Source organism: Oncorhynchus mykiss, chromosome 2 (assembly GCF_013265735.2).
Source record: "Oncorhynchus mykiss isolate Arlee chromosome 2, USDA_OmykA_1.1, whole genome shotgun sequence".
In the NCBI taxonomy this organism is placed as follows: domain Eukaryota; kingdom Metazoa; phylum Chordata; class Actinopteri; order Salmoniformes; family Salmonidae; genus Oncorhynchus; species Oncorhynchus mykiss.
Genome location: NC_048566.1, coordinates 63,131,012 through 63,275,190, shown reverse-complemented (window position 1 = coordinate 63,275,190; position 144,179 = coordinate 63,131,012). Strand labels below are relative to the sequence as shown.

Sequence of the window (144,179 nt, the reverse complement as noted above, 5' to 3'; positions counted from 1 at the left end):
TGTAAATACAACCCAGGTATATGCTTATTTATTTTCCCTTTTGTACTTTAAGCATTTGCACATTGTTACAACACTGTATATATACATAATATGACATTTGTAATGTCTTCATTCTTTTGGAACTTCTGTGAGTGTAATGTTTACTGTTCATTTTTATTGTTTATTTCACTTTTGTATAGTATCTACTTCACTTGCTTTGGCAATGTTAACATATGTTTCCCATGCCAATAAAGCCAATTGAATTGAATTGAGAGAGAACGAGGGTGTCATGTTCAAAGGCGTCCACATTGTGTCAATAATCTTCCCCTATTAAATGCAATGTATTCACTTAGGCATCAACCCTGTGACGCTCATCTTTTCCCATTGACTGCAATGTATTGACATAAACATCATACGTTTTGATGCTTATCGTTTTGTAAAAACGTCACAAGATGCCGTTTTCCTATGATATCTTGTTGCATCGAGCAGCAGCGTCAGAGTCATAGAACACAATAGGATACTCACTCACAATTTCAGACTACTTTGAGATTACTTGGATCTTCAAAGGGGAATGTGGTCGGGGATTGGTTTCCCATGCTATTCAAACTATGGCACATACAGTACAATTTTATTGACACAAAGTACACAAAGCTTTACATAGAATCGATATATGATTTTTCTGTAATTTCACAGAAGGAATCAGCCTATGATTCTGGACTTGCCAGGGGAAAAACACCTCAGGCAAAGGACTTCTGGCGTCTTCACCTCCTAATGTCCTCGTCCGTGTTCTTCCCACTCTCATCTGCTTTTGTGCTTCTTGAACAGGGCATATAGGACCTTCAAGGTAGCTGTCACATCCTGAGAGACTATATCTAGGAGAGATGCAGTCAGAGACACATTAAGTGATCAGAGTCATCTATTTGTGCATCATCACCTCTCACCATCACTGGAGCTTTGTTAATGGAGGTCAATAGTGTGCATTTACTGACGCTGCCACAAAACTGAACCAAAAACAACCTTAGCGTTTAGATATTGATTAGATTGTATCTAAGATTAGATCAAACAATATCACTCTTCCCTGTATGATGCATAATTAAAGGGATACTTCCTGATTTTGGCAATGAGGACCTTTATCTACCTCCCTGCCAACACAGCAGCTACTCCTCCTGGGTTCTGGCAAAATGAAGGCAGTTTATACAATTCTGACCATTATACAGTTCTGACCATGACAGTTTACAATCTAGGGTTACTCCAAGCAGTTTATTATTCTCAACTTGCTCAATTTCCACATTATTTATTGGAATATTTAGTTGAGGCTTGGGGTTTAGTGAGTGTTTTGTTCCAAATACAATGCTTTTAGTTTTAGAAATATTTAGGGCTAACTTATTCCTTGCCACCCACTCTAAACTAACTTTGTTGAGTGTTGCAGTCATTTCAGTCACTGTAGTAGCTGATGTGTATAGTGTTGAGTCATCCGCATACATAGACACAATGGCTTTACTCAAAATCAGTCAAGTAAAATGTCAGTAAAAATGGAAAAAAGCAAGAGGCCTAAACAGCTACCCTCCGGAATTTCTGATTCTAACTGGATTATATTTGAGAGGCTTCCATTAAATAACACCTTCTGTATTCTGTTAGACTCTTTATCCACATTATACCAGGAGGTGTAAAGCCATAACACATACGGTTTCCAGCAGCAGACTATGATCGAAAATGTCAAAAGCTGCACTGAAGTCTAACAGGACAGCCTCCCCAAAATTGTGGGTACTATTTGTATGTCACTGTGTCCAGTATGAAAGAAGTTAGAGGTAGTTTTGCGAGCCCATGCTAACTAGCGTTAGCACAATAACTGGAAGTCTATGGGTATATGCTAGCATGTTAGTAGATACCCATAGACTTCTAGTCATTGTGCTGACGCTACTTAGCATTGACTCACAAAACTACCTCTAACTTCCTTTTTACTGGACACAGACATACAAATTGTATCCACAAGTTCATCCGACTCTGGGAGGTAGATAAAATAATTCACTGCCAAATCTCTAAGTATCCCTTTAAATGAACTATTTAGATCGGCTAGAGCTCCTGCTAGCCTAATTAATGCACACAGTGGTGTGTGCTGTAGACCTGGAGCAGTGGGATTCCTTATTCCATCACAGAAATGTGCCCGTAATTAAAAGTACGCAAAAAAAATAATTAAATCTGTCTCTTGCATCTGGGTTAAATGAGTTGTACCGGCCCAAACATTCCCATTTATCAACTCAAAGCTTTACTTTTAAATTGCAGGTTATGCTGCCAGGCAATTAACCAGCTTCTTTTATAATAATTTACAAAGTAAATGCTCAGCGCTTCTTTATTAACAGTTAATTCAGAGACAAAATCAAGAAAACACACATGCACATACAGTATGTACACACACACACACACCTAGCCTCTTGTCAGTTTGGCATTGCATGATAGAAAGAAGTGTTGTCTGTGTGTCTATCAACAACTAACAAAAAGAGGTTTCCTCCCTGAGAGAGCCTCTAAATAAATTATTATGACCTCAGAGTGGGCCTGAGTCCCAATAGAACTCAAAACTAGTGCTCTACAGATGTAGGATCTTAATTTGAGCCAGTTTTCTACAACAGGAAAATAATCCTGCAGCAACCGGAAATGTGAATTATTATGTGGATTTTAATCTATGGACATTTGTGTAGCGGTTGGTGCATTTTCCGTAAGGGAAAATCAAGTCTGAAAATGTGTGGAAATTACAAAACTTCAGAAGCCTTATTAAACCGCAAATACACTTAAGGTTTTACATTTCCTGCAACAGAGATCTCAAGATCCTACATCTGTATATAGGGAATAGGTTGCCATTTGGGACAAAGCCCTCGGCCAATCATCCAGGGCGATAATCGTCATATTCATCATATTCATGAATATTCCAACGGAATCCCAGCTATCCCTTTATATCCCCATGCGTAATGATGCGGCTTAACTCAAACTATCAACACAAATCCTGGCTTCCACTCGACATATGAACAGTGGCATACCGCTATTGCCCAGATAAATGGCTATGATACAGGAAATCTTCTGAATTAGTTGAACAATTCTGTCTCACAGCTCCATTACTGTGATGTGAAAATTACAGCCCAGAGCAATTTTGGTCAAACTTCCTATTACAAAGATATATTCACTTACAGTAGGATACGTGTGGATGTGATATTTTTAGATAGTCTCCTCAAGCTCCTCTATCTCCTACTCTAAGTGCACTATTACAAGACCCATTTGGCTCCAAGTTGGTGAGACAATATACGTAGGTCAACTATGGGTGCCACAGAAAATGAACACACTTACCTTGGGGCTCAATGTTGGTCGTGGGTAGCCCTATGTCATTCAGGAGGTCCAGGGCCACGGTCACATTCTGAAGCTAGACCAGAGAGAGTGAGGTGAGAGACACAGCAGGCCATGACACATGCAGATGGCTGACCCACCGGGGCAACGTTATCTCAATCTCATACAGAAGTACAGTGAATAACGTAATACACTAGTCACTTTAAACAATTCCACTTCATATAATATTTACATACCCTACATTACTCATCTTATAATGTGGGGAGAACAAGTATTTGATAACCTGCAAAATTGGCAGTGTTTCCTACTTAAAAAGCATGTAGAGGTTTGTCATTTTTATCATAGGTACACTTCAACTGTGAGAGACGGAATCTAAAACAAAAATCCAGAAAATCACATTGTATGATTTTTAAGTAATTAATTTGCATTTATTGCATGACATAAGTATTTGATACATCAGAAAAGCAGAACTTAATATTTGGTACAGAAACCTTTGTTTGCAATTACAGAGATCATACATTTCCTGTAGTTCTTGACCAGGTTTGCACACACTGCAGCAGGGATTTTGGCCCACTCCTCCATACAGACCTTCTCCAGATCCTTCAGGTTTCGGGGCTGTCGCTGGGCAATACGGAATTTCAGCTCCCTCCAAAGATTTTCTTTTGGGTTCAGGTCTGGAGACTGCCTACGCCACTCCAGGACCTTGAGATGCTTCTTACGGAGCCACTCCTTAGTTGCCCTGGCTGTGTGTTTTGGGTCGTTGTCATGCTGGAAGACCCAGCCAAGACCCATCTTCAATGCTCTTACTGAGGGAAGGAGGTTGTTGGCCAAGATCTCGCAATACATGGCCCCATCCATCCTCCCCTCAATACGGTGCAGTCGTCCTGTCCCCTTTGCAGAAAAGCATCCACAAAGAAGGATGTTTCCACCTCCATGCTTCACGGTTGGGATGGTGTTCTTGGGGTTGTACTCATCCTTCTTCTTCCTCCAAACACGGCGAGTGGAGTTTAGACCAAAAAGCTCTATTTTTGTCTCATCAGACCACATGACCTTCTCCCATTCCTCCTCTGGATCATGCAAGTGGTCATTGGCAAACTTCAGGCAGGCCTGGACATGCACTGGCTTGAGCAGGGGGACCTTGCGTGCACTGCAGGATTTTAATCCATGACGGCGTAGTGTGTTACTAATGGTTTTCTTTGAGACTGTGGTCCCAGCTCTCTTCAGGTCATTGACCAGGTCCTGCCGTGTAGTTCTGGGTTGATCCCTCACCTTCCTCATGATCATTGATGCCCCACGTGGTGAGATCTTGCATGGAGCCCCAGACCGAGGGTGATTGACTGTCATCTTGAACTTCTTCCATTTTCTAATAATTGCGCCAACAGTCGTTGCCTTCTCTCCAAGCTGCTTGCCTATTGTCCTGTAGCCATTCCCAGCCTTGTGCAGGTCTACAATTTTATCCCTGATGTCCTTACACAGCTCTCTGGTCTTGGCCATTGTGGAGAGGTTGGAGTCTGTTTCATTGAGTGTGTGGACAGGTGTCTTTTATACAGGTAACGAGTTCAAACAGGTGCAGTTAATACAGGTAATGAGTGGAGAATAGGATGGCTTCTTAAAGAAAAACTAACAGGTCTGTGAGAGCTGGAATTCTTACTGGTTGGTAGGTGATCAAATACTTATGTCATGCAATATAATGGAAATGAATTACTTAAAAATCATACAATGTGATTTTCTGGATTTTTGTTTTAGATTCCATCTCTCACAGTTGAAGTGTACCTATGATTAAAAAAATTACAGACCTCTTGCAATTACAGAGAAGTAGGAAAACCTGCAAAATCGGCAGTGTATCAAATACTTCTTCTCCCCACTGTATGTATATACTGTACCCTATACCATCTACTGCATCTTGCCTATGCCGTTCGAACATCGCTCATCCATGTATTCATATGTACATTTTCTTATTCATTCCTTTACACTTGTGTGTATGAGGTAGTTGTTGTGGTATTGTTAGATTACTTGTTAGATATTACTGGAACTAGAAACACAAGCATTTCGCTACACTCGCATTAACATCTGCTAACCATGTGTATGTGACCAATAACATTTTATTTGATTTGATGTGATTATACTATATACCCTTATTCTTATGGATTTCAAATTATTAACACATTGAATCTAATTGTTCCGCTGCTGTCAGAATATTATTGTAGGCCAAAATGTTATATTTGTTCCATTCACTGTATCATACGTAAGCTCCGCCCATACTATTGAGCCAAACAATCGCATACATTTTTCCTTTGAGGCAGAGCTGCCTTCAGAACATGATTCCTCCCAAAGAAGGAGTCCTGGGACACAGGAGATCCTTACCATCTCAGTAGCGTTGACTGGGGTGATGTTGAAGTCATAGAGTGGAACAAAGAAGCCCTCCAACTGTCCAATCAGCAGAAGGAGAATAACACCATCTGAAAACTACATGGATAAAGAACACTGTCAGTTGGTTCTTACCCAAATGGGTGTGGTGTGACGTAACTGAAAGGAAACAGATCAATCACCTTTCAATTCACAACACTGGTAGTGCTCAATTAATACCCATTCCAAACAGGATGGCCAAACCCTTTTCTACAGTAAAACAAACCTGTTTCTCCATGTCTGTCACCTGTAGTCCCAAGGTTGACATCTTCTTGTTGACAAAGTGCATGATGGCCTATAATGGTAAGATATAGGATTACAGACCTACCACTTTAGAAAAGGTGTTGACATTTTAACCTCTGTAGCCATGTCACTTTGAATAAAAGGGTCTGCTAAATGGTATATACAGTGGGTATCATAAGTATTCACCCCACTTGGATTTTTTCCCATTTTGTTGTGCTACAAAAGTGGGATTGAAAATATAGTCGTTGCATAAGTATTCACCCCCTTTGTTTAGGCAAGCCAAACTTAGTTCAGAAGTCAAATGTGGCTTAACCAATCACATAAAAAGTTACATGGACTCACTCTGTGTGAAATAACAGGGGTTGACATGATTTGTTTATGACTATCCCTTCCTCTATCCCCCATATATACAATATCTGTAAGGTCCCTCAGTCAAGAATTGATTCCATATGTTTATTTCATAATTTTGATGTCTTCACTATTATTCTTCAAATAAGAAAAAAACAACAACGGCTCAGCCACACAAGCTCACAAAACGGGTACGCCAAGGTCTGAGCGCTTAAAAATCATCTGTCCTCGGTTGCAACACTCACTCCCGAGTTCAAACTCCCTCTGGAAGCAATGAAGAACTGTTTGTCCGGGGGTTTCCATGGCAGAGCAGCCACACACACGACTAAGATCACCATGCACGATGCAAAGCATCGCCTGGACTGGTGTAAAGTTCACTGCCATTGCACTCTGGAGCAGTGGAAACGTGTTCTCTGGAGTGATGAATCACGCTTCACCATCTGGCAATCCGAATCTGGGTTTGGTGGATGCCAGGAGAATGCTACCTGCCCGAATGCATAGTGCCAACTGTAAAATTTGGTGGAGGAGGAATAATGTTCTGAGCTGTTTTTCATGGTTTGGGCAAGGTACTTTAGTTCCCGTGAAGGCAAGTCTTAACGCTACAGCATAAAATGGCATTCGGACGATTCTGTGCTTCCAACTTTGTGGCAACAGTTTGGGGAAGGCCCATTCCTGTTTCAGCATAACAATGCCCCCATGCACAAAGCGAGATCCATACAGATATGGTTTGTCGATATCGGTGTGGAAGAACTTGACTGGCCTGCACAGAGCCCTGACCTCAACCCCATCGAACAACTCTGAGATAAATTGGAACGCTGACCGCGAGCCAGGCCTAATAGCCCAACATCAGTGTCCAACCTCACTAATGCTCTTGTGGCTGAATGGAAGCAAGTCCCCACAGCAATGTTCCAACATCTAGTGGAAAGCTTTCCCAGACAAGAAGGGTGGAGGCTGTCATAGCAACAAAGTGGGGACCAACTCAATATTAATGCCCATGATTTTGGAATGAGACAAACAGGTGTCCACATACTTTTGATCATGTAGTATATACAGCGCATTCAGAAAGTATTCAGACCTCTTCCCTTTTTTGTTACTTTACAGCCTTAATCTAAAATGAATGAAATTGCTTTTTTCCCCTCATCAATCTACACACAATAACCCATAATGACATCACAATACCCCATAATGACATCACAATACCCCATAATGACAAAGTGAAAACAGGTTTTTAGAAAGTTCTGCAGCATTGAAGGTCCCCGAGAACACAGTGGCATTCATCGTTCTTAAATGGAAGAAGTTTGGAATTACCAAGACTCTTCTTAGAGCTGGCCGCCCGGCCAAACTGAGCAAATGGGGGAGAAGGGCCTTGGTCAGGGAGGTGATCAAGAACCTGATGGTCACTCTGACAGAGCTCCAGAGTTCCTCTGTGGAGATGGGAGAACCTTCCAGAAGGACAACTATCTCTGCAGCACTGCACCAATCAGGCCTTTATGGTAGAGTGGCCAGATGGAAGCCACTCCTCAGGAGAAGACACATGAGAAGACGCCCTCTTGGAGTTTGCCAAAGGACACCTAAGGACTCTCAGACCGTGAGAAACAAGATTCTCTGGTCTGATGAAACCAATATTGAACTCTTTGGCCTGAATGCCAAGGGTCACGTCTGGAGGAAACCTGGCACCATCCCTACGGTGAAGCATGGTGGTGGCAGCATCATGCTGTGGGGAAATGTTTCGGTGGAAGGGACTGTGAGACTAGTCAGGATCGAGGGAAAGATGAACGGAGCAAAGTACAGAGAGATTATTGATGAAAACCTGCTCCAGAGCACCCAGGACCTCAGACTGGGGTGAAGGTTTACCTTTCAACAGGACAACGACCCTAAGCACACAACCAAGACAACGCAGGAGTGACTTCGGGACAAGTCTCTGACTGTCCTTGAGTGGCCCAGCCAGAGTCCGGACTTGAACCCAATCGAACATCTCTGGAGAGACCGGAAAATAGCTGTGCAACGACGCTCCCCATCCAACCTGACAGAGGATCTGCAGAGAAGAATGGGAGAAACTCCCCAAATACAGGTGTGCCAAGCTTGTAGCGTCATGCCCAAGAAGACTCAAGGCTATAATCTCTGTCAAAGGGGCTTTAGGGGAGTAAAGGTTCTGAATACTTATATAAATGTGATATTTCAGTTGTTGTGTTTAGTACATTAGCAAACATTTCTAAAAACCTGTTTTTGCTTTGTCATTATAGGGTATTGTGTGCAGATTGATTTTTTTTAGAATAAGGCTGTAACACAATAAAATGTTAAGGGGTCAGAATACTTTCCGAATACACTGCATATATACCGTATAAAACAACAACATTCAATGTCACTGTGTTGACATATTCTAATGAGACCATATTACAGTTGTATAGGGTCGGTGCGGTGCTCATTCAATCATACACAGTATGAGCAATCAGAGGCATTATTCACACAAATCAGCCTCTCCCTGAATCAGGACCAGTATAGCTAGACAATACATACGCTAGTCCTATAATCAATCCTCTGTCCAATAATGCAATGGTTAAGACTGCAGAACAGGTCAGCAGGGATGGAAGACCCATATTTTTTCTATTACCCGCTTTACTGTGTTGATCTTGTGGGGTTCCAGCTTCAGCAGCTGCTCAATGGGATCCTCGCCTGGACGAGGAGACAGGAAGGAGAGGGTTTATCTCTGCAATGTCCTGGATAAACGGCAGCACAGTACTGCAAAGGTGACCCTGAATATCTTACTCACTGTCTGAGCTGCTCAGGGCGTCGGTAGCTGAATCGCTGTTGAGGTAGACAGCAAATTAAGTGAATATTCGATCTCCTGAAACAGAATCCATTCTCTGAAGAACATGCAACTGTAATCGGACACAACAACATAATCGGAAATAATTTAGCAACCTTTCATCTGTAAGAATCTCTATTTCCTTTTCTGATTTGATTCCACTTCTGTTGACCTGAAGTGAGAGCACAACTTTATTGAACAGGGGAGTCTCTCTTTTTTTTAGGTTGATTTAGGGTAAAGTACCATTCATTTGACATCAAACTCACCTCCAACAAGACAACTTCCACTCTGACATTTGGGGGAAGCTCCAGATTAGGCTGGAAGCACCTCACCATGGCAACCAGAAGATGGAGTGTGGCCAGCAAGTCTTTGCTGTGGATGACTGACAGAGAAGGAAGGGAATGAAGGGAGAGTCAACCTGCTTGAACACCATACCAAAGCCCTATGCAGTCAATCTTGTTGGCAACACAACACAAACTAATCTCCAGCCCCACTGATGATTAACACTGCACCCCGTGGGTCTGCCTTTTCCCCTACAGTAATCCCTCTCAGTAGGTGTCAGCAGACTGGGGTTATACTGTAGCTTCACCATCAAATCCTACTGAAGAGTCCCTTAGCCAAACATGGCTCTGAGGGGAACAGCAGTGTTGTGTAGCTTTCCCAGCCGACAGTGGACGTCCTAAGGACGTGGTTTTGTTTGCGGGGTTGTATTGTGAATGTGACTCACGTTTGACACTCCACCTGCTGAGAGAGCTGTCCTGTAGCCCCAGTTTCTCATTCAGGGCCTCCAGGATGACCTCCAGCTTGCGTGTCTGAGCAGCGCTGGTCACCGCTATCTCCTCCACAGACAGAAGCACTCCAGCTAACCTCCCTGTGAACAGCACAGGTAAAGGTAAAGGCCAAGCACATACGGGGGGAGGGGGGGGGGGGGGGGAGAGAGAGAGAGAGAGAGTGTGTGTGTGTGTGTGTGTGTGTGTGCGTGTCTCACCAAGGAGGTGATGCAAGATTAGGCCATCAAAGATATCCTCTTCCAGACTCTGCACTACGATGTGTTCCTCTTTTAAAGTACTGTTGATCCAGTTAACCAAAACCTATAAAGACCAAGGTTCATGATAACAGTAAGTTATACTCGGTGATATTAATTGCCTGCTATAGTACTGTATTAGTCGATTTTGACGTAGCTACTGTTGCAGAAATGTACCAAATGTACCAACGAAGATATTTGGTTCTGGGTGCAGAGATCAGTAACGTACTATCTACTGCAGTGGATGCTGCTGAGGGGAGGGCGGCTCATAATAATGACTGGAATGGAGTGTAATAGAGTGAATGGAATGGTATCAGACACATGAAAACCATGTTTTTGATACCATATACCACTCCATTTACTCCGTTCCAGCCATTATTATGAGCCGTTCTCCCCTCAGCAGCCTCCACTGATCTACTGTGGTAAATCTTTGTATACATGACCTTTACTGGTATATTCAGAGCAGACTCTGATGTTATGATATCAAAGGATCCCTATTGCAATTTCCACCTATGTCTCTATTCAATTATTCATGAGTAAGAGACTGGTTGGTGTGTTATTGAGGTGTTAAAGAGAGCAGATGTGGGATTACAAGGGCCAGATAGACTCCGTGGTTTTCTCTTTCCAACACTTTTATGCCTACACTGTTGTACGCTCATCTAATTGATGAAGACAATTGTTTCATTTTTACTTGAATTTATTCCATAAGCATCTTTTCTATTTCAAATCCTCTCTGAGGGCTTAGGGAGAAGGTGGCCTGGCAACATTTATCTGGGCCTAGCAACGACTCCGTGATCTGTCTACCATCATCTCTAATAAAGATGTACTGGTCGACCCACCTCTCACACAAGAGGGCTTAGTGGTTCAGCATACCCTAATGAATATGCAATCAGAGGCTTTCTTTGTAATGACTTTTCTGCCCGTACGACCCTGGGGTAACATGGCACTAGAGTATAGTAGTATAATGTATCAATGGTGTTATTATGGGCTTTGATGATAGATAACACATTTAGGATAATGTTGTGGCTGGTGTTGGAACATGAATTCTAAAATAGAGATCAATCGTACCGATTTCAGCTTTTCAAGTTTGGGATCTTTCAAAGATGTCGGCTGAATGATCTTCCTCCTCTCACCTGTTTCAACGTGCAAAATGTTCAGTTGAGGCTGCTGCTTGACAACCATTTTGGAAAGAAAATATGAAATCAAACAGTTTGCCTGAGCTTGAGTACAGTTGAATGTAGACTTACCCTGGAAAGATTCAATGTCCTCAGGGTCTTTCCCCTGGTACATATCAGGAAAATCCTCCATATCCCCTATAGGGAGCAAAATATGAACACAGTGCTTCTGGTATCAGTGAAGCCGTGTCAATGATAGTTCAAATTCAATTCATGTAAGGGATCATTTCAAACCTCCGATGTGAAGACTGAAACAGTTCTGGTATTTAATTTGGTTACTTCCTTCTCAGTGAGTTCACTTCTGCCTAAGCTGAGCCCGCACAAGTGAACAAATGGGCAAATGGATATATACCCCATAACTTCCTGTGAAGTCCCACTACCATGCTGCATGCAATCGTCTCTCTGGATATTTTATTTGGATTCTGGGCCCCAAAACAACACAGAATAGAAACAAGTTCAGAGGAAGGCCTTCTGACGGTAGACTAACCTGACTGGGATGCACTGTGACCAACAATATGTAAAGGTGTCTCCCTGAGACGAGAGTGTAGCTTCACTGTGCCATCTGTGTGTGTAGTTCACTCCTCTCCTAGAGATTCTCTGCCTGAAGTTGACACAAACTTTCCCCCCGGAGGCACACCAAAAATGTTTTATCCAGTAAACCTTACCTTCAGAGCAGTAGCAGCAAGCAGACTGAATAGGGGAACTCCTGTGTACAGCTTCCTGACTGACGTCAACACTGAATCAATCCAAATAGCCGTGCTACAAAAAGAAGTGCACCCAATCTGACAAGCAGTTCTCCAGAAACATGCCACGGGATGACAGCACAAACAATCTTCACCCAATTCAGGACCAATTAAACATTTCTATGAGAAACAAAAAGGACGAATGAAGGAGTTAAACGGGTAAAAAGAAAAATGAGAGGATGCGGAAGGAAATAAGTAAGTAGTGGGCACTTCCTCTTTTGTAACTGTGGTTTTGCTACACAGAGTTCAGAGTGCGTTCTGAGGAAAGGTCTCATATATGATGCTTAGTGGCCAAGACTTATAGTTTAGAGCATTAGGGTAGAGTGCAAGACCGGTAAACGTGAGGTCACTTCACCTCATAGAAGTGAAAGCGTTCTCTTAGCAAACACACAGGAGGCCCAAACGAACAGGACAGCTCTACTGTATGGCTCACTGACAACCCTATCACACATTCCCTTCCCTTTCCCTTCAGTTGGTTGTTGTCTGTCCTCCAGCACTCCACAATCATCGGCAGAGAGAGACAGAGACAACACACTGCATGTGCTCCCTCTCCACGTCAGAGGAGCAGAGAAAAACACAGACGCCATCACCTAGAGAGGAAAGGGAGATTTAGGAAAGGGGAGGTCGCCATGGTAACCAAGGAAATAGACAAGAAAATAAAGACAGGGTCCTAAAATAACCCCATAATTCCTTTGCTAAACCGAACCCAGAGGGCTTGTGATGCGGAGTTCTAATCTACAGCCCACTTCTGACTCACTTTGAAGGCAAACTAAGAAAGCTAACGTTCATGTATGAAGTGTATAATTACAGCAGCACACGTTGTCTGAGTTGAAACATTTATTTTGGGATGGACAGACATCGAAGCAGATACATACAAGCAGTGTGACAAGCTGCTATCCTGGCGATCCAGACTTGACTCATCCCTCTTAATAATTTACCCTCGGTCTAAAATGCATGAGTGGACTCCTGTAGGCCACATGCAGCTCTCTGGTCTCTCGCTCTCTACTAGATCGCGGTGGAGAGCCTCGCTAGCTGTTCTCCGGAAGGTCTAGTGGGAATCGTCTGAAGGGCAGGTTAATACCACAATGCTTTGTGGCTCTCTCGGGTACAGTAGGAAGAGAATAACATGGCACTTAAGGCGAAAGGCAACAGGGTCAGCATCGGATAAGAAATATGGCTTGAACCTGTCCATATAAACAATCGGAGAAATCTAAAAGTACTGTTAGAATTCATTCATATCATATTTTGGAATGGCAACATAAAATAGAACAATAGATGTAGTAACAATACCATAATAATGATATGGGAATAATGTACTAAGCTTTCTGAGATATGATATACAGCAAGTCTTACAGCATATGCAACAGTGGATCATGAATATTTTCTTATGGAGCAGTAGTGGCTTTTTTGCATAAAATACAAACCCATGTTTTCCAATTGCATGAATCATTCTACAGTGTTGACTGAGTACTAAAACATGAAACATACGTGTGCTTGGGTAGGGTTAGCATAAAGGAGGATTTAAATACTGACATTGGGGAGATTAAATACAAACATTCGGAGTCTCTTCAGACCATCCCACTGATACAAGGGGTGGGCCTTTGGTTTAGTCCCAGTGGGTTCCTCAGGGGTTCAGACATCAGCCAGTGTGAAGGTAGCACAAACACAGTGCCTTCATTCTCCTCACACTGTACTGTGGCTGTGTCTGTGCGTGTGGCAGGTAGACATCACTCGGAGTTCTTATAGTTGGTGAACAGGTTGTACAACACCCTCAAGGTAGACTTCAGGTTCAAGTTCACAACGTCTAGAACCGAACAAGACACACAAATTAAGTCAAAAGTTATTCAAAACAAACAAACAAACTGCTTCCAGAGGAAAGATCACAAACACACACACAAAAAAAATAGGCAAGTCAAGGTAGTTTATGCTGCTTGACTGATTCTGGGTAATATTGGTATGCAAAAATAAAAATGAAAACACCCACACATCTTGTGAGGCTTTATATTCAGAATGATAAGAGTTGGCGGGGTTGGGTTGAGTGTGTGGGTCAAAGGCTGGCTTAGACATACACCATGTTCAAGTATCTAAAGTGAGGCAACAGCTACACCTATTGGACATCTATGGCATTACAGCTGCTCATGTGTCATAAACTCTCCGATGCATAGCCTACCTAAACCAAGCTTCCCTTTCCAACTGAATTCACGCTACCTGCATTCCCCCACCATGTGTTACTGGCTTTCTACTATACCTTCCGGCCTGGCTTTGGGTTTCTTCAGGCCTCCGTCCTGCATTAGTTCAAAGGCAAACGCCACGTTGTGAACCTGAGGGGAACCGGGAGAGAGGATCAACCGGAGGAAACTGCTAAGAGTCGACTAAAGAACCACCACGTCTACAAGTCCACCACTTACAGAGAAACACCACTTCTAATAATCCTACCTACCTTCTGCTCAAAGTTCTCTGGTGTGAGGAAGAAGTTGTAGAGGGGGACAAAGTAGTTCTCCAGCAGTCCCATCAGCAGCACCAGGTACACACCATCAGCAAACTGGACACAAGAATATAAAAACCACATTACGATATGGAGGAAAACTCACTGTATCTTATGCTCAGTAGCGACAGTATGTGATATTGATTGAACTGTTTTGTATTTAAATAAAGCACCATCAGATTTCTAACCTGGGACTCCAACTCTGTGACCTCCAGGTTCAGCTTGTTCAGGTGTTTGTTCACAAAGGTGACGAGGGACTGATGGAGAGAGGTATAAAAAATGTTTGAAAAAAAAAAGAGTAAAGTATGAAGGAACCAAACACAATGCCTTCTGCAGGTTTGAATCTCTCTTCAAATAGTTTACCTTCTTCACAACGTTGAGCTTGTCCGGTGCATGATCCAGGAGGGTGTCAAATGCATCCCTTTCTGAGAAACAGGAGATAATCCTCTTTTTTTAAAAACATTTTTAACTCCACATTAATCCAATTTTACAACCGACCTCAATGTTCAACCAACAAGTACTCACCAAATCTACCCATCATCATCCTAGAAAGAAGAAAAAGAAAAGCGGAGTTGTTACACCTGTATCCCGTAAGGACTTCCACGGAAACTGAAAACACACAACCGACATAACGGTAGTACATACTCTGTAGTGCTCGTCAGCTCCTTAGTCACATGAGACGTCTGCAGTATGCCTTCTCTTTTCTAAAACAATCAAACCCACCAAAACACACAGGTCAACGAGTCATACACATGACGTGTAATAGATAACAGATGTCAAAGTGTGCTGTGTCTCCGTACCTTGACCACCACCACCTGTACAGAGACGTGCTCTGGCAGTCTGATGGGGGCCAGGTAGTGCATGGCCAGAGCCACCAGCAGGTACACTATGGCCACCAGGTTCTTAGCATGGATAGCTGTGGACGGCAGAGGAGACCAGAAGAGGGCGTTGTGAGCCGTGACATCACTTTGAATTACCATGGCTAGAATGACTTGACCATGGTTGAATAGTGTGCTATATTCACTTCAGTACTACTGTAATTCAGGTGAAATAAGGTGAAATACAGTTCAGTACTACTGTAAATCCGGTGAAATAGAGTTCAGTACTACTGTAAATCAGGTTAAATACAGTTCAGTACTACTATAAATCAAGTGAAATACAGTTCAGTACTACTGTAAATCAGGTTAAATACAGTTCAGTACTACTGTAAATCAGGTTCAATACAGTTCAGTACTACTATAAATCAGGTTAAATACAGTTCAGTACTACTGTAAATCAGCTTAAATACAGTTCAGTACTACTGTAAATCAGGTTAAATACAGTTCAGTACTACTGTTAATCAGCTTAAATACAGTTCAGTACTACTATAAATCAAGTGAAATACAGTTCAGTACTACTGTAAATCAGGTTAAATACAGTTCAGTACTACTGTAAATCAGCTTAAATACAGTTCAGTACTACTATAAATCAAGTGAAATACAGTTCAGTACTACTGTAAATCAGGTTAAATACAGTGCCTATGGTAATATTCAACAAGAAGATAATGTATCTCTTTAAAGACTTAGGATGCCATACCAGAACTGATCTGTAGCAGCGATTGTGTAAAGGTATGTGTCTGATGGTCTGTGAACCCTTACGTTAGTCCTGTGTGTCAAGCTGGATATTGAATTACTGTATTTTCAGGGCTTAGTGAACAACTCACAGTCGACGCTCCACTCGATGGACCAGCCGTGAGGCCGGAGCAGCTCGTTGACGGCCTCCAGTACCGTCTGGAGCTTCTGTTTCTGTCCTATCTCTGACTGGGTCACCTCAGCCACGTTCAGTTTACGCCCAGACAGCTTCTCTGTCACCGGGAGAGAGGACTTACACGGTTATGCAGATCTGTATACTATAACATTCATCCGAATACTGTGTACTGCAAAGTTACCTTTTCAACCCTATCATTTGATGTACAAACGATCAAACACAAGTTCAGCCACAGACACTACACAAAGTCCAAGCTAATTCTGCCTTACCAAATAATTTCTGAAGCACCTGTCCATCATAGCAATCCTCCTCCAAGCCTTTGACGATGATCCTGTCCTCTTCCAGCTCATTGTTGATCCAGTCTATCAATACCTAGGAACAAGAACATACAGTTGAAGTTTCAGGTGTGGATCTGTTACCGGTGTTTGATCTACAGCATACAGAGGGAAATACTAAGCAACGCGTAAGACTCCTACCCTCTGAAGATCTTTGAATTTTGGATTCTCCCTTGAGGTCGGATCCAGCATATTCCTCTCAGCATTCTCTTCTAAGAAAGGCATGATGGGAGAAAGACACTCAGCTGTGAAGCCAGAGGGTTCCAACTAATACATGGTGGAAGTGAACAGATATTCTGACACATTCGAAGACTTCAACATGCCCACCCACCCCCACACACACACTCAGTCCTCTTCTCCTGTAGAGAGCACAGTTATCTTAAATCATAGAGTGAATCGGTTTGGTGACGAGGGGAATTATTAAGACACAGGGTGTTGTCCTAACTCCACCCCTCTGCACATTGCTCTTTCATTTCCTCTTCCACCAAAGGTCACTCACAGTCACAATTAGTTTCCGGAGTGCCCAGAAGTCACCCCCAAATCAGCTTCTGTAAGGTCTCCAGACATAACCTCGTAACCCTCAGGCATCAACGAGTACAGTTGTCACCAAAGGCCAAAAGTGTCGTCAACAGTCCACCAAAGGCATCAGAAGTAAGTGACCAATACACCTACAAGACTGAAGTGGAATGACAACAAATGGCACAACAGTTTTGGATACATAAGATTCTGTAGATGATAGAGGCTCTGGTTTGTCCAGGAGGCCTACAGAGACATTCCAAGTAGAATCCTTTCCCCCAGAGGGTTCTACATGGAACACAAAAGGGTTCTACCAGGAACCAAAAAGGGTTCTCCTATGTACTGTATGTATGGAGGTTAGCATTAGGAGTTTGAGTTGGTGTTACCGAGTAACACAGAAACATGTTGTACGTATGAAAGTTAGTTTTAGGGTAAGGGTTTGAGTTTTAGGAGTTGTTGTTACCCAGCATGGTGTCCTCAGGGTGGATTTCAGTCCCAGAGGGCAGCATGGGAGTGTTGATGGCATTCTTCCCCTCCTCATGAAGGTCACTCACTGGGGACAGGGACAACAGAGAGGACCCAGCATTAGATAAACACTTTTAGTCAGTAGCATTAACCTCAGAATGACCCCCACCACACACATACACACAGTTTCAGTTTCAAATTGTATAAGTCGTGTGTACGGGATACGCATGGTGTACATCGTCCAATCGTCACGACAATGCAACAACAATACAAAAATAAGGAAAGACAAGAATACGAACATAAAGTAAATGCACACACACACACACACACACACTCACACACACACACACACACGAAGATATTTATATTTCCCATTCTATTAAAGCTCAGTGAGAGGACACACACACAGCACACCCCACAGCTGTCTAAGGGTGGCGGCGGTGGGCTCCTCTGTGTGTGTGTGTGTGTGTGTGTCTACCCAACTGTCTGGTGTGAGGGGGGGATTAACACACTGCCTGGAGCCTAAGACTGACGCCACACCTTCTCCATGGGTAGTTCTACACTAATACTAATCCAGAAATCTAATGGCTCTATTAGTGAATGGATGATAACAAGCACTCAATAGGACGCATCGACATGAATTCGCTGATCACTGAGGACGTAAATAGTCTCTTGTGACTGTTAAGCACATGTAATACTTCATCCTGGGTTCCAGAGATTAGGCTGTAAACAAACCACAAGATGAAGCCAAACCACTCTGTTGCTGAGCTGAGCTTTGATTCACCTTCACTGACACAGGCTGACGTTACCTCTGGGATTTGGCTAGTGTCTACATTTAGGCCTCTAACCCTAATGGATAAATTCCTTTCATCTTCCTCTGCGGCAGAAAACAGCAGGTATACAGAAAACAGCAGACAGCACATTTAAGGTATGCAGAAAACAGCAGCCAGCGCATTTAAGGTATGCAGATAACAGCAGCCAGCGCATTAAAAGTATGCAGAAAACAGCAGACAGCGCATTTAAGGTATGCAGAAAACAGCAGACAGCGCATTTATTAAGGTATGCAGAAAAGGGATGTTGTTGATGTTGGGGAGAGGAGTAGTCCTCTGTAGTTTCTAACGATGTCCTATCTGATTTGCCCTGCTGCAGAGCTCAACCACAAGCCAGCGGGCCTGCCTGCATCACACACCAGATCAGCATTTCCTTTCCAATTACAGTCCTGCGTTTCATCATAATTGTGCTATTTCCTCCCACTGTGACTCTGTCCAGTACATCTGTGATACAATCAAATGAGTTAAAATTACTGCTAAGGATTTGACCAAAGCCCTACCAAACAATAATATAGCCAAATAATACTGCCGTAGAAATGTAATGTGTCAATACATCACAACCGAAGCTGAATCTGGATTACAAACACAAACGGGTCCCTAAACAGCAACATACCAGCAGCACTCACAAAATGTAAATACGGGTATGCTTCCCCATTCATAAATCAGAGTTCCATAAGCAGCCAGCCCTTCTAGCCAATCCCACTAAGTCAAACATAACTACCTTGTTTCTTCCTCTTGGTCCCACATAGTAGGCCCGCCATGTCTCCAGAAATTAGCCCAGGGATCCCAGAGGTGCTCAGAGAGTAGCAGCGAAGTGAAGGTATAGTGATAGAGAGAGTGTGTGTGTGAGAGTGTGTGTGAGGTCCTGCCCGGTGGGACTAGGCAGTGGCCGAGGCATCATCACGTGTTTATTTCTGTCACAACCCCCCCACCCTTGCGGTCCAGTTACAGGAGCAGAGGAGGGGTGGGTGTACGAGTGTGTGTGTGTGTGTGTGTGTGTGTGTGTGTGTGTGTGTGTGTTGGTTCTTCTATCCCTGTGGGGACCTAACATCCCCAAAAGTCCCCACAAGGATAGTAAAACAATAACAACTAGGTTACAACTAGGGCTAGGGTTAGAATTAGGGTTAGGGTTAGGGTTAAGGGTTAGGAGTTTGGTTTAGGGTTACGGGTTAGATAAAATAGGATTTTGAATGGAAATGAATTTTAGGTCCCTACAATGATAGAAGAACAACAAATGTGTGTGTGTGTGTGTGGGGTGGGGGGGGGGGGGGGGGGGGGGGGGTAGGGTGTGGGGGGGCAGGAAAGGAACTGGAACTGCAACCACAATAGCAGAACACTACCTAACTAACCCCGGGGACGCTAGAGACAGGACAGGACAGGACAGAAGGCATGGATGCTACTACACTACACTACTGCACTTACATGGACCATGTTGTGTTTGTGTACCCAATCTAGCAGCAGCAGTACTGCGTAGGAGGGTGCACGGTAACACAATATGATTAAACTATCATACTGCATAGGAGAACAGTCTAATGCTGGATAAACTCAGACAGCAGTGTGATGTTCCTGTTTTTTGTTTATATGATAAAACCCAACAGGCTATCTTTCTTGGTTAGAGATGTTCTTTAGTGTACAACTTTATCCTTATGCTGTAAGTGTTGCTTTCAGATCTTAAAGGTCCAATTTTTATCTCAATATCAAATAATTTCCTGGTAACAATTAAGTATCTTACTGTGATTGCTTTCAATTAAAATGGTCAAAAAGAAACAAAAATAGCATCTTAGCAATTTCTCAAGAAACAATTTTGCTAGGGACTGCATGGGAGTTGTCTGGAAAACTAGCTGTAGTTGGCAGAGAGGTTTGGAACTCTCTTTCTTATTGGTCTATTAAAGAATTTACCACCTGGTGATGTCACAAGGCAGGCCAAAACTAAATCCCACCACAACAGGCTGACATTTCTTACACTAAAAGATATGGAGTCATTATCATCCTTTTCAAAATGTCACAGTATTATTCCAACATCATAGTGTGTAAATACACACTATATACAAAAGTATGTGGACAGCCCTTCAAATTAGTGGATTTGGCTATTTCAGCCACACCCGTTGCTGACAGGTGTATAAAATCGAGCATACAGCCATGCAATCTCCATAGACAAACATTGGCAGTAGAATCTTACTGTTATAATCTCAACCCGGCACAGCCAAAAGAGGACTGGCCACCCCTCAGAGACTGGTTTTTCCTAGCCACCGTGCTTCTACATCTGCATTGCTTGCTGTTTGCGGTTTTAGGCTGGGTTCATGTATATCACTTTGTGACATCGGCTGATGTAAAAAGGGCTTTATAAATAAATGTGATTGATTGAATGGCCTTACTGAAGAGCTCAGTGTCTTTCAAGGTGGCACCGTTGAGCAGCCCCGGTCCACTGTAAGTGCTTTTATTGTGAAGTGGAAATGTCTAGGAGCAACAACGGCTCAGCCGCGAAGTGGTAGGCCACACAAGCTCACAGAATGGGACCGCCAAGTGCTGAAGCGTGTAAAAATGGATTGTCCTCGGTTGCAACACGATTCCAAACTACCTCTGGAAGCAACATCAGCACATTAACTGTTCATCGGGAGCTTCGTGAAATGGGTTTTCATGGCCAAGCAGCCTATTCCTCTTAATATAATTACACTAATTTAGTTCTACCCCCGGCCTTGCAGTGAAATAAATCACCAGCCAGCTTCTTTGCAGGCATTATATGAAACACCTGTCATGGTTAAGACCATTAGCAGAGTGGAGTAGGCAGAAGACTGCAGTCAATCAACAAAAACAACAACATACCACCAGCAATTTAGCTGCAAGCTGGAGGTAAAGTGTGTCAAATTCATGGTGTAAATATCATCTAAATATACCCATTCAATGAAGATGAAAAGCTTACATCTCCTTATATCTCAGTAGATTTTCAAATGTAAAACAAGGTTCCCGTGCCCCCTGGGGGAACTTGATTTACTGTGACCCGGGGAAAGTTATTTATGCCTCAGTGAGACAGGCAAGGCCTTAAATTTAGCTCAGTTTATTTATGTCGGACAGGCAGCATAGGCATGAGTGACTAAACGGACACAAAATCCACACACACCCACTGTCCAGAGCTGAGATGACCATGTCACAACCCTGGACCTGGGCTATTCAGAGCTTTCAGTTGACCAGTCATTAGCTATGATGACAGTCATGCTGACTCTACTACTGGTAAAGCTTCACTGATTTATAACACTTATCAGGCTTCAGAAAGAACATTACATAAAGGAACATCATTTCAACGGAGAAAACCGTCGCAATCAAATATTTCTCTACATCTCTATATTTCTCTATTTCTCTATAACTGCTAAGAGACAGTTCTAACATATATACTGTATATACACAGTGCCAGAAACTATTCATACCCCTTGGCTTATTCCACCATCCTGTTGTGTTACAGCCTGCATTCAAAATGTATTAAATAAAAAAAATGTCTCGCCCATCTACACACAAATACCCATTATGACAATGTGAAAACATGTTTTTAGAAATGTTTGCAAATTTGTTGAAAATGAAATACAGAAATATCTAATTTACATACAGTAAACGTTCAAAAGTTTGGGGTCACTTAGAAATGTCCTTGTTCCTGAAAGAAAGGCTATTTTTATGTCCATGAAAATAACATCAAATTGATCAGAAATATAGTGTAGACATTGTTAATGTTGTAAATGACTTTTGTAGCTGGAAACGGCAGATTTTTAATGGAATATCTACGTAGGCGTACAGAGGCCCATTATCAGCAACCATCACTCCTGTGTTCCAATGGCACGTTGTGTTAGCTAATCCAAGTGTATCATTTTAAAAGGCTAATTGATCGTTAGAAAACCCTTTTGCAATTATTTTAGCACAGCTGAAAACTGTTGTGCACATTAAAGAAGCAATACAACTGGCCTTCTTTAAACTAGTTGAGTATCTGGAGCATCAGCATTTGTGGGTCATCCTTTCACCTACTCTGCGTCTCACAAAGACACGGTGGTTGGAACCAAAAATCTCACATTTGTACTCATCAGACCAAAGGACAGATTTCCACCGCTCTAATGTCCATTGCTGGTGTTTCTTGGCCCAAGCAAGTCTCTTCTTCTTATCGGTGTCCTTAAGTAGTGGTTTCTTTGCAGAAATTCGACCGTGAAGGCCTGATTCATGCAGTCTTCTCTGGTGAGTTGGTGTTGAGATGTGTCTGTTACTTGAACTCTGTGACGCATTTATTTGGGCTGCAATTTCTGAGGCTGGTAACTCTAACTTCTACAGCAGAGGTAACTGGGTCTTCCTTTACTGTGGCGGTCCTCATGAGAGCCAGTTTCATCATAGCGCTTGATGCTTTTTGCGACTGCACTTGAAGAAACTTGAAACATTCAAAGTTCTGTCATTTCTCTTTGCTTATTTGAGCTGTTCTTGCCTTAATAGGGACTTGGTCTTGTACCAAATAGGGCTATATCCTGTATACCACCCTTATCTTGTCACAACACAACTGATTGGCTCAAACACATTAAGAAGGAAAGAAATTCCTCAAATGTACATTTAACAAGGCACACCTGTTAATTGAAATGAATTCCAGGTGACTACCTCATGAAGCTGGTTGAGAGAATGCCAAGGGTGTGCAAAGCTATCATCAAAGCAAAGGGTGGCTATTTGAAGAATCTCAAATGTAAAATAAATTTTGATTTGTTTAACACTTCTTTGGTTACTTCATGATTTCATATGTGTTATTTCAGTTTTGATGTCTTCACTATTATTCTACAATGTAGAAAATAGTAAAAATAAAGAAAAAACATGGAATGAGTAGGTGTGTCCAAACATTTGACTGGTACTGTATATCATTCAAATGTTTTAATTTGTTAATGTAAAAATTGTCCTCTGTATTATACAAATACTTTCCCTGTGAAAATGAGTGCTGGGGACATATCAAAAGCCCATTTATTCAGTGTAATTTGAGAAGTTAGTTAGGTGACTGACTGTACAAACATTCATTTATTTTTTACATTTGTAGGGGAAATGCAGTCGGACACCAAACTAACTTCTCAAATTACACTGTATAAATGGGCTTTTGATATGTCCCCAGCACTCATCTTCACAGGGAAAGTATTTCTCTATAGATACTCAAGCAAATCATTTCTAGATTATACATTTACTACATAGACTAGAACAAAAATATGTGAAACAAAAAAGAAAACTTACTTGTGGGAGCACTTTCTGAGGTAGACATTGCTGTAACACTAAAATAATATTTCCCTCAGTCACACCCATTAAGACATAATGGAGACAGTAAGGATACTCTCGTCATTATAATACATTTAAGGCCATGACTAGCACTTTTTACTGACTATTATCCCTTAAAAGAACACATCAGGGAGAGAGATACTTCCTTTCCGTTTTATCTGCAGAAACAGTCACAAACACATGATATCTAGGTCCGGCACACACAGCAGGAATCTGAGTTCAACACATAGCAGTAATACAGCTACTATAACAGACATTTATTTTCTTCAGAAGACCTTATACTGTGTCTTTGGCCTTGATCACAAGCTGCTGTTCATAGTCTCAAACTGAGAGTTGCAACCTGTACACTTATTGGGCAAATCATAGAGTACTGAATGTGTGGTTTCCTTCCATTTAGATTTTTTTTTGTAGGCAACAAGCTCTCTCAGGCACCCCTTCAGGATACACAGAGACGAAAGGAAATTTCCCAAAGAGCGAAATTGAATATAGAAAATGCCTAAAGTAATTACCCAGTGAATGTACAATTAGGCCTATACCACTCAGCTAATTCGTTTTGTCTGGTTGTGATCTTTCTTAGTTAAAAAAAGACTACATCCAACCTGACCTGGCTACACCTTTCAATCATTCACTGAATACGTCTATTTGTATTTATTTATTCTGCATTTATCACAGAAAGTGCTGTCTTGAGACTGTTCTTCCATCCCCCCAGGCCAGGGCTGTCATCACTTTCACCAGTCGCCACAAAGGGGCACTCTTTAGCTGTGGTATATGTAACAAACACGGAACATGAGCTTTACCTTCAGGAAATCTATTCCCCCTTAATAGAGCACGTGCCCAGAACACATATAGGAGGTACTGAGTCTTGATGACTGGAATTTACTGGGGTTCCACAGCAATTGCAACCTAGCCTCCATTCTTCTGCCTTTAGAGTTCCTTATATAGAAAATGACAAACACATGGCCAGGCAGGGAGGGACTGACACACACACACACACACACACACAGGGGCCGAATCTTGCAGCTGTTCATACTAGACAGAGAGTTGGGAAGTGTGCTTCAAAATGGCTTGGTAAATAAATGAAAAAGTGAAACTGCACAACTAGGACAGTCCAAAGGTTATTCAAAAGAGAAGAGAAAGTAAACATCATGGGACAGTAATCCTCTTACTCCTTATCTTAATAACCTTGCATTCTTGGCATAGGTGATGACCATCTGATCTATTTATGTTTATTACATCATGAGGAATGCCACTTGCCAGTCTACTTTCTTTGTGATTTTTTTTTCTTCTATTCACTTTGAAACTTCCCATGGTTGAGAGAGTATTTCGTTGATGTTAATTTTTTATTTTTACAAAAATAATAACTTGCCATGGCATGTATGATTTGTATTGAAGTCCAATGTTTTATAATAGTAGGCTACTTCTGATCATAGCCATTTCAATGGCTTGAAATAAAGATGAGAAATATTTGACATGGATGTGGCTCATGCAACCCGGTTGTTGTTCTTTATTCCAACTAAAAAAGGTTTTATGAAATCATATCCTACATTTAGACCCATGTCAATATAACGTATTGATGGGAAACGTAAATTGCAGCACCATGGACAGCGGGGAATAAAACGGATACACAAATGAGTGTTATGACAATGTATAACGTCACGCTTTAGGGAATTAAGCTTATACGTTACCTTCTTTGGACTTCTTCTTTCTAACCAGCGTTCCTCCTAATTTTCCAAGGAAAGATTCGTCCTTTTTCATCTTGCCTGACTGCGAAGTCGCTGACCTAACAGGAGCTCCAGCCATCTTTGAGCGACGGTCAACTAACTGTTCGCTGCAGCTCAATTCTGTGAAACTTCAATCTCCGTGATTCATTGAACACCTGGAATTAAGTCCGCTGGCAGGAAAAAGGACGTGGACAACACTTCGGGCCGGTAGCGGTAACAATAGGAGGAGAGGAGCGCCCGTTTGACTTCAATGGACCGGATGACTCAGTTAGCAGACAAGGCATCGCCTTTATTATTGGCTGCCCGACAGCGCCGGTCAATGGCTGGATGTCGGTTGTCCCATGAGAGGAGAGGATGTGTCACACAATAGCCCATAGAGGGACTGCTTGATGCATAACAATTTGTCATAGGCTACTCAACATCTATACCAGTAGTCCTTATTCAGAAGCAGAACCACATCTAATACTCTGAGGAACTAATACATAATTTGCCATTTCCATGTATTTTGGCAGTAGTGTTTTACAGCAGTATTTCTGTGGTATGCTCTAGTTTTCCATAGAAAATAGGTTTTTGCTTTTGACACAGATCACAGCATTGTCTACATCTTGTCTGCCCAACAGCTCGCTGCATCCGCTGTATGAATAATGATACTAATACTATTAATATTAATACTGAATGACCCTATGACTTGACTTCATTTGCGCAAACAATTGTTTCTCAATTTCCATCACACATGGACTGATGAAAACAGAGAGTAACCATGATATTCATATTTTGTTGTGTTGCAATATGGAGATTACGCAGTGGTGCAAGTTTCAGACATTTTCAATTACTAGATAGCAGAATGACCAACAGATAGTTTAATTGTTTTTAATTACCAAAATTACAAACAGTATAAAAATGGATGCCTGGGAGATGGATTTTCTCCCTAGGTCACAAACCCAATTGGTGTGGACATGACTTCAGTCCTGGTTCTGTCCTTTTTCCTCGACTTCTTTCCCCTTTGCAGCTTTAAAAGGACAAAAACATTTTTATTAACAAGCTGAGTGGTCAGTATTTTCTTGAGGTGTCTATACTATTAACTATTTTGGTTTTCTAAAATGTTATTATCCATTTGAGTAACTGAATAGGTTTCCTTAGATGCTGTGATCATTTGTTCACCTGCATTCTGCAGAAGTCCCCAGTGTGTCTGCAGCCTCTGTCTCAGTCTCTCCATGGCCTCCATGTCCTCAGGGAGAGGGGCCCCCAGGGGCCCCAGAGAGGGAGCAGGGTCCCCCAGCAGAGAGGCTGCCGTGGTCCCTACAGCCTCCTCCTCCCCCTCCTGGGATGTGACAACAATATGTTAGAGGATCATCCCTGCAACACTCATTCGACCGTGAAAAAAACACAGGACAAAAAATATCATAATTCAAAATACTTTAAAACTGCATAGCTAGGACCAAGTCAAAGTGGGGCCCTCACTCCCTCGGTGTCCCTCTCACCTGTAAAAGGGCAAGTGTGTGGCCCTGTGCCAGGCCCTGGAGTAGGCTGGTGATCTGTGCCCAGGCTGCCTTCCCCACCCCACTGCCTGGCCCCCGCACCAGCAGCACCAGCCCAGGGTCATACTCATAGGCCAGAGGCAGGAGCAGGCACAGCACAGCCTGCATCAACCCTGCCACATCACTGCAGCCCTGTGGTGGGACACAAACACACACACACACTGACTGTAATAATACACTGTACACAACAGATGCTGTGCATTAAAAGTAAGGTAGAACATAACATACATCTCCTCCATAAAATCTTGGCAAGCGCAACAAGAGAATCATGTCGCAGGAGTACGTTTCCTCTTCCAAATAATTTGCTGTACCTTTAACAGAGTCACAGAAACCTGATATCTGGACTTCTGCTCCTCTGGCTCCTTACTGCTGATCTGCACCACTAGTGCTTTCCTAAAAGAGAAAGGTGAAGGAGATGGTTTAGAAGGGTATTTATGACTGTGCGGTTACTCAACGTACTGTGCAAACATTCTCACCCGTCCTCAGTGACGTACGTCGGGATCTCCCCATCCCCCAGGTACACCAGCAATAACCTGTGAGGAGAAAAACACTCACCAACTGAGTGTTCGCCACCAGTTCATCTGCTGGCTTATGCATGTCCAGTATTGAGAATGTACTCAAGGTCAAAGGTCATAAACGGTGTATACCGGTTGGTGAGAGACATCCGAGCATGCTGCGCGGCACACAGCATCGCCACGGAGACATCAGGCACCAGCGCCAGACCGTTACGAATCTGACAGACAGTTAGCATCAAAGTGCCAGGTTAGCCAAAGATCAGAGGTCAAACCACACCATCTCTCTACAACTTGTGGTGCTGGGAATAATAACCCCATAGCTCAGTTCATAATACATAAACACACAATACCCTCTGTGTATTCACCATGTTCCAGCCCCAGGAATAGCAATGTGTTGCATTGCTTCGTCACAAGCAAACAAAGGCAACATAAAATGTAATGGAACTAAAGAAACACACGGGCAAAAGTTGTGTGCAACTGATGCAGTGCAACAATGGAGGGCATTTGATGAATGTAATGACTCACAACGCAAAATGACTTTTGATGAGTAAGATGAAATGACGCTTAACTTCTAAACACAGCTCACCTCTTGTTTCTTCATCTTTTCAAAGAGCGCGATGACGCTGCAGAGAGACATGAGAGCATCCTCCTCTGCCGACCCTTCAAAAAAGTTATCCCTAGTTATAAAATAAGACAGTGTTATTGAAGCTTCACCAAAAACATTGGAGTACAATAAATACCATGTGTATTCATATTGATCAAAGTAAAAGTACAAATTGATTAAACAGGAACTATGATCATACTTTTAAAAGTTGCACTATGTGGAAAACGCTCCGCCATTTCCTGGTTGCTCAAATTCGAATAGTTGGCTTAATTTCAGTTTATGTGACAAAACAAGCAAGCAATAGTGTAGAGAATCATTGTACCATCTAAACCGTTGTCAAATATATTTTATATAACCAAAAATATTGTATTTTCAGCTGTTTGAAGCTGGTATACAATACCGAAAGTAAAAGACGGCAAAAACCAGAAGCATAGAACAGATCTACCACTTCTTATACTTGATATTAATGAGGACAGATCTATAACACACAATTCTATGTGAATTTGATCAAGTTGGCTAAAAAGTTACATATTGCAGCTTTAACATTATTGTGGGTGAAGAATGTATCTGGGGACATTTGTTGGGGACATACTTAAATCTCTGAGGTATCTCAGGAGTATAGGTTAGGGACAGACCTTAGTCTTTGCAGTATCTCAAGAGTTGGGGCCAGTGATGACCTCACACGGTCACATCTGTCAGGGACCTCCAGGTCAGCAGGGAGTGCCACTTCAGTGTGGACCGGAGGAGCCAACCGGGACGGAGGCTTCATCCACACCACCTCCTCTTCCTCCGCTTTCTGACCATCCCCCTCTCCTTTCTGACCCCCCTCAGCCTGGACACCCTCCTCCTTCTCTGCCAGCTTACAGCGTTTAGTGCTGGGCTCAGACACGGGTGGGGCAACTGGAAGGGAAGTGAATGGAAGGACGGAGGAAAGATAAGATTAATAGCTATATTAGGGTAATGCAGGTTGATATGTTGTAAATGAAGTGATGAGATCTGAGCGTGATGTTATATAGTACCTGTGTGTTTGAGGCAGGCCCAGTAGGGCTTGTGAGCTGATCTCACACACTGAATGGACTCCAGAGCACTGCAGGGACGGAGAGAGCGAGGCAGACACAATGCAGTGCGTTAACTGACTGTACAAGCTATTTAGGTTATAGCCTTTTTAAAGCTGTGACTGACACATCAGCCCACCTCTCACATGGGCCGTTCAGTTCTGACGTTTGGGGGGCGGGATCTCCGAGTAAGGTCTGGACGGTCTGGCACACTGATTGGGCCAGTGAGGTCAAGTTGTACCCTCCCTAAAATAGTTTTTTTTTATAGAGTGAATCGAGGTACAAAAAAAACAGCAAAAACAGTTCCTGTTTTGTTCATGAGACTCATTTCAGAAAAGAGTGACACCGTTAAATATCTAAGTCTATGAGTGACCGTCACCTCCAGGACAGCACACAGTTTCCCCCCAGCCAGGGACTTCAGGAGGTGGGTCAGGTGGGCAAAGATGTCTGGGGTGGCACACATGTGACCCTGGGACACAAACATAAAAGAACGCTTGATTATACTGTACTACCGAAACAATAGTGTCTAGGCCTATATTAGTTGGTCATTCATTTAAGCAGTAGAATGCCTTACCTCTGGGTCTCCAATGGCAGAGTCAAAGCCAGCACACACAAAGACCAAATCTGGGCTGAACTGGAACAAAGAGTATTCATTTCTCTCAGTCATCATTTGAGGTTGATATGTAGAGAGAACGTCGCACACGTTTTGTGAGTGCTGCCCGATTCTGACCTGGGAGAATGCCTCACCTCATATGCGATGGGTAGGAGAACATGGAAGAAGACAGAAAGGTAATCACTGTTCTCCATCCCCACCTGTAACCAGTCAAGAGATCAAATTGAGAACTGAAGGCATAATGCTACTGAGAAAGTAACAAGTACTGTATGGTAGGCAGGGCTACTTGATATAAAAGGACTTCTAGAATTCTACTTCTATGGAACTCACCTTGTTCCAGGGTACGTTGATGTTGAAGCCAGCACCCTTCTCCTTGCCCACACTGTCATAGTCGGATTCCCTCAGGTTGGGCCAAAAGCCTTGGTGCTCATAGCGGTGCCAGGAAAAGTACAGTACACTGGGGGCGGGGGGGGGGGGGGGGGGGTCAGTCAGAGCAATCTGCAGATCAGACAGGATTGATTACCAGACAAAAGGTCCAGTTAGGATCAAGAAAAGACACTCACCTTGGGTCATCCTCAAAAGCGAACTGCACCCCCTGTCCGTGATGCACGTCCCAGTCCACTATCAACACCCTGGGGAAACAAAAACATTCTTAGAAAAACAAACACACATTCGCCCATTCTATTTCTAATTCTACTTTCAAAGGCCTACAATGGAATCAGTTAAGAGTGTGTTCTATTCAGGCCCTGCTCACCTCTTGATATCGTACTGTTTCTTGGCATAGTGGGCAGCGATGGCCACGTTGTTGAACACACAGAAGCCGTTGGCAGCACTGCGCTGACTGTGGTGTCCTGGGGGTCTGGGGGATTGATGAAAAAAAAAAAAGAGGTGGGAGAGGGAATCCTGAGTACCAGATACTGTAACTGTGCATACAGGAAGTCCATGACACCTTGAGGGGCATTGTAAATAAAACAGCTGAGGACAAACCCATATGCACTCTGTTCCTCCGTGGTTAAAACTCACCTGACCAAGGCCATGCCGTTCCTCACTTTCCCCGTCATCACACTGTCCACCAGCTGGAGAGTGGCCCCGATGGCCAACTTGGCACAATGGTAGATGTTCTAGAGGCGAAAACACAGGCAGAGATCATGGGTTTCACAATGCTAACTCTGTTTCGGTCAGCCTCATAGTCAGGTTCCATTCTGTGCTTTTCTATATTATGTGCACTATACTGTATCTTCTCCATTTGGGACAATGCAGCGATTAGTTGATTGATTGACTAGTCGGTTGGTTAGTTGACTGACTGTCCATGTCATCTCACCGGGTGGAAGTAGACATCCCCATACTGCTGGGTGAAGGTCCTCAGCTCATCAAGGCTCATGTGTGGTGTCTTCTTTACTGCCTCCAGGTACTCCTCACTGTAGGTACGACATAGAGCAGTGTGTATGTGTGTGTGTTTGTGTGTGTGTGCATGCGTGTGCGTGATAGACTCACCTGTGAGCCAGTAGGATTTCTGCGTCGGTGGCCTGGCGTATAGGCACAGAGACACAGCGCTCAGCCAGACCCTCCTCCTGCAGAGCTGTGTGACTGACAGTCAGACGCTCAGGGACCTCAATTTTACAAGCCGGGCTGAAGAGAGGACATGCAAAAGGACAAAGTAAGCCAAACAATTAGCCGAGGTCATTCCTACTCTGCGGTGCCTTCCGGACCACATAACTTCTGTGAAAAATATATATATATTTTCCATTTGTTTTGTATTCTATCAGAAAAAGGGCATGTTTGACTATCAGAAAAACATATTGGTCAAGCTCAGGCACTTAAATCCTAATAAATATAGGCATATTGTTCACACACGGACCACAGCATATTTCCACCCTGCTAGGGACTTGCATATAACTATCCGAAGGTGTTAACAATGCATGTAAATATCTAGATTTTGATTTTCTAAGTAATCAAAATGTTGATTTATTTTCTTCAAATAGTTGTAAAATCAATGATTATTGAGCAAAGCGTGTGTTATTTTCCGAACCATTTGCACCAGATTTTCCGAATAAGAGTGAATATCAACAGAATTTGGTCAACAGTTTTGCATATGCAGTTGATCCCTTCTATCTCAAGTTACCGCAAAGATATAACATTTGATGTTATTGTTCAATTATTATTTTAAAACACTGACCTAACTGGGTGGAATGAAGCATAACAGGATGGAAAGCAATAACAGGGTGGAACTAATACCATTAATAAACAAAATATTTAAACAAAAGTTATATTATGCACTTCTAAATCTGTGGAAATGGTCAAAAATAAAAACAGTACATTTATAATTAGAATCACTTTCAATTTATTAGATGTTCTATTTACTTTGTCCTTTTTAAAAACATTGTCAACCAAACCAGATCTCGGAGACTTCTAGAGTTGCTTCTTTTAACTCAAAGCAGGCACAGGCCGTGACCCCCCCCCCCCCCCCCCCCCCCCCCCCCCCCCCCCCCCCCCCCCCCCCCCCCCCCCCCCCCCCCCCCCCCCTCTCATCTCTTTGGCAGAGACAGGTTATGCCTCTGTACTTGATGTGACCTGGCAACACACATGATGCATCTTCATTGAATCTTTCACTGCAGTTTTTGGACAATAAAAATCCCATAGCTGTAAATGGCGAATAGTTGCAGAATGCTGTGGTAGCCATGCTGGTTAATAAGTGTGACTTGAATTCTAAATAAATCAGTGTCACCAGCAAAGCACCCCCACACCACCTCCTCCATGCTTCACTGTGTGAACCACACATGTGGAGATCTGTTCACCTACTCTGGATCTCACAAAGACACGGCGAATAGAACAAAAAATCTAATTTGGACTCATCAAACCAAAAAGGACAGATTTCCACTGGTCTAACGTCCATAGCTTGTGTTTCTTGGCCCAAGCAAGTCTCTTCTTATTGGTGTCCTTTAGTAGTGGGTTCTTTGCAGAAATTCAACCATGAAGGCCTGAACAGTCGATGTTGAGATGTGTCTGTTACTTGAACTCTGTGAAGCATGTATTTGGGCTGCAATCTGAGGTTATCCTCTACAGCAGAGGTAACTCCGGGTCTTCCTTTCCTGTGGCGGTCCTCATGAGAGCCAGTTTCATCATAGCACTTGATGGTTTTTGCGACTGCACTTGAAGAAACTGCTTGACATTTTCCCGGATTGACTGACCTTTATGTCTTAAAGTAATGATGGACTGTCGTTTCTCTTTGCTTATTTGAGCTGTTCTTGCAATAATATGGACTTGGTCTTTTACCAAATAGGGCTCTCTCTGTATACCACCCCTAACTTGTCTCAACACAACTGATTGCCTAAAACCCATTAAGAAGGAAAGAAATCTCACAAATTAACTTTTAACAAGGCACGCCTGTTAATTGAAATGCATTCCTGGTGACTACCTATTGAAGCTGGTTGAGAGAATGCAAAGAGTGTGCAAAGCTGTAAAGGCAAAGGGTGGCTACTTTGAAGAATCCGAAATATATTTAGATTTGTTTAACACTTTTCTGGTTACTACATGATTACTACGATGTGTTATTTCATAGTTTTGATGGCTTCACTATTATTAATGTAGAACATTTGTAGAACAAAAATAAAGAAAAACACTGGAATGAGTAGGTGTGTCCAAACTTTTGACTGGCACTGTAGAAAAATCAGAGTCCTAATACTTACTTAGCTTTGCACTGTTGTTTTCCCCACCCCAAAAAAGATTGACACTTCCTGAATGTGATGCAATTGTGGGAAAGGGCTGTTTTTTAAAGGGGTATCACTACCAACTAACAGGGGAGAAAGTGAAATCAGGGAAAGGGGGATACCTAGTCAGTTGTACAACTGAATGCATTCAACTGAAATGTGTCTTCCGCATTTATGACACACAGAAAATCTTAAATACGGTAACAAATACAATAATCATGAGAAAAAAGTATTGACGACATATTTTAAGTAGGACTATAAAATAAGTAATAAATATTTGTTTATTTGATTAATTATTTAATGGCTTATATTTCTCATAGAAGACGATGAATAGCACCGTGGAGGTGGCAAAAACGCCTACATCCACTGAAATCAAAATGGTAAAAATGCATAAAAGTGCAATCGGAAAGCATTCAGACCCCTTGACTTTTTCCACATTTTATTACGTTACAGCCTTTTTCTAAAATTAATACACATTTTTTTTAATTACCTCAATCTACACACAATACTCCATAATGACAAAGCGAAAAAGGTTAGACATTTTTGCAAGTGTATTAAAAATAAAATACAAAAATACCTTATTTACATAAGTATTCAGACCCTTTGCTATGAGACTTGAAAAAGAGCTCAGGTGCATCCTGTTTCCATTGATCATCCTTGAGATGTTTCTACAGCTTCATTGGAGTTCACCTGTGTTAAATTTAATTGATTGGACATGATTTGGAAAGCCACACACCAGCCTAAAAGGTCCCACAGTTGACAGTGCACGTCAGAGCAGAAACCTAGCCATGAGGTCAAAGGAATTGTTGAGCTCCGAGACAGAATTGTGTCGAGGCACAGATCTGGGGAAGGGTACCAGCAAATTTCGGCAGCATTGAAGATCCCCAAGAACACAGTGGCCTCAATCATTCTTAAATGAAAACACCAGAACACCAGTTTGGAAACACCAGAACTCTTCCTAGAGCTGGCTGCCCAACCAAACTGAGCAATAGGTGGAGAAGGTCTTGGTGAGGGAGGTGACCAAAAACCCAATGGTGACTCTGACAGAGCTCCAGAGTTCCTCTGTGGAGATGGGAGGACCTTCTCCGCTCCACCAATCAGGCCTTTATGGTAGAGTGGCCAGACGGAAGCCACTCCCCAGTAAAAGGCACATGACAACCCGCTTGGAGTTTGCCAAAAAGCACCTAAAGCCTCTCAGACACTGCAAAACAAGATTCTCTGGTCTGATGAAACCAAGATTGAACTCTTTGGCCTGAATGCCAAGCATCACACCTGGAGGAAACCTGGCACCATACCTACAGTGAAGCATGGTGGTGGCAGCATCATGCTGTGAGGATGTTTTTCAGCGGCAGGGACTGGGAGCCTAGTCAGGATCGAGGGAAAGATGAACGGAGTAAAGTACAGTACCTAGATGAAAACCTGCTCCAGAGTGCTCAGGACCTCAGAATGGGGCATATGTTCAACTTCCAACAGGACAACGACCCTAAGCACACACAGCCAAGACCACGCATTAGTGACTTCGGGACAAGTTTCTGAATGTCCTTGAGTGGGCCAGCCAGAACCCAGAATTGAAGCCGATCTAACATCTCTGGAGAGACCTGAAAATAGCAGTGCAGCGACGCTCCCCGTCCAACCTGTCTGAGTAAAGGGTCTTAATACTTAAGTAAAAGTGCTACTTCGAATGTGTATTTTTAATAAATTTGCAAACATTTCTAAACCTGTTTTTTCGCTTTTTCATTATGGGTTATTGTGCGTAGATTAACGACGGGGAAAAAACGTGTTAATCCTTTTAGAATACGCTGTAACGTAACAAAATGTGGAAAAAGTCAAGGGGGCTGAATACTTTCCGTATGCACTGTATGTCTTTGCACTTATATCTTTCCACATTTTACACTAAATAAGAAGTGTTATTTCCTAGGGATTGAAAAGGCACCACATAACAGGAATGACCCAGCTAACAGTGTGCACTCAATCACTTTTCAACAAGTACACTCACACGCAGCCTGCACAGGTCAGTACACATACACACCTTGCTCGTCCTAATATCTCTACATTTCTTAATTCCATTATTTTACTTTTAGATTCGTGTGTATTACTGCACTGTTAGAACTAGTAACACAAGCATTTCGCTACACCCGAAATAAAATCTGCTAAATGTGTGTATGCGACCGATACATTTATTTTTATTTGACTCACCAACTCATACGTACACACACAGCAGAATAATATTTATCATAATCAGTTTTTGCTCTCTTTCGCTATACTGCAGTGTGGGTAGGACAACAAAAGGCACAATAAGGAAGCAAGACTTACTCAACCCATAGCAGTTTGTAGCGAGTCATCTCCTCATCATAAACCAAAGCGGTTCCAGACGACATCTTTCAACAAAGTATTCGTGACTTCACGTGGCAGAAGAAAGGGATCACACCTTTAAAGAAAAGTTGACGGAATGTAAATAGCTACCTGTAAAGTCGATATACGAATTTAGATTAGACTTCAGGGAAACACATTCATCGCGCTTTTCTTGCCAGCGGCGCAGACATGTTTGTGTTGCGTGACCACAGGACAGATTTGATTGGTCTAAACGAGTACATTTATACATTTTGAATTTCATTATGTTTTTAGATATTAATAGCACAAGTGGATTTGTAAAATTACCTAAGGTGAACATTTGAGCTCAATCAAAATAAAACATTCTGTAAAATGCAAGCTTTATGTCTTCATAAATTCACCCTCCCCCTTGTGGTATGAGTTGGTATGTTTTAGGGTTTGAGAAAAAAATACAATTGATGGTCACTCATAAGACACCAGTCCTGTTAGAAAATAACGTGTCAATGTGACTGTACCATATCACCTAACACGAATTCCAATATGATGAAATCTGAAGTGCTTTCTTGACCAGATTCTATTTCAGAGCACTGCATAAGAGAAAAATCATGTAATGAGATCCTCCTCAGTATCCCAGGGTGACTGGCTGGTGACAGGATCCAGTCAAACAAATTAGATTGGAGCCAGGCGATGAATTCAGTGACTACAGCCAGCTGGCATCAGCCACCCTGCCAGATGGTCAGCTCCACAGCACCTACCATGACCAGCAGCAATGGGGCACTGTGTTTCAGTGGCCACTGGAGGCCAAAACAGAGCACTTGATCGGTCATTTCCAGGATTCATCTCTACTGCCATCAACCAGAAATAGTCCCCACAGCCCCATAAGCATTGAGCTGCAACACTGTACTATATAAATGTCAATGTATGTTGAATATAGTAATCGTTTTGATCAAGCAACACTGGTTTTATGACAGTAAATGCTCCAGAAAACCCACCCATTATTTTGACAATGGAATTGTAGGGTTGATGTTCTTGGGCTGAATAGTTACCATAGGCAACTTTACAAGTTCAAGATAAGAGTGGCACAGGTTAGAGCAGAATGATACATCTGATCCAAGACCATGAATAACGGCACAAAAAGCATTTACACTCGGCATTTTAATTCTCTCTCTGTAAGAGAGCTGGTTTCCAAAAAAACAAAAACATTTTACAGTTAAAAAAGCAAACAGTAATTCTGTACAACCAGGGTCAGGTCATTGTAGTACCCTGGGAAGTAGCAGGGGTGTCACAGAGCAACACCATGGGTTACATAAACCGTTCTACACAGCCCCTTTAAAGTGCTTCTGTAGCACGTCAGCGGTTTCAAAAACATATCTCTGAATTTCTCCAGTGCTGCAAAGCTTTAAAAGACAGTAAAAACTTCCTGATAAAAAAATGAAGAAACTAAGAAAATGATCAGAGTAGTAACAATATAATATCAGAGTTGTTACTCTTGGTAGCGTGGGATGAGGTAAGATTTCCCATCACCCTGACTGACACAACATGAGAGGAATGACCTTTGGCTTGGCAAAGTATCAAAACACTCCCACACACACACATACATACAATATAGACTGTTAGTCTCACATACAGTGAGTAGACACCCACTAAAGGACAGACTGCTCGGCAGCCTGGAAAAGCAGCCCAGTGGGCCTGTATGAAGCTCAGTGGGCCCAGTTCAGTTGTATTAGTTGAGCCAGGTGGTGTTGAGCTGAGTCTGGTTCTTGATGCTAGTGTCCATCTTGAGCACCTCTCTGATGGCCATGGTGGCGTAGGTAGAGGGAGGCAGGGAGAACTCCATCCTCAGAGCCCTGTACTTCCCCTCTGGTGGGTGGAGGAGAGAAAGAGTTAGGAGAAACACACTACCAAGAGCCTTTTTCAATTTAATGGAGTAGATACAAGGTGAGTGGAAAAGTACCACATATTGATTAAATCACAGCAACAGGATGAAACTAGAACATACCTTTGTTGAAGACTGGGGGAGGTTGGTCCTCTAGTTTCTCCACATCAGTGTGGACCAGGGAGACACGAGGGTCCTCATAGTTAATCACCTCCCTATAGAAGGAGAGATGATACAAGAAACACAACTCAGGAATGTAGAGGAGGAAATATTATACAAGGCAATCACATTATCATGTGCAAGGTAAAAAGGAAGCAATCCTCAGCTCTTTTTTATGCATTTAGAATGTGTAACAAAAACTTCAACACTGTTACAACACTGTTTTGCTTTTTCCTATAGTTAGCCAAGACTGAAAGTAGTTGTATTAATTGATACTGAGGGGATAGCGAGTGTTACAGACCAGCTGACGTCACTGGGTTTGATGAGGATGCGTCGGTAGGCCCCGGCCAGAGAGTAGTCCCTCACCCTGTGTCTCATGTTGTCAATGTCCAGGTTATCTGCACTCAGCATCTCCCTGTAGCCCTTACCCACTGTTACAGAACAGGAGGAAAAGACACAATCACATCTGAAACACACACTCCAACCACATATCTGAATAGAATAGAACAGTAAAACAGAATAGAATACTCCAGAGATCTTTTTTTACATTTTATTTAACTAGGCAAGTCAGTTAAGAACAAATTATTGTTTACCATGACGGCCTACCAGGCCAAACACTAACGACGCTGGGCCAATTGTGCACCGCCCTACAGGACCCCCAATCACAGCCCGTTGTGATACAGCCTGGAATCGAACCAGGGTCTGTAGTGACACCTCTAGCACTGAGATGCAATACACCGCTGCGCCACTCAGGAGATATCATTTTTCAGGGATTGAAATTCTTCTTCACCTCTGCTTATAACATCCCAGACAACAGGAGAAGACTTTGCCCTGACATGAAACTAGTTCATGTCAGGGCAAACAAGCCAAATGAAACTAGTTCATGTCAGGGCAAACAAGCCAAATGAAACTAGTTCAAACTGGACAAACCGTTCAGTAAGGTAAAGGAATGGTAAAAAAAAAAAAAAAAAATCAATTAAGGAGATTGTTTCCGATTATGGGGGAGGGGAGAGCTTAAGGGAGGAAGAGAGACATGGTGGGAGGATGCAGGGCTCTCTTACCGTGGTGAGTGGGGTAGATGACGTCAAACCCTGGTAGGGGCATCACCACGTCTTGGATAGAGTGGGTCTCGGCCTCTGCTGCGGACAGCACGAATGCAGTGCCTGGAGATAAGAGGGTGAATAGCAGTGGTAGAAAAAGTACCCAATTGTCATACTTGAGTAAAAGTAAAGATACCTTAATAGAAAATAACTCAAGTAAAAGTGAGTCACCCAGGAAAATACTACTTGCGTAATATTTTTTTTTGCGCTACACGTGCAACACAGCATTCCTAACCTAGCCCACAATGTCTGCTGTGTGGATCGAGCAGTCAACAAGTCGAGCAGTCATTTGAAAGAGTAAGACAATTTCAGCGACACAACTCAAAGGCGAAATCCATTAACGCCAAGATAATGGATTCATTGCCCTTGACAATCAACCGTTCTCTGTCGTGGGTGATGTTGGATTTCGCCAACTGGTTGAGCACCGGTACACACTACCAAGTGTGCTATTTTTCAGATGTTGCCCTACCGGAGTTACATAGTAATAGCATCACTGCTATTAGCTTCATGATATACAAACTATGTCTTTGCATGTCAAAAAATATACAGTAGCACTGTCAAAGTTGTACAAAAAAGTAGGCAAATAAGCAAACACCGGACACGAACGATGTGTTCACAATACCGCGTTAGTAATAAGGCAGAATTTGTTTGACCGCAACTTCTGGAGTAGCTAGCTTTAGCTTGGTAGCACCAATACAATCAGCCTGAAAACAATGACCAGTAGAAACTGCAGTAATTTTCATTATTCTTAGCAATGATTTAGGAATCCTTGTGAGTAAGTACTAGCAAGGTTGCCACTTGTTGTTCGCCTATTGAAATTGAACTTCAGTTCATGAAAATAGATAGCTAGCCAGCTACTTAACCCTGTTGCCCAAAGCTAACGTTATAAGCAGCCAGCTAACTTCACCTGGCCAGTGAGGCTCGACCTCACAGGGTTGTGTTGTGAAGCTATAAGGATTAGGCACAAGTGGAATTTGCGGTTTGCCTTCAAAATAAAAGTATGTCATTGACAGTGACGCAAATAAATACAAATATTACAATTATGTCATACTTTTATTTTGAAATCTAACCTCAAAGTCCACTATTGTTGCTAATGCTTATTGTGGCTAGCTTCACATAGATGGGTCCGACCACCATTAATCAAATAAGTGTTTTTTAAATTAGGGTTATTTTAGATGATGACACCTAGCTAGCTAACTATAGCTACTGAAACAGATTGTCATTTTGCTGTTTTTGAAGAAGAACATTGTTTGCATCCATGAGTTTGCTAGCTTTTTTATGACCAGCACTGTAGATGCGCGAGACAACTTTACCAGCATCATAGCATACGTATCGATGAATCGTTGTGACATAAGAAATACGAGTGATGTTGTAATCAATGTGTAACAGCTACGTAAAAGATTTATGAACGCGTTTCATTATTGTGTGACGTGCAGTCATATTCAGGTCCTGATTGGTCAACAAGGTTATTTGACACGTCAAATAGTGTAGTGTTATCTTTGACACGCAACGGCATTCCACAGAAATCCTGGTTGAGAATGAAACGACTGAACAAATGAACAACGAAACAGTGAAGTAAAAGTTGTCCAAAATATAAATAGTAAAGTAAAGTACAGATACCGCAAAAAAACAACTTAAGTAGTATTTTAAAGTATTTTTACTAAAGACCTTTACACCACTGGGAATAGGATGATGTCTACATCACTTGGTTTGAGACCCTACATAGAATGAGCACTTTAACTCAGCCCAGCTCAGCGGGTGGTCTGAACCCCTTTGTTAGACATGAAGTATTACACTTTAGAGCCATCTGTGAGACAGGCACTCTGAGCCGTGTGCTCCATTACTTCTCTACAGAACATTTAATCAAGAATTCCAAACCACAAGCGCTGGTGAATCAGAGATACACCCACAAAACATAAACAGATAGGACCCACCTCCCCTGAGCACGAGGTCTCCCTCCACAGCCTTCAGTCCGAAGGCCTCAATGCGTCTGCTGACCATGGTGTTCCACATAAAGCTCTGGTAGCTGTGGATGTACATCAGCCGGTTGTTACGAGGGATCTAGAAGACAAGAGGAGGGCCAACACAGGGAGTTGCCTCAGCTATAATAAACCAGATGAAAACATACTTTAAAAAAAGGTGCACCAAGCAGAAACTCCTCCGCCATTTCCTGGTTGCTACAATTTGAATAGTTTGCATAATTTCCGTTTGTGACAAAACAAGCAAGTATAGCGTAGAGAATCATTGTACCATCTAAACCACTGTGAAATATATTTTCCATGACCAAAAATATAGCATTTTCAACTGGTGGGCAAAACAGAAGGTAAAAGACGCACAAACGAAACATAATAGGAAGCATAAAAATAGCGCACATAGAACACATCTACCGCTTCTTTGACTTGCTTCCAATGAGAATGGCAGATCTATAATGCACATTTCTATGTAAATTTGGTCAGGCCGCTCATAAAGTGACATATAACAGCTTTAATAAGTCAAACAAATCAACAGTGGACCTGTGTGGCTACATTTGTTTCTCACCTTTAACAACGTAGTCCATTGGAACAACTTGAGGATAAATAAAAGGTACGTGATGCGATGTCTGATATTGCCATTTGGCAAGTGTGCGTGAGTACACCCACTGCTTCCTGACCAGATATAAAATGTTTGTCTGCCAGTTAGTTTGTACCAGTAAAAGCGGACTCAGCTCACCATGGCGAAGGCAGTGATGATGTTCTTCTTGCCATACATGGAGAGACCTCGGAGCAGCTGTCCCTCCACACAGCGTTTAACAGGCAGCTTCTTTAGAGCTGCTTCTGGGTCCTGGGACTGGGCCCACTCTTCACGGCACTTCACCAGATAACCTTTCTCCGCTTGGCAGAGAGAGCGAGAGCGGTAAATCAATACATCATATTCTATTAAAACATCCTTTTTACATCTGCAGTTGTCACAAAGGCCACGCTGTGGCAGAAACCGTTCGATATAACGACAAATGAAAGCCAGTAAATGTTTTACCTCCAGGGCGAGGCTTCAGGATCAGATCTATCACTTCCTTCCAGTTGTCTTGCAAGATGGCCCTGGTCCAAACAGAGGGACAACAACAACAGTCAATCATCCATCCCCTGCCAACCCTGTACACCCATGGGCCGGTTACCCTATGCACCAAGGGGGTCATGTTTTTACCTGCCGAACCCATACCCAAATGTGTGAGAGTCCCGTGTCCTTACTTGCCAACTTGGTGTGTGGGCACGGCGGTGGTGCCAAAGCGCTGCATGCCGTAGTAGTTGATGAAGCCCGTCTCTCTAAGGGAGGACATGGCCTGCTGGACCTGCTCCTCTGTCCCTGTGATGTTCCTGTGTGAGAGGTAACCAGCCGGGAACAAATAGCAACGTGTAGATCAGATTAAAAGTTGCTGCGCTATTTTAATTGTTCAATGAATCAAATCAGGATTGGAGAGTAGTTTTGAGTTACAAAGTTCAAGCAAAGAGATTACACACATCGACATGTGCAGCTAGTATCCACTGACCTGATGACCACAGTGAAGTGATTGCCCTGTAGTTCTCCCAGCTTCAGAGGGTGTTTCTTGTAGCAGAAGTTTCCTAGTTTAAAGTTATTGAGGCACTTGTTGAGGTGAGACAGTCTTTCTGCTGTGATCCTGAAGGGACAGAGAACATAGGTTAAGTAAGTACATAATTACAAGTATTTGCTGATAGTGGCAAGCCACCACTCACTTGAGAACTGCAATCTCCTGCACAGTGATGGCTCTCTTGTCCTTGGTCCCCATGTAGGAGAAGACATTGGGCCTCATCCTGGGAAATAACAGACACAAAGTCAGGAGTTATACAGTTTAGTAGAAGTTTTGCTTACATATTGTGGGGAAAATGCTATGAGAAACTGTGTGTGTTTTCTACCTGAGGAACTTGGAGAGCACGTTGATGGCCTCCATGGTGTCTCTGTTCTCCTTGTAGAGGACGAAGTGGCAGAAGGCCCCGCGGCTCTTAGGCCAGGAGTGTTTCCTGGGGGCTGGCCAGGGAGACAGGAGGACAGGAGTGAGTTGTGGAGATAAAGGCAGAGTATCAGACAGACCGCATCTGTCAGAGAATACACCCGCATCAGTAGGCAGGGCTTTGGTATGCTTTTCAAATGACTATCTTCCTCCTTTATCCTTTTGTGCGGAGGCAGCTCTGTTAAGGAGCCCAACACAGACAGCAGCAACCACTTATTTAACAACTGTTTTATGCCACTAGCATCCTGCATATATGTCCCAAGACGGACGCCTCAGTAATTTAAATGCTGCCCTCAAACACTCATTCCCCATTGCTCTAAACTAACCAACTGGGGTTCTTCTTCCTTAGCCTACACCCTGAAATTGGTAATGACTATTTACCATAGGCTGAAAACAGTAGCCATATTGAACAAGCAGGATAATCAGAGTGGTTTTATTATTTATTATGTGCAGCGTTTTTTCTGGATCATAACGGGGCTTAGGTGGTGGGCGTGGCTAAAGGTGACCCAATATTTTAGAGCCCCTCCCTGTTGGTCAGTGACAAAATTGAGCTGTTTTGAAGCTAGGTTCCTGCAATTCTACACACCTTGCCATTGCTTGTGCTATCCAAGTGACTCAAACATAAAATCAATGAGGGCCACACATCATGACAAAAATTCATTTGGGGAATTCTAGGTTCTCCCTGACTGTCAAGCTTTTACTTTGGTGATATATATTTTTTGAGAATGAACTGTCCATTATCTTTTCAACATACTTTATATCTGTACACTTTTAAATTCTGTTTGGACATAGGCGGCCCAACAACAAAAACACTTAAGCGGCCCGCCCAATTATTTTCTATGTAGAAAAAAACCTGTTGTCTATTTCTAACTACCAACATTTCAGAAAAAAAAAATACCAGACAACACGCGTTCAAACACACAAGTCGGTTTGGTCAAATCCAGCAATTCCCAAAAGAGCGATGACGTCATGCCAGACAATGAGCTGCCATTTAAATCAGTTGAGGTTAATCCAACATTTGTTACGGACTGGGGTCTCCTGAAACCTGAGCAGAGTGGACGAGAAAGTCTTACCTGCAGCTTCTTTGACCTCTGTCCACCCAGAGAAGAGCAAAAGGAATAGGATATAAACGATAAAAGAATGTTACTAAAAGACGGTCGTGGACCGCTAGACAGACAGACCGGCAGGGGTGGCGAGGTCAGCATGCAGGGTTGGAATGCCGTTGTGTCTAAACCGTTCTGTGCAGCACGAGTGTTCCGTGGGCATGACAGAGTAGCCATTATTTGATGACTACCATGTTGTGCTCTTTTTGAATAGGCCACTACATTTACAGGAAATGATTCATGTGAAAAACGGCGACGTCTTAAATGATCTTAACAAGCCTAGGGACTTGATTCAGAGGCAAAATATGCCAGTCCACGTCGAGAGAGAGACTGCTGATTTGTTGGGGAGACTTCTAACGTCTAAAAGTTCACAGAAACCTGGATAGAAATCAAGATCCATGTGATCTCTCTCAGTCCATGGGACTGGTCGGGATCTTTAGTCTGGATCTTTAGGTCAGCATCATCATGCAGGTGTGTTGACCTCACACATGCACCTGTTCATTCATGCACCCTACATATAATCCCATAGCCAACCCAGTAGCTACTCAGCTTAGAGAGAACCCCATGCAATCAGAGACATGAGGCCGAGCTGAACAAGGGCATGCAGCACCACCCTTTTCCAAACATTCAATCATAACTTTCCCCATTCTGAAATGTAAACTCTTTGTTGAAGTAAGAGAACGTGAAAGCGACTTGATTCGGTTCTATGATCAATGTTACAGAGATTTCACCCAGCAATAGGAAATAAACCAGAGAGACAACCCAGAAAATCTCCAATTCTCTCCTGTACCTGCGAGGGCTTTCTGTCCAGCTGCGTGGTAGGCCACGATGAACTTCTTTCCCTCCCGCTCCTCTGTCTTGGTCTCCAGTCCAGGGTACAGGGTCTTCACAGCCTTGTGGACCAGGGTCCGCTTCTCTTTTGTGTCATCAGCTACCTGTGTGCGTGTATTAAAAACTTAATTGATCTCTAAAGTTTGCCTTTTTAGGACCGTGGTCAAATGTAAACTTAACATCTTAACTAGAATGATACAATGTGCAATGAAAAGAAACGTTCAGTGTGCTTGGTGGAAACGGTGCATGCACTCACCTCTATAGAGACATTACCCTCTTTGTTCTTGAAGAGTTGTAGCTGCTCCAGCTGCTGATTCTGCTCCTCTGTGAAAACCTGGGACTCTGGCTGCTCTACTGGGGCCTCCTATTGCAAGACAAGTCCAACATCAGAGTTTAACTTCGGCAATGACCTATAGATTATATTTCACTCTAAACTGCAAGACTAAAGAAATGTATACTGATTCATTGTTAGCTCACCTCAGCCTCCTCAGGAACAGAGAGATCATCCAACCGCACAGTCTTGCCTTCTTTGTTGATCTCGTGCACCACAAAGTCAGAGTACCTTAACACAGACAGAGCAAGAGCTGATCTCAGTCATAGCGAAACACACACAGCAACACATACACCATGTTCAGATCGCACTTCAGGAGGGCGGGAGTCAGGACTAACCTCTCCTTGAGAATGCCTGAGAACCCCTGGTGTTCACTGACAAACTTCAGAATCCCCACATCCAACTCTGTGAGGCCATGCTTCATCATCTCTGCAAAGGCCTCTCCTGACCCCAACCCTTCCCCTTCTCCATCCTCGTCCAATGGCTCCGTCTCTTCCCCCTCTGGCTCTTCTCCCTCATCCTGGGACAGCTTGTGAGAGGGCCCTCCGTTCTTCTCCTCCTTCTGGACTCTGGGTCTCTTGGTGCTGTGGTCAACCTCCTCCTCCTCCAAAGCATGGCATGCTCTCTTCTCCCCCCCAGGGGCAGGGACCAGCATGGGCTCTGCATCAGCCATAGGGATCAAGCTGAGGGGCAAGAGAAGGCATTGTATTCACTCAGCATGTCATTGTTAACATCCACACCACTACTACAAACACCTACTCTTATAGAATTAATGGAGAAGCTCACTTTATTTGAACCAAATCTGTATTTTGGACATCAATGGCATGTTATAGAAGTGCCCAGACACATTCTTTGCGATCTCACTTATTTTGGAGAAACTAGCCCCACCAGCGAGATACTTCCTCAGGCTCGTTCAGCAGTTGCAGCGGCACAGATAAAACATGAACAAATGGCTCCGAAAAGACCCAAATATGTCCTTTTAGAAACGGTAACACTCACTATAGTGACGCAGGTCTTTAGATGTACACATGAAATGGTGTCATTCAAGAAATGTATCCTCAACGTTAAATTCCATTTTGTGCGACTCGAGCGACACTTCTGTGTAGTCCAAGATCCTGTTCCGTGTGCGCATGCGCGGGCAACACTGAGAAGCAGCACAGCTGGATAGGTGAACCTGCTTGAGTCGCACAAAACGGTATATAAAGTTGCGGATAAATTTTGGAATGGTGTTGTCACGATACTAGAAATTTGACTTCGATACCAGGTTTAGTATGGCAATACTCTATATCATCCAGATACTCTATATCAAAACAATAACACTACTGCTCTGTTCAATCGTTGGGCATATTTTGAGTTCAATATCACCCCACTAAAAAAAGAAATAATAATAATTTAAAGAAAAACGATCATACAATCAATTTGACTTTGTTTTTGCAAATCTAACTGCATAACAATGTAATGGTAATATTTTTTTGAATGGTAAATCTCTATTGATAAACTGGATAAATCAAGATGTAGCCTCGGGCTAGCCACAATACAGGTAAATGCATATTCAATAGAAGTGTGCATGCATTGAGTTATTGAGTTTAATCAATTGGGGAGGGGGCAAAATGCGACACCAATCAGGCCCCCCCGAGGACTGGAGTTGCCCATCCCTGCAATAGATCATCTTTGGGAGAGATGAGAGAGAGACCGAATAAGTTCATTAATTAAGTTTTGGATGACAATCAGCTTTGAAATCAGCATATTTTGCATGATGGTTTGCATATTATCACAAACAAAGTAGTAGGTTAGTGAATTAATGTCAGCTTTAGCTGTCAGCTAGCAAGGAAAGGTAGCCTATAATAGCTGGAATCTACCTGTATCTTGCATTGTGAAGTGTTCTAGCCTGTGTGAACATTGTTTTGCGAACAGTAAATAACAGTTGCAACATTTCTACATAACGTGCCGCATTATTCAAGTGTGTTACTTGTGAGCAGCATGAATAGGGAGCTAACATGATGCAGCCCATAATCCCAGTGGAGGCTAGCAGTGAGTAAGTGGAGCAGGCAGGGGGAGCGCTATAATAAGGGGTCGGGTGCACTGATAGTCAGGCGCTCGATCCATGAGACACATTTGACAGAAGTACCGAAAGTAACAAAAATTCTAGTACCGAACCGTATTTCATGTTCTAGTATCCAAAAGGTACCAAAGTTACAGTATACTGTGCAACACTAGTTAGGAATAACAATTTAATATGTACAACATCTAAAGACCTTCATCACTATACTGTACATCACTATATGGGCAGCAGGTAGCCTAGTGATTAGAGCATTGGGCCAGTAACCAAAAGGTCACTAGATCGAATCCCTGAGCTGACAAGGTAAAAATCTGTCGTTCTGCCCCTGAACAAGGCAGTTAACCCACTGTTCCTAGGCCGTCATTGTAAATAAGAAATTGTTCTCAACTGACTTGCCTAGTTAAATAAAGGTTAAATAAAAAATAAAATAAATAAATACTGAAAGCATTGCTGTTTCTAAAAGGGTGTATTTGGAGCCTTGGTCCACGTTATCTGTGCCCCTGCTGCTGAACGAGCATGCGGAAGTATACAGCTGGTAGTGTACATTTCTCAAAAACAATTGAGATTGCAAAAAAAACTATCAGGGGACTTCTATAACATGCCATTTACATCCAAAATACAGATTTGGTTCAAATAAAGTGAAAACTTCTCTTTTAATATAATGGGAGAGTTGTGCTGAACACTTGACTTACAGATTGCTGATAGGGACCTTAAAGAAAAAGCTGTGTATCTGGCAGACACCTGGTGCTCGGATGTCAGGAGTTCGTAGATGGGGTGTATGGTACCTCAAAGCAACCCAAAGAGAATTCCTGATGGACCTATGGATGTAAACAAGGCATTTTTTTAATATATATTTTTTTTACAAAGCATGTCACCTCAACCAAATATTATGTGAACACTAGCCTCTAGCAAGGTACTGGATTGGCCATTTAACACCTCCCCTTTCCGAGTTTGGGAAACCCTGCCTTCCATGTTTTTCAACTGGTCGTTCAGAACAGCACCGGTTCCGTTGAATTGAACGCTCTAATGCGTTTTTTTCGCACTGGACGCAGCCCAGTTGTAGGTGATTCACTAATTAATCAGTAACGCAAAAACACACGGGCCCTTTTCTTGCGCACCGGCCCTCATATCATGCACCCTCCAGACCACCGTAACGTAAATAATTGCATAGTGCACTATTTATCTAGTAGTATGATGATAGCCTGATTGGCAGGATGATTATGTAACTAACTACTGTAGCGCCATTGTAAACACATGATCAATTATTCTGTTTAGTTATAGTGAATGCATCTTCCTTTCTGAAACGGTGTAGCAACAACGTTTCACACTGTGGCTATGCTATTACATTGTTGGTACCCAGTTCCATTCAACTGGCAGATGGTTTGGAAACCTGTTTAATTTCATAGATGCATGCCTCTGTTGTGATGTTATCTTCAACTGACTAATTAGCTACTAGCTAGCTAGCTAGCCCGCTAACGATAGCTCATGTCAAGTAGAAACATGACTAGTCAAATGCGCACACAAATGCTTAGCCAGGGCAAAGCTATGCATAGTTACATGAATGCAATGTGGAAATACTGACATGAATTGTTTCTATTGCAAAATCGGATTTACCTGCTCGTACAGGGGTTTAGTAGAGAGCGCACAATAAAGTACGCCAGGTTTCCTACCCACGTGTATTTGACTCCGGAAATAGTCACTCCTTGAAACCCGCCCATATCAAACACTCATTGCCTCAAGGGCCTGTCAATCACAAAGCTCCAGGCTATTAGGGTTACTTTGGCCACACACCACGGTGTTACAATGTAGAAATATATTTGATATATGATTTAGCAGCTTCCTCTTAGTGTTCAATGACGATACATCCTCCCTCATACATTATAATTTGAATAGCCTAGTATTAATCTAGGCCTCTAATAAGAACATGTAGGTTAACCAATCCCAGATAGGTCTATTCTCATTCAACATTTATTTGAGAAATAGGCCTATTTGTAGGAAAATTTAGGGATAGGGATGCTTGTGATCCAGGGTGAGATAATAACGGATTATGTTTGCCATATGACTCACCATGGCTACGGATTATGGGGTGCCACAACAGATTCATTTCCAAACCCATTCACCTAACCAGCTAGGCCTATCTGACCATGTCTGGGTCCCTCCAGTAGCCTAGCCTTAACAGTTCTCCAAATTGGTAAGATCCTTTAAGATGGCAACTCTGACAGAAAAGTAAACCAACGTGTCAATAAATGTTTTTATTTATTTATTTATTGCACCTTTATTTAACCAGGTAGGCAAGTTGAGAACAAGTTCTCATTTACAATTGCGACCTGGCCAAGATAAAGCAAAGCAGTTCGACATATACAACGACATAGAGTTACACATGGAGTAAAACAAACATACAGTCAATAAAACAGTATAAACAAGTCTATATACGATGTGAGCAAATGAGGTGAGATAAGGGAGGTAGAGGCAAAAAAAGGCCATGGTGGCAAAGTAAATACAATATAGCAAGTAAAACACTGGAATGGTAGATTTGCAGTGGAAGAATGTGCAAAGTAGAAATAAAAATAATGGGGTGCAAAGGAGCAAAATAAATAAAATAAATACAGTAGGGAAAGAGGTAGTTGTTTGGCCTAAATTATAGGTGGGCTATGTACAGGTGCAGTAATCTGTGAGCTGCTCTGACAGTTGGTGCTGAAAGCTAGTGAGGGAGATAAGTGTTTCCAGTTTCAGAGATTTTTGTAGTTCGTCTTGCAAAAATATTTAAAAAAAATGTCTTGCAAAAATATAAAATATGGTGGATAATTTAGCTGGAGTCTTTTCCTTGCTCATAATATGACCCAGTTAGCCTATAGGCCTAATAACTAATAATGCTTTGGGGTGGTGATAAATATGGAGGCAAGCAGAGGGAATCCTTTCAAGTTCATGACATCAGAGACAATACATTGGGATAGTCTAATAATGTAGACGGGAGTCAGTCTTTCTGGTTTTAGTTCTTTGGGGGCTCCTTTTTGCACTCACCTCCCCTGCCAGTTGTGCGCGGCCATGTAGCATAGAGCTCCAGTGCCTGAGCGCGCCTCCTCCTCCTAACGACAGAGGGAGTGCGCGTTCTCTGGAGGGAAGGCTGGATAGCGAGAGATCCCGGCTGCTGGCGCTGAGCTGCCGCTGCTGCTGAGGGGAAGGAGGAAAACATCATGAGCTCCAGGAAAGGTATGGAAATCTATTTTATTCTTCAAATATTCTGCATCCTGGACAGCATATGTAGGTTTTGGTTAGAAGTGGTGAAATGACGGTTTTCAACCTTTTAGGTTTACGATGCTTGGACCGGCCAGTTATAGCTCGAGACTGATGTGTTGTTCTTTCTCCCTGTCCCCCACTCTCACTCTCTCTCCGTGCTCGGACCTCGGTCCCACCTCTGCATAAATCTATTAGTGATGGCCATCCAGGCCCGAAAGAGAAGGCCGAAGGGGAAAAAAGACAAGGCAGCCCACGGAAAGAGGTAAGCAGGGCGGCGGTCGGGAAGAGGAGTGTACTTGGAGTGTTGGTTGTGCAGTGCTGTGCTGTGCTCATTTGTTGTGTTTTGTTTCAGTGATAGCGGTTATAAGGCTTCCCATACAACGTCAGCCAGCCGGCTGTCACTATTGACAGTGTCTGGCTGAGTGGCTGGTGTGAAGGCGACATATGGGGGAGAGTCTGTTTTTGCGCACCTATGGCACAATGTACACACGCAGGCATACTGCGATGGTGCTGGCGGGAACTGGAACTCTGCCTTGCCTCTGCGGCTCGGGTCCGTCTCTTCTGGGCGGTCCAACTGTGTTGGAAGTTGTCATTGGCAACGTCTCTCGGGCCGGTGTGTGTGGTTACGTCGATTAATATCATATATCGTACCCGGAGTGGAGTGGAGTCTTGCCCATATAGGATATGAATTGCATGCTGAAGTTGTAGATCGCAATAAATGACCAATGACTCTCTCTGTCTGTGTACTTGTTAAACGCTGAAGGCGTCTTGGTATCGGCTGCATCATTTGGGGCTGAGAGCCTTGACTTGGTTGGAGATTGCAAATAAGATCTGACAGGTGTGACAGGCTTCCTTGGTCTCATTGCAGTAATGGGAGAGACGAATAAGCACCCGGAATGAATAGCGTCATCTGCTTATAGGCGCCATTTGTGAATCGCACTGGGTCTGTGGCTGCTATATGATGTAACAGTGCCTATACGGAGTGTGTATAGAGGGACTTATACTAGAGTGAATGAGATCTCTGTGAATTTTGGGTGTGTGAGTGCTGTATTTTGCATGGCGCATGAGCCGGTTATGACGGAGTGCAGTGTTGGTGTGCGCGCCGCGGCGCAGTGGCTCTGTAAAGTGCATGCGAATTGGTCTGGAGAGAGAGGAGCCGACTTCATGGCATGCTGCTATTGGACCGACGTCACCGGTGTAGTCACTGCATTAGTTAGGTGATACCATACCAAGGTTCTGCCCACACACGCGCAGCTATGGAAGGTGCTGGAATGGTCTATCTGTTGCTTCAGGATACGTTCACCAAATTATACCACATCACTCACAAACGTGTCAAATATACATTTATTTAAGCTGCGTTTTTTTTTTTGCCATTAATTGAACGATGTTGGAAATGTCTCTTATTATCATGCAGCTAATAATGGATCTATTACAATGTATTAATTTCAGTTGATTCAAATGGGGGATATTGACATCATGTGACTTGAAATTGCTTTGAAGGAGAAATTGACAAATGCAACTGTAACATCCTCTATCTTTCTGGCCTGTACCACCGTGCCCACAGCCCACGTGTGTGTGTGCTGTTTTGTGTATGGTTAGGCCATTCAGGAGAAGTAAGTCTACCTGTCTATTGCTACAGACAGGAGGCTCATCTCGACCTACAGTAGATTAAATTAAGTTAACTTTTTTCTATTTCGGCACGTCCAACTTTTCATCCAACTTTTGCTTCTTTTATGGTGTACAGTCAGTCAGTAATGTGGGCCTCCCGAGTAGCGCAGTGGTCTAAGGCACTGCATCGCAGGGCAAGCTATGCCACTAGAGATTCTGAGTTCGAGTCCAGGCTCTGTCGCAGCCGGCCCCTGACTGGGGGGGCAGCGCACAATTGGCCCAGCGTCGTCCAGGTTAGGGGAGGGTTTGACCGGCAGGGATGTCCTTGTCCCATCGCTCACAACCGACTCCTGTGGCGGGCCGGGCGTAGTGCGCGCTGACACGGTTGCCAGGTCCACAGTGTTTCCTCTGACACGTTGGTGCAGCTGGCGGGTTAAGTGGGCATTGTGTCAAGAAGCAGTGCGGCTTGGTTAGGTCGTGTTTCGAGAGGACACACGGCTCTCAACCTTCGCCTCTCACGAGTCCATACGGGAGTTGTAGCGATGAGACAAGACTGTATTGGATTGGATATCGCGAAATTGGGGTGAAAAAAGGGTAAAAGTAGCAATAAAAAAACGTAGTAATGTGATCCTATCACTCTTTCACCAGCTCACGCATAAGAACACAGACTTATCTGTCTGTCTGGGGACTGAGCCTTCCTCCTCCCTCATGTGGTACCCCTCCTGCAGGCTCATCCTGACATTACCCTCCAGCATGGCAATGCCATAACCCATACTGCTCGTTCTGTATGTGATTTCCTGCAAGACAGGGAGTCAGTGTTCCGCCACGGCCAGCGAAGAGCCTGGATCTCAATCCCGTTGAGCACGTCTGGGACCTGTTGGATCGGATGAGGGCTAGGGCCATTCCCCCCAGAAATGTCCGGGAACTTGCAGGTGCCTTGGTGGAAGAGTGGGCAATTCTGGTGCAGTCCATGAGGAGGAGATGCACTTCAGTACTTAATGCAGCTGGTGGCCACACCAGATACTGACTGTTACTTCTGATTTTGACCCAGGGACACATTCCATTTCTGTTAGTCACATGTCTGTGGAACTTGTTCAGTTTATGTCTCAGTTGTTGAATCTTGTTATGTTCATACAAACATGTTAAGTTTGCTGAAAAAGAAACGCAGTTGACAGTGAGAGGACGTTTCTTTTTTCCCTGAGTTTCTGTTTGCAGTTTGTGTTTTTACATAATTTTACTTAAATACATAATCAGGTAGATTTGTAGGTAAACACGTTGAAATGAATGATGGCTAAACCTCTGACCGTCCTAGAGTTATTGTTCTAGATTACTCAGTCATCTCAATTCAGAGTTTATTAATTCAAACACACAGCTCACAAACTCAATATATTTTAAAATAACTAAAACCAACTCAAAATTGTGTAGTAATGATAATGGACCTACATTCAAACAGTTTCTGGACTGTGTCCAGTTCACTAATAATCACCTAACTGAAAGCTAGACAGTCAGGGAGCATAAAATTCCAAAAACTAGGACTATTTTTTGGCACATTTTGTCAGCAAGGATATTTAACAAAATGTCAACCTTGTTGAAGACCGAATGCGGCCCCCGGGGAAAAATTAGTTTGGCAACCCTGCACTAGAGTTTCAATAACATTATCATAACTCTGTATGTGCCACTGCTCCCATCTTCAATCAACTGGCGAAAGGCGAGACAACAATCAGTGCAGTTTACAATTCAATGTGTCACAACATCATTCAGACTGCATTGGCTCATACAGGGATCTGTATTACAGCAATACACAGAGAGCAGATTTATACCACCCTCACTGTTAGCACTGAAGCTGGAGTTTCTGTAGGAGTTATGATATCACTAACAACGCCCAGTGTGTGTCGTTGTTAGTATAATTTAATTATGCCAATGTGCTTTCATCAATTGAAAGCCCTTAATCTATTTTATGAGAATTTGTAAGATTTCTTGTTTGCATAAAATAGACGCAGACCAGTCTTTAAATAATAGGTAATATAATTTATTCTCGGAGCGCGCTCCCACTTAAACACATGCATCAGTTTATATACAGATCATGACGTCATTTCACTGCTTTAACCGAATCCCCTCCTCTCGACCGGGACAAAGTAAGGTGAAAAGTTCATTCTAACTTACTACCACACTCCCAAATAACTTTTGACCCCTCAACATTATCGATCACCACTGAACTGACAGTTTTATTAGACAGAAAACCTAGGAGCGCACTCACTGCCTTATCTAAAAACCCCAGAGCTAAGTTTCAGTTGGGTCAACCATAGGCTAACGACCTTATGTTTTTACTCAGTCCCCAACCCATTTGTTTCTACCTAGTTGAAATGGTGTTCTTTAACATTTTATTACTCCTTGTCCGTGTCACACAATCCCTTCTTATGAACTCATATTGTCAATCACTTATAAAACAATGTATAAGTTTACCTAGATACAATTCTATTTAAAATGGGGATATTGTTTATTGATTTATCAATAATAAATTCAACAGTCGTATAGATCTGCTCTCTGTGTATTGCTGTAATGTAGATCCCTGTATGAGCCAATGTAGTCTGAATGATGTTGCTACACATTGCATTGTAAACTGCATTGATTTTTGTCTTGCCTTTCGCCAGCTGATTGAAGATGGGAGCAGCCTGGCGAACAGGACTGCGTGTGGTAGGTAGCAGAGGTAGCAGAATGCCAGGTAGCAGAATGCTCTCAGGAATTCAAACCAACATTTTCTTTCTGTAGTAGCTGGTTACTGTTGCTCCAGCTCTCAACTCCCATCAGGCCCCAAATTTGAGAGAACTTTTGCAAATATGACAAATTATTTAAGCCTAATTATGATTATAGTTTGGAGTTAAGTCAAATATATAAATGGTTATGATAGTGGTTATGATACACAACATTGCTATGTTGTGGTGCTTCTTCAATGGAAGTCAGAGGACTAGGTACAGGCGTCACAGTTGTCTGAGCTCAGACCTCAGCTGACTTAATTAATTCATTGAATTGATTCCCAGAGGGGATCACTTAGTGATGGTGAAGAGCCAATACACCAGACCAGACCTGGCTAGCTCTACTGAATGGACATCACTTACCTGGTGTTTAGATGCCCTTGTTTACCCATTTTTTGTGTGTGTATCTCAAATTCTCAATGCTAGCGATGAGGGTGGTACCATATAGGCCTTATCAGAATGTCTCTGCTGGACTAGATAGCCACAGCCTAGCAGAGTACACCATGTGAGCCTCATGCACTGTAATTCAGTGGAGAGGGAGGGAGGGACTGCCTGTCCCTGGACAGCAGTGGAGAAGAGAGGGGGAGACAGCGGAGGAAGACCAGGGAGAGGGAGAGTTAAGAGGAAAGGAGAGAGGAAATGGGTGTCAGAGTAGTCTGTGCCATATCAGACTCAGGATGACGTGCACATAGATCACACATCTGTCAATGCGTGTTCCTGTGCTTGATTGTGTGTATTCGTGTGGTTGTAGGTGCGGCCATGTTTTTCCACTGCTGAAAAATGTGTCATGAGAAGTCAAACCTGCAGGGCAACAATGTGCACCAGTTCCCCTTCTGGTCTGGAGAAACAGCTGTAACAAGGCTGTGCTTGTGTTGAATTCAGTCAGGACCATGAAGGTGCTAAAACAAAGCCCATAATCCACACACACCCACTCCATGCTTGTTTGGGTAACATGACATTTATCGTAAGCACAAGTGAGCCTAATCTAGTAGTTAAGAGCAACTCTCAGAACAATACGTTCTGATGGGTGCCACTTAACACGAATCCTTAGTCATGTCATTACGCTGCTATTAGTTAGCGTGACAGGCAGCTAGCTAACCAGCTAAACCAATAAGCCCAATACACACCATTTCAAGTAAGTAGTCATGAGAAAAGATCAGTTGCTATTACTGTTTGACGTCCGTTGTCTCACACTGATGACTCTATAACGATTGGGTAGGCAATATGAAAGCTGTATGCTAATAGTGAGGAAACATCTGTTTTGGAGTGTGCAGCATATAGAATAGCTAAGCTATCACTCTCACACAGATATTGACAATAAGGTCCCAGTGTGTGTTATGCTCTTGCTCTGGGTTCTCCCAAGGAGGACACAGTAAAGGAGTAGGGCTGATTGACTGGCAGTTAATTGTATGAAGAAGTAGGCCATTGCACCACCAATGGACCAGGAGTGTTTTAGGTAGACCAATCTGTATTTAAGTGTAGCTTGCTGAAGAGGATCCGACTTTTCTACACTTGGCTTGAAGTGATTTTGCATTGATTTAGGCATGATTATTTGGAGCATGTAAAAGGGGTTCTCCAGCTCATATCGCTTTCTATTTAATAATAATAATAATGGTCAACTGTAAAAGTAGACTAACCCATATTTTAGTTGCTGATTATCAGGATCCACAGATTACTGCCAAATCCATAAAACAAGGAAGGCCCGAAAATAACTTCTGGACATCAGAAAAGCGATTACTCAACGCGGACTGGAATAAACTTTTTCCTTTAACGAGTCCGATGAGAAGGATATCCTGCTTTCAGTGGAACAGGCCCAGATCGACAACTTTTGCGTGAAGAAAAGACGCTGGGAAAGGGGCCGCAGATCAGGCAGCCTTCTGAGAATCCGGAGGCGAGCGAGTAAACTCCCACTGGCATCCGTTCTTCTTGCTAACGCACGTGCAATCATTGGAAAATAAATTAAGATTATCCTACCAACGAGACATTAAAAACTGTAACATCTTATGTTTCACTGAGACGTGGCTGAACGAAGATACGGACAATATAGAGCTAGCGGTATTTTCCATGCACCGGCAGAACAGAGATTCTACCTCTGGTAAGACGAGGGGTGGGGGTGTGTGTCTTTTTGTCAATAACAGCTGGTGTGCAATGTCAAATATTAAAGAAGTCTCAAGATATTGCTTGCCTGAGGCAGAGTGCCTTATGATAAGCTGTAGACCACACTATCTACCAAGAGAGTTCTCATCGGTATTATTTGTAGCCGTCTATTTACCACTTAACTGCCACTAAGACCGCTCTCAACCAACTCTATAAGGCCATAACCAAAGAAGAAAATGCTCACCCAGAAGCGGCACTCCTAGTGGCTGGGGACTTTATTGCAAGCAAACTTAAATCCATTTTACCACATTTTTACCAGCATGTCACATGTGCAACCAGAGGGGGGGGGGGGGGGGGGGGGGGGGGATCCTAGACCACCTTTACTCCACACACAGAGATGCATACAAAGCTCTCCCCCGCCCTCCATTTGGCAAATCTGACCATAATTATATCCTCCTGATCCCTGCTTACAACCAAAAACTAAAGCAGGAAGTACCCGTGACTCGGTCAATATGGAAGTGGTCCGGCCACTGCGCCGGTTAAGGGCACTGTACTGCAGCACCAGCTGTGCCATCAGAGTCCCTGGGTTTGCGCCCAGGGGCGACGCACAATTGGCCTAGCGTCGCCCGGGTTAGGGAGGGCTTAGTCGGTAGGGGTGTCTCATCGCGCACCAGCGACTCCTGTGGCGGGCTGGGCGCAGTGTGCGCTAACCAAGGTGGTGCACAGTGTTTCCTCCTTGGTGCGGCTGGCTTCCGGGTTGGATGCGTGCTGTGTTAAGAAGCAGTGCGGCTTGGTTGGGTTGTGTATCGGAGGATGCATGACTTTCAACCTTCGTCTCTCCCGAGCTCGTACGGGAGTTGTAGCGATGAGACAAGATAGTAGCTACTACAACAATTGGATACCACGAAATTGGGGAGAAAAAGGGCTAAAAATAAATAAATAAATAAATAGATAAATAATAATATGGAAGTGGTCGGATGACACGGACTGTTTCGCTAGCACAGACTGGAATATGTTCCGGGAATCATCCAATGGCATTGAGGAATCCACCACCTCAGTCATCGGCTTCATCAATAAGTGTATCGATGATGTCGTCCCCACAGTGACTGTAAGTACATATCCCAACCAGAAGCCATTGATTACAGGCAGCATCTGCATCGAGCTAAAGGCTAGAGCTTCCGCTTTCAAGGAGTGGGAGACTAATCCGGACACGGGATAAGGGATAAGAAATCCCTCTATGCCCTCAGACGAACCATCAAACAAGCAAAGCATCAATACAGGATTAAGATTGAATCTTACTACACCAGCTCTGATGCTCGTCGGCTGTGGCAAGGCTTAAAAACTATTACAGAGGTTAAAGGGAAACCCAGATGCGAGCTGCCCAGTAATGCGAGCCTACCAGAATGCCTGGTATGCTCGCTTAGAGGAAAGCAACACTGAAGCATGCACGAGAGCACCAGCTGTTCTGGATGACTGTGTGATAATGCTCTCGGTAGCTGATGTGAACAAAACCTTTAAACAGGTCAACATTCACAATAACGGATTACCAGGACATGTACTCAAAGCATGCGCGGACCAACTGTCGAGTGTCTTCACTGACATTTTCAACCTCTCCCTGACTGAGTCTATAATACCGACATATTTCAAGCAGACCACCATAGTCCCTGTGCCCAAGGAAGCGAAGGTAACCTGCCTAAATGATTACCGCCCCATGGCACTCACGTCGGTAGCCATGAAGTGTTTTGAAAGGCTGGTCATGGCTCACATCAACAACATCCCCCCAGACACCCTAGACCCACTCCAATTCGCCTATCACCCCAACAGATCCACAGAGGATGCAATCTCAATCGCACTCCACACTGCCCTTTCTCACCTGGACAAAATAAACACCTATGTAGGAATGCTGTTCATTGACTACAGCTCAGCGTTCAACACCATAGTGCCCACGAAGCTCATCACTAAGCTAAGGACCCTGGGACTAAACACCTCCCTCTGCAACTGGATCCTGAACTTCCTGACAGGCCGCCCCCCAGGTGGTAAGAGTAGGTGACAACACGTCTGCCATGCAAACACTGGGGCCCCTCTGGGGTTTGCACTTAGTCCCCTCCTGTATTGCCTGTTCACCCACGACTGCGTGGCCAAAAATGACTCCAACCCCATCATTAAGTTTGCTGACGACACAACAGTGGTAGGCCTGATCACGACAACGATGAGACGGCCTATAGGGAGGAGGTCAGAGAACTGACAGTGTTGTGCCAGGACAACAACTTCTCCCTCAATGTGAGCAAGACAAAGGAGCTGATCGTGGACTACAGGAAAAGGTGGGCCAAACAGGCCCCCATTAACATCGACAGGGCTGTAGTGGAGCGGGTCGAGAGTTTGTTCGGGTGTACACATCACCAACGAACTATCATGGTCCAAACATACAGTCGTAAAGAGGGCATGACAAAACCTTTTCCACTCAGGAGACTGAAAAGATTTGGCATGGGTCTAAAGTTTGATTTGATTTGGTTGAACTAAATCTACCCTATCCATTTAATCCATATTAAGGCCTACTGATTAGGACTGGCACGATGTTCTCCTCAGAATTTGGTGGTGGGTTTTGAGAAATGTTTTCATATGCTGTATTTTTGTTCTTGCTAATACCAGACAGGATTCCGGCACTGTAAAACTATTGCGATGAGACACAAGTACCATCATGCATGGGTGAATAAGATGTTGTACTGGAGGTTTAACCTACATTTGATCTGCCTGTGTGTCTCTCAAAACATCTATGAGCTGCAGTCCAGTTCCAGCCAGGGCCAGGTAGGCCAGACCATCAAGGCAAAAGCGAGGCATTAGAGCATTTCATTCTGTGTTCATATTTACTCATGGAGGATCACAGTGCCAGTGAGGGCAAAGAACCTAAAAATCCTCTCTTGGCTGCCCCCTGCTGGTGATTAAAGGTGAAGCAGTGTGAGTCTGTTGGAAAATGTGGAAAGGGGGTATGATAATTGTGTTAATTTAGTTGACCAGGTCCCTGAATGTACCACTCCCATAGCACAGTTGTTTTCTCCCTCTTAAATGGTTTAATATAGGTACATTTTATCTTCCAATCTTCTCAATTTATCCTCCTCTCTTTTATAAGTGAAGCCCCATATCTGATCATGAGTTTCTGATATTCTGAGAAGAGCTGGAAATAGAAAATGCCTAAGGCTTGTGTGTGAGAGAAAGAACAACAGATGTTGTGCCTCATACACTGTGTGATCAAAACCAAGGCGTCTGCCAACTACCCAGGCATAGTGAGGGAAGTGTTGTGTTAAGTGTAGTCCTGGACGGCCATATCTGACCTGTCAGTGGGCTAGTGTTACACTCTCCCCTCCACTAATACTTGGGGGGTGTTTTTGTACTTTTTACCCATTTTTCCACCCAAATGGTAGTTACAGTCTTGTCCCATCGCTGCAACTCCCCTATGGACTCGGGAGAGGTAAAAGTCGAGAGCCATGTGTCCTCCAAAATATGACCCACACACACACACATGCGTGCACGTGTGTACATGATAAAATTATTAGTGGAGGGCCTCCCGAGTGGCTCGCTTAACCCGGAAGCCAGCCGCACCAATGTGTCAGAGGAAACTGCGTAATGCTGGTGTCCGAAGTCAGCTTGCAGGTGCCTGGCCCGCCACAAGGAGTCGCTAGAGCACAATGGGACAATGAAATCCTGGCTGGCCAAACCCTCCCCTAACCCGGACCAAGCTGGGCCAATTGTGCGCCGCCTTATGTGTCAGCCTAGGATCGAACCCGCGTCTGTAGTGACTGCAATGCAGTGCCTTAAAATGATGCGCCACTCGGGAGTCCCTCCACTAATAATTTTATCATGTACACACGTGCACGCATGTGTGTGTGTGTGATTAGGTGTGTGTTCTTATTCCATTCAGGGATTAACCAGCAGCTAAGCCTACCTGCCAATAATACTATTCATGGGTGTGTCTCTCCTCTATTTGGCTCAAATAACCTGATCATAATAATCGCATCACACAATCATGGTGTATTATCAATGACATAGCAGCTAGTTAGTATTGATATACTATATATACAAAAGTATGTGGATACCCCTTCAAATTAGTGGATTTGGCTATTTCAGCCACACCCGTTGCTGACAGGTGTATGAAATTGAGGACACAGCTATGCAATTTCCAAAGACAAATGAAGAGCTCAGTGACTTCCAACAAGTCACTTCGTCAAACCCCAGTCAATTGTAAGTGCTGTTATTGTGAAGTGGAAATGTCTAAGAGCAACAACGGCTTAGCCGCAAAGTGGTAGGTCAGACAAGCTCACAGAATGGGACTGCAGAGGGCTGAAACGGGTGGACCATAAAAATCGTCTGTCCTCGTTTGCAACACTCACTACCGAGTCCCGAACTGCCTCTGGAAGCAACAACAGCACAATAACTGTTTGTCCGGAGCTTCATGAAATAGGTTTCCATGGCCGACCAGCCGCACACAAGCCTAAGATCACCATGCGCATTGCCAAGCGTTGGCTGAAGGGGTGTAAAGCTCGCCACTATTGGACTCTGGAGCAGTGAAAACGCTTCACCTCGCCACTATTGGACTCTGGAGCAGTGAAAACGCTTCACCATCTGGCAGTCCGGCAGACAAATATGGGTTTGGTGGATGCCAGGAGAACGCTACCTGCCCGAATGCATAGTACCAACTGTAAAGTTTGGTGGATAAATAATGGTCTGGGGCTGTTTTTATGGTTCGGTCTAGGCCCCTTAGTTCCAGTGAAGATAAATATTAACGCTACAGCATACAATGACATTCTAGATGATTCTGTGCTTCCAACTTTGTGGAAACAGTTAGGGGAAGGCTCTTTCCTGTTTCAGCATGACAATGCCCCCGTGCACGAAGTGAGGTTCATACAGAAATGGTTTGTCGAAGTAGGTGTGGAAGAACTTGACTGGCCTGTACAGAGCCCAGACCTCAACCCCATCGAACACCTTTGGGATGAATTGGAACGCCGACTGCGAGCCAGGCCCTAATCGCCCAAGATCAGTGCCCGACCTCACTAATGCTCTTGTGGCTGAATGGAAACAAGTCCCCGCAGCAATGTTCCAACATCTAGTGGAAAGCCTTCCCAGAAGAGTGGAGGCTGTTATAGCAGCAAATGGGGGGGACTAGCTCCATTTTAATGCCCATGATTTTGGAATAAGATGTTCAATGAACAGTGTCCACATACTTTTGTCCATGTAGTGTATTACTAAGGCTATTGTAGTGAATTAAACGTTAGGCCTGCCTACTGTGTGATTGGAACCTAACCAGACTGGGGGAGGAGGTTTATTCATCTCAATATCTATCAGCGCTAATCCAGAGCTGTGTGTGTGTGTGTGTGTGTGTGTGTGTGTGTGTGTGTGTGTGTGTGTGTGTGTGTGTGTGTACAGCCACGCAGACGGTTCACACCATAAACACCCCCTCTTCTGTGTGTTTACAGTGGCAGCTCCGTTGCCATTGTAAACACACTGTAATCTCTATCCCGTCAGTGGTTCTGGCTGAGCCATCTCAGCCACACACACACACACACACACACACACACACATGGTGAGATGAGCTGCCCCAAACATACCCTTCCAGCCAGAATGACGCAGGCAAGTCTGTATACATAAAACATCCACAATAGCACCGTAAAAAAGCCAACGAAACCAATGTTAATCATCATTATTCTATGAGTTAGGTGGGAAAGAAATTGAGCTAATGTGTGAATGTTAAAACTGCATTGTTGGTTAAGGGCTCGTAAGTAAGCATTTCACTGTAAGGTCTACTACACCTGTTGTATTCGGCGCGTGTGCAAAATAAAATTTGATTTGATTTGTTGAGTTCACAGTGAGCTGAATGTATAAAAACTTGTTTAGTCAAATGACAAATTCAAGTTTGTCTTTGGAAGGCAACATTGTATGTTAGTTCAGCTATATTCCCAAATCTTGACCAAACTACATAATCATTTTACAGCTGGTTTCCTTACAATTGACCCTTCGCTAAGCCCTGCCCTAGAAGTTTGGGCAACCAGTCGTAGCGCTCCAATGGATAGCAACTGTTGTCAAATCCGACACTTCGGACAAGCCCATTGAGGTCATTCCAAAAAGTTTTCCTCCAAAAACAAATAGCTTTAAATGGGTAAATAATTTAACAGTGCAACAAGGGGTACTTGTTAAAGTGATTCCTGAAATGCAGAAGCTATTGGAGTATTTGTAGAATATGAAATGATACTTTTGTTACACTGTTTGCTAGCTCAGCTCTCACTCCCACCGAACGCTAGCTAGCCCATCAAATGGATTTGTTGTAGATTAAAGGCTGTGCGAGATTACAGATTACAATCATTTTTGCTGTTAAATTCCCATATACCGGAAAAAACAACTGTTGCAATTTAAATGGGTTTCCATCCTTCAACTCTACTGATGGTTTTTTAAATTGCGTTAGATAGCGAATGTGCCTACTCTGGTCTTGCATGTTCGCTCCAGCCAACAGTTCAAAGTATCAGATACATTGCGGGAGTAGCCTACTAAATTATATAATGAGATTAATAGGGACAAAAGAGCGAGATTATTTTTATTTGACAAAAGGCAGCCAAGCATCAATTATTATGTCACCAGAATAAGACCCTTGATATTTACTGGAAAGGAGCATCAAGCTCATCACCGTGCACTTTCACCACCCTGTGAAGTTCATCATAATTTATTTCATCTGTAGCCTAATACACTGCGTGCTTTCCTGAGACATAGAGGGAGGACCACACAACATATTATAACATGACTTCAAGTTTACTTCGACATGATAGTTATTATATCAATATTTGAGCATAAAGGCGTTTCACCACCGTTTCTCGTATGATTAATTTTACCTTGTCAAGTGTATTTTGTTTTGTCGACATTTTTGCGAAGTGTACTGTCGTGAAATGTTTTATCCGACATGTACTTTACTCACATAAAAAAGGTTGGATGGAAACCTGGTTAATGTCACACTCTTCTGACTTGCCAGTTAGGCTCATTTCATTATTCCCTTATTTAACGAGGGCACATTGGTCACAGCTGGTTATATGAATACGACAGATGGAAAGCTTGCCTACTTCCTTTGGCTGGGGCATTAATGTTAGTTGGAACACAGACCTCTCGTTGTTGTGTGCTGTGCCCCATGCAGCTTGTGGCAGTGCTGCTGTATGCACTTGCATCACCTGATCTCATAGACTAAACGTAACACAGTAAATGTAAATCTGCAACTCTTGAAGTTAGTATGATATGTTACGTTTGTATGGTTACATGAGACAGATGGTTACTTAAGTAGGGTGGTGGGTGTATAACGCAAATGTCTATCAACCCAAAGGTTGCAAGTTCAAATCTCATCACTGACAACTTTTGCATTTGAGCTAATTACCAACTTTTCAACTACTTACTACTTTTTAGCTACTTTGTAACTACTTAGAATGTTAGCTAACCTCTCTCCTAACCCTAACCGTAACCATTTTAGCTAACCCTTCCCCTAATCCTAACCTTAACCATTTTAGCTAACCCTTCCCCTAACAACCCTTCAACCTAACTCCTAAACTTAACCCTAAACTTAACCCTAAACCCTAACCTAGGGAATGTTAGCTAGCTAGCGATAGCCACCTAGCCAAAATTCTTAACATATCATAAGTTTTGCAAGTTCGTAAAATATTGTACATTTAAAATTAATTGTCATTCATAATATATCATACAGAATGGGTGATGGACATCCACAAGTTAATACATACCATACAAAACGTAACATTTACTAAATGGAGTGTCTTGGACTAATGTACAAAATAATACGAAATGCTCTGAAACCAGGTTGTCCTGCCATATTAAATGGAGTGCTTCGGATTTACATACAGAATAATACAAAATGCCCTGAGACCAGGTTGTTCTGCCTGGTACAGGCAGATGAAAGTCTGAAAGGCTTTCTGATTTAGCCTGTTTCCCTAACCCATTTCTGTTTTTATTTCTACCCTGTGCCTTGTATCGCCGCTTAAACGGTTTCTATTTGGTAAAAATAAAATTGTGTTCAATTTGAGGCTCAGGCAGAGTGCAGTTCTCTCAGTGAACACCAGAGAGCTCTATCCCATCATCCAGTGAGATCCAGTAACTATGCTGTTGGTCGGGAACAGAGGCTTTGTTCAGGGCTTCCTCATTTCTAGTTCTACCAGTCCAAAACAAACATATAAATTGCTTGTTGTTGTTGTTGTGCATTGTGTGTATAATAACCACGATACTTAGTCATAGCTAAATAGGGCATAGCTGCTGTGCCTTATAGCAAGCCATGACATACACTGAGAAAAAAATCAAGGTTCTTAAATGGTTCTTCCTCGGCTCTTAAGGTTCCTTGGAGAACTCTTGCCCGATAAAGAACCTTTGAGTTAAGTTTGGGGTTCTTGACGAGGGAGCTACGCTATGGAAGCCTGCAGATTTGTCCCTTTAATAGCGCAGAGCAAAGTGGCCGGTGTGGATTTTTCAAAGTGACTTTTTGGAGCTTTGAAAATGCTATTGTGTTATTTTAAATAATAAAAATGTGTTGTATTCTGATGATACCCAAGACCTTCATAAACACAACCAAATTATTATTTTACCGATAGCATATATGAAATGTATTTATTAGACTGTAAGAATGTTTGAGTCAAAATGACTGCGCATTGGCTCAAGGGGGGGGGGGGGGGGGGGGGTCCCTCGATTAACCAGAGTTGAACCAACACCACACCCATCATTGTCATATTTCCCAGCATGCTCTATTGCAGGTTCTTTTTTTTAGAATGGTTTGTTTCAATATCTATGTTTTTGAATGTACATGAATACATTCATTAATCTTATGCAACTCCAAAATATTTGTACAAAAATCGAAACTATGGCAATCTGTTACTTTGACTTATTTCCCCCGTTACTGAAATGGTTGTTCCAGTTTGTATGTTTAAGGTAGTCTCATGTCTAAATCTTCCCAACCCTGGCAGTCATTCAGAATGTAGGTTGCGGGTGAATAAAAATGCTAAATGTTAGATATCCCAACTCTGGATCGATTTCAATAGGAATTATACATCTCTTAAAACAGATTTCCAAAATTAAAACCATGTGCAGCTGATTTGCTGTTTTTTTTTTTTTTTTTACAGTTTTTTATGTCCAACAATAAAAATCTAATCAAATCACAGAGGTCAGAGTGAGTGGTGGTAGGTCAAAGGTCGTCCTTTGTCCATCAATTAAACATACACCACTTAGCTAATGAGACTGCACACTGTCCCCGTCCCTCCCCATCTGCTTTGTGTGTGTGTTTGTGCGTGCGTGTGTGCCTGGTGCTGGGATTTGGACATAGGCACACACACAGTACTGCTGTCCTTAGTGTGTTACCTAGTGTAATGAGGCACAGTAAGCTGATAAAGTGCCAGCTGCTTACCTGTCCTGTCTCTGGGGAAACCAGGCGCATTCAACAGTGTTAAGGAACTAGGAAGATCTACTCTGTCTACTCAGTGTGTGTGTGTGTGTGTGTGTGTGTGTGTGTGTGTGTGTGTGTGTGTGTGAGTGTGTGTGTGTGTGTGTGTGTGTGTGTGTGTGTGTGTGTGTGTGAGTGTGTGTGTGTGTGTGAGTGTGTGTGTGTGTGTGTGTGTGAGTGTGTGTGTGTGTGTGTGTGTGTGTGTGTGTGTGTGTGTGTGGCTCCCTATCTGCTTACTGTGCCTCATTACACTAGGCATCGCACTGCGGACAGCAGCACTGTGCAGAGATGGACGATTAACAGAAAATATCTCATTTAGTTGATATCTTTCATTAGGATAAGTAGCCTATACTACAGAAATGTCAAGTTTGAAATGAAATACATTCGGTGATGTGAGTGATTGTTAAACAAATACCAGAGAAAAAAACCCAATTTAAATGGGTTTCCAGCTGATGGCTACAATAATTATTTTACCCGGTAAGTTGACTGGGAACACATGCTCTTTTACAGCAACGACCTGGGGAATAGTTACAGGGGAAGAATGAGCCCATTGGAAGTTGGGGATGATTTGGTCGCCATGATGAGAGTCAGATTGGGATTCATGCCAGGACACCAGGGTTAACACCCCTACTCTTTAGTGACCACAGAGAGTCAGGAAACCCATTTAATGGGCCATCTGAAAGACGGGACCCTACACAGGGCAATGTCCCCCGGTCATGGTGCTGGGTCATTGGGATAATATACAAAAATTTGACCAGAGGAAAGAGTGCCTCTTACAGGCCCTTCAATATTATCTGGCTTCATTGCTCAAATTGAAGAGAGCCACGAGCGCACAGCCACCGCTTGCTCCTCATCATCACCCTACAGTGCAGTGGCGTACGTCAGTATATTTCAGATGGTGTCAACATCATTTACTTTTCATGCAATGTTAGAGTAGAATGACTTCTTTTTTCTTACGTCACCAGAAGTGACTTTCTCACACTCGTTCAACAAAAAAAAGACTCTCCCGGGGAGATATGTAAATCATCTTGTTTTGGAGTGGCGGTAACGATTAAGCAGCGTTGGCCCCCCCGGCGCTCAAGGAATATAGGGGTAACTGGTGTGTGTGTGTGAGTGACAGGCATGTTGTTTGTTAGGAGTACATGGATGTGAAGGCGCCTCTATATGGAGTTCTATAAGGATTACTGAAATTGACCCACTCTAGGCCAGACCTGGGCTGTCTTCAGTCTGTCAATCAACCTGTCTAATTATGCTAACATACACCCCCCGCCAGACATCAGCTGGTAGTAAGGCATGCTAGGGCACATAGTCCTTCACAGAGAGGCATGTAGGGTTTCCTAGGGAATATAGTCAATTACAGATCCCCAGATCTGCTCAAGTTCTCTTTAAAAGGACGAGTTGTGGGTGATGTCATGCACTTGGACACAGTCCTGTTTGTGTGCCTGCATGCCCACAGTATGTGCTTGCAATTTCAATTTAAGGGCTTTATTGGCATGTGAAACATATGTTAACACTGCCAAAGCAAGTCAAATAGATATTAAACAATAAAAAATAACAATAAACATTACACTAAAGTTCCAAAAGAATAAAGACATTTCAAATGTCATATTATGTGCAAATAATTCATGTACAAAAGGGAAGATAAATAAACATACATATGGGTTGCATTTACAATGGTGTTTGTTCTTCACTGGTTGCCCTTTTCTTGTGGCAATAGGTCACACATCTTGCTGCTGTGATGGCACACTGGTAATTCACCCAGTAGATATGGGAGTTTATCCAAATGTGCTTTTTTTCCCGAATTCTTTGTGGGTCTGTGTAATCTGAGGGAAATATGTGTCGCTAATATGGTCATACATTTGGCAGGAGGTTAGGAAATGCAGCTCAGTTTCCACCTCATTTTGTGGGCAGTGTGCACATAGTCTGTCTTCTCTTGAGAGCCAGGTCTGACTATGGCAGCCTTTCTCAATAGCAAGGCTATGCTCACTGAGTCTGTACATAGTCAAAGCTTTCCTTAAGTTTGGGTCAGTCACTGTGGTCAGGTATTCTGCCACTGTGTACTCTCTGTTTAGGGACAAATAGCATTCGGATGGCCACAGAGCCCGACGACAGCAACACAATTAGACCCAACCAAATCATGAGAAAACAAAAATATAATTACTTAACAATTACTAGTCCTTTCCAATGTGTCAAGTAATTCTCTTTTTGTTTTCTCATGATTTGGTTGGGTCTAATTGTGTTGCTGTCCTCAGGTTCTGTTGAGTCTGTTTGTGAACAGAGCCACAGGACCAGCTTGCTTAGGGGACTCTTCTCCAGGTTCATCTCTCTGTAGGTGATGGCTTTGTTATGGAAGATTTGGGAATCGCTTCCTTTCAGGTGGTTCTAGATTTTAACGGATTGTGATAATTCTGCTCTGCATGCATTATTTTTTTAAATGATATATATACACAGAGGATATTTTTGCAGAATTCTCAATTTTGTTGTTTGTCCCATTTTGTGAATTCTTGGTTGGTGAGCGGACCCCAGACCTCACAACCATGAAGGGCAATGGGTTCTATAACTGATATGTATTTTTGCCAGATCCTAATTGATATGTCTAATTTCATGTTCCTTTTGATGTCATAGAAGGCCCTTCTTGCCTTGTCTCTCAGCTCGTTCACAGCTTTGTGGAAGTTGCCTGTGGCTCTGATGTTTAGGCTGATGTGTGTATAGTTTTTTTGTGTGCTCTAGGGCAACGGTGTAAATATGGAATTTTATATTTGTGGTCCTGGTAACGGGACCTTTCTTAGACACCATTTTTTTGTCTTTGAGATTTACTATCAGGGCCCAGGATCTGACAGAATCTGTGCAGAATATCTAGGTGCTCTTGTAGGCCACCATTGGTTGGGGACAGAAGCCCCAGATCATCAACAAACAGTAGACATTTGACTTCAGGTGTGTAGGGTGAGGCCGGGTGCTGCAGACTGTTCTAGTGAAGAGGGTGGGGCTTAAGCTGCAACCCTGTCTCACCCCACGGCCCTGTGGAAATACTTTTTTGTTTGTTTCCAATTTTACTCTCTGTGTCTCTCTCTACTTCTCCCCATCTCTCTCTATCCCCATCTCTCTCTCTTTTTCTTTCTTTCTTTCTTTCTTTCTTTCTTTCTTTCTTTCTTTCTTTCTTTCTTTCTTTCTTTCTTTCTTTCTTTCTTTCTTTCTCTCTCTCTCTCTCTCTCTCTCTCTCTCTCTCTCTCTCCTCTCTATCTCTTCTCCTCTCCATCTCCCTCTCCTCAGTACCACCAGGCAGTGAGAGAAGTAGGCCGTTTAAAGATAGCTCCCGGCAGCCTCAATACCGGCTCCCAAAATACCACTGCTAGTGAGACTGATGTCCTCTCAGCTCCCCCTCTCTTATAGCCAAGAGACTGGTCCTTATCCTTATTTCTCTCATCCTTCTTTTTCTTGTCCCCGCTTTTCGCCACAGCTCCACCTAGAGCTTCAGTCCCTCTGAAAGACATGCAGAAAGGACATGCCAGATCTCTGTGTGTGTGTGTGCACATACTTTACTGAAGTGGGAATGTGTTTACGTGACTGATGTGTGAGGAGGCAGTCTTTAAAATGGGTGACAGATCTTTAGTCTCAGTTCTTAGCCTCCTCTATGGAATTATGACATCAGGATTGTTTAGTGGGGGGGGGGGGGTGCTCAGCTATCAGGGTGCATGGTGACCTAGACTAGTGGTACCTCCCCCACCCCCATTGGCCCACAGCCACAGAGAATGAGGACAATTGGACGGGTCACTCTCTTGTGTGCTTCATGTACTCCTTGTAATTTAGGCTGTGCTGTGTTATACATGTGTTGTATTCTGTTTGCCGATTTATGGAGAGATGTGTGTCTGTGTGTGTGTGTGATTCTTATCTGAGCTTGTTTAATCCCACACTCACAGAGCCCCCAGATATGGATCACATGTGGATTTTCCCATGAAGTCATCCGACCACCACAGAACGCTATCCTAACTCCTGTGCTAATGCTAGAAACGCTGTTTCTCCCAGGGCTAAAATACACTGGAACGCCTATGTCCTTTCTCTGCAGCCTATGTTTCATGTGCTGTAAAGTACATGTGCATTATGCAATGGTTCTGCCTGACCCAAATGTTTTCGTAAAGCTTGAATACATTGGGCTTGGAATGCATTCAGCAGCATGAGTGCGTGCCGTGGGTGTGCGTTTGTACAGACAGTACAGACTCTTAGCCGCGCAATTCCATTCCAAACGGAGGTTGATTAGTCGGTAACAGCAACCTCAGAATCCTCACCCCCCCCCCCCCCCCCCCCCCCCACCACACAGACAGACACACAGACACACTGATATTTAGGTCAAATTGAGGAAAGAGAGAGGAAGAGAGAGAGAGAGAGATGGGGGGAGGACAGTAGAGAGAGGCCCCCCATCATGACACACCCTCTGGCTACCTCTCTATGTGTTGTTCACTCATGGAGAAATAGACCCATCTGCTGGAGAGAGTGGAGGGAATGTAGAAAGAAAAGAGAACACAAGCACACATTACAACCGTAGAGGCAGAAAAGACAGTGCTGGAAATGAATTGAAAGAAAAAGAGAGAAACGAGGACGGGGAGAAGAGAAGGATGGAAGATAGAGAGGGGGGAGTCAGATTTGTGCGGCGTTGCCCCGAGATACAGGATGTCGTAATAAGGCAGGGGGGATGGAGGGAGGGAGAGAGGGAAGGAGGGAGGGCCGGACCACACTGGGAGAGGGGGAGGAGAGATGGCCTCAAGGAGAAGTGGTTTCGTTTTCCGGTCGGTCCCAGCCCTCCCAACCCCCTCTCTCTGTGAGGCAGTGGTTTGTTCCAGCTCGCTCTGGGCTCTGTTGTTGTGCAGAGCTGCAGAAGGCCTGCTAGAGCCAGCTACTGCTGTTACACAGAGAGAGAGAGAGAGAGAGACACACAAAGAGAGACAGAGAGAGACTGAGAAAGAGAGAGAGACAGAGACAAGGAGGAGGAGAGAGACAGACACACCGGATTGAGACTGGGAGCTTGTGTGTTCATTTCATCACCCATTTAAGAACCAAGCAAGGAAGACAGAGGACGGCAGGAAGGAGATTGAAAAAACAGCAGCCTCTGAAAAAGCGAAAGTGAGAGGTAAAGGAAGGAAGGGAGGAAGGAAGCGGGGTCTGAGGAGGGGTGTCTGACATTGCTCGTCTCGCTTGACAGGCAGCAAGACTTCTGCTTAGCCAGAACACATCTGCTTTTTTTTCCTTTTCCTCTTTCTTGGAGCGTTGTCCTCCATCCTTTCTTTTCCTCTGAGCAAGAGGGAGAGAGAGCGTGAGAGAGAGAGAGGAGGAGGAGGAGGGGAGGCAGCCCCCCCACCCCCCCTTTACACAGACACACAGCACAGAACGAAAGGAGAGAGGACGAAGCAGAGGAAACAGAGAGCCCGTTTTGTCATTCCTTGCCATCTCTGTCGTCCCTCGGCGAGCGAGCGGCTAACAGGCACCGCTCATGTCCGTGAACTCTGAGAAATCCTCGTCCCCCGAAAGGTAACATGTCTCAACGCCTTCCCCACCCCCCACCCTCCCTCCGTCTGTCTGCCTGTCTGTCTGCCTGTCTGTCTCTCTGTTTGTCTATCTCTATGCCATGCATTCTGTCTGGCCGACTGTCATTCCGTCTTCTCCTCCTCCAGAATCACCCCATATCCTCCCCCTCTTCCCCTTCCCTCCCACCCTCCTTTCCTCTCCCTCTCTATCCCGTCTGTCTCCTCATCCATCCGTCTATCTGTCCAACCCGAGCCGGTTGTCGTCCACCGTTGTTTGTAGAGGGTGCAGTGTGCTGACACACAGAGGAGGAAAAAAGGCACAGTGGTCCACTGCTGCATGCTGCTGTAGCTTTTCACACAGCCAGTCGGACGACACCAGCCACCCTGTCAAATTCTGTCTGTCTGTCTGTCTGTCTGTCTGTCTGTCTGTCTGCATGGCGCTGGCTGCTCCACAGCAGAGTGCCTGTCAAGATGTCAACAATAGCACAGCCACCAGCCCATCTCAGCAGGACAAAACAATCGGACGTCAGTCACCCAGCAGCACACCTCAAAACACATAGAGAACGATAGAGAGAGAGACAAACATCCAAAAACAATTGCAGTTCCCCTGACGACCAGAGAGTTTGTAATGTTGTAAGAACGATTGCGTACTATATATTTTAGCCTAACAACACAATCTCACTGCACAACAATCACACAACCATGACATAAACGGGTACGCTACAACAAACCGATAGACTATAACACAAAGTTGCAACCAACATCACAAGTGAATAACAGATATCCCAACACAACAGAGCAACTGCAAATGAAACCAACACATCACAACATTAAACCAACACATTGCAACGCAACATCACAAACCAACATCACAAACCAACAGACATCACAACATCAAACCAACACAAACCAAGATGTCAAATCAACACATTACAACATCACAAACCAACATCACAAACCAACAGACATCACAACATCAAACCAACACAAACCAAGATGTCAAATCAACATATTACACATCCCATCAAAGCATGCCGAAATGAGTCTGGTTCCGGACTAAAACACAGGACGGAAGATATGTCCAGAACACTACATTATATAAATCTAGAATATGCGTTCTGTGAGCGGTGAGGGGTGAGCCATGAGGTGAGGCCAGGCATCTGACTCAGTCATCACTGATGCCATGCCAAGTGTGAACGGGCAGAGCCGACACGGCCCGGCCGCCAAGAGGGCTCTGCAGCGCCATTCCTCAGACTGGCACACACACACACACACACATACACACGCTCATCTGCTGTGGAGTGGGCACGCAGACTGACAGGAGTGAATGGGCACAGATATAGAGGATTTGGTGATTTGGCAGTGAATGGGGGTTGTGTTGGTGATAGAGAGAGAGAAGTAAGACTCTAGCTGGACACAGAGAAAGAGTAGATAGGAGTGATTGTGCAGACACAGACACAGACACAGACACAGTCACAAAAACACTTGAAGACTATAGAATGGAAACATACGGCTATTGATAGACAGACAGACCCTGGTAGAGTGAAGATGATGTCTGGGCACACACACACAGAATACCTCTAGACCCTGGAGGGGCAAAGTGACTTGTCTGGTAATCCTGACTCAGGATCGACAGGATAGACAATATATTATGGCTGGATGGCCTGGGATACCATTAATGAGTGCATGTCTAATAGGACCGGGATGATACCAGTATCGCAATATTTGTTAATATCATGGCAAGGAAACTAATTACGAAGCGGATATAACTTCTTTAGGAAAACAGCCCTAATGTTGGAAACAAACACCAATATGTTGTCATCCAGAGTCTCATTTGTTTATTTTCCAAGCTGTAGCACACACTATGTTAACCTACAGTTTTTTAATAAAGGACCAAAGAGTTTGTTCGGCTTTGTGTTTGAATTTTTCACATGGAAGAAATATTGCGATACTGGTATTGTCACAGCCCTAATGTCTAATACCTCTATTAGACATCTGCACTATGAATACATTACAGCTAATGAGCACGTGGGTGGGATTGTATCTGGACAGCAGAGGATGATGATGATGAGAACATCAAAGATTAGCTGGAAATGGTTGTCATGAATATGTTATAATGGTTTCACGTGAGTAGTATCAATACTAACATATGAGTAGTATCAATGCCAACATATGAGTAGTATCAATGCCAACACATGAGTAGTATCAATACTAACATATGAGTAGTATCAATACTAACATATGAGTAGTATCAATGCCAACACATGAGTAGTATCAATACCATCATATGAGTAGTATCAATGCTAACATATGAGTAGTATCAATGCCAACATATGAGTAGTATCAATGCCAACACATGAGTAGTATCAATACTAATATATGAGTAGTATCAATGCCAACACATGAGTAGTATCAATACCAACAAATGAGTAGTATCAATACCATCATATGAGTAGTATCAATGCCAACATATGAGTAGTATCAATACCAACACATGAGTAGTATCAATACCAACACATGAGTAGTATCAATACCAACACATGGGAGTAGTATCAATACCAACATATGAGTAGTATCAATGCCATCATATGAGTAGTATCAATGCCATCATATGAGTAGTATCAATGCCATCATATGAGTAGTATCAATACCAACACATGAGTAGTATCAATACCAACACATGAGTAGTATCAATACCAATACATGAGTAGTATCAATACCAACATATGAGTAGTATCAATGCCATCATATGAGTAGTATCAATACTAACACATGAGTAGTACCAATACCAACATATGAGTAGTATCAATACCAACACATGAGTAGTATCAATACCAACACATGAGTAGTATCAATGCCATCATATGAGTAGTATCAATACTAACATATGAGTAGTATCAATACCAACACATGAGTAGTATCAATACCAACATATGAGTAGTATCAATGCCATCATATGAGTAGTATCAATACCAATACATGAGTAGTATCAATACCAATACATGAGTAGTATCAATACCAATACATGAGTAGTATCAATACCAACACATATGAGTAGTATCAATACCAACACATGAGTAGTATCAATACCAATACATGAGTAGTATCAATACCAACACATATGAGTAGTATCAATACCAATACATGAGTAGTACCAATACCAACACATGAGTAGTATCAATACCAACATATGAGTAGTACCAATACCAACACATATGAGTAGTATCAATACCAATACATGAGTAGTATCAATACCAACACATGAGTAGTATCAATATCAACATATGAGTAGTACCAATACCAACACATATGAGTAGTATCAATACCAACACATGAGTAGTATCAATACCAACATATGAGTAGTATCAATGCCATCATATGAGTAGTATCAATACCAATACATGAGTAGTATCAATACCAATACATGAGTAGTATCAATACCAATACATGAGTAGTACCAATACCAACACATGAGTAGTATCAATACCAACATATGAGTAGTACCAATACCAACACATATGAGTAGTATCAATACCAATATATGAGTAGTATCAATACCAACATATGAGTAGTACCAATACCAACACATATGAGTAGTATCAATGCCATCATATGAGTAGTATCAATGCCATCATATGAGTAGTATCAATGCCATCATATGAGTAGTATCAATACCAACACATGAGTAGTATCAATACCAACACATGAGTAGTATCAATACCAATACATGAGTAGTATCAATACCAACATATGAGTAGTATCAATGCCATCATATGAGTAGTATCAATACTAACACATGAGTAGTACCAATACCAACATATGAGTAGTATCAATACCAACACATGAGTAGTATCAATACCAACACATGAGTAGTATCAATGCCATCATATGAGTAGTATCAATACTAACATATGAGTAGTATCAATACCAACACATGAGTAGTATCAATACCAACATATGAGTAGTATCAATGCCATCATATGAGTAGTATCAATACCAATACATGAGTAGTATCAATACCAATACATGAGTAGTATCAATACCAATACATGAGTAGTATCAATACCAACACATATGAGTAGTATCAATACCAACACATGAGTAGTATCAATACCAATACATGAGTAGTATCAATACCAACACATATGAGTAGTATCAATACCAATACATGAGTAGTACCAATACCAACACATGAGTAGTATCAATACCAACATATGAGTAGTACCAATACCAACACATATGAGTAGTATCAATACCAATACATGAGTAGTATCAATACCAACACATGAGTAGTATCAATATCAACATATGAGTAGTACCAATACCAACACATATGAGTAGTATCAATACCAACACATGAGTAGTAGCAATACCAACATATGAGTAGTATCAATGCCATCATATGAGTAGTATCAATACCAATACATGAGTAGTATCAATACCAATACATGAGTAGTATCAATACCAATACATGAGTAGTACCAATACCAACACATGAGTAGTATCAATACCAACATATGAGTAGTACCAATACCAACACATATGAGTAGTATCAATACCAATACATGAGTAGTATCAATACCAACATATGAGTAGTACCAATACCAACACATATGAGTAGTATCAATGCCAACATATGAGTAGTATCAATACCAATACATGAGTAGTATCAATACCAATACATGAGTAGTATCAATACCAACACATGAGTAGTATCAATACCAACACATATGAGTAGTATCAATGCCAATACATGAGTAGTATCAATACCAACACATGAGTAGTATCAATACCAACACATATGAGTAGTATCAATGCTAACACATGGGAGTAGTAGCAATGCCAACATATATGAGTAGTATCAATGCCATCATATGAGTAGTATCAATAACAGCATATGGGAGTAGTAGCAATGCCAACATATATGAGTAGTATCAATGCCATCATATGAGTAGTATCAATGCCAACATATGAGTAGTATCAATGCCAACATATGAGTAGTATCAATGCCAACATATGAGTAGTATCAATGCCAACACATGAGTAGTATCAATACCAACACATGAGTAGTATCAATACCAATACATGAGTAGTATCAATGCCATCATATGAGTAGTATCAATGCCAACATATGAGTAGTATCAATGCCAACATATGAGTAGTATCAATGCCAACACATGAGTAGTATCAATACTTACATATGAGTAGTATCAATACCAACGTATGAGTAGTATCAATGACAAACGTATGAGTAGTAGCAATGCCAACACATATGAGCAGTTTCAATACCAACATATGTGAATAGCCTATATTCAAGCATGTCAGCGCTGATATACAGTATGAGAAGGCATACAGAATGTTTTGGCCTTTGTCATAAGAAAGCCCTCAATGCCTATGGTTTAGGCCCATCTGTGTCTGTGGGATATATGAGTAGTGGCATTTAATACGAGTTGATATATGAAAAGGCTTATATTATGCCTAACTGCTTTATCAGAGACATACAGTGCCTTGCGAAAGTATTCGGCCCCCTTGAACTTTGCGATCTTTTGCCACATTTCAGGCTTCAAACATAAAGATATAAAACTGTATTTTTTTGTGAAGAATCAACAAGTGGGACACAATCATGAAGTGGAACGACATTTATTGGATATTTCAAACTTTTTTAACAAATCAAAAACTGAAAAATTGGGCGTGCAAAATTATTCAGCCCCCTTAAGTTAATACTTTGTAGCGCCACCTTTTGCTGCGATTACAGCTGTAAGTCGCTTGGGGTATGTCTCTATCAGTTTTGCACATCGAGAGACTGACATTTTTTCCCATTCCTCCTTGCAAAACAGCTCGAGCTCAGTGAGGTTGGATGGAGATCATTTGTGAACAGCAGTTTTCAGTTCTTTCCACAGATTCTCGATTGGATTCAGGTCTGGACTTTGACTTGGCCATTCTAACACCTGGATATGTTTATTTTTGAACCATTCCATTGTAGATTTTGCTTTATGTTTTGGATCATTGTCTTGTTGGAAGACAAATCTCCGTCCCAGTCTCAGGTCTTTTGCAGACTCCATCAGGTTTTCTTCCAGAATGGTCCTGTATTTGGCTCCATCCATCTTCCCATCAATTTTAACCATCTTCCCTGTCCCTGCTGAAGAAAAGCAGGCCCAAACCATGATGCTGCCACCACCATGTTTGACAGTGGGGGTGGTGTGTTCAGGGTGATGAGCTGTGTTGCTTTTACGCCAAACATAACGTTTTGCATTGTTGCCAAAAAGTTCAATTTTGGTTTAATCTGACCAGAGCACCTTCTTCCACATGTTTGGTGTGTCTCCCAGGTGGCTTGTGGCAAACTTTAAACAACACTTTTTATGGATATCTTTAAGAAATGGCTTTCTTCTTGCCACTCTTCCATAAAGGCCAGATTTGTGCAATATACAACTGATTGTTGTCCTATGGACAGAGTCTCCCACCTCAGCTGTAGATCTCTGCAGTTCATCCAGAGTGATCATGGGCCTCTTGGCTGCATCTCTGATCAGTCTTCTCCTTGTATGAGCTGAAAGGGGACGGCCAGGTCTTGGTAGATTTGCAGTGGTCTGATACTCCTTCCATTTCAATATTATCGCTTGCACAGGGCTCCTTGGGATGTTTAAAGCTTGGGAAATCTTTTTGTATCCAAATCCGGCTTTAAACTTCTTCACAACAGTATCTCGGACCTGCCTGGTGTGTTCCTTGTTCTTCATGATGCTCTCTGCGCTTTTAACGGACCTCTGAGACTATCACAGTGCAGGTGCATTTATACGGAGACTTGATTACACACAGGTGGATTGTATTTATCATCATTAGTCATTTAGGTCAACATTGGATCATTCAGAGATCCTCACTGAACTTCTGGAGAGAGTTTGCTGCACTGAAAGTAAAGGGGCTGAATAATTTTGCACGCCCAATTTTTCAGTTTTTGATTTGTTAAAAAAGTTTGAAATATCCAATAAATGTCATTCCACTTTTTTTTTTATTTTTATTTTACCTTTATTTAACCAGGCAAGTCAGTTAAGAACAAATTCTTATTTTCAATGACGGCCTGGGAACAGTGGGTTAACTGCCTGTTCAGGGGCAGAACGACAGATTTGTACCTTGTCAGCTCGGGGGTTTGAACTCACAACCTTCCGGTTACTAGTCCAACGCTCTAACCACTAGGCTACCCTGCCGCCCCGCACTTCATGATTGTGTCCCACTTGTTGTTGATTCTTCACAGTTTTATATCTTTATGTTTGAAGCCTGAAATGTGGCAAAAGGTCGCAAAGTTCAAGGGGGCCGAATACTTTCGCAAGGCACTGTACAATACAGAATGAGCATCTATGCTAATATACTTGCCACATACAGTTTACAAGTATATTATGGCTAATATGTGAGAAGGTTTGTATTGGCTAATGTATTTGCATAAGAGGGGAGATTATTTAAAGTGCATCAGCAATAGGCTTGTTCATTATTTGTCTGTGTTCTATTTCATCTCACCTGAGCGCAAGTGGAAATGCTTTATCTTGATATCTGTGTCAAATCACTATATCGCTGTGTTTGGGGTATCAGTGCTGTATTTTTACAGTACCATCTGGACCCGAGGCACCGCACACACAGGTACACACATGTATGTACACGTGCACACACGCCTGCACACTCACTCAGTTTGGTTGAGCTGAAAGGTGTTAGCAAATAATGAGTTGAGCTGACTCGCTGAGACGCCAGCAGCGCTAGCAGCCTATCTTCTTCTGTTTGAATTAGGATGGGGGGGATAGATAGAGGGGGGGTGGAGGGAGGGATAGATGTAAGAAGTGGGGCAGGAGCAAAGCTGCGAGCGGAACGCTACTCTGTCTCTGACACGTTTCGTTTTAAGCAGCAGGCAGATTTTGACAAGGACTGTTGTGTAAGATTGCACTCGAGGCATGGCGGGTGGGAGGTCGACGTTACAATCAACTGATTCTGGGTCAGATCATTTCTTTCATCCTTACTGGTTATGATTAGTGCGGTGAACAGATAATCTGACATTAGATCTGTGGTTAGGGGGAACTACTACTGCACCTGGAGCCATGCCAGGGATGGATGATGGATGCAGCTGGGAAGGGAGGGATTGCGGGAGGTCGGGGGAGGGGTGTGTGTTTTGACATCTGAGAGTTTCCGTATGTTATAGTGCTGTTTGGTTGCAGTCTTTGTTGTATAAAATTGTGTTGTTTTAGTTCACACCTGAACTGGGGTGTTGGCTGGTATGCTGTTCTACATGGATGGGGGTCAGGTGTTTGTCTGGACTGCAGTGCTTGGTTTGTTCTGTGCTTGTTTGTCATACGGAGAGAAGAAGGGGTGGCAAGAGAAATGAAGGGAAGGAGACAGAGAGAGAGAGAAAGCGAAAGAGACAGAGAAGTGGAAAGTGAGATTACTGTCGAGATCTGTCTGCCGTTAGTGCCGTGGGTAACCTCATGGTGTTGGGCTGCTGGAGACTGACACACCTGCAGCCTCTGTGAAAGGTTGTGTCAGCTACTAGGCTTGCAGGGTGCACAGTGCATCCGGAAAGTATTCCCCTTCACTTAATCCACATGTTGTTGCATTACAACACAATACTCCATAATGACAAAGCGAAAACAGGTTTTTACACATTTTATTAAAAAAAAAAACGAAAACAGAAACACCTTATTTACATAAGTATTCACAACCCCCAAAATTGAGCTCCGGTGCGCTTTGTTTCCATTGATGATCCTTGAGATGTTTCTACAACTTGATTCGAGTCCACCTGTGGTAAATGTAATTGATTGGAAAGGCTTGGATTTGGAAAGGCACATACCTGTCTATATAAGGTCCCACAGTTGACAGTGCATGTCAGAGCAAAAACAAAGCTCAGAGACCGGATTGTGTTGAGGCACCGATTTGGGGAAAAACATGTCTGCAGCATTGAACATAGTGGCCTCCATCGTTCTTAAATGGAAGAAGTTTGGAACCACCAAGACTCTTCCTAGAGCTGGCCACACGGCCAAACTGAGAAATCAGGGGAGAAAGGCCTTGGTCAGGGAGGTGACCAAGAACCCAATGGTCACTCTGAAAGAGCTCTAGAGTTCCTCTTTGGAGATGGGAGAACCTTCCAGAAGGACAACCATCTCTGCAGCACTCCACCAATAAGGCCTTTATGGTAGAGTGGCCAGATGGAAGCCACTCCTCAGTAAAAGGCACATGACAGCTCGCTTGGAGTTTGCCAAAAGGCACCTACAGGACTCAGACCATGAGAAACAATGTTCTCTGGTCTGATGAAACCAAGATTGAACTCTTTGGCCTGAATGCCAAGTGTCACGTCTGGAAGAAACCTGGCACAATCCCAATGGTGAAGCATGGTGGTGGTAGCATCATGCTGGGGGGTAGTTTTCAGCGACAGGGCCTGGGAGACTAGTCAGGATCAAGGGAAAGCTGAACGGAGCAAAGTACAGAGAGATTCTTGATGAAAACCTGCCCCAGAGCGCTCAGGACCTCAGACTGGGGTGAAGGTTCACCTTCCATCAGGACATCGAACTTAAGCACAAAGCAAAGACAATGCAGGAGTGGCTTCAGGACTAGTCTCTGAATGTCCTTGAGGGGCCCAGCCAGAGCCCGGACTTGAACCCGATCCAACATCTCTGGAGAGACCTGAAAATAGCTGTGCAGCGACGCTCTCCATCCTGCCTGACAGAGCTTGAGAGGATCTGCAGAGAAGAATGGGAGAAACTCCCCAAATACAGGGAGTGCCAAGCTTGTAGTGTCATACCCAAGAAGTTTCGAGGCTTTAGTCGCTGCCAAAGATGCTTCAACAAAGTACTGAGAAGGGTCTGAATACTTATGTAAATGTGATATTACAGCTTTTTTATTTTAATAAAATTGCTAAAATTTCTAAAAACCTAATTTTGCATTGGCATTATGGGGTATTGTGTGTAGATGAGGGGAAAAGGAAACATTTAATTGGCCCAGCGTCGTCCGTGTTTGTCGAGGTAGGCCGTCATTGTAAATAAGAATTAGTTCTTAACTGACTTGCCTAGTTAAATAAAGGTTAAATAAAAAATGTTTTAGAATAAGCTGTAATGTAACAAAATGTGGAAAAAGTCAAGGGGTCTGAATACTTTCCGAATGCACTGTACCTCTCCGTGTGTCACATTATCGTGCAGTGGCACCTTGATTTGAACGAGTGTGTGTGCGTTCGTGCGTGCGTACGTGTGTGTGTGTGTTTGTGTGTGCATGCGTACATGTGTGTGTGTGTGTGTGTGTTTGTGTGTGTGTGCGTGCGTGTGTGTGCGTACGTGTGTGTGTGTGCTCCATGGTCCTCAGGTAAGATCGGATGACTCACTGTTTTTACTGGAGCTGCAACTCTGAGACGGACAGAGAACGGAGGAGGAGAGATAGAAAGGGAGGAGGGGAATTGAGCGTTTGGATAGAGAGAAGGATGAGAAACAGAGGGAGATGGAGGAGAGATAGAAAGGGAGGAGGGGAATTAAGCGTTTGGATAGAGAGAAGGATGAGAAACAGAGGGAGATGGAGGAGAGATAGAAAGGGAGGAGGGGAATTAAGCGTTTGGATAGAGAGAAGGATGAGAAACAGAGGGAGATGGAGGAGAGATAGAAAGGGAGGAGGTGAATTGAGCGTTTGGATAGAGAGAAGGATGAGAAACAGAGGGAGATGGAGGAGAGATAGAAAGGGAGGAGGGGAATTGAGCGTTTGGATAGAGAGAAGGATGAGAAACAGAGGGAGATGTAGGAGAGATAGAAAGGGAGGAGGGGAATTAAGCGTTTGGATAGAGAGAAGGATGAGAAACAGAGGGAGATGGAGGAGAGATAGAAAGGGAGGAGGGGAATTAAGCGTTTGGATAGAGAGAAGGATGAGAAACAGAGGGAGATGGAGGTTAGATAGGCACCACACAAAGATACCCCCAGTGAAGGACAGAACAGTGTCAGCTCCTCCCACCTTCACACGCAGCGTCTGTTTGAGTGAACAGACAGTGAATTGATTTGAAGGAACCGGGTCATCAAAAAAACACAGACCTAGGCCACGTCCCATTGGTGCTCCTTTCCCCATTTGCCACTGATCTGACACAAGTCGATTGCCAGTGAAGGTCAGACACAGACAGAAACCGAGACAAAGGGCACGTCCTAAGAATCTCAAACAGCCTTCTTCCCTCATCTCACGTCCCACTCAACCACTAATCTGAAAGTGAAAGGAGACAAGAAAAGGCTGCAGTAGTAGAGTATTGGACCACAGCCAGCCAGTCGAGAAAGCAGAGTCAGGCCAGCAGCAGTTACATCTGGAGCAGCCATGATCTCTCCCAGACAGACAGTCCATTCAATTCCCCCTTCATCTTCTGCGTGCAGTGTGACCCACATCACATCCCTGCACCCAGGCTGGCTGCTTCGTAGATAACCACAATAGCATAGCAGCTAATGAAGCGTGATATAGTGCTAGAGACTTGCCACGGCGCACGCCGGCCCCCATTAGCCAAGATGCCTGGGCTGGCCCCCCTTTTTCTTTCTCTCGCTCTCTGTGTCTGCAGCATGCCTCTCTTGGTTTCCTTCTCTTTCTCTTTGAGTCTGGCTAGTCGCCATCTCTCTGTTTCCATTCTCTTCATTTCTCTTGTGTTTCCATTTCCCTCTCTAACTAGCTTTATGTCCCAATATCTTTCTCTATATTCAATTTCTCTCTCTTTTCTCTCATCTCTGTCCCGTTCTCTCTCTGTGTCAGAAGGGTCAGTGGCAGACCAGACATGGCCCAACTGGCCTCTGTCTCTAGAAACAGGAGTGACTGTCCTTGTCTGTCAGCTAGTGCCAGTCTGTTTCCTCAAAGGGCTTGGGGAATTAGAAGGGCCGTAGAATTATTATTATTATTTTTTTTATTGAATCAAACAGGGCCTTGAGCAGAATGAACAAGACGCACCACACGACACCCCCGATGCGTGGTCATGTGATTCCGCTGTAGTCACCTGATCTACAGGATTAGTCAGAATCCATCTGGTTCAGGTGTCACACGCAGGTCGCTAGGGTTCAAGGGAGTCCAGGGTTAAAGGTTATGGTTGAGGGACAGAGGAGTTTTTCCATAGTCCGTCTGTTTGTGCTACCATGCTATCAGTTTAAAGATCATTTTAAGGGCTTTATTGGCGTGGGACACATGTTAACATTGTTAACAACGCAAGTGAAGTAGATAATAAACAAAAGTGAAATAAACAATAAAAATGTACTTCTTCTCTCACTGACAATATGCCTAGGTCTTCCATACACTGAATATAATCAGCTGAATAATCAACTGTTTAATCACATATTGTGGAAGCCATAATGGTTGAAAATATATTTTGGCAACTGTCTTGAGTACCAGCAATTTACTATCATTATAGCGGTCTGGTATTGTGATCATCCAGACTTTTCCCCCTTCCCTCTTCTTCTGGTGCACTTGAATAAAATGACTTGTGTGTGTGTGTGTGTGTGTGTTTAGGTCGGATAGTACACTGTGTCCCTGTTCACTCAATATGTTTACATGCAAGCATGCAATGGTTTCCTCTGGGACCAACCATTTACCCTCTCTCTCTCTCTCTCTCTCTCTCTCTCTCTCTCTCTCTCTCTCTCTCTCTCTCTCGTCCGTTCTCCACCTGTCCTTCTTTAGTTTCCCCGTCTTCTTTTCTCTCTGTCATCCGGTGTTTGTTTCCAACTGAGCGGGTTTCTGTTACTTCCAGTGGAACTTGATCTGGTCCAGTAACCCCAGTCAGACAGTCAGTCCTAATGACAGGCTGGTTTGGAGGAAGAGGACCATCACGACTTAACTAGCTGACTCACTGACTGAAACCTGTATGTCTGGTCGTTACAGTATATGCAACTGCTGTGTCATTTCCACTATATACTATATATACAGTAAGTATTAGTGTTAGGAGTATCACATCTAACAATCAGATAGAATATTACTGATAGGTATGGTTGGTAACATACTGTACTTTGTACCTCCAAGCTAACATACCATTGTAAATGAACTTTGCAGAGGAAGGGAAAGGGAAATGGAGGGGGGAGGGACGGAACCATCCAGAGAGTGACTCAGGAAATGTCGATTTAGGAGGAGAGGAGAGGAGGAATGTGGCACAATGATCGCCTTGGAACAGAGATGTCCTGATGGGGGGCTATAAAGAGAGATGGAGAAAGAGACAGATAGTGGAACATAGAGAGAGAGAGAGAGAGATAGTGGGCAGAGAGAGAGAGACAGACAGTGCAACAGAGAGAGAGACAGATAGTCGAACAGAGGAGAGAGACAGATAGTTACCAAGCCCTGCAATTACTAAGCCCTGCAATGCCAAGAGCTGAGCAAAGAAAAAAAGAATCCCCTCATCCAGCTGGTCCTGGGGCTGAGTTCACAAACCTGTTCTACTAACACACTGAAGCCTCAGAACATCCAATCAATCAGAATGAACCAAATTACAACACAGTCAAAACAAAACTACATTGCTTATTGGGAAACACAAGCACAAAGCAAAATGCAGTGCTGCCTGGCCCTACATCGACAGTACACCGTGGCTAACTATTTGACCATGGTTACTGATCAAAACCTTGACAAAGTACAGGCTCAGTGAGCACAGCCTTGCCATTGAGAAGGGTAGACACAGGAAAACCTGGCTCCCTGTAGAGGAAAGGCTGTGCAACCACTGCACAACAGCAGAATCCGAGACAGAGCTGCATTTCCTGACAAAATTTAAATAATATAAAACAATTAGAGAGTGTCATGTCCCCAAATTTGAAACCCTTATTTAATGTTTCAAAGACCTCTCTGATGAGAATAGGCTACCCATCCTGTTGGGGGAGGATGCAGAGAGCTGTGGGTTGGCAGCGCACTACATTGCTGCCTGCCATAAGATGAGGGACAGTGTCTGACAGACCAATCAACCTCTCCACTATACTGCTATTGTTCAATGGTTATTTTGACCATTGGTTATTGTTGTTACTGTTGTCCTGTTGACAATTTTGATCATTATTATTTTAATATTGTAAATATCCAAAGTAAGCTTTGGCAAAGATAGAGAGAGAGCGAGAGAGAGATAGTGGAACAGAGAGAGAGAAAGAGAGCCAGATAGTGGAGAGAGAGGGACATCATAAGAGAGAGATGAAGAGAGCTAGACAAAGATAGAGGGACACAGAGGGAGGGAGAGAGGGCCCTCTGAAGATTAGCAGTGCAGGGGTAAACTCTGGGTCACCAGAGGCTTAATCTCTGCTGATATAGCTGCTGAATTAAAGTACTGGAATGATAATGGTCTGCTTGTTTGTTTACATGTGTGTTGGCTTGCGGGTCTTTGATTGTCTGCCTGTGTGTGTGTGTGTATGTGTGTGTGTGTGTGTGTGTGTGTGTGTGTATGTGTGTGTGTGTGTGTTGTACCGTCCCAGGTGGCGTGGCTGTAAATGCCCAGCATGACGGCCTACTATAAATCTCTTAGTTCCTGCTGCCCCCTGGCACACACACACACACACACACACACACATACTCCCGTCCCTCCCACCCTGCCAGAGCCACAGCCCCAGAGCCCCACAGGCTGGCCAGACACACACAGAGTAGATACAGAGCCCCTACATGGTGGAACAACTGGCCTAGACCTTTCATCTCTACTCCTACCCTTCAGTGTTACTCATCTCCATTTAAGATAGCCAGTTCATTTCATAGGTAATGCATGGGGGAAGACAGCGGTGATACCTTGCCTGAGGACATTATACCGTCATGGCCACCTAATCATCCCCAGCTTCCAATTGGCTCATTCATCCCTCATCCCCCCTGTAACTATTCCCCGGGTCGTTGCTGTAAATGAGAATGTGTTCTCAGTCAACTTACCTGGTAAAATAAGGGTAAAAAATAAATTATTTTAAAAAGGACGTTATTGTCCTTGGTACTTTATTGCGTGTAGCGTGTTTGCATAATTTGTGTTTGTGTGTACCTGAGTCCGTGTTGTGTTTGTGTGGGTGTATGTGTGGGTTTAGTTGTGTGTTGGTGGTGTGTGTGTGTGTGTGTGTGTGTGTGTGTGTGTGTGTGTGTGTGTGTGTGTGTGTGTGTGTGTGTGTGTGCCTCTGTGCGTGCATTCGCATGTGTGTGGGTGTGCGAGTGTGTGTGGCTACGTGAGGTCTAATGCATGGTAGGCAGGGCCATTAGCAGCTAGGTGAGAGAGCACCATGTGACTGGGCTTGGAATTCTGGGCCTGGCCCTCTCTGCTTGGCCAGCACAGTGTGTGTCACACACACATCATCTTCTCCTCAGCTCGACCACATCTGAGAGGACTGCCCCGTCTGACGGTCCGTGTGTGTCCATCCATCCTTCTCTATGGATCGTAGTCCGTCTAGGCCCAAGTCTTGGGGCCTGGCTATGAGCGTGCTGAGGCTACGACACAGAGCCTTCAAGAACAGGTAGATGAAGAGGGAGGGAGGGGCGACATTAGATGATTGGTATGTCTCTGTGGGAGAGAGGGCTGACTATCTGAGTTTTCATCTAATATCCGGATATTCGAAATACATGTGTTTATTATATATATTTTTTTCTTACTTACATTTTTAACATGAGCACTGCTTCGCAAGGGAGAGAGGCTGGTACTCTTACTGCTGCAGCTGTGGAGGGGGCGGTGTGTGAGATGGGAGCGAGCCGAGCAGACAGAGGGAGAGAGAGAGATGGAGTAATGCCAGCTATAGCTAGCTAGGCTAATTGAGGCCAAATGCTGCCCTTTCTCCCCAACCTCATTCCAATAAATCAACAACCTAGCTATTGCTTGCTCATTGTAGCCTACTCCATCTCATTTCGATAGCTTTTAATTTCGTGAAGCCTCCCAAGTGGCGCGGTGGTCTAAGGCTTAAGCTGCTTAAGAAAAAGAAAAAAAAGTTCATAAGATAATTTGTAAGTGCAATTCCTCAACAATTTCTTAAGATGTAATGGATTTCTTACAAACTCCTCAAATATTTTCTTATGAACTTCTTAAGATGTGTGTTGCTAGGCAACCGATTTAGCTAGCTATCTAGCTAGCAATGGCAATCACGTTAGCATATTTCTTACAGAGCTTACTGTTCTAAAACATGTTCTTGGGTTTAAAATTATGAATACTGAAGCATTCAGATGAAGTCTGTGAGTGAATTAAACATGTTCAATTGCTTTCATGAGTTTTTTCTCTCACTGCCCTGAGATTAAGACAAAGGTTTAGCTATCTTGGAATTCAAGAACATTTCCAATAACTTTATTTTCAAGAATCTAATTTCTTCTTAATTTTTTGCTTAAGGAGAAACATAAGAAATAGTGCAAGAGAATTTCCACTAACCTTTTTGAGGAATAGCAACTTGGCTTAACTTTCGTCTTAAGTCTATAGTTAAGGGAAAAAATGTCAGTTAAGAAGAAATGTCTACTTAAGAAGGTTTTGTGAATCCGGCCCCAGGCTCTGTCGCAGCCGGCCAAGGAGACCAATGGGGCGGCGCACAATTGACCCCGCGTCGTACAGGTTAGGGGAGGGTTTGGCCGGCAAGGATGTCCTTGTCCCATCACGCTCTAGCGACTCCTGTGGCGGGCCGGGCGCATGCACGCCGACACGGTCGCCAGGTGTACGGCGTTTCCTCCGACTGGCTACCGCGTTAAGCGGTCATTGTGTCAAGAAGCAGTGCGGCTTGGTTGGGTTGTGTTTCGGAGGACACATGGCTCTCAACCTTCGCCTCTCCCGAGTCTGTATGGGAGTTGCACTGATGAGACAAGCCTGGGGAGAAAAAGGGGTAAAAGTCCATCTTGCATTGCGATATTGAATGTTCACTCATCTTGCTACATAAAGCTACCGGTGCATACTGGTCTTTTTTATGTGGCACATGTCCTAAAAACAAAATGGAAAAGTTTGTTGTTTTATTAAATTAATCATTTTAAATGTCATGCTATATCCTTGTAGTACGTAACAGTGTCACATGGATATTTTAATACAATTTAGAAAAAACCTTTTCAGTGTTTAAATATGTCAACAACAAAAAATCTCACTAAAATGAATACTCACACTAGTATTCGGACACTAACATCAGTTCAAATATTCAAATAACCTTGCACATCCCTAGAGGGTAGTGTAGGCGTAGTGTGTGTGTGTGCGTGCCTGCACTTGTTTGTGGAGGATGCTGAGAAGCCGTGTGACAATCCAAATGAAAAAACACACTCACAACGGGATAACATCTAAACAACGTTGTATTTAGATGTCAGGGGGGTGATGTTGCCTCAACATATTTACTATGACGTCCCGAAAACAGCCTAAACCCTCACGCAACACTTCAACAACATTCATTGGTCAGATGTTTACCTTTTGTACAACCATAATGCAGAGTGTAAACACCTAGGGGAGGTAATTGTGTTGTGTATAGAATTCAGATGCAGTAAGAGCAGCCCAGGCTGTGTGCTTCTATACAGTGTGTTTCTCTTTCAGAGCTAGCATGCAACAGTCTTCCTCCTCTTATCAGCTTGGGAGTAATTGTCCTCCATAATGGCCATGGCTCCCTTTGACATCACTGGGTGAATATGGATGTGAATACACTGTTTGAGTGGTTGAAGAATACAGTACTTAGTGGTATTCTGTAGCTAGAGATATACTGTTTGAGTGGTTGAAGGATACAGTACTTAGTGGTATTCTGTAGCTAGATATGTACTGTTTGAAGTGGTTGAAGGATACAGTACTTAGTGGTATTCTGTAGCTAGATATGTACTGTTTGAGTGGTTAAAGGATACAGTACTTAGTGGTATTCTGTAGCTAGATATATACTGTTTGGGGATGTGTCTTGATATGTGCAAGAATGCAGCTATTATACTGCAACTCTTCAGGGTTGTTTGTGGTCACATCACAGACAAGGTGAATGGCGTGATGTTCAGAAATGCATACACACGCGCACATGAACATGTAAGTACATATTCACACACACAATCTCTGTAGTAAACATCACAGACACACAAACGCATCTTGGCTATTTTGTCAGTAGAGGAGAGTCAGGCCTCTGACATAACTGCACACCCAGCATAAACACAATGTGCCTCGCGGCCTCAAAACTCTGTGTGTGTGATGTGTTTGCACGTTTGTTTGCGAGTGTGTACAGTATGTGCCAGTGTGTAGTTCCGTGTGTGTGTGTGTGTGTGTGTGTGTGTGTGTGTGAGCTGTGACATGGGCCAGTGACAGTGGAACAGGCTGTGACGTCAGTGAGAAGTAGTACGCCAGCTAGCAAGCCATTTTTCTCAATGCAAATGTTATTCAAAAGAAAAGTCAAGCACTTCTAGGGAACAAAACTCCCATCCAGTAGTGGATGGGTGGCTGACTGTGCCGTTGAGTGACAGTGCCAGTGTGTATGGGGTCTTGTGTACATGTTTACTGGTGTGTTTCTGTATTAACATATGTGGGTAGTTGGGTGCCTTTGCATTTTATACAGTTTGCATGCTTTTTAGTCTGCTTTGTATTGGTTTTATGTGTGCTTGGATGCATGGATGCATATTTTTGTGTTTGCTTGCTTGGGTGTATGTTGTTGTGTGAAGTAGTGTGTAGTAGAGGTCGACCGATTATGATTTTTCAACGCCGATACCGATTATTGGAGGACCAAAAAAGCCGATACCGATTAATCGGCCAATTTTTATTTGTTTATTTGTAATAATGACAATTACAACAATACTGAATGAACACTTATTTTAACTTAATATAATAAATCAATAAAATCTATTTAGCCTCAAATAAATAATGAAACGTGTTCAATTTGGTTTAAATGCAAAAACAAAGTGTTGGAGAAGAAAGTAAAAGTGCAATATGTGCCATGTATAAAAGCTAACGTTTGACTTCCTTGCTCAGAACATGAGAACATATGAAAGCTGGTGGTTCCTTTTATCATGAGTCTTCAATATTCCCAGGTAAGAAGTTTTAGGTTGTAGTTATTATAGGAATTATAGGACTATTTCCCTCTATACCATTTGTATTTCATTAACCTTTGACTATTGGATGTTCTTATAGGCACTTTAGTATTGCCAGTGTAACAGTATAGCTTCCGTCCCTCGCTCCTCCCTGGGCTCGAACCAGCAACACAACGACAACAGCCACCCTCGAAGCAGCGTTACCCATGCAGAGCAAGGGAAACAACCACTCCAAGGCTCAGAGCGAGTGAAGTTTGAAATGCTATTAGCGTGCACTAACTAGCTAGCCATTTCACTTCGGTTACACCCGCCTCATCTCGGGAGTTGATAGGCTTGAAGTCATAAACAGCGCAATGCTTGACGCACAACGAAGAGCTGCTGGCAAAACGCACTAAAGTGCTGTTTGAATGAATGTTTATGCTCCTGCTTCTGCCTACCACCGCTCAGTCAGATACTTAGATACTTGTATGGTCAGTCAGATTATATGCAACGCAGGACACGCTAGATAATATCTAGTAATATCATCAACCATGTGTAGTTAACTAGTGATTATGATTGATTGATTGTTTTTTATAAAATAAGTTTAATGCAAGCTAGCAACTTACCTTGGCTTACTGCATTCGCGTAACAGGCAGTCTCGTTGTGGAGTGCACAAGGACTAGTTAACTGTAAGGTTGCAAGATTGGAACACCCTAGCTGACAAGGTGAACATCTGTCTTTCTGCCTCTGAACAAGGCAGTTAACCCACCGTTCCTAGGCCGTCATTGAAAATATGAATGTGTTCTTAACTGACTTGCCTAGTTAAATAAAGAGCGCAATGCTGTTAAACCTTTAAATAAAGGTGTCAAAAAATCGGTGTCCAAAAATACTGATTTCCGATTGTTATGAAAACTTGAAATCGGCCCTAATTAATCGGCCATTCCGATTAATCGGTCGACCTCTAATGTGTAGGTCAGTGTAGTGCAGCATGTAGTACAGTATTCATTTGCTTCCCAAGGGAAATTAGTCTAACAGTCAAATCAGCATCTATTGACTGTTATAAACAGGGTGGTTCAAGCCCTGAATGCTGATTGGCTGACAGCCATGGTGTATCAGACCATATACCACAGGTATGACAAAACATTTATTTTTACTGCTCTAATTATGTTGGTAACCAGTTTATAATAGCAATAAGGCACCTCTGGGGTTTGTGATTTTTTTTGTCCGATATACCACTGCTACGGGCTGTGTCCAGGCATTGTTTCGTGCCTAAGAACAGCCCTTAGCCGTGGTATATTGGCCGTATACCACACCTCCTTGGGCCTTATTGCTTAATTATACAACGGTTAGGTTTATTCCTGAATGCTGATTGGTTAAAACTGCATTCCAGCCGGTGTCTATTCCACAAGTTACCACCGGCTAAATCTATGACATTAAAATACCTATTTACTCTGTTCCATCTGACTGTGCAATCCACTGTCTCATTAGCCCAGGCAGGGAAGTTATAAACTTGATCTCCACTATAAAAAGCTTCTAGACATTATCTCACATTTCTTTAGACTAACATTTAGTTTTCAACAGCGGAGATTTGTATAAACCTTGCTGTCTGTCTCTCCGACATCTTCCAACATTGTTTCAATATTCAAATTCTCATCTCCAGATGTCCCATAGTAATGAACGTGTCGGGACGAGACAGACAGGCAGCTTTTCACAGCCAGTAGAAATCATGAATCAGCATAATTTTTATGGATATATACAAAGAAGTACTAAAAGAAAACATATAAAACTAAATGAATTGCAGCTAGTTTGCACATCTTTCCAGCTTCAGTTTGAAGTGATTGTGTTAGCTGTGTTGCTGGCTAGCTCCTCTGAACAAGTGTCCTGACGAGAAAGCACATTTTCTATGCCAGGAGACATTTCGCATCATTAGCTCATTGTTATGGATGTATCCAAATAAATGTCACTAGAAAACAGCTTAAACAAATGCAAATGCAGCTACTTTGCTGTTATTCTGTCTGCACTGTTTGATGTGACTGTAAGTTAGCCGTAGTTCGCTAGCTAGCAAGCAAGGGATAAGAAAGTTGCCAGCCAATGGAACATTTAGAACGAACGACTGGGTCGTGTCCATAGATACAAAACAAAAAGACTGAACAACTGGACCGCGTCTCTGGCAACCGAACCAATAGAACGAACGACCAGCCGGCCTGGGTAGCAACCCTAGATTTGTGTCGAGACTATATCTCATGGAAGTATTATTAATCACTACTCTGGACGGTTCTGACTTAGAATTTTTGGACAACTACAAAAACCTAGGTCTCTGGTTAGACTGTAAACTCTCCTTCCAGACTCACATTAAGCATCGCCAATCCCAAATTAAATCTAGAATCAGCTTCCTATTTCGCAACAAAGCCTCCCCTCATGCTGCCAAACATACCCTCGTAAAACTGACTATTCTACTGATCCTCGACTTCAGCGATGTCATTTACAAAATTGCATCCAACACTCTACTCAACAAATTGGATGCAGTCTATCACAGTGCCATCCATTTTGTCACCAAAGCCCCATATACTACTCACCATTGCGACCTGTACGCTCTCGTTCGCTGGCCCTCGCTTCATACTCGTCGCCAAACCCACTGGCTCCAGGTCATCTACAAGTCTCTGCTAGGTAAACCCCTGCCTTATCTCAGCTCACTGGTCACCATAGCAGCACCCACCCGTAGCACGCGCTCCAGCAGGTATATCTCACTAGTCACCCCCAAAGCTAATTCCTCCTTTGGCCGCCTTTCCTTCCAGTTCTCTGCTGCCAATGACTGGAACAAACTGCAAAAATCACTGAAGCTAGAGACTCATATCTCCCTCACTAGCTTTAAGCACCAGCTGTCAGTGCAGCTCACAGATCACTGCACCTGTACATAGCTCATCTGTAAATAGCCCATCCAACTCCCTCATCCCCATACTGTATTTATTTATTTATCTTGCTCCTTTGCACCCCAGTATCTCTACTTGCACAATCATCTTCTTCACATCAATCACTCCAGTGTTTAATTGGTATATTGTAATTACTTCGCCACCCTGGCCTATTTATCTTACCTCATTTGCACATATTGAATATAGACTTTTTCTACTGTATTATTGACAATATGTTTGTTTATTCGATGTGTAACTCTGTGTTGTTGTATGAGTCAAACTGCTTTGCTTTATTCTTAGCCAGGTCGCAGTTGTAAATGAGAACTAGTTCTCAACTTGCCTACCTGGTTAAATAAAGGTGAAATAAAAAATAAATTAATACATTTATCAAAATAATGTTTGTAATGAAAATATGCTAATTATTATTTGAATATGTTGGTATAAAAGTGATAATGCCCTCGAAGCCGGTGAAAAGCTGCATGTCAGACATGCTTTTAAGTTATGTACCCAGTAGGTCCCTCGGGTCCTCTGGCACTGGCCTTTTAACTATCCCAAAGCCTAGGACCAAGAGGCATGGAGAGGCAGCCTTTAGTTACTATGCCCCTAGCTTTTGGAATAGCCGGCCAAAACTGTGGACATATTTAAAAGAGATCTTAAAACTCGTCTTTTTATCTGGGTTTTTTTTTTCTTTCCGTTTTTCTTGTTGTTTTTTGTTTTTTTTATCCTCATGTTTGTTGTGTAGTAAATATTTGTTTTTATTTTCATTGTTTTTTATTTGTTTATTTCCTTCATCAGTGTCTGAAATGTTCTATATAAATAAAGCTTGATTTGATGATACCCTCTGTAGTGCCTTGCGGTCCGATGCCAAGCAGTTGCCATACCAAGTACAGCCAGTCAAGATGCTCCCAATGGTGCAGCTGAATAACTTTTTGAGGATCTGAGGGCCCATGCCAAATCTTTTCAGCCTCCTGAGCGGGAAGAGGCGTTGTCGTGCCCTCTCCACGACTGTGTTGTTGTGTTTGGACCATTATAGATCCTTAGTGATGTGGACACTGAGGAATGTGAATGTGGACGGGGGTGTACTTGGCCCTCTGTTTCCTGTAGTCTACGATCAGCTCCTTTGTGTTGCTGACGTTGAGGTAGAGGTTGTTGTCCTGGCACCACACTGGCCGGTCTCTGACCTCCTCCCTATAGCTGTCTCATCATTGTCGGTGATCAGGCCTACCACCGTTGTGTCGTCTGCAATCTTAATGATGGTGTTGGAGTCATGCAGTCGTGGGTGAACAGGGAGTACAGAAGGGGACAAAGCACACACACCTGAGAGGCTCCCGTGTTTAGGTTCAGCATACCAGACGTGTTGTTACCTACCCTCACCACCTGGGGCCGGCCCGTCAGGAAGTCCTGGATCTAGTTGAGGGATGTGTTCAGTCCCAAGGTCCTTAGCTTATTGATGAGCTTGGAGGGCACTATGGTGTTGAACGCTGAGCTGTAGTCAATGAACAGCATTCTGACATAGGTTTTCCTCTTGTCCAGATGGGAAAGGGCAGTGTGGAGTGCAATTGAGATTACGTCCTCTGTGGATCTATTGGGATGGTATGCAAATTGGAGTGGGTCCAGGGTGTCTGGGATGATGTTGTTGATGTGAGCCATGACCAGCCTTTCAAAGCATTTCATGGCTACAGATGTGAGATGTTACCTTGGCATTCGTGGGCACAGGGATTATGGTGGTCTGCTTGAAACACATAAGTATTACAGTCTGTGTCAATTGCCAGCTAGTCAGCGCATGCTCTGAGTATGCGTCTTGGTAATCTGTCTGGCCCTGCGTCCTTGTGTTTAAATGTCTTACTGACGTTGGCTTCGAAGAGCGTGATCACACAGTTGTCCGGAACAGCTGGTGCTCTCATGCATGGTTCAGTGTTGAATTAAACAGAGGTTTCTGTAATAGCGACGTTGGTGTGTTTAGTTGGTTAGTGGAACTGTAGTATAATGATTTTGCACAGTATATGTTACAGCGCCAATGCCGGGCTGAATTTTTCTTAATGTATTGTACACATAGAGAACCAAAATGGGGAGCTAGGTGTGTGGACAGTAATGTATTGCACTACAGAGCTGTACTTGCCAACATATGGTCATGTTTTGTACAGATACCTGTAGACTCAGATCCATAATTGTGTCGTAGTGGTAATGCACAGATTCATCATGGCGGGTATGGATAGTGTGGGGGCAGTGCTGCGTGACGTCAGGCAGGCAGGCTGTAGACTGAAATAGCAGTGAGATCTCACTTCCCTGTCATGTGCAGAGCAGCAGACATACCGGAGGAGAGGAGCAAATGAGTCAGCTTGCCTGACCTGCTGCTGGAAGAGACTGATATGGATGGAGAGGGAGAGAGAGAGAGGGGGATGATGATGGATCGGCGAAAAAGAGAGAGTGGTAGCCTATTTATTACCAGGGGGATGAGATTGTGTTTTGGTTCTGACTGAGAAAGGCTGGTGCTCACTGTTTAGTCATTGAAGCCTCGCTGAGTGGACAGTCGAGTTGCTAAGTAATGGCTGTTGCCTAGGTGATAATGCACCTCATTTATCAATGACTCACCGCAATGACAGGCAGCTGAATTTGTAAAAAAAAGTCTTCATTCAGCTACAGTAGCCTATGTCTGTCTTACTTAATAGTACTCAGTTTTTCTCAATTTATCACTGAGGTGACAGCAACATTCCATAACGGATCCATCACTAAGTTGACTGGCAGGCATCAAAGTGTAACCCATAGAGATCCTATAATTGACGGAATTATAGGGTCTGTGTTACCGATAGAATCCATATTCCTTATTTCTATGGTATTACCTACTAGATGACAACAGTGTGTTCAGTAACCAATAGGTCTCTGTTTCCCAGGTGAAGTGGTTTAACCCCTGGGTGACCTCTGCCTAGAGGTACCAGGATGTTCAGAGTCAGACATGGTGATAGCAGGCCTAATCAATAGGTTACCTAGGTGACAGTGGAGTTCCATCGCTATTAAATGTGTTTCCTTGGTGACAGTCAATGCTCAGTATTCAGCACGTCACTTTGGTGCGAGGTAATCAATATGTTGCCTGTAGGGACCGGTAGTGTTAAGTAATCAATATGTGAAGATGTTTTTTAAGGATAGATTTTACTGATTGAACAGGGGCATACTGTGGTTGTTGTATCTGAAATGAAGGGGGGGGGGGGTGGCAACTCAATGTTAGGAAGGTTTTCCTAATGTTTGTTATACTCAGTGTATTTGGAAGGAACTCATGGTGTATACAGTATAACCATATCCCCATAGAACTGCATAGGTTTTCACAGACACAGCATTAGGGATTTGAAGCTGACAGACAAAGACGACAGCTTCTTAGCTATTCTCATGTCTTTCTCCCCCATTTAGCAGGGAAATGAATGATTAACAACGTTTAATCATTTTCCTGAATTAGAACAGAGGCCTTGGGGATAGGAGGAGTATCACTGTGCTCTGCTCTAAAACACTGACAAGTGATTTACCTAAACTACCGGTACATTCAGTGTGCCGTTCGTCTACCTTTATTTCATGTATCTTCCCTGGACACTGTGTTCTCTCTCTTTTGTCTTTTCTACTCTCTAACCTCCATGTCTCTCAGCTACTATTCCTTTCACATTTTTGTATTTTTTTATTTTTTTTATTTAGCCCTCATTTTAAAAGCTAAGTTGACTGAGAACACATTCTCTTTTGCAGCAGCGACCCGGGGAATAGTTACAGGGGAGAGGAGGGGGAATGAATGAGCCAATTGGAAGCTGGGGATGATTAGGCGGCCATGATGGTATGAGGGCCAGATTGGGAATGTCATATAAGTGTATAAGTGAACATACTATATTCTCTCTGAAGATCAAAACATGTTTTTACACGTGAATTTGTGAGACGGTTACCTCCCCATAATCATGACATGCTTTGATAGGGATGGGCTTTAGAAATGCACTGCAGGGACTCTAAATGCCTTTGCAGGGTGGGACAGTGGAAGTGTGTGTGTGTGTGTGTGTGTGTGTGTGTGTGTGTGTGTGTGTGTGTGTGTGTGTGTGTGTGTGTGTGTGTGTGTGCGTGCGTGCGTGCGTGCGTGTTTTCGTGGAGAGTTAGAGAGAACAGGCTCTTCAGTACTGTGTGTTTGTCTTCCGCACACTACTCTGGCCTTTGTGCGGTTCGCAAACGATTCATTCTTTTTGAACAACTCTTTTTACTGACTCGAGAGTCGTGATTTGTTTTTCTGAGGGACCCGTTCATTTTAGTCGTTTGTTTGACCTGCTGACTGGCCGCAATGAATTCTACAGCAGGATTTAGACACGCTCATCTGGCTCAGTGGCTCCGGAGACGTGCTCTGATCACAAACTGTCTATCGTGTGCGGACAGAAAAATAGATCGTGAGCACAGAGAAGACAAATACAGTACATGTTTAGAACTGATAATTGATTGAATGATGCAAGAATGAATGCAATGATTATTCAACATTATCGGTGGACACCTTTTGTAGAACCAAAACAAACGCATGCCTCTGCTGAATACTTGAGAACTAATCGTTTGGGGGGCAGCTGCACTTCGCAAACAATATTGTGCTCGTCTCCCTCGTGGCAGTCAAGCAGAGAGCATTCCGCCAAGAGTCGCTCACAATCTAGTTTGGTTGCGGCCGCAATTAGGTTAGACCTCGTCCGAAAGCTAGCAATAAATCATCTTATTTGTATCCCTAGCCATCACAAATGTACATTGTTTGAAGTACACTTTTCTCATAAACAAATGGCAATGACAATAAGCCCCTTATGGTGAACGAGAGTCATGTAGAATCATGATCGTTTCTAGTTTTTACTTCATTGTTCGCCGGTAGAGGGTCGTGAATGCTCTGGGCATTGCTGAATCAAATTAACGAAAGGAGCCAACAGATTAGTTGTTTGTGAGTGAGTTGAGTTCTGGGCATGTCCACACACACACACACAAAGGTGTTTCAGGGTGGAAAATGCATCCCACTCTAATTTACCATGTCTAAGAGAGAGTCCTGTCTGGATCCGCTCAACACACACACACACACACACACACACACACACACACACACACACACACACACACACACACACAGGACATTCCACAGAGCACCGGGCAGGACTCTTGCACCCACGCTACCCTGAGGTGGGACAGTGCTTACACACACATCTCTGTTACCATGTAGAGTGCATTCAGAAAGTATTCGGACCCCTTGATTTTCCAAATGTTGTTACGTTACAGCCTTATTTATAATGTATTAAGTCGTTTTTTCCCCCTCATCAATCCACACACAATACCTCATCATGACAAAGCAAAAGCAGGTTTAAAAATGTTTTGCAAATGTAAAGAAGGAAAAAAATGATATTACATTTACATAAGTATTCAGACCCTTTACTCAGTACTTTGTTGAAGCACCTTTGGCAGCGATTACAGCCGCTAGCCTTCTTCGGTATGATGCTACAAGCTTGGCACACCTGTATTTGGGGAGTTTCTCCCATTCTTCTCTGCAGATCCTCTCAAACTCTGTCAGGTTGGATGGGGAGCATGGCTGCACAACTATTTTCAGGTCTCTTATGTTTGATCGGGTTCAAGTCCGGGCTCTGGCTGGGCCACTCAAGGACATTCAGAGACTTATCCCAAAGCTACTGCTGAGTTGTCTTGGCTGTGTGGTTAGGGTTGTTGTCCTGTTGAAAGGTGACTCTTCACCCCAGTCTGAGGTCTTGAGCACTCTGGAGCAGGTTTTCATCAAGGATCTCTCTGTACTTTGCTCCATTCATCTTTCCCTCGATCCAGACTAGTCTCCTACTCCCTGTCGCTGAAAACTACCCCACAGCATGATGCTACCACCACCATGCTTCACCATAGGGATGGTGCCAGGTTTCCTCCAGTTGGGACGCTTTGCATTCAGGCCAAAGAGTTCAATCCTTTAGGTGCCTTTTGGCAATCTCCAAGCGGGCTGTCATGTGCCTTTTAATGAGGAGTGGCTTCCATCTATCATAAAGGCCTGATTGGTGGAGTGCTGCAGAGATGGTTGCCTTTCGGGAAGGTTCTCCCATCTCCACTGTTGAACTCTGGATCTCTTTCAGAGTGACCATCGGGTTCTTGGTCACCTCCCCGATTGAGGCCTTTCTCCCCGGATTGCTCAGTTTGGCAGTGTGGCCAGCTCTATGAAGAGTCTTGGTAGTTCCAATATTGGCCACTGTGTTCTTGGGGACCTTCAGTGCTGTAGACATGTTTTGGTACCCTTACCCAGATCGGTGCCTCGACACAATCCTGTTTCGGAGCTCTATGGACAATTCCTTCGACCTCATGGCTTGGTTTTTGCTCTGACATGCACTGTCAACTGTTGGACTTTATATAGACAGGCGTGTGCCTTTCCAAATCATGTCCAATCAATTTAATTTACCACAGGTGGACTTCAATCAAGTTGTAGAAACATCTCAAGGATGATCAATGGAAACAGGATGCACCTGAGCTCAATTTCAAACTTATAGCAAAAGGTCTGAATACTTCTGTAAATGTTTTAGGTTTTTTTGCTTTTTCATTATGGGGTATTGTGTGTAGATTTATGAGGAGGATTTAAATATATATATATATATATATATATATATATATATATATATATATATATATATATATATATATATATATATATTAGAATAAGGCTGTAACATAACAAAATGTGGAAAAGGGGAAGTGGTCTGAATACTCTTGAACGCGCTGTATGTATACACTATACACACTCCCATTGTAACCTGCAACCACAATACCGCTCTCTCACCCTGTGGGTTCTTGTGCTGTAATTACACTGCTTATACCAATGTGACAGTCAAGCATCTAGAAAACCAACAGCCGCAAAACAGAACCGTTAATGCATTCATCCTGAGGAGAAAGTAGCTAGTCGTATTCTCCTGCTGCTGTGTCAGCTGGCTGCAAACTGGTCTGGTATGTCTGCGATGAGGACAATGGCAGCCAGTGATTAGCTTTGTTAGCTGCTGACCTTGCGGCCCAAAAGGCACGCTATTCCCTACATAGTGCACTACTGTGGATGGGGTCTGGCCAAAGGTGCTATTGGGATACAGCCCTAAGGTTTAGTTGTTATTGGTAATCTCCGGGGATTTCCATGCATTCAGAAACACTCTGGTTCCGTTGTTGCTGTTATGTGTATGAGTGCATGGTGACAGTGGTGCAGGGTGTGATAAACACACACCCACACGCACGTGAGCTAGGATATGAAGTGTTTCCTGCAGCCTCTGGTATATATATTTTCAATATGACTAAACACACACATTTTCATGCGCTAGTACACACATGCACGTCCACAGACACTGGAGTGGGCTGATTGCTGCTGTAGTGGGCTCAGAGTTATTGCGGCTAAGTGTGTGTGTATGGCAGGCTCAAGCATAAAAGCGCTAAGCCTTTGGAAGTGATCTATGATACAGTACGTGACTAGTTTGGTTAAGGAGCATTTTGCTGCAAGGGCACACAGATCTAAGCACGGAGTGTATGTGTGTGTGTGTGTGTGTGCGTACATAGCCTGTGTGTGTGTGTGTGTCTCTCTGTCTCTGTGCGTGCATGTGTGTGCGCAAGTATAGAGGAATCTCAATGCTAAGTGTTTGTGTTATCCTTCCCAGACGGCTGTGCTTCTTTAGACGTTAGAGGAGCCTTGCTTTGTCCTAGCTGCCACGTTAACTCTTCAAGGCGTGGATTCTCCCTGCTCCACAGTTTCTATGGCAACGCACCGACCGGGAGGCTCCACGGTGTGCCTGTGAACGGGATTTATCACTGTGTGTGTGTGTGTGTGTGCGCGCGCGCACGTTTGTTTGTGTTTGCTTCTTACTCAAGCGTTTGATTGTATTTCCGATATTTTTGCTGAATCTATTAGCCAGGCACTGACACAGTTCACACTATTTATTCAGCATTAATAACTCCCATACAGCTATTACGGAGGACGCCGCCGAAATAGCAATGTTCAGAGATAGTAAAACAACGTCTTGTGCTTCTGAGTCTGATATTGAACAATGCTTTTTATGTTAATGTCAAGTCACCTCATCATGTACTCTGATGTTTCTGGTGGTGTCATCATTGATGCTTTGGAACTGATTGCCAGATGCTTAACATACAGGAGCTAATACTGAATAGTGTATTGAATAGAAAGCAGCACATCCACTCAGGCTGGTAAGAGAAGCCACACACTGTCTTATTGATGAGATGCTAAGCCCTTAAAAATACAGCATACTTTTTTTTAAGGGCATTAGTTCAAGTTCCAGTCCTTACAGATCTGAGAACACTAAGGGGCTAGGGAAAGGGGCTATGGATAGAGGCTAGGGGAAGGGATAGAGGCTAGGGGACGGGATAGAGGCTAGGGGAAGGGATAGGGGAAGGGATAGAGGCTAGGGGAAGGGATAGGGGCTAGGGGAAGGGATAGAGGCTAGGGGGAGGGATAGGGGCTAGGGGAAGGGATAGGGGCTAAGGGAAGGGATAGAGACTAGTGGAAGGGATAGGGACTAGGGGAATGGATAGGGGCTAGGGGAAGGGATAGGGGCTAGGGGAAGGGATAGGGATAGGGGAAGGGATAGGGGCTAGGGGAAGGGATAGAGGCTAGGGGAAGGGATAGGGGCTAGGGGAAGGGACAGAGGGGAGGGGCTAGGGGAAGGGATAGAGGCTAGGGGAAGGGATAGGGGCTAGGGGAAGGGATAGAGGCTAGGGGAAGGGATAGGGGCTAGGGGAAGGGATAGGGGCTAGGGGAAGGGATAGAGGCTAGGGGAAGGGATAGGGGCTAAGGGAAGGGATAGAGGCTAGGGGAAGGGATAGGGGCTAGGGGAAGGGATAGGGGCTAAGGGAAGGGATAGAGGGGAAGGGATAGGGGCTAGGGGAAGGGATAGAGGCTAGGGGAAGGGATAGGGACTAGGGGAAGGGATAGGGGCTAGGGGAAGGGATAGAGGCTAAGGGAAGGGATAGGGGCTAGGGGAAGGGATAGAGGCTAGGGGAAGGGATAGGGGCTAAGGGAAGGGATAGAGGCTAGGGGAAGGGATATGGGCTAGGGGAAGGGATAGGGGCTAGGGGAAGGGATAGGGGCTAAGGGAAGGGATAGAGGCTAGGGGAAGGGATAGGGGCTATGGGAAGGGACAGAGGGGAGGGGGTAGGGGCTAGTGGAAGGGATAGGGGCTAGGGGAAGGGATAGAGGCTAGGGGAAGGGATAGGGGCTAGGGGAAGGGATAGAGGCTAGGGGAAGGGATAGGGGCTAGGGGAAGGGATAGAGGCTAGGGGAAGGGATAGGGGCTAGGGGAAGGGATAGGGGCTAAGGGAAGGGATAGAGGATAGGGGAAGGGATAGGGGCTAGCGGAAGGGATAGAGGCTAGGGGAAGGGATAGAGGCTAGGGGAAGGGATAGGGACTAGGGGAAGGGATAGGGGCTAGGGGAGGGATAGAGGCTAAGGGAAGGGATAGGGGCTAGGGGAAGGGATAGAGGCTAGGGGAAGGGATAGGGGCTAAGGGAAGGGATAGAGGCTAGGGGAAGGGATAGGGGCTAGGGGAAGGGATAGGGGCTAGGGGAAGGGATAGGGGCTAAGGGAAGGGATAGAGGCTAGGGGAAGGGATAGGGGCTAAGGGAAGGGATAGAGGCCAGGGGAAGGGATAGGGGCTAGGGGAAGGGATAGGGGCTAGGGGAAGGGATAGAGGCCAGGGGAAGGGATAGGGGCTAGGGGAAGGGATAGAGGCTAGGGGAAGATATAGGGGCTAGGGGAAGGGATAGAGGCTAGGGGAAGGGATAGTGGCTAAGGGAAGGGATAGAGGCTAGGGGAAGGGATAGGGGCTAGGGGAAGGGATATGGGCTAGGGGAAGGGATAGGGGCTAGGGGAAGGGATAGAGGCTAGGGGAAGGGATAGGGGCTAGGGGAAGGGATATAGGCTTGGGGAAGGGATAGAGGCTAGGAGAAGGGATAGGGGAAGGGATAGAGGCTAGGGGAAGGGATAGGGGCTAGGGGAAGGGATAGAGGCTAGGGGAAGGGATAGGGACTAGGGGAAGGGATAGGGGCTAGGGGAATGGATAGAGGCGAGGGGAAGGGATAGAGGCTAGGGGAAGGGATAGAGGCTAGGAAAAGGGATAGAAGCTAGGGGAAGGGATAGAAGCTAGGGGAAGGGATAGAGGCTAGGATAAGGGATAGGGACTAGGGGAAGGGATAGGGGCTAGGGGAAGGGATATAGGCTAGGGGAAGGGATAGAGGCTAGGAAAAGGGATAGAAGCTAGGAAATGGGATATAAGCTAGGGGAAGGGATAGAGGCTAGGGGAAGGGATAGAGGCTAGGAAAAGGGATAGAAGCTAGGAAAAGGGATAGAAGCTAGGGGAATGGATGGGGGCTAGGGGAAGGGATATAGGCTAGGGGAAGGGATAGGAAAAGGGATAGAAGCTAGGGGAAGGGATAGGGGAAGGGATATAGGCTAGGGGAAGGGATAGGAAAAGGGATAGAAGCTAGGGGAAGGGATAGGAAAAGGGATAGAAGCTAGGAAAAGGGATAGAAGCTAGGAAAAGGGATAGAAGCTAGGGGAAGGGATAGAAGCTAGGAAAAGGGATAGAAGCTAGGAAAAGGGACAGAAGCTAGGGGAAGGGATAGAAGCTAGGGGAAGGGATAGGAAAAGGGATAGAAGCTAGGAAAAGGGATAGAAGCTAGGGGAAGGGATATAAGCTAGGGGAAGGGATAGGAAAAGGGATAGAAGCTAGGAAAAGGGATAGAAGCTAGGGGAAGGGATAGAAGCTAGGGGAAGGGATAGAAGCTAGGGGAAGGGATAGAAGCTAGGGGAAAGGATAGAGGCTAGGAGAAGGGATAGAGGCTAGGAGAAGGGATAGAAGCTAGGGGAAGGGATAGAAGCTAGGGGAAGGGATAGAGGCTAGGAGAAGGGATAGAGGCTAGGAGAATGGATAGAAGCTAGGGGAAGGGATAGAGGCTAGGAGAAGGGATAGAAGCTAGGGGAAGGGATAGAGGCTAGGGGAAGGGATAGAAGCTAGGGGAAGGGATAGAAGCTAGGGGAAGGGATAGAAGCTAGGAAAAGGGATAGAAGCTAGGAAAAGGGATAGAAGCTAGGGGAAGGGATAGGGGAAGGGATAGAAGCTAGGGGAAGGGATAGAGGCTAGGGGAAGGGATAGGAAAAGGGATAGAAGCTAGGAAAAGGGATAGAAGCTAGGGGAAGGGATAGAAGCTAGGGGAAGGGATAGGAAAAGGGATAGAAGCTAGGAAAAGGGATAGAAGCTAGGGGAAGGGATAGAAGCTAGGGGAAGGGATAGGAAAAGGGATAGAATCTAGGAAAAGGGATAGAAGCTAGGGGAAGGGATAGAACTAGGGGAAGGGATAGGAAAAGGGATAGAAGCTAGGAAAAGGGATATAAGCTAGGGGAAGGGATAGAAGCTAGGGGAAGGGATAGGAAAAGGGATAGAAGCTAGGGGAAGAGATAGAGGCTAGGAGAAGGGATAGAAGCTAGGGGAAGGGATAGAGGCTAGGGGAAGGGATAGAAGCTAGGGGAAGGGATAGAGGCTAGGGGAAGGGATAGGGGCTAGGGGAAGGGATAGAAGCTAGGGGAAGGGATAGGGGCTAGGGGAAGGGATAGGGGCTAAGGGAAGGGATAGAGGGGAAGGGATAGGGGCTAGGGGAAGGGATAGAGGCTAGGGGAAGGGATAGGGACTAGGGGAAGGGATAGGGGCTAGGGGAAGGGATAGAGGCTAAGGGAAGGGATAGGGGCTAGGGGAAGGGATAGAGGCTAGGGGAAGGGATAGGGGCTAAGGGAAGGGATAGAGGCTAGGGGAAGGGATATGGGCTAGGGGAAGGGATAGGGGCTAGGGGAAGGGATAGGGGCTAAGGGAAGGGATAGAGGCTAGGGGAAGGGATAGGGGCTATGGGAAGGGACAGAGGGGAGGGGGTAGGGGATAGTGGAAGGGATAGGGGCTAGGGGAAGGGATAGAGGCTAGGGGAAGGGATAGGGGCTAGGGGAAGGGATAGAGGCTAGGGGAAGGGATAGGGGCTAGGGGAAGGGATAGAGGCTAGGGGAAGGGATAGGGGCTAGGGGAAGGGATAGGGGCTAAGGGAAGGGATAGAGGATAGGGGAAGGGATAGGGGCTAGGGGAAGGGATAGAGGCTAGGGGAAGGGATAGAGGCTAGGGGAAGGGATAGGGACTAGGGGAAGGGATAGGGGCTAGGGGAGGGATAGAGGCTAAGGGAAGGGATAGGGGCTAGGGGAAGGGATAGAGGCTAGGGGAAGGGATAGGGGCTAAGGGAAGGGATAGAGGCTAGGGGAAGGGATAGGGGCTAGGGGAAGGGATAGGGGCTAGGGGAAGGGATAGGGGCTAAGGGAAGGGATAGAGGCTAGGGGAAGGGATAGGGGCTAAGGGAAGGGATAGAGGCCAGGGGAAGGGATAGGGGCTAGGGGAAGGGATAGGGGCTAGGGGAAGGGATAGAGGCCAGAGGAAGGGATAGGGGCTAGGGGAAGGGATAGAGGCTAGGGGAAGATATAGGGGCTAGGGGAAGGGATAGAGGCTAGGGGAAGGGATAGTGGCTAAGGGAAGGGATAGAGGCTAGGGGAAGGGATAGGGGCTAGGGGAAGGGATATGGGCTAGGGGAAGGGATAGGGGCTAGGGGAAGGGATAGAGGCTAGGGGAAGGGATAGGGGCTAGGGGAAGGGATATAGGCTTGGGGAAGGGATAGAGGCTAGGAGAAGGGATAGGGGAAGGGATAGAGGCTAGGGGAAGGGATAGGGGCTAGGGGAAGGGATAGAGGCTAGGGGAAGGGATAGGGACTAGGGGAAGGGATAGGGGCTAGGGGAATGGATAGAGGCGAGGGGAAGGGATAGAGGCTAGGGGAAGGGATAGAGGCTAGGAAAAGGGATAGAAGCTAGGGGAAGGGATAGAAGCTAGGGGAAGGGATAGAGGCTAGGATAAGGGATAGGGACTAGGGGAAGGGATAGGGGCTAGGGGAAGGGATATAGGCTAGGGGAAGGGATAGAGGCTAGGAAAAGGGATAGAAGCTAGGAAATGGGATATAAGCTAGGGGAAGGGATAGAGGCTAGGGGAAGGGATAGAGGCTAGGAAAAGGGATAGAAGCTAGGAAAAGGGATAGAAGCTAGGGGAATGGATGGGGGCTAGGGGAAGGGATATAGGCTAGGGGAAGGGATAGGAAAAGGGATAGAAGCTAGGGGAAGGGATAGGGGAAGGGATATAGGCTAGGGGAAGGGATAGGAAAAGGGATAGAAGCTAGGAAAAGGGATAGAAGCTAGGGGAAGGGATAGGAAAAGGGATAGAAGCTAGGAAAAGGGATAGAAGCTAGGAAAAGGGATAGAAGCTAGGGGAAGGGATAGAAGCTAGGAAAAGGGATAGAAGCTAGGAAAAGGGACAGAAGCTAGGGGAAGGGATAGAAGCTAGGGGAAGGGATAGGAAAAGGGATAGAAGCTAGGAAAAGGGATAGAAGCTAGGGGAAGGGATATAAGCTAGGGGAAGGGATAGGAAAAGGGATAGAAGCTAGGAAAAGGGATAGAAGCTAGGGGAAGGGATAGAAGCTAGGGGAAGGGATAGAAGCTAGGGGAAGGGATAGAAGCTAGGGGAAAGGATAGAGGCTAGGAGAAGGGATAGAGGCTAGGAGAAGGGATAGAAGCTAGGGGAAGGGATAGAAGCTAGGGGAAGGGATAGAGGCTAGGAGAAGGGATAGAGGCTAGGAGAATGGATAGAAGCTAGGGGAAGGGATAGAGGCTAGGAGAAGGGATAGAAGCTAGGGGAAGGGATAGAGGCTAGGGGAAGGGATAGAAGCTAGGGGAAGGGATAGAAGCTAGGGGAAGGGATAGAAGCTAGGAAAAGGGATAGAAGCTAGGAAAAGGGATAGAAGCTAGGGGAAGGGATAGGGGAAGGGATAGAAGCTAGGGGAAGGGATAGAGGCTAGGGGAAGGGATAGGAAAAGGGATAGAAGCTAGGAAAAGGGATAGAAGCTAGGGGAAGGGATAGAAGCTAGGGGAAGGGATAGGAAAAGGGATAGAAGCTAGGAAAAGGGATAGAAGCTAGGGGAAGGGATAGAAGCTAGGGGAAGGGATAGGAAAAGGGATAGAATCTAGGAAAAGGGATAGAAGCTAGGGGAAGGGATAGAACTAGGGGAAGGGATAGGAAAAGGGATAGAAGCTAGGAAAAGGGATATAAGCTAGGGGAAGGGATAGAAGCTAGGGGAAGGGATAGGAAAAGGGATAGAAGCTAGGGGAAGAGATAGAGGCTAGGAGAAGGGATAGAAGCTAGGGGAAGGGATAGAGGCTAGGGGAAGGGATAGAAGCTAGGGGAAGGGATAGAGGCTAGGGGAAGGGATAGGGGCTAGGGGAAGGGATAGAAGCTAGGGGAAGGGATAGAAGCTAGGGGAAGGGATAGAAGCTAGGAAAAGGGATAGAAGCTAGGAAAAGGGATAGAAACTAGGGGAAGGGATAGGGGAAGGGATAGAAGCTAGGGGAAGGGATAGAGGCTAGGGGAAGGTATATAAGCTAGGGGAAGGGCTTTGAGATGGAATCAGGTCTTAAAGTGAAATGGCATCCAGCTATGAATGTCTGTTTGACCGCAGTGATGGTTGTAATTGTTGTGAGTACACAAACCAATTCAGGTTGTAACAGTATTTCTCTCTTCCTCTCTCTCTCCGTCAGGCCTGAGACCCAGCAAAAAGCCCCAGTGTCTGCCCCCCCTCTCCCGCCGCCCCCTCCACCCCCTCCTGAGCCGGCTGTCCCCCCAGAGCCAGAGGAGGAGATCCTAGGCTCTGACGATGAGGAGCAGGAGGACCCCGCAGACTACTGCAAAGGTGGAGGAAGACACACACACCTATGACAATCACACACATCACTCGTCTCCTTCCCCTTTCTCTCTACCTTTTGGACTCTCTGACTCACTGACTCACACACACGCGCACACACACGCAGGCATACACACATGCCCGCATACAACCCCCCCTCCCCAGACTCATAGCTGTTACCCCATACCCCAATACACTTAAGCCCGTATCTTGTTCTCCTCTCTCGCTCTCTAGCTCCCTCTCTTTCTCTCTCTCTCTCTCCCGCTCTCTCTCTTTCTCTCTCTCTCTTTCTCTGTCTCTCTCTTTCTCTGTCTCTCTCTCTTTCTCTGTCTCTCTCTCTTTCTCTCTCTCGCTCTCGCTCTCTCTCTCGCTCTCTCTCGCTCTCTCTTTCTCTCCCTCTTACTCTATCTCCTTTATCTTCCCTGGGTTATAATGTAATTTGTAGCAGTGTGACTCTTGCCAGCAACTCTGTATGCTTGGCACCAGCACCAAGGCTCAAGGTTGTTGTCTGTGCCAAGAGGGAGTGGCCTCTTCACCGAAGAGACACATAGCTCTAAGGAACTGGGGAGACTCTTCTCCCATAGGGTTTACGTCTGTCTATCTTTCCATCGCTCTTCCCCTCTTTCTCTCATTCGTCCTCTATATCCCTCTCCCACAGGGTTTCACGGGATTGGCTGAAGACTGAAGATGCTGTCGCTGTGTCTCTCCTCCTCTAGCCTCCTCTCATTTTCTCTGTTTTAATCCCCCCCCCCCTCCCCCCACTAATGGCATAATTTCAGATTGTCTCAAAGTATCAGTATCCTTATTGTCTAGATCCACTTTAACACTCTCTCTCCGTCTCTTCCTCTCTCTCTCTTCCTCTCTTTCTCTTCCTCTCTCTCTCTCTCTCTTCCTCTCTCTCTCTCTCTCTCTCTCTCTCTCTCTCTCTCTCTCCGTCTCTTCCTCTCTCTCTCTCTCTCTCTCTCTCTCTCTCTCTCTCTCTCTCTCTCTCTCTCTCTCTCTCTCTCAGGTGGATACCATCCGGTGAAGATAGGGGACTTGTTCAACGGGAGGTACCACGTAATACGCAAGCTGGGCTGGGGTCACTTCTCCACCGTGTGGCTGTGCTGGGACATCCAGTGAGTCACACACACACACACACACACACGCACACACACACACACACACACACACACACACACACACACACACACACACACACACACACACACACATAGCAGTAGCAGCTGCAGTGTAATAACACATAGTGCCAAAGTGTTAACAGTATTAGTGTCAGAATATCACCTTTCACTAGGTTACATCACACATCTGGCCCATATACTCACTTCGCCCCAATTCAATCACTTACACAGTAAAATCCCCCCCCCCCCCCCTCCTGCAGGTTCAGTCATAATGTCTTTGCTATGAAACCATTACCAGTAAGCATCATTGGTTCACGTCCAGTGTTGAATAGCTAGCTCCGTTGTAGTCAATAATGTTAAGGATGACGCTGTATGTGACACTGTTTGCTGTTTCAGGGTGAAGAACTTTGTGGCGATGAAGGTGGTGAAGAGTGCTCAGCACTACACAGAGACAGCCCTGGATGAGATCAAACTGCTCAGATGTGTGAGTAGGGGACTCCGGGTCATCAAAATGTATGTGTGGGACGTTTGTGTGTTTCCCCATGTGTTTCTCACACCTCTCTCTCACACACCCTCCGTCCTCATCCCTCTCCAGGTGAGAGAGAGTGACCCCTCTGACCAAAACAAAGAGATGGTGGTTCAGCTGATAGACGACTTCAAGATCTCTGGAATTAACGGAATACGTATCCTTATCAGCAGAGGGTGTGTATGTGTGTCAGGGTTTCCGTTAGCTAGTAATAGCCGGCTTTTGGCCGATACATTTTTTTGAAAAGCCGATAAATAAAATTGCTGCCTGCCAATTGTCCTGGAAAAGAAGAAAGAATCCCATTGCAAAATAATGCTTTTTAGCATATTCATTGATAAAAAAAATACCAGTCGATGTAAATACATTTGTCTGGTCATGCTTATTGGTCTATAGGGCAATTTGCATAATTGAGTGGAATTAAATTGGCGTGCGGGTACAGTGTATTTCTTATGCACCTTGTTTGTCGCACGCGTACAGATGCAGAGCCTTTGAGCGTAAAATATGTCAGGCAGCTCCAGAGCTGCTGCTACAGCATCTCGTACCGCGAATGGAAATGCAACACACCGTTACACACCGCTTTGCAATGACCTGGAGGCCGAATGCATTTTGATAACATATACTTAACTGTTTGAAGCCTGAACATTTTACTACATATAATGTAGTAATGTGTGTGTGTGTATTCATGAGTGCAGAAACATTTAGAAAACAGTGCAGAAACGTTCTGTTTGTTACCTATGACTTCCTCTATGTGTATTATAAAGCCGTGGTCCTCCTTGACCAGCTGTCCCAGATGTGTGTATGGTGTTTGAAGTTCTGGGGCACCACCTTCTAAAATGGATCATCAAGTCCAACTACCAGGGTCTTCCTCTACCCTGTGTCAAGAGTATTATCAAACAGGTATGCCACACACACACACACACACACACGTTCACCAACACCTGAACACACATCCTCATCAATATCCTTTCACACATACACTCCCTACACACACACATTCACACGTCACATTCACTTCCATCAACACTCTTTATTAGCACCATCAGAGAGGAACGCTAGGGATTTCCCGAGCCAGAGGCAGTACCTCAGGCCAGGCCAGGGTAGTACATGTTGTTGACTTCTCAAGGCCTTCACAGGCATTTCCCCTTCCCCCTTAAGAGCAGAGCAGCATGTGGACTGAACTTATCCCCTCATCTCTGCTGCTGCTCACGCAACTAAGCCGCTGTTTCTCCTACTTGAAAGGCCCACTGAAGATGAATAGAAACTGTTCTCAACTTCAATGCAAAGCGCCTGAAAACAAACACGGGCAACTGTGCAACCCCCCCCCCCCACACACACACACACACACACACACACACACAAGCACGTGTCAACAACAAACAGAAAAACAACAGCAGCCTTGTCCCAAATGGAAGATGACTAAGATGAAAGGAATGGTTCATTTGGCATTGCATCGGTGCGTGTTTAATCTGGGATGGGTTTGTTTTTGTGTGTGTGTGCGTTTGGGCACGCTTGTGTTCCTGTGTGTGTAGGTTCTGCAGGGCTTGGACTACCTCCACAGCAAGTGTAAGATCGTCCACACGGACATCAAGCCGGAGAACATCCTGATGTGTGTGGACGATGCGTTTGTCCGCCGCATGGCCGTGGAGGCCACAGAGTGGCAGAAGGCCGGGGCGCCCCCACCCTCTGGATCAGCAGGTAGGGTAAAGACCAGTGGGCACTGCCCACCTCCCCTCACTCTCTTTCTCTGTAGAAGAAAATATCTGAATAATTATAACCCAAAATCACAGTTTTTTCCTAAACCATCTGGCAAACTTTGAAGGTGAACTATCCCTTTAAGCTACTGTATATACAAATATCAGTGGTGGGAAAAAGTACCCAGTTGTCAAACTTGAGTAAAAGTGAAGATACCTAAATAGAAAATGAAAGTCACCCAGTAGAATACTACTTGAATAAAAGTATTTGGTTTTAAATATACGTAAGAATAAAAAGTAAATGTAATTGCTAAAAAAAAAATATATATATATATATGTAAATATCAAAAGTAGAAAAATTCCTTATATTAAGCAAACCAGAAGGCACCATTTTCTTGTATTTTTCATTTACGGATAGCCAGGGGCAAACTCCAACAATCAGACATCATTTACAAATGAAGCATTTGTGTTTAGTGCGTCTGCCAGATCAGAGGCAGTAGAGATGACCAGGGATGTTCTCCCGATAAGTGTGTAAATTGGACCATTTTCCTGACCTGCTAAGCATTGAAAATGTAACCAGCACTTTTGGTGTCAGCGAAAATGTATGGAGTGTAAAGTACAGATATCCAAAACAGATACCTACTTAAGTAGTACTTTAAAGTATTTTTTACTTAAGTACTTTACACCACTGCCAAATAGTTAGTTATATTGTAGCCTCGTCCTCATTTCAGACTGAAGTGTTTTGGGAGTTAAACAGTGAATAGTGAATTGAATGACTTGTGGGTGTTCTTCCCTAAAGCCGTGTAGAGATCTGTACTTGACCTCAGGTTCAGTCTTTGTTGAATCAGTGCATGAGAGTCCAATCCATTATAGACCGTTTGATTATTATTGCTGAAAGACGAGATACAGTGCCTTGCGAAAGTATTCGGCCCCCTTTGAACTTTGCGACCTTTTGCCACATTTCAGGCTTCAAACATAAAGATATAAAACTGTATTTTTTTGTGAAGAATCAACAACAAGTGGGACACAATCATGAAGTGGAATGACATTTATTGGATATTTCAAACTTTTTTAACACATCAAAAACTGAAAAATTGGGCGTGTAAAATTATTCAGCCCCTTTACTTTCAGTGCAGCAAACTCTCTCCAGAAGTTCAGTGAGGATCTCTGAATGATCCAATGTTGACCTAAATGACTAATGATGATAAATACAATCCATCTGTGTGTAATCAAGTCTCCGTATAAATGCACCTGCACTGTGATAGTCTCAGAGGTCCGTTAAAAGCGCAGAGAGCATCATGAAAAACAAGGAACACACCAGGCAGGTCCGAGATACTGTTGTGAAGAAGTTTAAAGCCGGATTTGGATACAAAAAGATTTCCCAAGCTTTAAACATCCCAAGGAGCACTGTGCAAGCGATAATATTGAAATGGAAGGAGTATCAGACCACTGCAAATCTACCAAGACCTGGCCGTCCCTCTAAACTTTCAGCTCATACAAGGAGAAGACTGATCAGAGATGCAGCCAAGAGGCCCATGATCACTCTGGATGAACTGCAGAGATCTACAGCTGAGGTGGGAGACTCTGTCCATAGGACAACAATCAGTCGTATATTGCACAAATCTGGCCTTTATGGAAGAGTGGCAAGAAGAAAGCTATTTCTTAAAGATATCCATAAAAAGTGTTGTTTAAAGTTTGCCACAAGCCACCTGGGAGACACACCAAACATGTGGAAGAAGGTGCTCTGGTCAGATGAAACCAAAATTGAACTTTTTGGCAACAATGCAAAACGTTTTGTTTGGCGTAAAAGCAACACAGCTGAACACACCATCCCCACTGTCAAACATGGTGGTGGCAGCATCATGGTTTGGGCCTGCTTTTCTTCAGCAGGGACAGGGAAGATGGTTAAAATTGATGGGAAGATGGATGGAGCCAAATACAGGACCATTCTGGAAGAAAACCTGATGGAGTCTGCAAAAGACCTGAGACTGGGACGGAGATTTGTCTTCCAACAAGACAATGATCCAAAACATAAAGCAAAATCTACAATGGAATGGTTAAAAAATAAACATATCCAGGTGTTAGAATGGCCAAGTCAAAGTCCAGACCTGAATCCAATCGAGAATCTGTGGAAAGAACTGAAAACTGCTGTTCACAAATGATCTCCATCCAACCTCACTGAGCTCGAGCTGTTTTGCAAGGAGGAATGGGAAAAAAATTCAGTCTCTCGATGTGCAAAACTGATAGAGACATACCCCAAGTGACTTACAGCTGTAATCGCAGCAAAAGGTGGCGCTACAAAGTATTAACTTAAGGGGGCTGAATAATTTTGCACGCCCAAGTTTTCAGTTTTTGATTTGTTAAAAAAGTTTGAAATATCCAATAAATGTCGTTCCACTTCATGATTGTGTCCCACTTGTTGTTGATTCTTCACAAAAAAATACAGTTTTATATCTTTATGTTTGAAGCCTGAAATGTGGCAAAAGGTCGCAAAGTTCAAGGGGGCCGAATACTTTCGCAAGGCACTGTATATTGCTAGTATCGGGAAGTATCTGTCTCACAGTTTCAGTAGTTTGCAGTATAGTAGTAGGTATTGCTTCTGATCAGCAGTACCCTGATGTGTATCAGTATATCTGTCACAGCATTAATGAATCTGTTCATCAATCGGACGAATCAATCAGTTCGGCGGTCCCTTAGTTTGTTGCTTCATCTTGCCAGCCATCTTGGCAGAGAGGTTGCTTGAGAGGTCGCGGCTTCCCCACAAAAGCTAGCTGCTAGTGATTACGGAAATGTGCCTTTAGCAAGGAGAGAGAGGAGGACAGCGTGGGAAGCGGAGTTGCTAAGCGTTTTTTTTTTTATTTAGCCAGCTCACTCTTTGCTTCCACTCACATTCCCCTATTGTCTTAGGCCTGATGTTCCTTCAACATCCGCTTCAAAATGTACTGTTTGTTTGTCCTGTCACGTGTGTGTCACTAGCAGAGCCAGGGGTCAAGTAGTGTCGACATCACACGGCTGGACACTCAACTCATCCAATAGTATCCCTCGAAATTTGACAGCTCTAATTAGCCTTAATTCCATGCCTTACTTTTCTTCACAAATCTCAAATCTCTAAGTGTTCCATACACCGGTGGACACCACAGGAGGTTGGTGGCACCTTAATTGGGGAGGACGGGCTCGTGGTAATGGCTGGAGAGGTATAAGTGAAATTGTATCAAATACATCAAACACGTGGTTTCCAGGTGGTTGATGCCATTCCACTGGCTCCGTTCCAGACATTATTATGAGCCGTCCTCCCCTCAGCAGCCTCCTGTGACTGACACATCTTCAGACTCCACACACACCTATGAGTCAGGTGGGAATGATGAGGGCTGTATGTGGGCATTGTGTAACACATGGAGAAAAGGTTGATTACTATGGATCTAGGACAAGGGAATAAAGCCGTCTGGAATTACTGTGAATACATCCTCCTTTCAACTCACACAGTTCACCCAAGGATTGGGTATGCATTCTCATCGACGGGGCTGCAGTGGAGCAGGTTGAGAGCTTCAAGTTCCTTGGTGTCCACATCACCAACAAACTAACATGGTCCAAGCACACCAAGACAGTCGTGAAGAGGGCATGACAATGCCTTTTCCCCCTCAGGAGACTGAAAAGATTTGTCATGGGTCTTCAGATCCTCAAAAGGTTCTACAGCTGCACCATCGAGAACATCCTGACTGGTTGCATCACTGCCTGGTACGGCAACTGCTCGGCCTCCGACCGCAAGTTACTACAGAGGGTAGTGTGTATGGCTCAGTACATCACCAGGGCCAAGCTTCCTGCCATCCAGGAACTCAACACCAGGCGGTGTCAGAGGAAGGCCCTAAAAATTGTCAAAGACTCCAGCCACCCTAGTCATAGACTGTCCTCTCTGCTTCCGCACGGCAAGCGGTACCGGAGCACTAAGTCTAGATCCAAGAGGCTTCTAAACAACTTCAAGACTCCTGAACATCTAGTCGAATTGCTACCCAGATCGATTTGCATTGCCCCACCCCCCTCTCCACACCACTGCCACTCTCGGTTGTCATCTATGCATAGTCACTTTAATTAACTCTACCTACATGTACATACAACCTCAACTAACCGGTGCCCCCGCACATTGACTCTGTACCGACACCCCCCTGTATATATTGTTATTTTTTACTGCTGCTCTTTAATTACTTGTTACTTTTATCTCTTATTCTCATCCGTATTTTTTGAAACTGCACTGTTGGTTAAGGGCTCGTAAGTAAGCATTTCACTGTAAGGTGTGTGTGACTAATATGTGACTAATACCATTTGACTTGATTTTTCATTTGAAGTCTTTAACAGGGTCTAAAAGATATGAGGTCTTATTCAGGGGGTACATATTACACAAGAGTGTGCGAGGGATGATCTGTTTGAAGTTGAACTTTCTCCAGACTCTGACTTTGTATGACTCTTGTTTCATCCCCAACAGTCAGCACAGCACCACAGGTCAAACCGGTGAGTGGCCGAACGTTTTGTATTCACCTCATAAACAGAGGAAAAAAACTGATTATGCTGTCCAATGTTTTTTCAAACTAATTGCAGTCGCTCAACAAATGGGCCAGTGTGTCACTAACTGTAATAGACCCCTCCTGTCCTCTTCCTCTCTCCTCTCCTCTAGGTGGGGAAGATCTCGAAGAACAAGAAGAAGAAGCTGAAGAAGAAGCAGAAGCGTCAGACCGAGCTGTTGGAGAGACGCATGCTGGAGATCGAGGCCCTGGAGAAAGAGGCTGAGAAACAGAGGGCCACAGAGGGCCCCGAAGGTGAGGGGTTGACCCACTCCCCAAAACACGCACCCCGCAACGCGGCACTGGGGCCCGCCGTCGCACTGGGTGAGAGCGATGACGACGATGATGACGATGAAGAGGATGGAGACGAGGAGGAGGAAGGAGAGGCGGAGAGGGAGAGGCCTACCAGGCTAACCAATCACACCTGTGAGTTGATGTGGTTTGACTGTCAATCAGTGTGGTGGTGGTGGACATTCCCTCAATGTGTTGGTTATTCACGCATTCAGTAGTGTGTGTGACTCAGAGCTGTGTGGAATGGGAGTGAATGAGAACTGGAGGAGGATGGGCCCGCCTCCAACCTTTCACACTAGGTCTTCTAGAGAGGAGCAATGCCAGGCTGATTCATAAACAACTACAGTCTAACCGAAGCTCAATCTCGCTCTCTCTTTCTCCCTCTTTCTTTCTCCTCTCTCTCCCTTCTCTCTTTTTCACTCCTCCACTCTTTATCTCCCCCTCCGCCTTTCAGGTGCTGCCCTACCCCAGGAGCAGTCAGAGGTTCCCCCCATGCCAGAGGCAGCAGCAGAGCAGGAGGGGGAGCCCACCCCCAGCCCTGCTCCAGAGACAGAGACACAGACCCCCACACCCACTCCCACCACACCTGGGGATGGCAACACAGCCAATCCAGAGGGCCAGGCCGAGGAGGAGGAGGACGAGAAGGAGGATTGGAAAGAGGCCGTAAAGGAAGAGAAGGAGGAAGAGGAGGAGGATGGGGAAGAGGATGAAGAGGACTTGGTTACAGCTCCGGCCGAGCCGCCACCAGCGCTAGAGAAAGAGGAGAAGGAGTTGAGAACAGAGGAGGAGGAGAAGGGTGAGGAGACCAAGGAGCAGGAAACGGACAAAGAGGAAGAGGACGACGACGACGATGACGACGATGATGATGATGATGATGATGAGGAAGAAGACGATGACGCCGATGAAACAGAGACGGGCGCTGACGACCTCAGCAACTCCACCTCCACCGCCACGGGCCAGAACAACAACACCCACAAAACCAACGGCCACGTCCTACTGGGGGGTGAGGAGAGGGAGAGGGAGAGAGGTCCCAGAGCCAACCATCCAGTCCCTACCTCCTCCCCCATCCATCTGCACTGCCCCCTGGTGGAGTCAGAGTTCAGCTGCACGGACAGGGACCAAAGCTCCCTCAGCTCCTTCTATGAGCTCTTCAACGGCGAGGTGGTTACACCAGGCCTGACCAACGGGGCGCAGCGCCACAGGGGCACGGCGCCACGCTTCCCTGAGTTGCCGCTGGACCCCGACCCGGGAATCCCCGTCACAGGGGGCGGAGCTGGTCAACCGGGGGGCGCGACCTCCCCTCACAGCCCCACTGCTGACCGCAGCCGTACTGTGTCGTTGTCTAGCACTGGGGACATGCCTAAAGGTGAGGCGTTTCTCCCTTTCTCTCTCTCTCTCTCGTTCACTCTCTTTCGCACACATGTATGAACAACACAGATGTGCAGGTACAGTACATGGAGTCACAGAGACACACATTTGCTGTACATAATCTGCCTGTCCTTCTCGACAACATTAACCCGTTTATCTAAACTAGATGATGTGGTTCTAGCCAAGGCCAAAGCAGCAGACCTCCTGGTCAACCCCCTGGACCCCCGCAACGCTGACACACTCCGAGTCAAGATAGCTGACCTGGGCAACGCCTGCTGGGTGGTAAGACGTGTGTGTGTCTGTCTGTGTGTGTGTGTGTGTGCGCGCGTGCGTGCGTGCGTGCCTGTGGTGTTTTACAATAAAGTCATTAGCATTATAAACATAGGTCGTTAAACTATCTCCTTCCTCTCCTTTCTCTTTCCCAGCACAAGCACTTCACAGAGGACATCCAGACCAGACAGTACCGCTCCATAGAGGTCCTGATAGGAGCTGGCTACAGCACTCCTGCTGACATTTGGAGCACCGCCTGCATGGTGAGCACACACACACACAGACACACACACACACACAGAGACACACACACACACACAGACACACACACACAGACACACACACACAGACAGCAACACACACACACAGACACACACACACAGACACACACACACACACACACAGACACACACACACAGACAGAAACACACACACACAGACACACACACACAGACACACACACACAGACAGCAACACACACACACACAGACACACACACACAGACACACACACACACAGACACACACACACACACACACAGACACACACACACAGACAGAAACACACACACACAGACACACACACACAGACACACACACACACACAGAGACACACACACACACACACAGACACACACACACAGACACACACACACAGACAGCAACACACACACACAGACACACACACACAGACACACACACACACACACACACAGACACACACACACAGACAGAAACACACACACACAGACACACACACACAGACACACACACACACACAGACACACACACACAGACAGCAACACACACACACACAGACACACACACACAGACACACACACACACACAGACACACACACACAGACATAAACACACACACACACACACACACACACACACACACACACACACACACACACACACACACACACACACACAGAGACACACACAAAGACACACACACACACAGACAGACACACACACACACAGAGACACACACACACACACACACACACACACACACACTCAAACAAACACAGTGCTGATGGATGATCCTGTCCTATGTGTGTCCTGCAGGCGTTTGAGCTGGCTACAGGAGACTACCTGTTTGAGCCCCACTCTGGAGAGGACTACTCCCGGGATGAGGGTCAGTCTCTACATACATCATGCGTTTCCGAATGGTTCAGACTCATACTAAACCTAATACGGCGTAATACTGCACTTTATTGATCTACGCATGATTACAGTGGTAGAGGATTCAGCTGTTTTAATATTTGCTGTTGTTACCATTGATTTTGAAGGTGTTTAGACTGAGTAACCGTGTAGTTACAGCTGTTGTTGATCTGTCGTTTTGAGATTTGCTCAACTGAATTAAGTGATAGCACTTAGTACGATGGTAATACCTTGTAGTACTAGCAGATTGGAGATAGTATAACGGCTACATTTGAAATACTTTGTATTGCAACGGGCTCAAAGTAGAACATTCTTGAACGGGTTAAAGATGTCACAACAGATTTTAGTATAGCCCCCTCTAGTTTTCCTATCCACTAGTGTCTCTCTCTCTATCCTCACCTTCTACATCTTTACCCTCACTCAACCTATCCCCGAATCTACATCTATACCTGACCTGACTCATCCCGCCTTGTCACGCCCTATCCTCGTATTCACATCCACACTCCCTACAGCTCCCTATCCTCGTATTCACATCCACACTCCCTACACCTCCCTAACCCCGTATTCACATCCACACTCCCTACAGCTCCCTATCCCCGTATTTACATCCACACTCCCTACACCTCCCTATCCCCGTATTTACATCCACACTCCCTACACCTCCATATCCCCGTATTTACATCCACACTCCCTACACCTCCCTATCCCCGTATTTACATCCACACTCCCTACACCTCCATATCCCCGTATTTACATCCACACTCCCTACACCTCCCTATCCCCGTATTTACATCCACACTCCCTACACCTCCATATCCCCGTATTTACATCCACACTCCCTACACCTCCCTATCCCCGTATTTACATCCACACTCCCTACACCTCCCTATCCCCGTATTCACATCCACACTCCCTACACCTACCTATCCACCGTATTCACATCCACACTCCCTACACGACCCTATCCCCGTATTCACATCCACACTCCCTACACCTCCATATCCCCGTATTCACATCCACACTCCCTACACGACCCTATCCCCGTATTCACATCCACACTCCCTACACCTACCTATCCACCGTATTCACATCCACACTCCCTACACGACCCTATCCCCGTATTTACATCCACACTCCCTACACCTCCATATCCCCGTATTTACATCCACACTCCCTCCCCCTCTTTATCCCCGTATTTACATCCACACTCCCTCCACCTCCCTATACCCGTATTTACATCCACACTCCCTACACCTTCCTATCCCCGTATTCACATCCACACTCCCTACACCTCCATATCCCCGTATTTACATCCACACTCCCTACACCTCCATATCCCCGTATTTACATCCACACTCCCTACACCTCCCTATCCCCGTATTCACATCCACACTCCCTACACAACCCTATCCCCGTATTTACATCCACACTCCCTCCACCTCCCTATCCCCGTATTTACATCCACACTCCCTACACCTCCATATCCCCGTATTTACATCCACACTCCCTACACCTCCCTATCCCCGTATTCACATCCACACTCCCTACACCTCCCTATCCCCGTATTTACATCCACACTCCCTCCACCTCCCTATCCCCGTATTCACATCCACACTCCCTACACGACCCTATCCCCGTATTCACATCCACACTCCCTACACCTACCTATCCACCGTATTCACATCCACACTCCCTACACGACCCTATCCCCGTATTCACATCCACACTCCCTCCACCTCCCTATCCCCGTATTCACATCCACACTCCCTACACCTCCCTATCCCCGTATTTACATCCACACTCCCTACACCTCCCTATCCCCGTATTTACATCCACACTCCCTACACCTCCCTATCCCTGTATTTACATCCACACTCCCTACACCTCCCTATCCCCGTATTCACATCCACACTCCCTACACCTCCCTATCCCCGTATTTACATCCACACTCCCTCCACCTCCCTATCCCCGTATTCACATCCACACTCCCTACACGACCCTATCCCCGTATTCACATCCACACTCCCTACACCTACCTATCCACCGTATTCACATCCACACTCCCTACACGACCCTATCCCCGTATTCACATCCACACTCCCTACACCTCCATATCCCCGTATTCACATCCACACTCCCTACACGACCCTATCCCCGTATTCACATCCACACTCCCTACACCTACCTATCCACCGTATTCACATCCACACTCCCTACACGACCCTATCCCCGTATTTACATCCACACTCCCTCCACCTCCATATCCCCGTATTTACATCCACACTCCCTCCCCCTCTTTATCCCCGTATTTACATCCACACTCCCTCCACCTCCCTATCCCCGTATTTACATCCACACTCCCTACACCTTCCTATCCCCGTATTCACATCCACACTCCCTACACCTCCCTATCCCCGTATTTACATCCACACTCCCTACACAACCCTATCCCCGTATTTACATCCACACTCCCTACACCTCCCTATCCCCGTATTTACATCCACACTCCCTACACCTCCCTATCCCCGTATTCACATCCACACTCCCTACACCTCCCTATCCCCGTATTTACATCCACACTCCCTACACAACCCTATCCCCGTATTTACATCCACACTCCCTACACCTACCTATCCACCGTATTCACATCCACACTCCCTACACGACCCTATCCCCGTATTCACATCCACACTCCCTACACCTCCATATCCCCGTATTCACATCCACACTCCCTACACGACCCTATCCCCGTATTCACATCCACACTCCCTACACCTACCTATCCACCGTATTCACATCCACACTCCCTACACGACCCTATCCCCATATTTACATCCACACTCCCTACACCTCCATATCCCCGTATTTACATCCACACTCCCTCCCCCTCTTTATCCCCGTATTTACATCCACACTCCCTCCACCTTCCTATCCCCGTATTCACATCCACACTCCCTACACCTCCCTATCCCCGTATTTACATCCACACTCCCTACACAACCCTATCCCCGTATTTACATCCACACTCCCTACACCTCCCTATCCCCGTATTTACATCCACACTCCCTACACCTCCATATCCCCGTATTTACATCCACACTCCCTACACCTCCCTATCTCCGTATTTACATCCACACTCCCTACACCTCCCTATCCCCGTATTTACATCCACACTCCCTACACCTCCATATCCCCATATTTACATCCACACTCCCTACACCTCCCTATCCCCGTATTTACATCCACACTCCCTACACGACCCTATCCCCGTATTTACATCCACACTCCCTACACCTCCATATCCCCGTATTTACATCCACACTCCCTACACCTCCCTATCCCCGTATTTACATCCACACTCCCTCCACCTCCATATCCCCGTATTTACATACACACTCCCTACACCTCCCTATCCCCGTATTTACATCCACACTCCCTACACCTCCCTATCCCCGTATTTACATCCACACTCCCTACACCTCCATATCCCCGTATTTACATCCACACTCCCTCCACCTCCCTATCCCCGTATTTATATCCACACTCCCTACACCTCCATATCCCCGTATTTACATCCACACTCCCTACACCTCCATATCCCCGTATTTACATCCACACTCCCTACACCTCCCTATCCCCGTATTTACATCCACACTCCCTACACCTCCATATCCCCGTATTTACATCCACACTCCCTACACCTCCCTATCCCCGTATTTTCATCCACACTCCCTACACCTCCCTATCCCGCTCATCCTCTATACCGGCTCACTCCTGGCCCCCACTCCCCACCCGCCCCCATGCTGTCCATCACGAAGCCCTAGTCCAGTTGACCTCCTGCACACTGTCACCTCAACCCTCTTGTTGACCTCATGTCCAGCTATCCACATTTGACTCCATAAATACCATTCTAACAATATTACACCACCACATACTTCACCAAAAGGGACTTGAACGATAATTCACCATACTATCGACATGAATGGCATGTAGTCCATATGTACGGACAGATACTGCCATGATATCTTCATTGACGACAATGAGAGCCACCATATTTGGGGATGAGTCTCTCAGATTCAAAGATAATAGATGCATGTCTCTCTACTCCAAACCCACGGCACTCTCTACTCCATCTCACCACCTCTGGTGTGGGGTCACTAACACTGAGCTCTCTGTCTCTCCCTTTCACTCTTTCCTCCTCTTCCCACCTCTGCCTTCCTTACTTGTCCTACTTTCTTGTTCTCCTTTTCCTCTTTCCTTCCTTCCTTCCTTCCTTCCTTACTTCCTTATTTGCTTCCTTCCCTCTCGTCATCTCAATCCCCCGGTTCCTTGTCCTCCTTTTCCGCTCTCCTTTATCTTTTCACCCTATTCTCCCTCTCTCCTTCTCCTCCTTTCCCTGTTCCCCTTCCTCCTTGCTCCCTCTCTCCTCTTCCTCCCCCTCCTTCCTCCTTTCTCCCTCTCTCCTCTGTAGACCATATAGCCCACATCATTGAGCTGCTGGGCGTTATTCCACGGCACTTTGCGCTCTCTGGAAAATATTCCCGGGAGTTCTTCAACCGAAGAGGTAGCACCAGGGAAAGTTCTGGTGGGACGGAGACACACAGACGCCCGAGCACACACAGTGACTCAGACAGACAGACAGACATGAATATAGACACAGTGGAATGGGAATTGTATAAGCAATAAGGGGTTTTGCAGCAAGTTGCCTGGCTGCCAAGACACACCAGAGGAGGCTGGTGGTAGGAGCTATAGGAGGACGGGCTCGTTGTAATGGCTGGAATGGAATCAATGGAACGGAGTGTTTGATAGCATTCCATGATTCCATTCCAGCCATTACAATGAGCCCATCCTCCTATAGCTCCTCCCACCAGCCTCCTCTGGTGTGCACAGCTGTTCAAGACCGCACTTGAAGCAGGAACAATATGTCTGTTTGCTTTATTTCACATATTTAGTCATAGCCCTCTCCAGTACCTTCTGGAGAGACTTACTGTCCCGTCAGTCAGTCTGTCCGTCTATCAATGTGGTGTCTCCAGGTAGCAGTGTGTCCATCCATCCCTCCAGTGTGTGTGTGTGTGTGTGTGTGTGTGCATGCTGTAATGCCGTGCCTGTTCTCTTGTGGTGTGGGCTGTGGCGGCCGGGGTTCAGATCACATCGCTCTGATCACGGAGCTTCTGGGGAAGGTTCCACGCAAAGTGGTCGCCGCCGGGAGGTACAGCCGAGAGTTTTTCTCCAAGAAAGGTAACGTCATGACGAGGTACTACCCCAACGAGGCAGACAGGAATACAGTATTTATCTCTACATTTTAGTACATGTAACAAAGCTAGTCGTCGGTAGTATTCGAGTAGTGTGTCCACCTAGAAATACAAACAGTACATCCATCAGAAAATGTGCGCTTTCAAGCTTTGGTTATAAATATCTTGCTAGTTTCACCAGTATTAGCATAGTAACTTTATCCCTACCTGTACATATCTACCTTAATTACCTTGTACTCCTGCTCATCAACTCGGTTCTGGTACCCCCCCGTGTATATAGCCAAGTTATCATTACTCATGGTGTATTTATTCCTCATGTTATTATCTTTGTATTATTTTTCTATTTTTCTCTCTGCGTTGTTGGGAAGTAAGCATTTCACTGTTAAGTGTACGCCTGTTGTTTACGAAGCATGTGACAAACAAGATTTGATTTGAGCCACTTGACTGAGCTCTGAGTCCTATCCTCTACGAGTCTACGGCCTGTCTACCAATCTATGTGTGTTACCTCTGTGTCTCTCCTTGGTAAGTGTCTGTGTCTTTAGAAACGGTATGCTTACCCTGCTGCTAGCCTGCTTCTCTCATGTTCCAGTCATGGGGCTCTAATATTCTGATTACAGCTCCTTTTCTTTGATGTTCTCTGTCTCTCTCCCTCCCTCGCTCTATCAAAGGTCTCGTCTGGTGTAAAAGGATGTCTTAATTCATTCTCCTTTTATCTCTCTATGGTCTTAATGTGTTCTGACGGACTCAGTCGCTTGCTACTCCAGGCCCTTGATTTGCCTTTCTTGGGCCGTGTCTCAATAGTCTTCAGCTTGTGTCCTTTCCTTCATCTATGGTACACTGTAAGTAATGTTAAATAATGAGAATAATTACAGTGAAAGCGATGTGAGGAAGCCTTGCTTCCACCAATTCAGTGTAGATGAAAGCAAAGAGACATGGGAAGGATGCCACTGTGGAGTATTGAGATGCAGCCCGGGTTCTACTCTCTCTTCTCTGTCCCTCTCTTAATCTCTCTCGCTTCTCTCTCTCTCTTTCTTGCTCTCTCACTCTTTCTCTCTCATGGTTAGTCTTTACAAATCATAGCTCTTTAACTAATTACTCTTCCTTTCTCTCTCTCTATTTCTCTCTCTCTCTCTACCTCCCCCTGTAGGTGAGCTGAGGCACATCACCAAGCTGAAGCCCTGGTCCCTGTTTGATGTGTTGGTGGAGAAGTACGGCTGGGCCCCTGAGGATGCCGGCCACTTCACCCACTTCCTGCTGCCCATGCTGGAGATGGTCCCCGAAAAGAGGGCCTCGGCTGGGGACTGCCTCAGCCACCCCTGGCTCAACTCGTAGCGGCACCAGCCCCCCCCCCCCCCCCCCCCTAGTGGCAGCCTCCACACACTGCTCAAAGCTAGGCACTCAAGACTGGGGGGAGAGGGGGGAGGAGGAGAGGGAAATGGGAAACTTTCTTGGTCCTGCCCTGCCCTGCCTCGCCCTGAGCCCCCCCCCCCCCCCCACACACACACACACACATAGGCATGCACACATGTAAAACAGACACCCGCAGAGCCTCAGCAGGTAGAAACCACAAGGTTGTCATAGACCAGATAGAGAAAAGCTGCTCCTCTGCGGTCCTCCCCATAAGTCCCATACAACCCCTCACAGGAGGAATAGAGCGGCCCAGGAATGGAGTTGGACGGAGTTAAACTTCCACGATTATAGACAGGTAGGACAGAGATCCCTGCACAACATGGGGAGCAGCCATGGTCAGGACTGTGTCTTCCAAGACATCTCCTACTTAGAAAGGCCATGCAGTCTGAACAGAAACTAACCGGCTCATATGAATGGGTTCTCTGCAATGTCCTGACCAGTCTTATCCTGAACCTAGACCTGTCCTCCACTCTGGGTTTCAAATTGGAAGTCAATGAGCACCTCTATCAGAATGCTGACTGTGTGATAGCTCCATCTGCCTGACCTTACAACAGCACAGCCTAAACCTGCTGAGGCAGAAGTGTGTGTATGTGTGTGTGTGTGTGTGTGTTATTAATCTGGGTCTGCACTGCACATTCTGTAGGTGCAACAGGCAAGTGTATGTACGTCCCTCTCCTACAAAGGCGCAACAAGACTTCCAAATTAGGAGTCGGCCCTTCACATTACTCCTCTCATTCCTCTCCAGCCCCTGCCCCCCTCCCTCACTCTGTAGGAGTACTGTGCCCCCCCCTGCCCAGGACTGAAGCAGTGTTGTTGAACTGTTTACATCCCCCCCAAAGACCCAGTCCCCTGCCCTGTTCAGCCCCCCTAGCCACCCAGCCAACAACACAGCTCCAGTCCCATCCCCAGCCACCAGCCACCAGGGTGCCCCAGAACTGAACTGCTACCACACAGACAGACATACAGACAGACAGGGCACGGAACAAACAAAGATCCTAAAGACTGATGCTCGATGAGCCGGACTGCTTGATCTGTAAAGAGTTTAACTGTAGGGTAAAGGAGTGAAGTGTACGGAGAGGCTGATTAACAGGAAGGTGTGATGATGGTAATGATGGACGGATGTTACTTAAGAGTTGTACATTTCATTGGTTTGTTTGTTTTAGTTTTCTTCCTGTCTTTTTATTTCAAAAGTGAAAGGAGTCACCTTTTTGGTGCCCCGTGTGAGGTTATCCAAAGTCCATTTTTTCCTTTTTCGAATCCTCCCTCCCTTTGACATTCCTGATTCAGTCACACCATTCCTGACCTCTTTTCCTCTTTATCCTTAAAACAAGAACAATCCTTATGAGTCCCTGTGGCGTGGCACGTTTACCAGATATGATTATTCCCCCCTGTAACCTTCACAGGAAACCCTCAAACTTGATCCTTAGCTTCTCCAGAAGGGGTTAGTCAAATGGAGGTTGCACTTGTCTTTGTAGATGTTGTTCAGGGATATATCTTTGTACATAACTCTGAGATCCGGCTCTGGAGATAAGACCGACTTACAGAAATGAAGAAAAAAAAAACACATGCATCATTCCTAAAAGAGGCTGTCACATGGACATGGATCTGTCCTCCAGAGCAGACAGTGGCGAGAGGCTGAGCCATTCTGGAGGCCACCAGAATATCAAACTGTGCCACCCTGTGGCTGATGAGGGTACTGCATTCCTGCACACTGCAGCGCCTCTCAGTGCCAATGCTTCTACGTTCCACTCCACTTCTCTCTCTCTCTCACACTCATCACAATTAGTCCAGTTGCCTATTTTTCGCAATAAAATAAAAATGAGTATAAGTAAATGGTGAGATATTTTTTAAAATATTTAATTAATTTAAAGAAGAAAAAAAAAGATACAAAAATGATCTGGTTGTTGTGAAAGTGACCGAATCTCGTCCTGTTGAGGTGATTGTGTTTGTCTGTCTTAGAGATGTTATTTCTTTTGTAATTATTATTGTTATATTATTATTACTGTAATTGATCTGATTAGTTATTTTTTACTCAGTTGTCACCTCTTCCTCCCCTCTTACATGAACAGTGCTGCTCTATTTGGACTTGTGACGGTGATGAAATTGATCAAACATTTTTGCAATAATAGTAAATTATGATTTTTTTTGCACCAAAAGCTCCTGATCTCACTCTCAGCCATGCTGACTGTTCTTCCTGACATCGACAGAATCGCGTCTCTTTTCTGTGTTTTTCATTGACAGATTTAATAAAATTGTAAATTAATGGAGTCTTGATGTGGTCTTTGACAGTTCACAGCAGTTTTCACTAAATACTACTAATATTGTAACTTGTGTATTGAGGATAAGAGACAAAAGCTGAGATTTTGATGCATTTTCAAACCAGCCTTGAGACATGCATATAAAATATATATTCACTAGCGAGTGTAAAAAGATGACAACAAAAAAAACTTCAAAATGGCAATGTGTTGTTATCACTCAGAATGCTGAGGTCAGTTGACTTGACACACCTTATTACATTCTAATACTCACATTATTCTAACTGCATGACATTGCATTATTCTAATTGCACGCTGAAAGATGATCCGAACAATACCCTGAGATTACTAGAATAGTATAAAATAATATTCTAAGGATTGTCACTGAATCAGATATATGTTAAAACTCACTTCTATTTTAATTAAGGGAAAATACTCTGCAGTGTTTACAGATGGTGTAAGCACAACTGTCAGTCAGTTTTAAAACACAGGCAAATCACATGCACCTTCAAGTATAAATGCTGTTTGTCTGACCAGCAGGGAAATAGTGTTCAAGGCATAAGGCTTACATACTGTGGGACAATAGAACAGTTTACCATGGTAGTTATTGAAATATTTGGACACCTTAACCAAGCAATGATTCACATTTCACAGGTAAAAGGTACATTACAACAACGTATACGTATACGTTGAGTTTTTACCAACCACCTGACCAGGACTTACTCTGTGCCCTTACAAGGTCAAGAAGAACTCTAGACCCTAAATATGAGGCATCGGTGATAGTGTTTGAGAGCATCAATTCTTCTGACTGTTTTACAAATCACCTTGCACCTTAAATATTTATGATGTTTAGATAAGTCAGTCGGGTCAGTCAGTGATGCTATCAAACACAGCCTATGGCAGATGTAGTGATATGTGTGTGTTGTGAGGAGAGTCGGACATTCTCGAGCAGCAGGGGCTTGGGCAGCTCCAGAATGTCTACGTTTGGGTCCAGAGGCCTCCCCAGCCCCTCCAGCACCATGATGGCAAACACAATGACGCAAAGTTACTCTCCAACTTCAGTCTTGGTAGCAAATTCACATACTGTACATCAATGGAGGCTGCTGAAGGGAGGATGGATCATAATAATGTCTGGAACGGAGCGAATGGAATGGCATCAAACCCATGGAAACCATATGTTTGATACAATTCCACCTATTCCGCTCCAGCCATTACCATGAGCCCGTCCTCCCCAATCAAGGTGCCACCAACCTCCTGTGCTGTACATTCAGTAAATGAAGTCCATGTGCAAAATATCTAGATATGACTATTGTTGATGTTACAGAAAATGTTTGTAGTTTTGAAACTAGACCTTCTCAATCCAGGACCAGTCAAATTTACCGTGTGGGTGACCAATCCAAAGACTCTGGATAACAACTCAACCACTTGGACCTTCCCCATTGAGAGATCTCCTTTTTGAACCGAGGCACGTCCTGGCACTCGTTGGCCCTGGCATGGTTCAGGATCCACTCTGCCACCTGTTCCCCCTAAAGACAACAGCTATGGGTGTTAGAAGCTCATTGGATACCCCACATCCTCCATCGCTCACCAATACAGTGTCCCACCGGTCTGTCAGGGTGGCCCTGAAAATCATACAATGTGATTTTCTGGATTTTTGTTTTAGATTCCGTCTCTCACAGTTGAAGTGTACCTATGATTAAAAAAAATGACAGACCTCTACATGCTTTGTAAGTAGGAAAACCTGCAACCCCCCCCTAGTCTTTGGTCCCATATTCCTAGCATGCAATGACTACACCAAGCTTATGACTTTACAAACTGGGTGGATGTATTTGCAGTTTGTTTTGGTTGTGTCCCATAGAAATGAATGGTAAATAATGTATTGTGTCATTTTGGAGTCACTTTTATTGTAAATAAGAATATAATGTGTTTCTGAACACTTCTACATGAATGTGGATGTTACCATGATTACAGATAGTCATGAAAGAATCATAAATAATGATGAGTGAGAAGGTTAGAGGCATAAATGTCATTACACCCCCACCAAACACTTTGCTGCCCTCCCCTGCTATTGGTCATGTCCAGAGGTTAGTGTGTTTTGGGGGCATGAACTTTGTGCAACTGTACCTTTCTCACTCATTATTCACGATTATCCGTCATCATTTCTAAACAGTGAAAATCTAATCAAATCTTATTTGTCACATGCGAATCAGTGGCGATTCGAGCTTGTATGGCGAACCCCCCCTTCAGCAGCCCCCCAACAACAACAAAAAAGCACCATTCTGTACTAACTGTCATTTTTATTCAGACATTTGGAACAACACAAATAAATCATTAAACCATTTAAAGCTGTATAGATATCAAAAAGAAGTAACAAAGACAAATAGAAACAAATTGTAGTATATAAATAAAAATAAAAAATAGAATCAAATTATTAAACTATTACCCTATTGCTAACAACAAACACACACACACAACTAAATTGCACAAATCCTACATCACACAAATACACAAATAGAATAACACAGTTATAAAGAAGAGGTCCTGATTAGTACACTATTGCACTTCAAACAAGAAACACAAACTAAATTGCACAACTAATTTCATTAGTACTGTACAAAGTTAGAGGTGCACTATTTGATAGATTCCCCCGCTCCCCCTACCTCGGGCTTCCAGTGGGGAGACCTGAGGTCAACCTACCTCCGCCCCCCGCCCCATTTCGTACTTCTGAGTGGGAGACCTTCCCAGGCTGTAGCCTGCCTAGCTCACAAACTAGAATCAGGGCGCCCACTCCGACAAGGTTAATTGACCCACAGTCCCACACGGTGACATGATATCATTGACGTGACGTGCAAATTAGCGATAGAAAACCGATCGCGCAAATGTCACCATTCTAAAAAAAAAATTGTGCGGGCGCCCCATGCCGCGCCCGGCTGCCCATGTCGCCCCCCATGCCGCGCCCGGCTGCCCATGTCGCCCCCATGCCGTCCCCCGCTGCCCATGTCGCCCCCATGCCACGCCCGGCTGCACATGCCTAAATCCACAACTGCGCCGAATACAACTGTAAAATGCTTTGCTTACGAGCTCTTCCCAACAACGCAGGGTTTAAAAATACAAATAGTAACAGAAGAGGAATAAAAAACACAATGGAGTTACACACACACACACACACACACTATATATAAAAACAAATATGCATAACAAATACCCGCAAATAAAAGGTGACATTCTGTACTGTCGCCTCATATAAAACATTTGATCTCGAATCCAAAATGCTGAGGGTCAGAGCCAAATGAAATATTTTAGATTCACTGTCCTAAAAAATAAGGGAGTTTATATAGTGCTTTTGAAAATATTCAGACCCCCCTTCAGACCCCCCATTTTGATACATTACAGCCTTATTCTAAAATGGATTAAATAAAACACATTTGTCATCAATCTACACACAATACCCCATAATGACAAAGCAGGTTTTTAGAATTTTTGCTAATGTATATACAAAATGTACAAATTAAATACCTTATTTATGTAAGTATTCTGACCTTTGATATCAGACTCAAAATTGAGCTCAGGTGCATCCTTTTGAGCTCAGGTGAAGAATGCCACTGAAGGAGATGGCTACCGTTTTGCGATCCTGTAACCAATAGTGCTATTGTGTATGTTTTTTTTACGTTATTTGTAACTTATTCGGGGGAGGAAGGTAGCCTAGTGGTTAGAGCGTTGGGCGAGTAAATTAAAGGTTGCTGGATTGTGTCATGTATTGTCATGTTGTGTGTTTCTGTCCTTTCCCTTCACCCTGTCTCCCTCTGCTGGTCGTTGTTAGGTTACCTTTTCTCCCCCTCTTTCCCCCAGCTGTGCCTTGTCTCCTCCTAACTACCCATTCACCCCGTTTCCCACCTGTTCCCTTTTTCCCTCTGATTAGGTCCCTATATCTCTCTCTGTTTTTGTTCCTGTCCTTGTCGGATTCTTGTTTGTTGTGTTTCATGCCTGAGCCAGACTATCGTCATGTTTGCTGTAACCTTGTCCTGTCCTGTCGGAATCTGCCGGTCTATCTGAGCCTACCTATGTTTGGTTATTAAAGAAGCTCTGTTTAAGTTAGTTCGCTTTTGGGTCCTCATTCACTCACCGTAACAGAAGAATCCGACCAAGAATGGACCCAGCGACTTCGGATCCTCTCCACTCAGCCGTCGAGATCCAGGGAGCGATGCTAGGCAGACACGAGCAGGAATTGTCTGCTGCTCGACATGCCGTTGAGACCCTGGCCACCCAAGTCTCCAACCTCACAGAACAGGTTCACCATCTCCGCCTCGATCCACCGGCCACTTCCAGGGCTTTCGAATCTCCGGAGCCCAGAATCAATAACCCGCCGTGTTACTCTGGGGAGCCCACTGAATGCCGCTCGTTCCTCACCCAGTGTGATATTGTGTTTTCTCTCCAGCCCAACACTTACGCCAGGAGCACTGCTCGTGTCGCCTACGTCATATCTCTCCTTACTGGACGGGCTCGTGAGTGGGGCACGCTAATCTGGGAGGCAAGGGCTGAGTGTACTAACCAGTATCAGGACTTTAAGGAGGAGATGATACGGGTTTTTGATCGATCTGTTTTTGGGGAGGAGGCTTCCAGGGCCCTGTCTTCCCTATGTCAAGGCAATCGATCCATAACAGACTACTCTATTGAGTTTCGCACTCTTGCTGCCTCCAGTGGCTGGAACGAGCCGGCTTTGCTCGCTCGTCTTCTGGAGGGTCTCCGCGCAGAGGTAAAGGATGAGATTCTCTCCCGGGAGGTTCCTTCCAGCGTGGATTCCTTGATTGAACTCGCTATTCGCATTGAGCGACGGGTTGATCTTCGTCACCGAGCTCGTGGAAAGGAGCTCGCGTTCTCCGTTGCCCCCCTCTCCGCATCACTACCATCTTCCTCTGCCGGCTCGGGAGCTGAGCCTATGCAGCTGGGAGGTATCCGCATCTCGACTAAGGAGAGGGAACGGAGAATCACCAACCGCCTCTGTCTCTATTGCGGTTCTGCGGGTCATTTTGTCACTTCATGTCCAGTAAAAGCCAGAGCTCATCAGTAAGCGGAGGGCTACTGGTGAGCGCTACTACTCCTGTCTCTCCTTCAAGATCCTGCACTACCTTGTCGGTCCATCTACGCTGGACCGGTTCGTCAGCTTCCTGCAGTGCCTTAATAGACTCTGGGGCGGAGGGCTGTTTTATGGACGAGACCTGGGCTCGGGAACATGACATTCCTCTCAGACAGTTAAGGGAGTCCACGGCCTTGTTCGCCCTGGATGGTAGTCCTCTCCCCAGGATTCAGCGTGAGACGCTACCTTTAACCCTCACTGTTTCTGGTAATCATAGCGAAACCATTTCTTTTTTGATTTTTCGTTCACCTTTTACACCTGTTGTTTTGGGCCATCCCTGGCTAGTTTGTCATAATCCTTCCATTAATTGGTCTAGTAATTCTATCCTCTCCTGGAACGTCTCTTGTCATGTGAAATGTTTAATGTCTGCTATCCCTCATGTTTCCTCTGTCTCTTCTTCACAGGAGGAGCCTGGTGATTTGACAGGGGTGCCGGAGGAATATCACGATCTGCGCACGGTGTTCAGTCGGTCCAGGGCCACCTCTCTTCCTCCACACCGGTCGTATGATTGTAGTATTGATCTCCTTCCGGGAACCACTCCCCCCCGGGGTAGACTATACTCTCTGTCGGCTCCCGAACGTAAGGCTCTCGAGGATTATTTGTCTGTAGCTCTTGACGCCGGTACCATAGTCCCCTCCTCCTCTCCCGCCGGAGCAGGGTTTTTTTTTGTCAAGAAGAAGGACGGGTCTCTGCGCCCCTGCATAGATTATCGAGGGCTGAATGACATAACAGTTAAGAATCGTTATCCGCTTCCTCTTATGTCCTCAGCCTTCGAGATCCTGCAGGGAGCCAGGTTTTTCACTAAGTTGGACCTTCGTAACGCTTACCATCTCGTGCGCATCAGGGAGGGGGACGAGTGGAAGACGGCGTTTAACACTCCGTTAGGGCACTTTGAATACCGGGTTCTTCCTTTCGGCCTCGCTAACGCTCCAGCTGTCTTTCAGGCATTAGTCAATGATGTCCTGAGAGACATGCTGAACATCTTTGTTTTCGTTTACCTTGACGATATCCTGATTTTTTCACCGTCACTCCAGATTCATCTTCAGCACGTTCGACGTGTCCTCCAGCGCCTTTTAGAGAATTGTCTTTTTGTGAAGGCTGAGAAGTGCACTTTTCATGCCTCCTCCGTCACATTTCTCGGTTCTGTTATTTCCGCTGAAGGCATTAAGATGGATCCCGCTAAGGTCCAAGCTGTCATTGATTGGCCCGCCCCTAAGTCACGCGTCGAGCTGCAGCGCTTTCTCGGCTTCGCGAACTTCTATCGTCGTTTCATCCGTAATTTCGGTCAGGTGGCAGCTCCTCTCACAGCCCTTACTTCTGTCAAGACGTGCTTTAAGTGGTCCGTTTCCGCCCAGGGAGCTTTTGATCTCCTCAAGAATCGTTTTACATCCGCTCCTATCCTTGTTACACCTGACGTCTCTAGACAGTTCGTTGTCGAGGTTGACACGTCAGAGGTGGGCGTGGGAGCCATTCTTTCTCAGCGCTCCCTCTCTGACGACAAGGTCCACCCATGCGCGTATTTTTCTCATCGCCTGTCCCCGTCGGAACGTAACTATGATGTGGGAAACCGCGAACTGCTCGCCATCCGGTTAGCCCTAGGCGAATGGCGACAGTGGTTGGAGGGGGCGACCGTTCCTTTTGTCGTTTGGACTGACCATAGGAACCTTGAGTACATCCGTTCTGCCAAACGACTTAATGCGCGTCAGGCGCGTTGGGCGCTGTTTTTCGCTCGTTTCGAGTTCGTGATTTCTTATCGTCCGGGCTCTAAGAACACCAAGCCTGATGCTTTATCTCGTCTCTTCAGTTCTTCAGTAGCCTCCACTGACCCCGAGGGGATTCTCCCTGAGGGGCGTGTTGTCGGGTTGACTGTCTGGGGAATTGAGAGGCAGGTAAAGCAAGCGCTCACTCACACTCCGTCGCCGCGCGCTTGTCCTAGGAACCTTCTTTTCGTTCCCGTTCCTACTCGTCTGGCCGTTCTTCAGTGGGCTCACTCTGCCAAGTTAGCCGGCCACCCTGGCGTTCGGGGTACGCTTGCTTCCATTCGCCAGCGTTTTTGGTGGCCCACCCGGGAGCATGACACGCGTCGTTTCGTGGCTGCTTGTTCGGTCTGCGCGCAGACTAAGTCCGGTAACTCCCCTCCTGCCGGCCGTCTCAGGCCGCTTCCCATTCCCTCTCGACCGTGGTCTCACATCGCCTTAGATTTTGTCACCGGACTGCCTTCGTCAGCGGGGAAGACTGTTATTCTTACGGTTGTCGATAGGTTCTCTAAGGCGGCTCATTTCATTCCCCTTGCTAAGCTTCCTTCTGCTAAAGAGACGGCACAAATCATCATCGAGAATGTTTTCAGAATTCATGGCCTTCCGTCAGACGTCGTTTCGGACAGAGGTCCGCAATTCACGTCTCAATTTTGGAGGGAGTTTTGCCGTTTGATTGGGGCTTCCGTCAGTCTCTCTTCCGGCTTTCACCCCCAGTCTAACGGTCAAGCAGAACGGGCCAATCAGACTATTGGTCGCATCTTACGCAGTCTTTCTTTTCGCAACCCTGCGTCTTGGTCAGAACAGCTCCCCTGGGCAGAATACGCCCACAACTCGCTTCCTTCGTCTGCGACCGGGCTATCTCCTTTTCAGAGTAGCCTCGGGTACCAGCCTCCGCTGTTCTCATCTCAGTTCGCCGAGTCCAGCGTCCCCTCCGCTCAGGCTTTTGTCCAACGTTGCGAGCGCACCTGGAAGAGGGTCAGGTCTGCACTTTGCCGTTATAGGACGCAGACTGTGAGGGCTGCTAATAAGCGTAGAACTAAGAGTCCTAGATATTGTCGCGGTCAGAGAGTTTGGCTCTCCACTCAGAACCTTCCCCTTAAGACGGCTTCTCGCAAGTTGACCCCGCGGTTCATTGGTCCGTTCCGTATTTCTCGGGTCATTAATCCTGTCGCAGTTCGACTTCTTCTTCCGCGATACCTTCGTCGCGTCCACCCGGTCTTCCATGTCTCCGGTATTAAGCCCGTTCTTCGCGCCCCCGCTCGTCTTCCCCCCCCCCCCCCCCCATCCTTGTCGAGGGCGCACCCATCTACAGGGTCCGCAGGATTTTGGACATGCGTCCTCGGGGCCGTGGTCACCAGTACCTCGTTGATTGGGAGGGGTACGGTCCTAAGGAGAGGAGTTGGGTTCCCTCTCGGGACGTGCTGGACCGTGCGCTGATCGAGGATTTCCTCCGTTGCCGCCAGGTTTCCTCCTCGAGTGCGCCAGGAGGCGCTCGGTGAGTGGGGGGGTACTGTCATGTATTGTCATGTTGTGTGTTTCTGTCCTTTCCCTTCACCCTGTCTCCCTCTGCTGGTCGTTGTTAGGTTACCTTTTCTCCCCCTCTTTCCCCCAGCTGTGCCTTGTCTCCTCCTAACTACCCATTCACCCCGTTTCCCACCTGTTCCCTTTTTCCCTCTGATTAGGTCCCTATATCTCTCTCTGTTTTTGTTCCTGTCCTTGTCGGATTCTTGTTTGTTGTGTTTCATGCCTGAGCCAGACTATCGTCATGTTTGCTGTAACCTTGTCCTGTCCTGTCGGAATCTGCCGGTCTATCTGAGCCTACCTATGTTTGGTTATTAAAGAAGCTCTGTTTAAGTTAGTTCGCTTTTGGGTCCTCATTCACTCACCGTAACAGATTGAATCCCCGAGCTGACAAGGTAAAAATATGTTGTTCTGCCCCTGAATAATCCACTGTTCCCTGGTAGGATGTCATTGTAATTAAGAATTTGTTTGTAACTGACTTGCCTAGTTAAATAAAGGTAAAATAAAATCAAGGTAAGAAAATTCAAAGGAGGAAAAGATGGAAATATCGTGGGCGACGATCCGTCGCCAAGAGAGTAATTTACCTTTACCATCGGTCCTATTAGCCAGCGAACAATCAATCGATAATAAAATAGACAAACTACAAGCACGTATATCCTACCAACGGGACATTAAAAACTGGAATATCTTGTTTCACCAAGTCGTGGCTGAACGACGACATGATTAACATACAGCTGGAGGGATTTAAGCTTTTTCAGCAGGATAGAACAGCGACATCAGGTAAGGCAAGGGGTGGTGGCCTATGCATGTTTGTAAACAACAGCTGGTGCACGAAATCTAGGGAAGTCTCAAGGTTTGTATCGCCTGAGGTAGAGTATCTCATGATAAGCTGTAGACCACACTATTTACCAAGAGAGTATACATCTATATTTTTCGTAGCTGTCTATATACCACCGCAGTGGCACTAAGACCGCACTCAATGAGCTGTATACGGTGCTCCTAGTGGCCGGGGACTTTAATGCAGGGAAACTCAAATTCTATTAGCATGTTAAATGTGCAACCAGATGGGAAAAAAACTCTAGACCACCTTTTCTCCACATACAAAAATGTGTACAAAGCTCTCCCTCGCCCTCCATTTGGCAAATCTGACCATAATTCTATCCTCCTGATTCCTGCTTACAAGCAAAAACTAACGCAGGAAGCACCAGTGATTCGTTCAATAAGAAAGTGGTCAGATGAAGCAGATGCTAAAGCTATAGGACTGTTTTGCTATCACAGACTGGAATATGTTTCCGTGATTCTTCCAATGGCATTGAGGAATACACCACATCGGTCACTGGCTTCATCAATAAGTGCATCGATGACATCATCCCCACAGTGACCGTACGTACATATCCCAACCAGAAGCCATGGATTACAGGCAACATCCTCACTGAGCTAAAGGGTAGAGCTGCCGCTTTCAAGGAGTGGCAACCCGGAAGCTTATAAGAAATCTAGCTATGCCCTCCAACGAACCATCAAAAAGGCAAAGCATCATTACAGGACTAAGACTCGTACTACACCGGCTCCGCCACTCGTCAGATGTGGCAGAGCTTGCAAACTATTACAGACTACGCAAAAAATATGTCGAAGATAAATACACAGATGAGAGGACTAGAATTAACGATCAATGGAAATAGTGTTTTTTTCTGTAATAGGGAATTATTTATCAACGGGTCAGAGACATGGAAGGAATTTGTCTATACAGGGAGCCTGAAATAGGATACTTGTTATTTGGCCATTGACCCAGTTGTACTGCAAGGACTTCTAATTGGTCAACCACAGACTAGGGCTTGGTTGTAAAACTGCATTCTGTCCCTTTGTTCTGTGGAGAGAACCACAGCGTAGAATCACTGGGAGAGAATTACTGAGGACAGGGAAGCATGAACATCTGCCATCTACCTCTCAGCATAACATGATTTATCCTATTTGAATAAGCCTATTTTCCTCCCTCGATTTGCTTTGGGCTCTGTGTTATTAAAGAATAACATCAATTGCTAACACTACAAAGGGAAGCACAGCCACGAGCTGTCCAGTGACACAAATCTACCAAACAAGCTAAATTACTTTTGAGCTCGATTTAAAGCAAGCAACATTGAAACATGCATGAGAGCACCAGCTGTTCCGGACAACTGTGTGATCACGCTCTCCGTAGCGGATGTGAGTAAGACCTTTAAACAGGTCAACATTCACAAGGCCGCAGGGCTAGACAGATTACCAGGACATGTACTCCGAGCATGCACTGACCAACTGTCAAGTGTCTTCACTGACATTTTCGGCCTTTCGCTAACTGAGTCTGCAATGCAAACATGTTTCAAGCAGACCACCATAGTCCCTGTGCCCAAGAACACTAATGTAACCTGCCTAAATGACTATAAACCTGTAGCACTCATGTCTGTAGCCATGAAATGCTTTGAAAGGCTGGTCATGGCTCACATCAACACCATTATCCCAGAAGCCCTAGAACCACTCCAATTTGCATATTGCCACAACAGATCCATAAATGATGCAATCTCTATTGCACTCAACACTGCCCTTTCCCACCTGGATAAAAGGAACACCTATGTGAGAATGCTATTCACTGACTACTGCTCAGCGTTCAACACCATAGTGCCCTTGAAGTTCATCACTAAGCTAAGGACCCTGGGACTAAACACCTCCCTCTTCAACTGGTTCCTGAACTTCCTGACGGGCCGCCCCCAGGTGATAAGGGTAGGGAACAACACATCCGCCACGCTGATCCTCAATATGGGGGCCCCTCAGGGGTGCGTGCTCAGTCCCCTCTTGTGCACTCATGAATGCACAGCCAGGCACGACACCAACACCATCATCAAGTTTGCCGATGACTCAACAGTGGTAGGCCTGATCACCAACAACAATGAGACAGCCTATAGGGAGGAGGTCAGAGATCTGGTCGTGTGGTGCCAGGACAACAAACTCTCCCTCAATGTGGTCAAGACAAAGGAGATGATTGTGGACTATAGGAAAAGGAGGACAGAGCACACCCCCATTATCATCGACAACCCATTCTGTAGTGGAACAAGTTGAGAGCTTCAAGTTCCTTGGTGTCCACATCACCAACAAACTAACATGGTCCAAACACACTAAGACAGCCGTGAAGAGGGCACGACAAAGCCTATTCTCCCTCAGAAGACTGAAAAGATTTGGCATGGGTCCTCAGATCCTCAAAAGGTTCTACAACTGCACCATCGAGAGCATCACTGCCTGGTATAGCAACTGCTCAGCCTCTGACCGCAAGGCACTACAAAGGGTAGTGCGTATGGCCCTGTACATCTCCGGGGCCAAGCTTCCTGCCATCCAGGACCTCTATATCAGGCGGTGTCAGAGGAAGGCCATAAAAATTGTCAAAGACTCCAGCCACCCTAGTCATAGATTGTTCTCTCTGCTACTGCACGGCAAGCGGTCGAGGTCCAAAAGGCTTCTTGACAGCTTTTACCCCCAAGCCATAAGACTCCTGAACAGGTAATCAAAGGGCTACCCAGACCCCTCTTTTACGCTGCTGCTACTCCCTGTTTATAATCTTTGCATAGTCACTTTAACTCTACTTACATATTACCTCAATTACCTCAAATAACCAGGGCCCCCGCACATTGACTCTGTACCGGTACCCCCTGTATATAGCCTCACTGGTTATTTTACTGCAGCTGTTTAATTATTTGTTACTTTTATTTGATGTTTTCAATTTTTCACTTATCTATTTTTTACTTTATACTTATTTTATTTGTTTTCTTAACTTAAAGCACTTTTGGTTAAGGGCTTGTAAGTCAGCATGTCACTGTAAGGTCCACACTTGTTGTATTTGGCGCTTGACAAATACAATTTGATTTGATTTGAGGTGCATCTTGTTTCCATTGATCATCCTTGAGATGTTTCTACAACTTGATTGGAGTCCACCTGTCATAAATTCAATTGATTGGACATGATTTGGAAAGGCACACACCTGTCTATATTAAGGTCCCACAGTTGACAGTGCATGTCAGGGCGAAAACCAAGCCATTGGGTCGAAGGAATTGTCCTTAGAGCTCCGAGACAGAATTGTGTCGAGGCACAGATCTGCGGACGGGTAGCAAAAAATGTCTGCAGCACTGAAGGTCCCCAAGAACACAGTGGCCTCCATCATTCGTAAATGGAAGAAGTTTGGACCCACCAAAACTCTTCCTAGAGCTGGCCACCTGGCCAAACTGAGCAATCAGGGGAGAAGGGACTTGGTCAGGGAGGTGACCAAAAATCCGATGGTCACTTACAGAGCTCCAGAGTTCCTCTGTGGAGATGGGAGAAACTTCCAGAAGCACAACCATCTCTGCAGCACTCCACCAATCAGGCCTTTATGGTAGAGTGGCCAGACGGAAGCCACTCCTCAGTAAAAGGCACATGACAACCCACTTGGAGTTTTCCAAAAGGCACCTAAAGACTCTCAGACCATGAGAAACAAGATTCTCTGGTCTGATGAAATCAAGATGGAACTCTTTGGCCTGAATGCCAAGCGTCACGTCTGGAGTAAACCTGGCACCATCCCTACGGTGAAGCATGGTGGTAGCAGCATCATGCTGTGGGGATGTTTTTCAGCGGCAAGGACTGGGAGACTAGTCAGGATCGAGGGAAAGATGAATCGAGCAGAGAGATCCTTGATTATAACCTGCACCAGAGCTCTCAGGACCTCAGACTAGGGTGAAGTGTCACCTTCCAACAGGACAATGACCCTAAGCACACAGCCAAGACAACGCAGGAGTGGCTTAGAGACAAGTCTCTGAATGTCCTTGAGTGGCCCGGCCAGAGCTCGAATTTGAACCCGGTCAAACATTTCTGGAGAAACTCCCTAAATACAGGTGTGCCAAGCTTGTAGCATCATACCCAAGAAGTCTCGATGCTGCCAAAGATGCTTCAACAAAGTATTGAGTAATGGGTCTGGATACTTATGTAAATGTAATATTTCTGTTTTACATTTTTAATTACATTTGCAAAAATTTCCAAAAACCTGGTTTTGCTTTGTCATTGTGGGGTATTGTGTGTATATTAATGAGGGGGGGGGGGGATTATTTAATACATTTTAGAATAAGGCTGTAACGTAACAAAATGTGAAAAAGTCAAGGGGTCTGAATACTTTCCAAATGCACTGTATAATAGGTTTCAAATATGCAGAGGTCACAAGACTGGACATGATTAGGCGATTTCACCATATTGAGACTCCCATCCTGGCAATTCTCTGCTTCCCCCGTAGATGGACCTTAGGGCTCAGGTAGTTGGATATGGGCTCACTCTGAAACAGCAAAGGTGTCATTTCTTCAACTTTTCCCATTGTGTTTCAATTGGTGTTGTGTCATATTTCCACCTGTTATTCGTATTAGGCATCTTGGTGAAGTGGTCATCTCAACTTTGGTTATGGAAAATATTTTTCACAGCTGTTTAGATGGTACAATGATTATTTTCACTATACTTGCTTGTTTTGTTACATAAACTGAAATTAGGCGAACTATTCACATTTTTGCAATGAGGAAATGGCAGAGCGATTTCTACATAGTGCACTTAAAAAAATTAAATGTAAACATCCACATCCATACAATAATGTAATGGGTTGACATGACATGATAAAGTCATGTCAATACATTAAGCTTATTTTAAAAATATGTAGATAAAATATATATGTTTTCTGGAGGAATTCACACATAGAGTGTGCAGATGTTGGGGTGTCCAAAAGAGGGAGACACAGGACAAGGTGAGATGCAGACAATGGTTTCCATGCTTAAAATTCAAAAAGTGTTTGAATCATCATTAGATACATTATTTAATTGTACATGTTGTCATTAATAAAAAATAAAATGGAGAGAGTATCATTCCCAGTCACAAATTGTGTTTCTGGACAGAGGTCCTCTCCACCTCCCAGATGTAGAGTGGAAGGGACAGAGGAAGCCACACAAAAGCCACACAAAAGGTAGGAGGAACGCCTGTCAGGAAGTCCAGGATCCAGTTGCAGAGTGAGGTGTTTAGTCCCAGATTCCTTAACTTAGTGATGAGCTTCGTGGGCACTATGGTGTTGAATGCTGAGCTGTAGTCAGTGAACAGCATTCTCACATAGGTGTTCCTTTTGTCCAGGTGAGAAAGGGCGGTCTGGAGTGCGATTGAGATTGTGGATCTGTTGGGGTGGTATGCAAATTAGATGCAGTTAGTGCATTAATCTTAAGATAGCTAGGTGAGATACATAGATACCACATATTACAGTTGTAGTAAGTACATTTTTCCTCAAAGAAGTTATCAGAAAAGTGAGTGCTAGTATGAAAATACTTTACTAAAATTCCCCTTGACAGACACTACCAACAACAACACATATTGAAATACAAATACGTTTAGGCATATTTTGCAGAGATGAGTTCACAGGCTATAGATCAGCACTGGTTCAAGACAGTTGGACTCTATTTATGAAGCCTAGTAGGGTGAGGTAGTCTAGTTCAACTCATTCAACTCTCTGTGTGAACCCAGAGAGACTTTAACCGCACAAGTATTGCTGTTTTACTGATACAATAACAATACACTCCTTTGCCTTTGTTAGCCTAGTTGTCATCAAGATGTCAGACTCATGTGTAACTTGTATTTGTACAAATGCTAATATCGGTCCCATGACTTGAATAGGTTTTGTGCCACAAATGCTAAAAAGTTAGCATGTGGAAACAGTGCCAGGGAAACTAAACCAAAGTATGGATTGCTGTCATGCCTTTTCCATAGACTGCTTACAGGGTAAGGAAAGCAATATGTAATTTGGGTGAACTAATTAATGTTGAGAGACAGATGGGAGGGGTTGAGTGGAGCTGAAGGGTGGGACTAATGACAAGATAAACAATGTAAAGCATGCGGGATCTGTAGAATGTATATAGGTTCGGAGCTTTTGTGAAATAGCATAGTTACAAATAGAAATCAAACTGGATGGACATCAGAAATAGAGGAAGGACTACGAACAAACAAGAGAGAACTATTGTAAAGTAGACTGTGTCTGTAGAGTGTGTATAAGATGTATGGATTGAAGGTAGAAGCAGAAGTGTTTATTAGTTTACTCCAATTGGGGGATCGGTGGTAGGGTTTATAATGAAGAATAATAATGAAGGTATATTATTTTAAAAAGTATGTATGTCTATATAGGTATGTGTATATATATGCATGCGTGTATGGATATATATATTCACCAAAAAAATATGGGGGATTGGAAATGATGCAGACAATTACAGTGGAAGTAACATTCTTTCCGCAATATTAAGCTGATCCACCCTAAAAAATAAAAATAAAAAATTGGGGGGCGGGTGAACTATCCC

The 144,179-nt window shown here is 44.7% G+C and overlaps 5 protein-coding genes across 13 annotated transcripts; 1 reads left to right on the top strand and 4 right to left on the bottom strand.

The window, feature by feature from the left end:
* Positions 1-13: 13 nt before the first annotated feature.
* parvg (parvin, gamma) lies at positions 14-12,413 on the bottom strand. Of its 2 annotated transcripts, none has more exons than XM_021567905.2 (13): positions 11,802-12,413; positions 11,387-11,452; positions 11,208-11,272; positions 10,104-10,206; positions 9,843-9,986; positions 9,382-9,497; positions 9,232-9,287; positions 9,080-9,114; positions 8,921-8,982; positions 5,945-6,013; positions 5,677-5,778; positions 3,316-3,388; positions 14-851 (listed from the first exon to the last, which is right to left on the bottom strand). In XM_021567905.2, the coding sequence occupies exons 2-13, from the start codon at positions 11,445-11,447 to the stop codon at positions 778-780; spliced, it is 960 nt and encodes a 319-aa protein (XP_021423580.1). In that variant the 5' UTR covers positions 11,448-11,452; positions 11,802-12,413; the 3' UTR covers positions 14-777. The 2 variants fall into 2 exon arrangements, with proteins under 2 accessions (XP_021423580.1, XP_021423573.1); XM_021567898.2 differs by having other exon boundaries at positions 11,980-12,409.
* A 466-nt stretch (positions 12,414-12,879) lies between these two features.
* Positions 12,880-25,702, bottom strand: parvb (parvin, beta). 3 transcript variants are annotated; one of them, XM_021567870.2, is made up of 13 exons: positions 25,394-25,702; positions 17,603-17,692; positions 16,765-16,835; positions 16,558-16,660; positions 16,245-16,385; positions 15,343-15,458; positions 15,188-15,246; positions 15,068-15,087; positions 14,906-14,967; positions 14,731-14,799; positions 14,498-14,599; positions 14,306-14,378; positions 12,880-13,861 (listed from the first exon to the last, which is right to left on the bottom strand). In XM_021567870.2, the coding sequence occupies exons 1-13, from the start codon at positions 25,506-25,508 to the stop codon at positions 13,785-13,787; spliced, it is 1,098 nt and encodes a 365-aa protein (XP_021423545.1). In that variant the 5' UTR covers positions 25,509-25,702; the 3' UTR covers positions 12,880-13,784. The 3 variants fall into 3 exon arrangements, with proteins under 3 accessions (XP_021423545.1, XP_021423562.1, XP_021423553.1); XM_021567887.2 differs by lacking the exon at positions 25,394-25,702 and adding an exon at positions 23,667-23,797; XM_021567878.2 differs by lacking the exon at positions 25,394-25,702 and adding an exon at positions 19,156-19,312.
* A 572-nt stretch (positions 25,703-26,274) lies between these two features.
* Positions 26,275-36,139, bottom strand: hdac10 (histone deacetylase 10). Its single transcript, XM_021567859.2, has 20 exons — positions 35,775-36,139; positions 31,249-31,383; positions 31,076-31,172; positions 30,778-30,875; positions 30,509-30,613; positions 30,318-30,386; positions 30,085-30,211; positions 29,889-29,954; positions 29,716-29,775; positions 29,521-29,610; positions 29,281-29,387; positions 29,106-29,173; positions 28,722-28,986; positions 28,069-28,159; positions 27,615-27,700; positions 27,444-27,500; positions 27,279-27,360; positions 26,911-27,099; positions 26,591-26,750; positions 26,275-26,438 (listed from the first exon to the last, which is right to left on the bottom strand). Exons 1-20 carry the CDS (start codon positions 35,837-35,839, stop codon positions 26,392-26,394), a joined length of 2,064 nt encoding a protein of 687 aa, XP_021423534.2. The 5' UTR covers positions 35,840-36,139; the 3' UTR covers positions 26,275-26,391.
* Positions 36,140-36,930: 791 nt separating this feature from the next.
* On the bottom strand, positions 36,931-49,021 carry LOC110493518 (pseudouridylate synthase 7 homolog). The gene is made up of 17 exons (XM_021567847.2): positions 48,869-49,021; positions 47,947-48,072; positions 45,534-45,878; positions 45,342-45,426; positions 45,121-45,228; positions 44,824-44,968; positions 42,836-42,947; positions 42,656-42,733; positions 42,451-42,579; positions 42,152-42,277; positions 41,940-42,001; positions 41,637-41,797; positions 40,862-40,988; positions 38,889-38,990; positions 38,129-38,258; positions 37,792-37,883; positions 36,931-37,652 (listed from the first exon to the last, which is right to left on the bottom strand). The coding sequence occupies exons 1-17, from the start codon at positions 48,970-48,972 to the stop codon at positions 37,516-37,518; spliced, it is 2,169 nt and encodes a 722-aa protein (XP_021423522.2). The 5' UTR covers positions 48,973-49,021; the 3' UTR covers positions 36,931-37,515.
* Positions 49,022-50,353: 1,332 nt separating this feature from the next.
* LOC110493507 (SRSF protein kinase 2) lies at positions 50,354-128,422 on the top strand. 6 transcript variants are annotated; one of them, XM_036952729.1, is made up of 17 exons: positions 50,354-50,464; positions 50,687-50,753; positions 108,358-108,509; positions 109,510-109,618; positions 110,018-110,105; positions 110,217-110,304; positions 110,938-111,044; positions 111,677-111,842; positions 116,316-116,341; positions 116,505-116,817; positions 117,137-118,048; positions 118,232-118,332; positions 118,476-118,583; positions 119,397-119,466; positions 123,964-124,056; positions 124,638-124,730; positions 125,892-128,422. In XM_036952729.1, the coding sequence occupies exons 1-17, from the start codon at positions 50,449-50,451 to the stop codon at positions 126,074-126,076; spliced, it is 2,694 nt and encodes an 897-aa protein (XP_036808624.1). In that variant the 5' UTR covers positions 50,354-50,448; the 3' UTR covers positions 126,077-128,422. The 6 variants fall into 6 exon arrangements, with proteins under 6 accessions (XP_036808624.1, XP_036808621.1, XP_036808646.1 ...); XM_036952726.1 differs by having other exon boundaries at positions 118,217-118,332; XM_036952751.1 differs by lacking the exon at positions 124,638-124,730 and having other exon boundaries at positions 50,361-50,464.
* Positions 128,423-144,179: the final 15,757 nt, after the last annotated feature.

Bases quoted from the DNA above. Each gene is read 5' to 3' on its own strand.
- parvb (XM_021567870.2), bottom strand. From the start codon at position 25,508: ATGGCTGGAGCTCCTGTTAGGTCAGCGACTTCGCAGTCAGGCAAGATG. The intron at 17,693-25,393 runs GTAACGTATAAG...CCCTGTCCCCAG, and splicing joins AAAGAAGAAGTCCAAAGAAG to TGAGTGACCTTCATGAGGAG. The intron at 15,459-16,244 runs GTGAGTTGTTCA...TGCCGTCCACAG, and splicing joins CATCGAGTGGAGCGTCGACT to CTATCCATGCTAAGAACCTG.
- hdac10 (XM_021567859.2), bottom strand. From the start codon at position 35,839: ATGTCGTCTGGAACCGCTTTGGTTTATGATGAGGAGATGACTCGCTAC. The intron at 30,876-31,075 runs GTGAGATGACAT...TTTCGCCTCTAG, and splicing joins GGGATGTCTACTTCCACCCG to AACATCTACCATTGTGCCAA. The intron at 30,387-30,508 runs GTGAGCAGGGCC...TTGTTTCCCCAG, and splicing joins AAACAGTACGATATCAAGAG to GGTGTTGATAGTGGACTGGG.
- LOC110493518 (XM_021567847.2), bottom strand. From the start codon at position 48,972: ATGGGCGGGTTTCAAGGAGTGACTATTTCCGGAGTCAAATACACGTGG. The intron at 42,734-42,835 runs GTAGAAAACACA...GTTATTTCCCAG, and splicing joins GTGCTCTCCAAGTTCCTCAG to GATGAGGCCCAATGTCTTCT. The intron at 42,580-42,655 runs GTGAGTGGTGGC...CTGTCCCTTCAG, and splicing joins CAGGAGATTGCAGTTCTCAA to GATCACAGCAGAAAGACTGT.
- parvg (XM_021567905.2), bottom strand. From the start codon at position 11,447: ATGGAGGATTTTCCTGATATGTACCAGGGGAAAGACCCTGAGGACATT. The intron at 10,207-11,207 runs GTACGATTGATC...TGGTCTTTATAG, and splicing joins AACTTGAAAAGCTGAAATCG to GTTTTGGTTAACTGGATCAA. The intron at 3,389-5,676 runs GTAAGGATCTCC...TCTCTGGTCTAG, and splicing joins CAGTCAACGCTACTGAGATG to CTTCAGAATGTGACCGTGGC.
- LOC110493507 (XM_036952726.1), top strand. The intron at 111,843-116,315 runs GTAGGGTAAAGA...CATCCCCAACAG, and splicing joins CCCACCCTCTGGATCAGCAG to TCAGCACAGCACCACAGGTC. The intron at 118,333-118,475 runs GTAAGACGTGTG...TCTCTTTCCCAG, and splicing joins TGGGCAACGCCTGCTGGGTG to CACAAGCACTTCACAGAGGA.